The sequence below is a fragment of the Nannobrachium achirus genome, assembly GCF_963921795.1.
Source record: "Nannobrachium achirus genome assembly, chromosome: 13".
In the NCBI taxonomy this organism is placed as follows: Eukaryota; Metazoa; Chordata; class Actinopteri; order Myctophiformes; family Myctophidae; genus Nannobrachium; species Nannobrachium achirus.
In genome coordinates this window covers 61,401,969-61,546,147 of record NC_137833.1, presented here as the reverse complement: position 1 = coordinate 61,546,147, position 144,179 = coordinate 61,401,969, and the positions used below count along the sequence as shown (strand labels likewise).

Sequence of the window (144,179 nt, the reverse complement as noted above, 5' to 3'; positions counted from 1 at the left end):
AGCACACAAGGTTATTATATAGTTGGACAACTACAGGCTGGGTAACATTGGCATTTGTTGTGCACCTTCATGCTGCACACAAGATATCTCAGGAAGAAGCAAGGTCTCATGCCCACCTGATCAGCTCAGAGACGGGTGCGTAGGGGCAGGGATCAGATATAATAAATGACATGCACACCGTCTCAACGGAAAAATAAGGACAACTTTATTTAGGCAACGTTTCCGACAATGGACCTTCTCCAATGTGCTTTACAATGTATTTCACATTCACGTCGCATGCCCGCGCGCGAGCGCGCGCGCGCGCACACACACACACACACACACACACACACACACACACACACACACACACTCAAGCACGCGCGACAGAGGAAACGACAAGACACCAGCCTACTCATCAAACCATTGTAAACAATTGGAGAGATGGTCGCAAAATATGAGTTCTGTTCCACCAATTTCTTTTGGTCAAATTGACAAATGGGCAGATGACAACTTCAACTTCCCCAGAAGGATTCAAAAGAAGGGCTACAGTAACTGGAAGTGTAGGCCTACATCCACATTATTCAAGTAAATTAGCTTACTGCAACCTTGCTGTGTACTAAATATGTGCTATCGCTGCAGTGCTTGCTCTGTCGTCATATTAACTGTTTGTTGACAACCAATAAAACAATGTTAGCATGGAAACGTCAGTTAGCAGCTACTAGTATCCCATATCTACTCAGCTAACTGATATTGGCCGGGTTTCCCAAAGTGATTTTAGCCCGTCGTAGCTCACGCATGGTCGTAGAGACCAAGCCCCGATCGTCATGTTCCCTGGTTTACATGGGTTCAGGCAGAGCGATTTATTTATCCCCCTATAACTACACCAACATTCAGATTTCACAAAGTGCTTAATAAAGTCTCACACATGTCTAAATAGGGTACGGCATTCTATAATTAGTATCCTCCATGTTCTTTAATAATAATCCTTTTTATCCGATCACTGTCTGTTTATCTCAGTGGGGTTGGTGCGCATGGGAAACGCCAGGAAATACATGGGAAAACAGAAAGCGATCGGATAAAAAGGCTTCTTATTAAAGGTGATACACCATGCATTTAAAAAGTATTTATGTCATATTGTTTATGTCCCAAAAACGTTTTTCAAAAGGTTTGAGGCTAAATTACCACTCCTGAATAGAGAGCCTCTCTCATTTTTGAATGGCTCTCAGAGCATTTCAGCTGCAGTACCACCTTTGGCCCGAACTGCGCCAAAAAATATTTTTTTTGAAAAAAAAATTTTTTTCACAAGCGGCAGATGACGTCACAATCGGCAGCAAATCTGGATAGCCTGTTTTGAGAACCCATGGGATACTTTTAACCTTCGCCTTCTCAAAACCAGAGAAAGACACAACGGTCAGAAATGGGACTTTGTGAGGATAGAAGGTGCTAGTGGGACCCCAAAAAAAGGTTTTAAAATAGGAAAAGTGAATTTTCATGGTGTATCACCTTTAAAGGACACGGAGGATATGGGTAATTATAGAATGTTGTACCGTATTTAGACAGGAGTGAGACTTTATTAAGCACTTTGTGAAATCTGAATGTTGGTGTAGTTATAGGGGGATAAATAAATCGCTCTGCCTGAACCCATGTAAACACGGGAACATGACGGCCGGGGCTTGGTCTATACGACCATGTGTGAGCTACGACGGGCTAAAATCACTTTGGGAAACTCGGGCATTATATGGCAATGTTAGCGCTACTAAAGTTGTTAATCGTGTTAGATTAACATGCAAAAATCACAATACAGTAAGTTAATGTGACGTCGGAGCAAGCACTGCACAGATACTGTAGCAAGTCTTTATACACAGTATAATTGCAACCAACATACCTTGACTTTCGTGGATGTAACCTTTGTCATCTGTCCATTTGTCAATACAGTCAAAAGTAATTGGTGGAACGGATCTCATATTTTGGGACCATCTCTCCATTGTTTACAATGATTTGTAATGCAGGCTCACACGCAGGAGCGTCACAAGGGGGGGGGGGGGAGTGGGACTGAGTTACCAGGGCCCAAGGTGGAGGTGCCCCAGTAACTTTAGCTAATGAAAAATAGCAGATATACAAGCTCACAGCGCGGCACCGAGTGCCGCGCTGCGAGCTTGTAGATCTGCTATTTTTGAAAAATCTTGAAAATGTGTGCAAATCTTTCAATATATGTATTCTTTAAGCGGACATTTGTAACTCAAATTTTGCTTCTGGGGGGTCCCTGGAACTAAATATTTTGAGATGGGGTCTGTGGCCAAATACATATCATCTTGGGGGTCCTTGACATGAAAAAGTTTGAGCACCACTGACATGGAAACATAGGTTTCTCGCACACATTTTCACAATCTTTCAAAAATAGCAGATCTACAAGCTCGCAGCGCAGCACTCGGTGCCACGCTGTGAGCTTGTATATCTGCTATTTTTCAATAGTTAACATTCATGGGGGGCCCGCAGTGAGTCCTTGTACCCAGGGCCCAGAATTTGGTGTGACGCCCCTGCTCAGACGTGTTGCCACCCCATGTGGTGACGTAATCCATGATGGCCGCACTGTGAATATGATCTATAATGGGCTGATTGACTTGAAGCTGGCTGAGAGCACTTGTTCTCCCTGGAGGATGAACTCTGACCATTTGAGTGACCCATGCCCTTGACTCTAGAGCACTGCCACCCTCAGGACAAAAGGTCCACTGACTAAAAATAGCTCATAATGTAATTGGCAGTTTGTAGGATAAACCTTACTGAATCTGGAGACCTTTGGCCATAGCCTTTCTTCTGATACCTGCGTTAAGCCAAAATGTCCCCTTATTTTATGTTCTAAGGCAGGGGTCTTCAACAGGGGGTCCAGGACCCTTAGGGGGTCCTCAGAGATACTACAGTGGGGCCGCCAAATCTTTGCGTGATAGGATTGTGTGTTTTTTTTTTTTACATGAACAACTTAAACCCTAGCATCCCTATTCTGAGTGGAACATTACCCAAAAATAAAAGATCTACAAGCTTGTAGATCGGCTATTTTTGTCAAAGAAGAGCAGACTAAGGTATTTTATGGTTCAAGTGGTTAAATGTCTGAAAATACACATTACTCCAACATGATGTCAAACAAGTCTAAGAAATCTATAACAATCTTTCTTCTGCAACACAATTTTATACAATATGTAGTGGGGGTCCCTGCTTTATCTCTCTCTCAGCTAAGGGGTCCCTGGCCTGAAAACGTTAAAGACCCCTGTTTTAAGGAATTTTAAAACTTCTGCCTGTGATGAATGACTTTGTCATGAAACGGAGAAGGCCCAAGAACGTGTGTTTTTTTTCTTTCTTGCTCTACCTCTTCCCTCCATTACTTCCTTATTTTCTTTCTTTCTTTCTTTCTTTCTTTCTTTCTTTCTTTCTTTCTTTCTTCCTTCCATTCCTCCATTCTTCCTCTCCTAGCGTCTCAGTCTCAGTGAAGACGTAGCAGGAGCCACGTTTATGGCAGCAGGCAGCTCAGCTCCTGAACTGTTTACCTCTGTTATTGGTGAGAAACACACACACACACACACACACACACACACACACACACACAGGCACACGCACGCGCGCACACACACACACACACACACACACACACACACACACACACACACACACACACACACACACACACACACACACACACAGGGCTGTGAGCTTGTAGATCTGCAATTTCCACTATTTTTGAAAATGTTTGAAAATATGAAAATGTTTCAACATGTAAACGATTATTACAATTATGACAAAACAAATGCGATTATGTCAAACAAGTGAGATTAGACGATTATTATGTAATAATTGTGACAGCCCTATCTGTAAGTAAAGACAGTGTGCAGGATCTCCATGTTTCCCTGTCTTATGCAATGGTTGCCTGTGTACAGAAGGTGTGCAAAAGGACCGAAGGAATGCGCCTCACGTCGGGTGCAACTCATTCTAAAACGTGATGGCACCCGACACTGATTGTTTTTAATTAACGTCCAGAACACACGCATGAATTATTCATGGCTGTTAGCGCCGGGCGCTATCACATTCCACCCTGATAATGCGTCCTGTAGGTAGCATCATTGTGCCATGGAGTTCAAAATAGGGCCCTTAAGGTCTTTACACACCGAGGGCGAATTAGCGAATTGTTCTCTGTGTCGTCTCTGTGTGGCTGCTTGCTAGTATTGCCGTGAAGTGGTGGAAAAGGTAATTGAATGTCTTACTGGTATTTAAGTATGGTTTATGTATGTTTTTTATTATAGGCTAATTTATATCTTCAAAGACTGTTTTAAAAATAAAATTGGGTATTAGGATCCGAAATGTAGCGGAGTAGAAGGAAAGTGGCCTATACTGGAAATTGGACTCAAGTACAAATACCTACAAGTAGGCTACTGTAGCCTACTCAAGTAAATATGCATTTCATCAGTGAAACAGAACTAATTGCGTTTGCAGTGTGTTCGTTTGGCTCTGCGCTGCGCGAGCTGCTGCCGAGCTCTGCTCTGCCTTTGATCTGAACGAGACATGCTGAGGGAGCGATCGCAGCACAGGCAGAGAGAGAGAGACAGAGAGTAGTATGAATAATACACGTTCCGGAGTTTGGGGTGGAAATCCGCCTCTCCCAGTGTGTTTCCAAACGAACCATTGAACGTGCATTGTAAATGCCCATGCTTTAACTGTGATATGTGCGAAACCCCGGACTTTTGAAGGAATTATAAAACCCCCCGGACAGGCCGGACAGCCCCCTAAAAGAGGACATGTCCGGGTAAAAGAGGACGTATGGTCACCCTATCTTATATGATGCATATTCATGTCGCACTTTGGTGTGTATGGGAAAAAGCGTAAGGCAAATACTTTGCATTTTCTGGTTGCTTTTTCGCGACGCATCGCTAATTCGCCGGTGTGTAAAGACCTTTAGAGTTGAGAGGCCAGTGGATTGTGAATATAAGTGAACAAGTTCCTGTTGATCCAAATGGTTTGGTTCTTTGCAGGAGTGTTCATCACCAAAGGAGACGTGGGGGTTGGAACCATCGTTGGTTCTGCTGTCTTCAACATTCTCTGCATCATCGGAGTGTGTGGGTTATTCGCTGGACAGGTACAGGAGCAGTCACACACACACACACACACACGTACGTACGCACGCACGCACGCACGCACACACGCACACACACACACACACACACACACACACACACGTACGTACGCACGCACGCACACACGCACACACACACACACACACACACACACACGTACGTACGCACGCACGCACACACGCACACACACACACACACACACACACACACACACACACACACACACACACACACACACACACACACAGACATACAGGGGTGTCGCACCGATCTCAAATCTCAAAATATTTAGTTCCAGGGACCCCCCAGAAGCAACATTTTTGTTACAAATGTTCGCTTAAAAAATACATATATTCAAAGATTTGCACACATTTTCAGGACTTCTCAAAAATAGCAGATCTACAAGGTCGCAGCGTGAGCTTGTATATCTACTATTTTTCAATAGCTAAAGTATAAAATAATTCCAGGCCCCTCCACCTTGGGCCCTAGTAACCACCCCTCCCTTGTGACGCCCCTGTGACGCCCCTGCACACACACACACACACACACACACACATACAGATACACGCACGCACGCACGCACGCACGCACGCACGCACACACCTTTTCCATCACACATTCACATGCACGCACGCACGCACTTCTCTCTCTCTCTCTCTCTCTCTCTCTCTCTCTCTCTCTCTCTCTCTCTCTCTCTCTCTCTCTCTCTCTCTCTCTCTCTGTCTCACTCTGTGTTGCTTTCTTTATCTCTGTCTGTCTTCTTCCAGGCGGTGCATCTGTCCCAGTGGCCTCTCCTCAGAGATTCAACGTACTACACTATGTCCATCACTGCTCTCATTGTGGTAAGGAGACACACACAGTCCAAAGGGCTAGGGATTAACATTGAGACAGATCTCCAAGGGGAACCAAATCCCTTTTATTGCCATAATGGAGATCCCTGTGATACCGAATCCCTTTTATCCCTGTGATGCCAGGGGAACAAATCCCTTTTATGCCCATATACCGGTATGGAGATATGGAGATCCCTGTGATGTCAAGGGAACCATATCCCCTTTATTGCCATATATGGAGATCCCTGTGAAATCAAATCCCTTTGGGCAGATGGCCAAGACATGGCTCGTCCTCGCCCTTTAGGGCATTAGGGTATTTTCTTTCTTCTTCTTCCAGAGACACAGATAAGCTAAATATATACTACAAATAGAACATTGTGAGTGTCCCTTTAACTGGTCCTCAACTCTTCACCCAGTGCACTGCTCTTTCTATCACTTTTGAAAAACTGTGTGTTTACAAATATAATGTATGATTGTTTTCTGATTATTCTCTAACCATCTGTGACCCCTCCCTCTCTTCCTACAGTTCATATATGATGAGAAGGTTGTGTGGTAAGTCCTATGAGTTATTTCTATTTTAACATTTCTATTTCTATTTGTGTTTCTAATCGTATTAATTCCCATGCTTATACTCTAGGGGTGTAACGATGCATTTGAACAACGATACGATACGCATCACGATACATGGTTGACGATACGATACATGGACGATATTGGTTCTTGGTTCATTCATGGTGATACGATACGATTCAATGATTTAGAATCAATATACAGTAGTAACTATTTAGCAAAGACATTAAATCTTTGTGAAACGTGTCAATAGAGCAGTTTTTTAAGGGAAAAATCTATTATTATGGATGTAAATAAGTAAGCACTGTAATTCTTTAGCAAATACATGGACATTATATTACAACACATATGGACAAACCTGCACCTTGACATGAACCCAGAGATTACACACATTTATCGATAGACCAGTAGTTATATGGAATGGAAAAGTAACTAAACCCCTCTTTTTCCTTTTCCCTCTTAAAATTGCTAAATACAAGGCACAAATACTTAGTTTCCATACAATAGATTATTTGCATTCCAAAACGATTTGATACCGATTATTTGCATTTTAAACGATACGATACGATATACAGAGCCAAACGGTACGATATTTGCTTTTGCATATCGATATAGTAGATCATTGCAAATTAAAAAAAGATTTTTCGATTCAGTTACTATATCGTTACACCCCTATCATATTCATCTGTTTACTGTACATGGACTCATTGATGTGAGTGATCGCGGTAATATTGATATTGATGTTGATTACTTTGTGTGTTTCTAGGTGGGAATCTCTCACGTTGATTCTGATGTACTTTGTCTACATTTTGATCATGAAGTAAGTGTGTCATTTAGCAAGTCCATGCAAACTCCATGTTTACCAAAAGAGTTATACGGTTTCATGTTGAGTCTATTGATTTGTTCATGTACTGTTAACTGTAGACTGTCCCAGCTTTTGCCTGTCTGACACTGGCATCCACATACTGTAGTGGCACCTATTGCAACCATGCAATGAACTGTTTCACTGTTATGACGTAGATAATTAGCAACAAGCAAACATAAAGAAGTTGTCACACACACAGCATGTTGAAGATAGTTATGGAAAAAGAAAAGGAATGTTTTAGGACAATAGGACAGTGACTATTGTCATCCTTAATTAGTGGGATAGAGCCCATCTGTGCTTGTTAGGCAGACAGAGACACCTGACATGCCAACCTATTGTTCCACCTCCCTTTTACTCTAATTGCGACCATAGGTCACACTTTAGTTGCGACCGTAGGTCTCAGTTTAGTAGGAGAACGGTCACATCTTGTCTCCGTTTAACGTCCACTTTTCGCCCTTAGGCGTCTTACTGGTTTACAGTTTACAGTTTAGGCATTTAGCAGACGCTTTTAATCCAAAGCGACTTACAATAAGCAGGTAATACACATCACTATAATAAGCAAGATAATACGTCAGTACATTAACAACAATATAACAAATGCAAAAATGCTATCTATGTATGGTCATTGAGGGGAGTGTTACAATAGTGCTATGGGTTTAGGTGGAGTCTGAAGAGGTGAGTCTTCAGTCCACGGCGGAAACTAGGGAGTGAGTCTGTTGTTCTAAGTGCAACATGGAGTTTATTCCACAGTACTGGTTATAGTATTGTCAAATGTAGGCAATAAATGAATTTTAATTCTTTATATTATTTAACACTGCAACACGGTAATGAGTGTCTGTACATCAAAATGCCATGGTGTTTAACTCGTTAAAACTCTGCAATGATGACACATAGTATTCAGTCTCAGATCACCCATCATGTCTTGGTGCTCTCTCAGCACAGATATAAAAAGCTAGATACCTCATCCGTGAGCTTGTAGATCTGCTATTTTTGAAAAAAAAACTATGTTTCTATGTCAGTGGTGCTCAAACAATTTCATGTCAATGACCCCCCAAAATGATATGTATTTGGCCACGGACCCCCATCTCAAAATATTTAGTTCCAGGGACCCCCCCAGAAGAAAAATTTGAGTTACAAATGTTCGCTTAAAAATAAATGTCAAAAATGTGTAAAAGATATTTTCACACATTTCCATGACGTGATGAGTGCAGTGCTTACTCCCTTGACTCTGCCCAGAGGTGAGGTGGTGTTGCTCAGACTGTTATCTTAACACATGTGAGTGTCCTGCTGTGTTCCAGGCTGAACTCCCACATCGTCCGCTTCTTGGAGAGGAGGAAGAAGCCGCCCAGCAGCCTGAGGAACGGAGTGACCACCAACCCTGAGCTGGAGGACGGCTGTGACGCCACGGCCGTCCTGCTCAAGAAAGGTGCAACACACAACCTCGCGGTCCAATAATACACTGGTTCTCAACCTGTGGGTCGGGACCCCCCGGGGGTCACCAACTTATTTTGGGGGGTCCCCAGATGATTAACTTACTGTGCAACATAATTTTCTCTCTCAACAGTAAACAAGCCAACATAATGTTTAAGTGTATAGAAGGTATCTGCACAAATCTAATGTGACAATTTAACGGCTTTTTAATACCTCTAGAGCAGTGGTTCTCAACCTGTGGGTCGGGACCCTCAGAGGGGTCCCCAGATGTTTAGCTAAATGTTAACATTATTTTCTCACTCAACAGTAAACAGACAATTTAAAAGTAAAGTGACAATTTAAGGACTTTAAAGACCTTTTTAGTACCTCTGATCAAACATTAGTCAAATTGTCAAATATTAGAGGCAGAAATTGTGAAAATAGCCGGTCTACATACTCACAACACCTCGCAAAGCGTTGTGAGCATGTAGATCAGCTATTTTCACAATGCTATAGTCGAGTCAAACTAAATGTAATGCCAACTCCTACAATTCCAAATGCTTGTGTAGGATGGGGGGTCCCCAGTTCAAATATGATTATTTTGGGGGTTGCGGCCTGAGAACCACTGCTCTAAAGGCAGAAATTGTGAAAATAGCAGATCTACATGCTCACAACGCCTCGCAGCGCGAGGCATTGTAACCATTTTCACAATAGAACCGTGTATACAAAATGTAATGCCTCAACTCTTAGTGCTCGTCAGGGTGGGGGGTCCCCAGTTAAAATGTGATTATTTGGGGGTCACGGCCAGAAAGGTGGGAGAACAATAATCTTAATTTTGGTCTGTTTCATTGACTCCTGAACCTGTGGACAAAGCCTACTATGTGTCTGTTCTATGAGCTGGTTACATAAAACATACGTACAAACGTAATAATTGCCAACATTAAATTACATTAAGCCATGTAAAATGTCTTATTTTATCTCGGTTCGTTTCTTTGTGTTTTTCTGTGTCCATGCATGTGTTTTTTCGGAGAGTGCATGAGTGTATGCATTTGTATTTACATCGGTGCAAATGTGCGGTGTACATGCATATTTGTTAATGCGCGCGGTTGCTATTTCAACGTGTGATTATACTGTATGTACTGTGTGTGTGTGTGTGTGTGTGTGTGTGTGCGCTGACAGCTAACCACCACAGGAAGCAGTCAGTACTGATGGTAGACGAGCTGCTGTGTGCCTACCCCCACCAGCTGTCCTTCTCTGAGGCTGGCATGAGGGTGATGATCACCAGTCACTTCTCCCCGAGAACACGCCTCACCATGGCCTCACGCATGCTCATCACAGAGGTACACACACTCTCATGCACTACCCTAGCTCTGGTCCATAGTGTTAGTGGAGTTTTCCCTAACGCTACCTGTATGTTCCTCTACCTCCGTATTCCTTGGCAAAACCGGAAAACCCGCTTGCACGCTATGGACCAGAGCTAACACTACCCCAGGGCGGCACTGCCACCGTTATCCACCCACAAGTGTGTTTGTTGTTTAACTCTCAAATACCTGGAACGCGCCCCAGTCGCGTTAGATTTTAACCACTTTAACCATTATTGTATGCTTTAACCTTAGAAAAATAGCAGATATACAAGCTCACAGCGCGGCACCGAGTGCCGCGCTGCGCAGCTTGTAGATCTGCTATTTTTGAAAAATCGTGAAAATGTGTGCAAGTCTATGAATATCTTTAACCCGATCTTTGACCTGACTACTAAATCCTTCCTCTAAATCAGTGGTTCTCAAACTTTTTCATGTCAAGGACCCCCAAAACTACAGGTATTTAGCCACGGACCCCCATCTCAAAATATGTTGTTTCAGGGACCCCCCAGAAACAAATATTTGAGTTACAAATGTTCGCTTTTAAATAGATATATTCAAAGACTTGCAAAGAAAAATCATGATTTTTCAAAAATAGCAGATCTACAAGCTCGCAGCGCGGCACTCGGTGCCGCGCTGTGAGCTTGTATATCTGCTATTTTTCAATAGTTAAAGCAGTCAATAATCCTTGGCCTAAATGGGTTAGGTGATGATTGTACGTTGTATTTCATTGATACATTCATTAGCGGACGTGATCCGTTGTCATTCTTTTTTCGATTTTCTTTTCCTCCTACAACATTTGGCATGCTCTGGCTCTGCCGGATTCTCACATGGAAACTTACAGGCTTCAAAAAGCCAGAATCTGTCACACAGTTTAGACACCCTCAGGGGTCTTCAACAGGGGGTCCGCGGGGATACTGCAGGGTAAAAACACGATTCTGTCTCTTTTGAATAGCTTACATGATTATTGTGTAATTGACAGATTGTTAGTGATAGATTGGTTGTGTTGACATTGGTTCTCAGTTAATAAGGTATGTTTATAAATGGCAGTGGTACGGCCACTTGTATGCATGTTTAAATTAAAAGCATGAATATATTATTCTATTATTTTAATAGCATAGTGTTGAAAGCACAATAACATGGTTATTGTGCACCAACAGGGTTATCCCCCACCCTGCGAGGTAGGGGATCCCTGCTTCATCTCCCCATCAGTTTGGGGGTCCCTGGCCTGAAAATGTTGAAGACCCCAGCTCTATACTAGAGAGGGTCTATACTTAGTTGATTGGGATTCACAATCACCAGGGCTCATACTAGTCTGGATGGATGGATTTAGAGGGTATGCGCATGTATAAAGTGAATGGCAAATCGAGTGGCACATCGAGTGGCAAAGTGAGAGGCAAAGTGAGTTTAACGACATTTAACGTTGTTTAATGCAATCAGATAGGACTTTTCTCTTTAGTGTATGGGCTGTAAATTCCAGAAAGTCGTTTTTTTTGCCACTCAGTAGGCGTTCCCGCTTAACTTCCTGGTATGAAGTCATCACTCAATGACATCACAACATTGTCATCACAACCAATACTTGTCCTTTAAAAGTAAATGTCATTAAACAAAATGTCATTCAACAATCAACAACTAATTAAACTATCGTATAACGTAAATTGGTTGCACTCGTTGACGTGGTGCTTGTGTGTGAAATGTTTCACTGGACGCTTCATCTGAAAGGAGGACGCCAGAATGACTCCTGTGCTGCTGTGGTAGTCAGACACAAGCTGTACTCATTTGAAGGATACAGCGGCTACCAGAGGAACAGTGATCAGATTGAAGTCCACATCTTCAACACAGTGTCTTTGCGTTCGAGGAAGTTGCCTCCAGTGACAAATGTTAGAGGACAACGTCCCATTGAGGTTCCCTCCAGACGCTTGGGCCACACAGCTGTGCTGGTAGAAGAAATTGTCTACATCTGGGGAGGAGGGTATCCTTACTGCAATGTGCTTTATGCCTTTGATGTCGACACCCACAGCTGGTTCAAACCCAATGTTTCTGGGACTATTCCAGAAGCAAGGGGGTTCCACTCAGCCTGTGTCCTGGAGAAGGTCATGTATGTGAACGGAGGACAAACCCAGACTGGAAATACTGACATGTACAAGTTGGACACCACCATAATGGTCTGGTCTTTAATTAACACCAGAGGAACTCCACCACCTCCTATATACGGTCACTCTGCCACCATCATCGGGACAAAGATGTTTGCATTTGGGGGCTGGGACCTCGGGGGGAGACATTTCTACAACAAGGTCACAGTGTTTGATACAGAGACCAACTGCTGGATGAGCATGCCTTCTGGACACCTTATCCCAGAAGAATGTTCGTCTCATTCAGCTTTTGCCTACAATGGAGAGCTGTACATATATGGAGGCTGGCTCAGAAATGATCTGTGGAAATTCAGTCCAGAGACCTTCTCCTGGAAGCAGGTTAAGCCCAAGGGGAAAGACCCGTGTAGGATGTCTCGGACGTGCTGTTGCATGGTGGGAGATTGTATTATCATCCATGGAGGATACGGAGAAAACGACCTGTACATCCTAGACTTAAATCCCAGCCTGAAGATGTTATGCAAGCTAGCAGTCACTCAGCATGGTCTGGAGCTGTCTGAACTCCCACATGACATTAGGTGGGAACTGGCAACCATGACTACCAACAGCAACCCCCACCCCGCCTCTGCAATGTATTATTATTAAATAGAAATTGTAACGATTTGTACTTTTGAATACTGAACGACATATTGTGCAGTGATTTTTTTCATCCCCACAACATAATCGTCAGTTTATATGATTTACTTGGAGGATTCTTTTTTTCTTTTTTTCAAAAAGTGTGCAGAAAGTTTTCAAATTATTCCAGCGGCAGGGGCGTCACAAGGGGAGGGGAAAGTGGGACTGAGTTACCAGGGCCCAAGGTGGAGGGGCCTTAATTATTTTATACTTTAGCTATTGAAAAATAGCAGATGTACAAGCTCACAGTGCCACGCTGCGAGCTTGTAGATCTGCTTTTTTTTAGTCTTGACAAGGTGTGCAAATCTTTGAATATATGTATTTTTAAGCGAACATTTGTAACTCAAATTTTGATTCTGGGGGGTCCCTGGAACTAAACATTTTGAGATGGGAAACATAGGTTTTTCAAAAAACCTTAGAAGGATTTGAAATATTCAAATGCACAAATGTTCAGGATCTTTCAAAAATAGCATCTGCTATGTTTCAATAGTTACAGCACAAAATAATGTGTAGTAATACATTCCCAGTCTAAATGGGTTAAGCCCCCTCCCCATATGAAGAACATTCATGGCGGGCCCGCTGTGAATCCTTGTACCCAGGGCCCAGAATCTGGTGCAACACCCCTGGCCAGCGGGCAGGTCAGTGACGGGCACTGAAGGCGACGGCAACGTCATAACACCATAGCACTCCTGATGCCTGGGAGAGTATTTTTTGCTGGTCGCTCAGTCCGAGTGTATCAAAGGGTGCGTTCGGAAATGCGCACCGGGTGTGTTAGATAATCACCCGCGTCACAGTTACTGGGGTTAGGGTTGGGTTTAGGGGTTAGGCATAGTTTTACTGAGGTTACTGGACTCACTACACTGAGCACACACCCGGTGCGCATTTCCGAACGCACCCTTTGATACACTCGGACTGAACGACCTGCAAAAAATACTCTCCCCCTGATGCATGGCGATGTTACGTGAATCATAGAAGAGGAAGTGGTTGCTGTCCGCCCCATCTCCGTATATGTAGATGCAGCAAATGTCATCCTCCTTCGCCAGGTTGTTTTGGATTGGCAAAGTATGATTCCTTCTCGAAGCAGTCCATGGAACAATGAACACGCTGTCCATCATCAGAGATAAACAGAAGAAAAAAAAATGTGAGTGCAACATTCCTGAGTAGAGGGATGTTCCATTGTTGATGAAATGAAGAGGACAGAGCCTCTTCCATCCATCCATCCATCCATCTTCAACCGCTTACCCGGAATCGGGTCACGGGGGTAACATTTCCTACTGAGACTTCCAGATTGCCTTATCCCGAGCAACTTCCTCCACTCCCTCAGGGAGTATACCGAGGCGTTCCCAAGCCAGTTTGGCGATATAATCCCTCCACCTGGTCTTTGGTCTGCCACGGGGTCTCCTCCCAGTGGGACGTGCATTGAGGACCTTCCTAGGAAGGCGCTCGGGGGGCATCCATACTAAATGACCGAACCACCCAAGCTGACTCCTTTCCTGTAGGCTGGACAGCTCTGCTAAGGCAGACACGTCGCTGACGTTGGTCTGCTTGATACTGAGCAGTCGTAACTGCGGTGCACAGCGTGACAGCGCGCGCAGCGTGACCTCTGTCACGGCCGTCTGGTTGAGGCTGAGCTGGGTGAGGCAGGAGGGAGCCGACTGGAGGTACTGCACCATCCCTGCGTCGCTGACTTTGGTCTGGTCCAGAGACAAGAAGCACAGGCTCTTCAGCCCCGCGATGTGCTGAAGACAGGCATCGTCAGTTTGCTGCAGGAGGCCAGTGTAGGAGCAGCGGTTCTACTCCAAGTCTCTCTCGGGTAACTGAACTTCTCACCGTATCTCTAAGGGAGATACCAGCCACCCGTCAAAGGAAACCCATTTCGTCCTCTTGCACCTATCGCAACCTTATACTTTCGGTCATGACCCACACTTCATGACCATAGGTGAGAGTAGGAACGAAGATTGCTCTGTAGACAGATTTCATGGCCTGCTGCTCCACTAGCATTGCCAAACTCTTCATAATATCACCAAACTCTCCTTCCTGCCCCTTGATCAGCTGCAGATCCAACAGTCTCTGTTGCACCACAGGACAAGTAAAAGTCACCTCCATCACACAGAACAGTTGGATTTTCTGCGTTGGCGTTACCTCATGTGCTGCAAGGTCGTGCTGCTTGTTTACTCCATTGAAGTTTGGGTGTTTCATTGAGAGACTGCTTATCGATACGCCCAGCCTCGAGCACTGGATGAATCCGAAATCCCGCAAAGTTGTAAACTCCTTCCCTTAAGAGCCCAGCCAAATTGCACAACGTAAATGTTGTGCTTCTTTGTCTCCAGCAAGTATTTAATTCATGGTAGGTGTAATAGAAGGCATGGTTACCAATACTTGCAAGAGGTCATTAAAGCAGGCAGGGGCTGACATTTCTAAAGGGGCCTTTTGGTGAAAATATTGAAAATAGCAGACTGAGGTAACCCCACACAAATTATTCAACATATACCCCGCAACTCTTCAATGAATTTGTTTGTGACAGAAAGGTTATTGATCTCCAGTTTTAGTGCTATTTACTATTTTAAAACACAAGTCTTTCAGAGATTGACTGCCTCTTCACTACTTTTCCCTTTTTCCTTAGTCTTCTCCAGGAAAGTGAAAGCATCTTTAGGATCTGACCTCTGTCAGACTATAACCGAATGTGTATGCATTAAGCCAGCAGCACGCACACTGCGAGCTTCAATATTAAAGCGTCCAGGGTTGGAAGTCAGATCTGGCTGACATCATAGACTGGCCGTGCGGACTGGCAGTAGGCCAAGAAAGTATATTCTGTTTCTGTCACGTTTTATAATTTTTGAAATATTAAACCTTCATTTTATAACGGAAACGATGGCTCTCAGATCGGAACGAAACCTTGGCCAATTCTTTGTCACATTTCCATTCACTTTAAATGATATTATGTGTGAGGGGCGAAAGGGGAAAACTACACCCATGGCAAGCAAACCTGTGACTATACACCTGAGCTACCTGTACAGTAGTGGGTGACCTATAGCAGGTAAAGCTGTGGTTGGGTATAGTGTAGGGATGGGACCATAAGTTATATTATCATTTATCCTGATAAAAAACACTCATGATAATCGTATCGTGGAGATCTAATTTATCGTGATATCGTCCTCCGTCATGCCCTGGGATCAATTCACCTTTTATTTGCCAAGCTGCATATCTGGTACCATTTAAACACTCAAAAGGCAAAAAGATACTCATAATATACATACTTGATAGTCTTTTTTTCACTCTCTATCAAATGTCTTTGCCAAAAAATAGACGATCTACAAGCTCACAACGCGTTGTGAGCTTGTAGATCTGCTATTTTTTGGCAAATGTTTCACCCCAGGATAATGGATTTTGATTATCGCGATAATATTGTAAATCGCCATTTCTTTTGTCACGATAATCGTCATATGACATTGTCCCATCCCTAGTATGGGGGCATAGCACTGGGGGAAGAAATCCAGGCTGCTTCCTCATCATCGTCAGAGACCTCGTTGGCAGGTATGGTGCGCGTGTGGTTGGCCCGTACGCCGCTGATGTCAGTTTGAGAAACCAGGTTAGAGACGCCAACGGGAGTCACGCCACTTCCGTCCAGGTTCAGCTGCGTCAGGTGCATGTCCTTCAAAAACGTCAGGCCGTGATCCGTGACGCGCGTCCTGCTCAGGTTTATCCTGAGCAGCTGAGGACAGTGGATCAGACCCCTCCGCACCACCGTGTCTCCCACCCGCGTGCTGGCCAATCCCAACACCTGCAGCTGCGGCAGACGGGTGACGAGAGCGGCCGCTCCTTTGCTGGTGACGGCCGTGCGGTCCAGACAGAGGTCCTGCAGCTCTTGAAGGCTGCACAGCGCGGGGAGCCCGGCGTCGGTCACCTGAGTGTTGCTGAGAGAGAGACGCACCAGCCTGGTCATGGCTGAGAGCAGCCTGACTCCTTGGTCTGTGACGTGCGTGTAGTCCGTCAGGTCCAGCTCTGACAGCTGACTCAGCTTGGAGAGGAAGGACAACCCCGTGTCCGTCACAGAGTGGCGCCCGGGGAGGGTCAGCTGGCTCAGCCTGAGACCCGAGATGATCTGCAGGGCATGGTTTCCATCCGCCACGGGGATCCCTGCCAGGCTGAGCCCGGAGAGAGTGGGGTGGTTGGCCAGGTGCTTCAAGGAACCCTCTGTCACTCCCGTGCCGTCCAGGTGCAGAGTCTGCAGGCTGGACAGCTCCGCCAAGGCGGACACGTCGCTGACGTTGGTCTGCTTGATGCTGAGCAGTCGCAACTGCGGCGCGCAGCGCGACAGCGCGCTCAGCGTGAGCTCCGTCACGGCCGTCTGGTTGAGGCTGAGCTGGGTGAGGCAGGAGGGAGCCGACTGGAGGTACTGCACCATCCCCGCGTCGCTGACTTTGGTCTGGTCCAGAGACAAGAAGCACAGGCTCTTCAGCCCTGCGATGTGCTGAAGACAGGCGTCGGTCAGTTTGCTGCAGGAGGCCAGGTTGAGATACTGGAGTTTGACCAGATTGGACAAGACCGACAGGCCAGAGTTGGTGATGAGCGGCGAGCTGACCAGGCTCAGGTGCTTCAGCGTGGTGAAGGCCCGGAGCTGTCGCAGGAGCTCATTGGTGGAGTACGGGTAGCAGTTGAGGACAAACTTCTGCAAGGAGCAGCCAAAGAAGAGCTCCAGGGTGCGTGGGCACAGCAGCCTGTTACTGGACATGTGGTTGAGCAGCTGCTCGGCGAGCTCGGGCGTTAAACACGACAGGCTGCTGACGTACTGCATGCTCGGTTCATGGGTCATGAGACGGGCGGTGGCCTGGGTGCCGAGGACAAACAGGGACGGGATGGTGGACGTTCTGGCGGGTTTCCTGAGAGGCACGGGGTGTCCTCTGGCGGTCTGAGATTCTTCCTGGCGTCTGTTAAGATGCTCAAACGTAGCGAGACGCCTAGCGGCCCGACTAACGGCGACGGAGTCCTCCCTCGGTGCCTCCTGGAGACGATTCCCTTGCGCTGGCCAGCGATATCCCTCTGCCTCCAGCTCCTCATCCTCTTCCCCCATCTCCTCTTCCTCCATCTCCTCTTCATCTTCCTCCTGCTCCTCTTCCTCCGGCTGCTCTTCATCTTCCTCCATCTCTTCCTCCTGCTGCTGCTCCTCTTCCTCCTGCTGCTCCTCATCATCTTCGTCTTCCTCCTGCTGCTCTTCATCATCATCCGGGTGTCCAGCCTCCCCTTCAGCTCCCTCTGCCTCCATCACATCATCCTGCTCATCCACGCTGGCAGCCTCCTCCTCCTCTGCATCTCCGGGGACTAGCTTATGACCCGGCCCCCAAGAGTGCTTCACACGCACCCCACGCCGAACTGGGTGCCGCAATAGTGCTGGTCTCTGCCCCCCAAAGAGAGGCTGCACCACCCCGAGCGCGCCACCCAGAGCGGGGACCTGTGGTAGTGGAGGAACAACACGCGCTAGCGCTGGTCTCCGCCCCCCAAAGAGAGGCCGCACTTCCGCCCCACCCCGAGCGGGGACCTGTGGTAGTGGAGGAACAACAGCCTCGTTCGGCTCTGCGGAGTCCTCCGTCGGTGCCTGGTGGAGCCGGTTCCCTTGCGCTGGCCAGCGATGTCCCTCTGCCTCCAGCTGCTCCTGTCCAGCTGACTGTGGGGCTGGCGTGGTTGAATCCTGGGGTGTCTCTAGAGGAGGGGTGGTCTGGATGCAGAGGGCAGCGCTGGGGGCGAGGCCAAGGGAGCGTAGAGAACAAGCCAGATCTGCGTCCCCGAATCGCTTCCGCGGGTATCCCTGCAGGAGAGAGAAGGACGACAGGGAAGGGTGCCGCCCGGAGATGTGCTCCACCACGGTCCGCAGATGGGCATCGGCCGGGAAATGCACAGACATGGACTCTCCAGAGGGCAGCCGAATCATGAGGTTGCAGTTATTATTGTCCCCGTTCATCTGAATCTCTCCCCCCAGGGGCCTCTGGCCTTGGTCACTGGAACAAGTCTCATTGGTTGCACAATCGTTGGTCTTCTTCAGGCTCTTCCGGTCATCGGCGATCCGCTGCAGCATCAAGTCGCGCACCTGTTGCTTCTGTCTCCTCTCTGCCTTGGCCTCCTGAGCCCGCTCCTGAGCCTGCTGCCTGTGAAAGTCAAACATGTCCTGTTTGATACGGGATTCTACAGGCGGCGGCTCAGTGGATGTGGTGGACGGCTGTGGCATTGTCAGGGACGAGGACGGGCTCGCGCTACTGTCAGACCCTGCGAGTGTGCTCGAGGGTGTGGCCTCTTTGGGAAGGTTGAACGCAGACAGCGCTGTCGTGGTTGGCCGAGAGGACTGCGGAACCAACCTAAGGGTTCTGTTCTGGTCTCGAAGGAGCCACTCCGCCGCCTCCTGAACAGAGAACTTCCCTGCCTTAACTGCAGCCGTGATCTGTTGCTCGGTGAAGCCCATCTCCTTCAGGGCGGAGAGGAGCTCCCCAATAGTCACGGAAGCGCCAGGATTCCCTGCATGCGACTCGGAAGTGCTCGAGTGTGTGGTGTCTTTGGGAAGGCTGAACGCAGAAGGCGCTGTCGTAGTCGGCTGAGAGGGCTGCGGCGCTCCAATGAGCCACTCTGCTGCCTCGGGAATAGAAGACTTCCCTGCCTTAACAGCAGCCTTGATCTGTTGCTCAGTGAAGCCCATCTCGTTCAGGGTTGAGAAGAACTCCCCGGTAGCCTGTGAAACACCGGAATCCATGCCGCTCAGCAATTCTATAGCAAAACACGCTAAAAACAATGTTATATGGACAAGGAACAATCTCTTTATTTGTTAGTATTGTAGCTTAACGTATTACAAGCAGGTCCAAGTCCCTTTTTGACTTATTCTGGTCCTCTCTCCTCCCTCGTCTAAGTTCCTCTAAAGGCGTTGACACACCATAATGTCATATACAGGCTGATCTGACGTCACACTGTACAAACCGCTGCCGTCCATGCCAAGCAACACCGATTTGCACAGGCACCCTTGCAGTTTGTCACGTGACTCATAAAGCAACGGGACACTTCGGTAGAGGTTTGGGTTTGGGTTGTGTAGGTTACCTTGCACTGTTCAAATTGCAAGATTTATCCCCCCGTTGGACAGTTGATTAGAAATTCATAATATAAAAATCACACCCAATGTGAAGTGAGCGGTGGTCGTGCTTGCATAACGTCTTCAGACTAGGATTTGAGTCTAGGATGTACAGGCTATGCTACACACACACGTTTTGCTATGGCAGAGCGCTGAGGAAAAAGGCTACAGACACACGCACAGTCTAGGATGTACAGGCTATGCTACACACACACACACGTTTCCCTATGGCAAAACGCTGAGGAAAAAGGTTACAGACACACACACAGCCACTCTATGGAGAAAAATACCATCTCATTGAATTCAATTGTGTGCTCTTTTAGCGCGCACGCACGCACGCACGCACGCACGCACGCACACACACACACACACACACACACACACACACACACACACACACACACACACACACACACACACACACACAAAATCTGTCAAGTTGACCTTGTAGTAGAAATATTTATAGAGTAACAAATGTGTGTATTATATACTTGTTTTCCTTCTATTCAATCTCATTGAAGGAATGGTCAATCAGCCTTCAAAGTGCACTAATTCAACTCAACTACAGCTGTCAATCCCCCAAGCTTACTTCTTAGTCTGTCAGCAAATCCTTATTTCTGTAACTGTTTCTATGTTGCTGTGTTTAGAACATATCCTTATAAGACCATGTTACCATGTTAGAATAGCATCACTGTCCGAATGGACTATAAGAGGTGTATGAGAATGGGGCAAAGGAGGCTTCTGCCCCACGGGGCCCAAGCTCTGGCCATGGAGGTCAGAGCTCTGTCTTTTGTGAATGCTGTTACTCTGTTGCTGAAATCTTCAATAAATGTTTGACTTCACCCTGACTGGATATTAATATTTTTCTTTAATAGCCTCCAATACAAACATAGCTTATCACCCAGTCATTTGTCATTGCCAAAGGTTATTCATCGATGGAGTTATATTATACAGCATGTGTGCATTCCTTCAGCTTTCTCTTTTGTGGTTCTACGTGTGTGTGTGTGTGTGTGTGTGTGTGTGTGTGTGTGTGTGTGTGCGTGTGCGTGTGCGTGTGTGTGTGTGTGTGTGTGCGCGTGTGCGTGTGCGCACATGTGCGTGCGTTTGTGTCCAAACTCCAGAGACAGCGTCTCATCAACTCGCGGTCCTTCGCCAACGGAGACTCGGAGGTCCCTGGGAAGGGGGTCCCTGGCAGGCGAGGCCAAGAGAACGGGCTGGCCGGGCTGGAGAGGGCGGTCAACGGTCGACACGACGACCGCGAGGCCGGCAACGAGACGGAGAACGAAGACAACGAAAACAACGAGAATGATGAAGAAGAGGAGGAGGAAGATGACGATGGACCCTATGTGCCGTTCCAGTGCCCAGGTACAGTAGCTGATTAAGATGGATAATAATAATATACTGTATACCTATTTCGTCCCGCAAGGGAAATTAAGCATTTTCAGCCCAACCCAGCTGATTCGCTGCCTACAAGGTGCGCGTGAGCAATGAGGGGTTAAGAGTCTTGCTCAGGGACACACATCCAGTGTGGAGTTAGGAGTTAGGAGGTTTTGACCAAAGGGCTTTTTACTACTTTTCATTGGTTCAATATTATTTTGACCAACACACAGACGTAAAGGGTGTTCAATAGCACATATTTATGAAAAAAGAGAGGGCCAATGGAGTTAGCCGGTTTGGCAGAAAGTGTGGAGTTAGGAGGTTTGACACTCAGATGTAAAGGGTGTTCAATAGCCCTGATTTATGACAACACATCAAAAACCTCAAAAATTGAGTTAAGAGGTTTTGGCCAGACAGTGACGATATGTACCTATGTACGACATTGTACATATAGTATGTATGCATGGTGTGGCAGTGGCTCAGGAGATTCAGCGCCCACTTGGGAATCTCAAGGTTCCTGGTTCAATCCTTATGGTCATCTGCCATCAGTGTGTGAGTGAATGTAACGCACATTGGAAATTGGAAAGCGGTCGGATCAAGGTGAACCGTTTACATGCATGCCCATGTTCTACACCAGGAGTTCTCAGAGTTACTACAGGGGGCCCGCCAAATCTTTGTGTGATAGGATCATGTTTTTTACATTAACCACTAGAACCCTAGCATCCCTATTCTGAGTGGAACAAAAATATCATAACTAGATCGGCTATTTTTGGCAAAGAGGTTTGTAGAGGGAAAAGAAGAGCAGAGTATTTGATGGTTCAAGTGGTTAAATGTCTGAAAATACACATTACTCCAAATTGATGACAGTGCTGTGAAACAAGTCTTATGCTGCATTCACACTGAGAGAAGCCAAGCTAGTGGTTGGCTTGGTAATTCAATGTATTCTCTATGCAAACCAGCTTTTAAAATGTCCAAGCTTTTTTTCCAGCTTGGAAATTTTAAAAGCTGGTTTGCCTAGAGATTACATTGAATTACCAAGCCAACCATTAGCTTGGCTTCTCTATATGTGAATGAGGCATAAGTCTAAGAAATACATGAACATTTTTAATCTACAGTTTTATACAATATATGTAGTGGGGGTCCCTGCTTCATCTCTCTCTCTCAGCTAAAGGGCCATTTATAGTTACGTATGCTTGATTTTGTGTACGTTTTGGGTGAGAAACTACGTACGGTAATTCCGTAGCCATGCATAGTAGACATGCACGCTATTTATGTGCCGACCCGCTCTCCGCTCCAATTCTGCTCCCATTGGGGCCGCGCGCCACATGAAGGTGGTTCTCACACGTGTAAAAACCGAAGCATTTAGCCAAAATATGTAGAACCACAGATTTCTTTTTTGACCCGCCGTGATGTTTGGTATAAATACGTGGTACGGTGGTAACAGTCTGGACTGGTTCTGCCGTCTGTCGGCAACGTTATCGCGGTAAAATTGTAAATGCAACTCCGCGAGGGTACAAATTTAACCACATGGATGCGGACCCGGAGTAATTATAACAAAACACACGTACACACCCGCTCATATATTGAACATAATTCCCAAGTAATAAATGAGCCGCATTATCATCTCTTCTTGTGACTTGTGTGCCTCGCTGTCTGTGCTCAGCTGATGACTGTTGATGCGCGATGAGTGAGGAGTCGAGGCGTCCTCTTCAAGTGGTTGTGTAACGACCTTTTTTCCGTTTCTTGATAAAAATATATTTATTATTGGGACACACAGTTTGAGAACCGCTGTTAGAGCAGATTAAAGTAATTTTCATCACTACTGCGCCTATGTTTTTATAACGGTGGCCGTGGGTACTTCTTGCTACGGATAAATCTTGTGCGTTCAGTCCGTCCAGTTGGGAGCTGTCCGTAAGGGTCCGTATACGGATCTAAATCATCCAGAGTACGGAGGCTTGGGAGACAGACCGGATCAACCGGACGAGATTTATCTCACCCTCCGTTGCTTATGTATTCCTGCGGTTCTTATGTACTACTATGCATGGTACTTAAGGGGTCCTTGGCCTGAAAACATTGAAGACCCCTGATCTACACAGTGTGGCTGTGGACTCATTGACTCCCCACTGTCTTCACGTCGACCTGCCGTCGGTTTCTCACAGACTCTCTCTCGTTACAGCGGGTGTGTGCAACAAGTTCAAGTGTTTCTCACAGATTCTCTCTCGTTACAGCGGGTGTGTGCAACAAGTTCAAGTGTTTCTCACAGATTCTCTCTCGTTACAGCGGGTGTGTGCAACAAGTTCAAGTGTTTCTCACAGATTCTCTCTCGTTACAGCGGGTGTGTGCAACAAGCTCAAGTGTTTCTCACAGATTATCTCTCGTTACAGCGGGTGTGTGCAACAAGTTCAAGTGTTTCTCACAGATTCTCTCTCGTTACAGCGGGTGTGTGCAACAAGCTCAAGTGTTTCTCACAGATTCTCTCTCGTTACAGCGGGTGTGTGCAACAAGTTCAAGTGTTTCTCACAGATTCTCTCTGCTTACAGCTGGTGTGTGCAACAAGTTGAAGTGTTTCTCACAGATTCTCTCTGCTTACAGCTGGTGTGTGCAACAAGTTGAAGTGTTTCTCACAGATTCTCTCTGCTTACAGCGGGTGTGTGCAACAAGCTGAAGTGGCTGCTGGGGTGGCCTCTGTGCCTGCTGCTGTACTACACCGTGCCTAACTGCAACAAACCCCGCTGGGAGGAATGGTTCATGCTCTCCTTTGCGGCCTCCACCCTCTGGATCGCCGCGTTCTCCTACGTCATGGTCTGGATGGTAAGAACCACAGAGTAGGGGTGGGCCATATGGTGATAAATATCATTGAGACGATACAATGTCTCCACGATATGCCTTTTCAGAGATATCGTATATATCGTGATACAGTGCCCTTACAGTAACCCTTATAAAAATCCTGTTGAATTGTTAATACAGAGATTCATTGCAGAATTCATTTAAACCTGCATTTTGGTCTAAATCAGTAGTTCTCAAACTTTAAAATGTCAAGGTCTCCCCTTAACTCTGACAGTATACATATGAAACCAAATGGACCCGTAAGGGGTACCTCCCACACTGGTCTCCCACACTGGTCTCCTTTTTCGTTTAGTTTTTGTTATCTTGTACTGTAGGTGGTTGTACCGTTAGAGTAACTTGAAAAATAACCATAAACATCCCCAACATGAAAAAGAATCGTGATAAGATCGTGTATCGTGATACAGCTTGGGAAAATATTGTGATATTGTATTTTTCCATATCGAACAAAATCTGTAGGCGTAAAGTGTTTAGCGAAGATTGAATATTTCGTTATTTTGTACATTAATCAACTGGTATAACGCTGATCTGATACAGAAAACGTGCATACCGTATTTACAACAAATTAGCATGGTCTAGCTCCAGCTAAATATATAAATAATCTATACTGCACCAAATTCATTTTTCGACATTTCGTCTTCTCATCTTTGCAAATGCATCAGTTAGCTAGCTTGGGATCCAGCCTGATTCGCTATGTTAGGGCCTTTCTGTGTGGAGTTTGCATGTTCTCCCTGTGTCTCTTAGGGTAGATGCCCTCACAAAACATGCAGTAGTCCCCTGGCGCGGCAGGGGGAGAGCGGAAACCAGGACTACAGTTTAGGTAGTTGGCACTGGGTGAGAAAATGGGTTGCAAAAACCGTGGGATAAAAATTATTAAAAAAAAAAAAAAAAAACTTCTGACCAGGGACTATTTGATTCTATTTAAACGTATTTCCATTACGTAGGCAAGTCAAGAAGTGACTTGAGTTTTACATTGGACAACACAAGTCCTGCCCCCCCCCACAGACCAATCAGAAGCCACAAGTTGTTTTCCCTTGTTTTGGCCACGGAGAAGGGACTGTAAAGCGGAGTGAGAAAAACAAAACGCGGAACGTAGCAAGCGAATAAGGAAACCAAGCAGCGAAATCTCTCGTTGCTCATATTTGAGGCTGAAAGAGCATTCATCCTGCACACTGCGGCTATGCACACAATCTGTAAAACATTTTAACACTTATGTTGCTATCAATTAAATCTCTTTGAAGGTCCAATGTTGCCATGGTCTCCATAGACTTCCATGTAATTCATAGTGCACAGATCATGCACGGCCATGCCTAATCATGCACCACGTGTGTGCACGCTGTTCACAGCTTTCAAACAAAAAAATCCGCTTGGAAATCCGTTCAGGCATTCATGAGCTAGCAGCCATTATGTTTTCTTCAAATGTAAACAAACATGGCTGCCATGTTTGAAAGATGGGGTTGATATGGGGGTTAAACATGCAATTTCGCGATCACGATCATGCCTTTTTTGAAGAAAAAAAAAAAAGATCTTCAAAAACGGCCCAAACTCGGGAAACTCAGGGTTGGCACAGGGGGGGGGGGGTACCAATACAAACTCGGGAAACTCGGGGTTGGCACCAGACAGGTTAAAGAGTGAATTAGCAATTAGCATCGTTTAATTCTGCATGATGTAACTAGTTTTTCCATCCTGCTCTCCGACAGGTGACAGTGATTGGCTTTACTCTTGGAATCCCTGATGTCATCATGGGAATCACCTTCCTGGCTGCGGGGACCAGCGTTCCGGACTGCATGGCCAGTCTCATAGTGGCCAGACAAGGTGAGAACACATGTACATACTGTATTAGTCTCATAGTGGATAGACAAGGTGAGAACACATGTACATACTGTATTAGTCTCATAGTGGCTAGACAAGGTGAGAACACATGTACATACTGTATTAGTCTCATAGTGGCTAGACAAGGTGAGAACACATGTACATACTGTATTAGTCTCATAGTGGCCAGACAAGGTGAGAACACATGTACATACTGTATTAGTCTCATAGTGGCTAGACAAGGTGAGAACACATGTACATACTGTATTAGTCTCATAGTGACCAGACAAGGTGAGAACACATGTACATACTGTATTAGTCTCATAGTGGCCAGACAAGGTGAGAACACATGTACATACTGTATTAGTCTCATAGTGACCAGACAAGGTGAGAACACATGTACATACTGTATTAGTCTCATAGTGGATAGACAAGGTGAGAACACATGTACATACTGTATTAGTCTCATAGAGGATAGACAAGGTGAGAACACATGTACATACTGTATTAGTCTCATAGTGGCCAGACAAGGTGAGAACACATGTACATACTGTATTAGTCTCATAGTGGATAGACAAGGTGAGAACACATGTACATACTGTATTAGTCTCATAGTGGCCAGACAAGGTGAGAACACATGTACATACTGTATTAGTCTCATAGTGGATAGACAAGGTGAGAACACATGTACATACTGTATTAGTCTCATAGTGGCCAGACAAGGTGAGAACACATGTACATACTGTATTAGTCTCATAGTGGCCAGACAAGGTGAGAACACATGTACATACTGTATTAGTCTCATAGTGACCAGACAAGGTGAGAACACATGTACATACTGTATTAGTCTCATAGTGGCCAGACAAGGTGAGAACACATGTACATACTGTATTAGTCTCATAGTGGCCAGACAAGGTGAGAACACATGTACATACTGTATTAGTCTCATAGTGGCTAGACAAGGTGAGAACACATGTACATACTGTATTAGTCTCATAGTGGCCAGACAAGGTGAGAACACATGTACATACTGTATTAGTCTCATAGTGGCTAGACAAGGTGAGAACACATGTACATACTGTATTAGTCTCATAGTGACTAGACAAGGTGAGAACACATGTACATACTGTATTAGTCTCATAGTGACTAGACAAGGTGAGAACACATGTACATACTGTATTAGTCTCATAGTGGCCAGACAAGGTGAGAACACATGTACATACTGTATTAGTCTCATAGTGACCAGACAAGGTGAGAACACATGTACATACTGTATTAGTCTCATAGTGGCCAGACAAGGTGAGAACACATGTACATACTGTATTAGTCTCATAGTGGCCAGACAAGGTGAGAACACATGTACATACTGTATTAGTCTCATAGTGGATAGACAAGGTGAGAACACATGTACATACTGTATTAGTCTCATAGTGGATAGACAAGGTGAGAACACATGTACATACTGTATTAGTCTCATAGTGGATAGACAAGGTGAGAACACATGTACATACTGTATTAGTCTCATAGTGGATAGACAATGTGAGAACACATGTACATACTGTATTAGTCTCATAGTGGCCAGACAAGGTGAGAACACATGTACATACTGTATTAGTCTCATAGTGGATAGACAAGGTGAGAACACATGTACATACTGTATTAGTCTCATAGTGGCCAGACAAGGTGAGAACACATGTACATACTGTATTAGTCTCATAGTGGCCAGACAAGGTGAGAACACATGTACATACTGTATTAGTCTCATAGTGGATAGACAAGGTGAGAACACATGTACATACTGTATTAGTCTCATAGTGGATAGACAAGGTGAGAACACATGTACATACTGTATTAGTCTCATAGTGGCCAGACAAGGTGAGAACACATGTACATACTGTATTAGTCTCATAGTGGATAGACAAGGTGAGAACACATGTACATACTGTATTAGTCTCATAGTGGCCAGACAAGGTGAGAACACATGTACATACTGTATTAGTCTCATAGTGGCTAGACAAGGTGAGAACACATGTACATACTGTATTAGTCTCATAGTGGCCAGACAAGGTGAGAACACATGTACATACTGTATTAGTCTCATAGTGGATAGACAAGGTGAGAACACATGTACATACTGTATTAGTCTCATAGTGGATAGACAAGGTGAGAACACATGTACATACTGTATTAGTCTCATAGTGGATAGACAAGGTGAGAACACATGTACATACTGTATTAGTCTCATAGTGGATAGACAAGGTGAGAACACATGTACATACTGTATTAGTCTCATAGTGGATAGACAAGGTGAGAACACATGTACATACTGTATTAGTCTCATAGTGGCCAGACAAGGTGAGAACACATGTACATACTGTATTAGTCTCATAGTGGATAGACAAGGTGAGAACACATGTACATACTGTATTAGTCTCATAGTGGCCAGACAAGGTGAGAACACATGTACATACTGTATTAGTCTCATAGTGGCCAGACAAGGTGAGAACACATGTACATACTGTATTAGTCTCATAGTGGATAGACAAGGTGAGAACACATGTACATACTGTATTAGTCTCATAGTGGCCAGACAAGGTGAGAACACATGTACATACTGTATTAGTCTCATAGTGGATAGACAAGGTGAGAACACATGTACATACTGTATTAGTCTCATAGTGGCTAGACAAGGTGAGAACACATGTACATACTGTATTAGTCTCATAGTGGCCAGACAAGGTGAGAACACATGTACATACTGTATTAGTCTCATAGTGGCCAGACAAGGTGAGAACACATGTACATACTGTATTAGTCTCATAGTGGATAGACAAGGTGAGAACACATGTACATACTGTATTAGTCTCATAGTGGATAGACAAGGTGAGAACACATGTACATACTGTATTAGTCTCATAGTGGCCAGACAAGGTGAGAACACATGTACATACTGTATTAGTCTCATAGTGGCCAGACAAGGTGAGAACACATGTACATACTGTATTAGTCTCATAGTGACCAGACAAGGTGAGAACACATGTACATACTGTATTAGTCTCATAGTGGCCAGACAAGGTGAGAACACATGTACATACTGTATTAGTCTCATAGTGGCCAGACAAGGTGAGAACACATGTACATACTGTATTAGTCTCATAGTGGATAGACAAGGTGAGAACACATGTACATACTGTATTAGTCTCATAGTGGCTAGACAAGGTGAGAACACAGGTACATACTGTATTAGTCTCATAGTGGATGGACAAGGTGAGAACACATGTACATACTGTATTAGTCTCATAGTGGCCAGACAAGGTGAGAACACATGTACATACTGTATTAGTCTCATAGTGGCCAGACAAGGTGAGAACACATGTACATACTGTATTAGTCTCATAGTGGATAGACAAGGTGAGAACACATGTACATACTGTATTAGTCTCATAGTGGATAGACAAGGTGAGAACACATGTACATACTGTATTAGTCTCATAGTGACCAGACAAGGTGAGAACACATGTACATACTGTATTAGTCTCATAGTGGCCAGACAAGGTGAGAACACATGTACTGTATTAGTCTCATAGTGGATAGACAAGGTGAGAACACATGTGCATACTGTATTAGTCTCATAGTGGCCAGACAAGGTGAGAACACATGTACATACTGTATTAGTCTCATAGTGGCCAGACAAGGTGAGAACACATGTACATACTGTATTAGTCTCATAGTGGCCAGACAAGGTGAGAACACATGTACATACTGTATTAGTCTCATAGTGGCCAGACAAGGTGAGAACACATGTACATACTGTATTAGTCTCATAGTGGCCAGACAAGGTGAGAACACATGTACATACTGTATTAGTCTCATAGTGGATAGACAAGGTGAGAACACATGTACATACTGTATTAGTCTCATAGTGGATAGACAAGGTGAGAACACATGTACATACTGTATTAGTCTCATAGTGGATAGACAAGGTGAGAACACATGTACATACTGTATTAGTCTCATAGTGGATAGACAAGGTGAGAACACATGTACATACTGTATTAGTCTCATAGTGGCCAGACAAGGTGAGAACACATGTACATACTGTATTAGTCTCATAGTGGCCAGACAAGGTGAGAACACATGTACATACTGTATTAGTCTCATAGTGGCCAGACAAGGTGAGAACACATGTACATACTGTATTAGTCTCATAGTGACCAGACAAGGTGAGAACACATGTACATACTGTATTAGTCTCATAGTGGATAGACAAGGTGAGAACACATGTACATACTGTATTAGTCTCATAGTGGCCAGACAAGGTGAGAACACATGTACATACTGTATTAGTCTCATAGTGACCAGACAAGGTGAGAACACATGTACATACTGTATTAGTCTCATAGTGGATAGACAAGGTGAGAACACATGTACATACTGTATTAGTCTCATAGTGGATAGACAAGGTGAGAACACATGTACATACTGTATTAGTCTCATAGTGGATAGACAAGGTGAGAACACATGTACATACTGTATTAGTCTCATAGTGGATAGACAAGGTGAGAACACATGTACATACTGTATTAGTCTCATAGTGGATAGACAAGGTGAGAACACATGTACATACTGTATTAGTCTCATAGTGACCAGACAAGGTGAGAACACATGTACATACTGTATTAGTCTCATAGTGGCCAGACAAGGTGAGAACACATGTACATACTGTATTAGTCTCATAGTGGCCAGACAAGGTGAGAACACATGTACATACTGTATTAGTCTCATAGTGGCCGGACAAGGTGAGAACACATGTACATACTGTATTAGTCTCATAGTGGCCAGACAAGGTGAGAACACATGTACATACTGTATTAGTCTCATAGTGGCCAGACAAGGTGAGAACACATGTACATACTGTATTAGTCTCATAGTGGCCAGACAAGGTGAGAACACATGTACATACTGTATTAGTCTCATAGTGGCCAGACAAGGTGAGAACACATGTACATACTGTATTAGTCTCATAGTGGATGGACAAGGTGAGAACACATGTACATACTGTATTAGTCTCATAGTGGCCGGACAAGGTGAGAACACATGTACATACTGTATTAGTCTCATAGTGGCCAGACAAGGTGAGAACACATGTACATACTGTATTAGTCTCATAGTGGCTAGACAAGGTGAGAACACATGTACATACTGTATTAGTCTCATAGTGGCTAGACAAGGTGAGAACACATGTACATACTGTATTAGTCTCATAGTGGATAGACAAGGTGAGAACACATGTACATACTGTATTAGTCTCATAGTGGCCAGACAAGGTGAGAACACATGTACATACTGTATTAGTCTCATAGTGGATAGACAAGGTGAGAACACATGTACATACTGTATTAGTCTCATAGTGGCTGGACAAGGTGAGAACACATGTACATACTGTATTAGTCTCATAGTGGCTAGACAAGGTGAGAACACATGTACATACTGTATTAGTCTCATAGTGGCCAGACAAGGTGAGAACACATGTACATACTGTATTAGTCTCATAGTGGATAGACAAGGTGAGAACACATGTACATACTGTATTAGTCTCATAGTGGATAGACAAGGTGAGAACACATGTACATACTGTATTAGTCTCATAGTGGCCAGACAAGGTGAGAACACATGTACATACTGTATTAGTCTCATAGTGGCCAGACAAGGTGAGAACACATGTACATACTGTATTAGTCTCATAGTGGCCAGACAAGGTGAGAACACATGTACATACTGTATTAGTCTCATAGTGGATAGACAAGGTGAGAACACATGTACATACTGTATTAGTCTCATAGTGGATAGACAAGGTGAGAACACATGTACATACTGTATTAGTCTCATAGTGGATAGACAAGGTGAGAACACATGTACATACTGTATTAGTCTCATAGTGGATAGACAATGTGAGAACACATGTACATACTGTATTAGTCTCATAGTGGCCAGACAAGGTGAGAACACATGTACATACTGTATTAGTCTCATAGTGGATAGACAAGGTGAGAACACATGTACATACTGTATTAGTCTCATAGTGGCCAGACAAGGTGAGAACACATGTACATACTGTATTAGTCTCATAGTGGCTAGACAAGGTGAGAACACATGTACATACTGTATTAGTCTCATAGTGGCCAGACAAGGTGAGAACACATGTACATACTGTATTAGTCTCATAGTGGATAGACAAGGTGAGAACACATGTACATACTGTATTAGTCTCATAGTGGCCAGACAAGGTGAGAACACATGTACATACTGTATTAGTCTCATAGTGGCCAGACAAGGTGAGAACACATGTACATACTGTATTAGTCTCATAGTGGATAGACAAGGTGAGAACACATGTACATACTGTATTAGTCTCATAGTGGATAGACAAGGTGAGAACACATGTACATACTGTATTAGTCTCATAGTGGCCAGACAAGGTGAGAACACATGTACATACTGTATTAGTCTCATAGTGGATAGACAATGTGAGAACACATGTACATACTGTATTAGTCTCATAGTGGATAGACAAGGTGAGAACACATGTACATACTGTATTAGTCTCATAGTGGATAGACAAGGTGAGAACACATGTACATACTGTATTAGTCTCATAGTGACCAGACAAGGTGAGAACACATGTACATACTGTATTAGTCTCATAGTGGATAGACAAGGTGAGAACACATGTACATACTGTATTAGTCTCATAGTGGATAGACAAGGTGAGAACACATGTACATACTGTATTAGTCTCATAGTGGATAGACAAGGTGAGAACACATGTACATACTGTATTAGTCTCATAGAGGCCAGACAAGGTGAGAACACATGTACATACTGTATTAGTCTCATAGTGGATAGACAAGGTGAGAACACATGTACATACTGTATTAGTCTCATAGTGGCCAGACAAGGTGAGAACACATGTACATACTGTATTAGTCTCATAGTGGCCAGACAAGGTGAGAACACATGTACATACTGTATTAGTCTCATAGTGGCCAGACAAGGTGAGAACACATGTACATACTGTATTAGTCTCATAGTGGCCAGACAAGGTGAGAACACATGTACATACTGTATTAGTCTCATAGTGGCTAGACAAGGTGAGAACACATGTACATACTGTATTAGTCTCATAGTGGATAGACAAGGTGAGAACACATGTACATACTGTATTAGTCTCATAGTGGCCAGACAAGGTGAGAACACATGTACATACTGTATTAGTCTCATAGTGGCTAGACAAGGTGAGAACACATGTACATACTGTATTAGTCTCATAGTGGATAGACAAGGTGAGAACACATGTACATACTGTATTAGTCTCATAGTGACCAGACAAGGTGAGAACACATGTACATACTGTATTAGTCTCATAGTGGCCAGACAAGGTGAGAACACATGTACATACTGTATTAGTCTCATAGTGGCCAGACAAGGTGAGAACACATGTACATACTGTATTAGTCTCATAGTGGCCAGACAAGGTGAGAACACATGTACATACTGTATTAGTCTCATAGTGGCCAGACAAGGTGAGAACACATGTACATACTGTATTAGTCTCATAGTGGCCAGACAAGGTGAGAACACATGTACATACTGTATTAGTCTCATAGTGGCCAGACAAGGTGAGAACACATGTACATACTGTATTAGTCTCATAGTGACCAGACAAGGTGAGAACACATGTACATACTGTATTAGTCTCATAGTGGCCAGACAAGGTGAGAACACATGTACATACTGTATTAGTCTCATAGTGGCCAGACAAGGTGAGAACACATGTACATACTGTATTAGTCTCATAGTGGCCAGACAAGGTGAGAACACATGTACATACTGTATTAGTCTCATAGTGGCCAGACAAGGTGAGAACACATGTACATACTGTATTAGTCTCATAGTGGCCAGACAAGGTGAGAACACATGTACATACTGTATTAGTCTCATAGTGACCAGACAAGGTGAGAACACATGTACATACTGTATTAGTCTCATAGTGGCCAGACAAGGTGAGAACACATGTACATACTGTATTAGTCTCATAGTGGATAGACAAGGTGAGAACACATGTACATACTGTATTAGTCTCATAGTGGCCAGACAAGGTGAGAACACATGTACATACTGTATTAGTCTCATAGTGGCCAGACAAGGTGAGAACACATGTACATACTGTATTAGTCTCATAGTGGCCAGACAAGGTGAGAACACATGTACATACTGTATTAGTCTCATAGTGGATAGACAAGGTGAGAACACATGTACATACTGTATTAGTCTCATAGTGGCCAGACAAGGTGAGAACACATGTACATACTGTATTAGTCTCATAGTGGCCAGACAAGGTGAGAACACATGTACATACTGTATTAGTCTCATAGTGGATAGACAAGGTGAGAACACATGTACATACTGTATTAGTCTCATAGTGGCCAGACAAGGTGAGAACACATGTACATACTGTATTAGTCTCATAGTGGATAGACAAGGTGAGAACACATGTACATACTGTATTAGTCTCATAGTGGCCAGACAAGGTGAGAACACATGTACATACTGTATTAGTCTCATAGTGGCCAGACAAGGTGAGAACACATGTACATACTGTATTAGTCTCATAGTGGATAGACAAGGTGAGAACACATGTACATACTGTATTAGTCTCATAGTGGATAGACAATGTGAGAACACATGTACATACTGTATTAGTCTCATAGTGGCCAGACAAGGTGAGAACACATGTACATACTGTATTAGTCTCATAGTGGATAGACAAGGTGAGAACACATGTACATACTGTATTAGTCTCATAGTGGCCAGACAAGGTGAGAACACATGTACATACTGTATTAGTCTCATAGTGGATAGACAAGGTGAGAACACATGTACATACTGTATTAGTCTCATAGTGGATAGACAAGGTGAGAACACATGTACATACTGTATTAGTCTCATAGTGGCCAGACAAGGTGAGAACACATGTACATACTGTATTAGTCTCATAGTGGATAGACAAGGTGAGAACACATGTACATACTGTATTAGTCTCACAGTGACCAGACAAGGTGAGAACACATGTACATACTGTATTAGTCTCATAGTGGATAGACAAGGTGAGAACACATGTACATACTGTATTAGTCTCATAGTGGCCAGACAAGGTGAGAACACATGTACATACTGTATTAGTCTCATAGTGGCCAGACAAGGTGAGAACACATGTACATACTGTATTAGTCTCATAGTGGATAGACAAGGTGAGAACACATGTACATACTGTATTAGTCTCATAGTGGATAGACAAGGTGAGAACACATGTACATACTGTATTAGTCTCATAGTGGATAGACAAGGTGAGAACACATGTACATACTGTATTAGTCTCATAGTGACCAGACAAGGTGAGAACACATGTACATACTGTATTAGTCTCATAGTGGATAGACAAGGTGAGAACACATGTACATACTGTATTAGTCTCATAGTGGATAGACAAGGTGAGAACACATGTACATACTGTATTAGTCTCATAGTGGATAGACAAGGTGAGAACACATGTACTGTATTAGTCTCATAGTGGCCAGACAAGGTGAGAACACATGTACTGTATTAGTCTCATAGTGGATAGACAAGGTGAGAACACATGTACATACTGTATTAGTCTCATAGTGGCCAGACAAGGTGAGAACACATGTACATACTGTATTAGTCTCATAGTGGCCAGACAAGGTGAGAACACATGTACATACTGTATTAGTCTCATAGTGGCTAGACAAGGTGAGAACACATGTACATACTGTATTAGTCTCATAGTGGATAGACAAGGTGAGAACACATGTACATACTGTATTAGTCTCATAGTGGCCAGACAAGGTGAGAACACATGTACATACTGTATTAGTCTCATAGTGGCCAGACAAGGTGAGAACACATGTACATACTGTATTAGTCTCATAGTGGCCAGACAAGGTGAGAACACATGTACATACTGTATTAGTCTCATAGTGGATAGACAAGGTGAGAACACATGTACATACTGTATTAGTCTCATAGTGGCCAGACAAGGTGAGAACACATGTACATACTGTATTAGTCTCATAGTGGATGGACAAGGTGAGAACACATGTACATACTGTATTAGTCTCATAGTGGCTAGACAAGGTGAGAACACATGTACATACTGTATTAGTCTCATAGTGGATAGACAAGGTGAGAACACATGTACATACTGTATTAGTCTCATAGTGGCCAGACAAGGTGAGAACACATGTACATACTGTATTAGTCTCATAGTGGATAGACAAGGTGAGAACACATGTACATACTGTATTAGTCTCATAGTGGCCAGACAAGGTGAGAACACATGTACATACTGTATTAGTCTCATAGTGGATAGACAAGGTGAGAACACATGTACATACTGTATTAGTCTCATAGTGGCCAGACAAGGTGAGAACACATGTACATACTGTATTAGTCTCATAGTGGCCAGACAAGGTGAGAACACATGTACATACTGTATTAGTCTCATAGTGGCTAGACAAGGTGAGAACACATGTACATACTGTATTAGTCTCATAGTGGATAGACAAGGTGAGAACACATGTACATACTGTATTAGTCTCATAGTGGATAGACAAGGTGAGAACACATGTACATACTGTATTAGTCTCATAGTGGATAGACAAGGTGAGAACACATGTACATACTGTATTAGTCTCATAGTGGATAGACAAGGTGAGAACACATGTACATACTGTATTAGTCTCATAGTGGCCAGACAAGGTGAGAACACATGTACATACTGTATTAGTCTCATAGTGGATAGACAAGGTGAGAACACATGTACATACTGTATTAGTCTCATAGTGGTCAGACAAGGTGTCATGAACAAGGGTGGTTCATAACAAAAAGAGGGAGCCAACACACAAGTCAAACCTTTAAATTATATTTATTATTCTAAATTAAACCAATAAAACCAATAATCAAACAAACTAAAGGTATGAGGTGTGAACAAGTCAGTAATCAGTCGTGTCTGCAGTGTATGGATGTGTGGAGTGTGCTGGGTGCATGTAGTATAGAGGTGCACAAGTAGAGAACCTGCTTCCAGGAGTAGTGACAGCTAAATGAGAGGTTGGAAGGAGAGCTCCCTTTATACTCTCCAAACCACACCCCCATCAGGTGTGCCCAATTGGCCTGACGGCCTGCCCCACTCTGCTCTGGGCTGCCTAGCCTGCAGAGAGGGACAGGGCCGTCACACCCCCTCCCATAAAGAAATGGGGTTCCACCACATTATCTAAAGAAAACAAAAGACAAATTAGCATCCAACCATATACCAAACAATATACCAAACAACATTTACACACTTTAAGTCAATAGCCACCTTAAAATAGTTTCTTCAACCTTTATCCAATCCAAGGCCCAAAATTCAAATTTCCCCAACCCAAACGTTTCCTTGCACACTATACCCACAATACTCATATTCCCACTTTGCCACACCATCCTGCCTCCAGCCTCAGCAACCTTTGTACACAGGAGCACTTTAAGAGAGCCGAAGACAGGACAGTCTATAATGGAGAAAAATGAAAAAGTTAGGACAGCAGTAAACAAATGGCCTTTACGCCATAATAGGGCTGCAAAACATCAAATTTAAAATCCAAATATCAGAATTTGATCTGTGTAAAAGCAGTGGAGTAACCAAGAACTCACATACCCAAAAGTGTTGCCAAGACAAGTGCCAAAACATTGTTCAATAAAATGGTTAAGACTGAATATTCATGTAAGAATCCACCACACTCACCATACCACCTGCCTGCAAAAAGACAGCACCAGCCCCCATATTTGAAACCTTCCACCCGAAGAAGACTCCTCCTCTTCAAAAGGACTGCTCCAAACTGGGAGTGGCCAGTACCTGAGTTGGTGCAAATGCTTACCATGACAAAACCATCTGCTAACATCTCAACCACAGAATAATGTTCAGCTGGCATAACCGCTTCTTAGCACATTACTCAAACCACACACTGTGCCATGACTAGACACTGGTCCTTGGTACCCAGTTCTCCACTGACAGAACTCTTAAAACTTGGACAAAACTCATGTGGGCAGAATATACTAGTCAAAAAACCTCAAGTGATACCAGATTTGTTAACCATCTACTATGTGTCGAGCTTCCCAGCAGTCAGTGTACACTTTCAAATAATCCCCGAACACAGGCCAATTCCCATGCCAAACCAGGGAACATACAAGCCAAGCACTACAGATTGTCTCAAATGCAGAGACAAATTGAAGGCAATCCCGATTTTGATGATACAATGTTCAAGTCACCAAGTATGCAGAATTACAACGGTATACAGGAATCCAAATGAAATATTGAATGAACATAACCTAATAAAACTATGGAACCAAATGAACTATCCCCCCATCCAAGCCATTCTTTTTGACTTCCAGTCAGGCGGGGATACACAAGTCCTCCTTGCCCTCAGCAGGACACCAAAGGAGGCACCAAACCAACAAGTGTTCCATTTAACCCAAGGTAACACAACAGCCAAGTGACGACCCACAACACATACAAACAGAAAAGTACCGTTTGGGCCATTTGTCACCCGTTCCCATACCGGAATTCTGCTGACCGGGCCATGGCTTTAACAGATGAAAACGCATACACTGACCAAACTACAATAACTCCACTTAAAGATTTAAGAAAATTCACAACTAAACTAATTTTGCACAATACAAAAACCTAGCCAACCGCAAGTGTTGGGGCTGTAAATTACAAGGAGCAGTTTTTTTTTTCACTTTAACAAAATTGGAACAAATCCCACCCTATATATCTCATATGTTAACTACCTACCTTACCCTACGGTCGACACCCGGGCATGGGGAATGGTCCCCTACATCACGTATTGTGAAGCCCAAGATCTGTCGCTAACAAACTCACCACTAAGGGGAAATAACAAACATAGCAAAATAACCGGCACCCTACAGGCACCGGCCACTTAGGGATTTGCTCCACAAAAAAACGTACCACTCCCTGTATTAACATCCCAACACTTACCTGCAGAACTGCACAAACTTCTCTGGGGCACAATGCTCTTCAATTCCTGTTTCAAAAAAACAAACTTGTGTGAGGACTCCCCAAAACGAATACCAAACAAATTTCAACTGACCAAACTAAATTTCAATTAACCAAAACCAACAAAACTATACACAACTAAACGGTTTGACGAGCCCCCATTTTGTCATGAACAAGGGTGGTTCATAACAAAAAGAGGGAGCCAACACACAAGTCAAACCTTTAAATTATATTTATTATTCTAAATTAAACCAATAAAACCAATAATCAAACAAACTAAAGGTATGAGGTGTGAACAAGTCAGTAATCAGTCGTGTCTGCAGTGTATGGATGTGTGGAGTGTGCTGGGTGCATGTAGTATAGAGGTGCACAAGTAGAGAACCTGCTTCCAGGAGTAGTGACAGCTAAATGAGAGGTTGGAAGGAGAGCTCCCTTTATACTCTCCAAACCACACCCCCATCAGGTGTGCCCAATTGGCCTGACGGCCTGCCCCACTCTGCTCTGGGCTGCCTAGCCTGCAGAGAGGGACAGGGCCGTCACACAAGGTGAGAACACATGTACATACTGTATTAGTCTCATAGTGGATAGACAAGGTGAGAACACATGTACATACTGTATTAGTCTCATAGTGGATAGACAAGGTGAGAACACATGTACATACTGTATTAGTCTCATAGTGGATAGACAAGGTGAGAACACATGTACATACTGTATTAGTCTCATAGTGGCCAGACAAGGTGAGAACACATGTACATACTGTATTAGTCTCATAGTGGATAGACAAGGTGAGAACACATGTACATACTGTATTAGTCTCATAGTGGCCAGACAAGGTGAGAACACATGTACATACTGTATTAGTCTCATAGTGGATAGACAAGGTGAGAACACATGTACATACTGTATTAGTCTCATAGTGGCCAGACAAGGTGAGAACACATGTACATACTGTATTAGTCTCATAGTGGCTAGACAAGGTGAGAACACATGTACATACTGTATTAGTCTCATAGTGGATAGACAAGGTGAGAACACATGTACATACTGTATTAGTCTCATAGAGGTCAGACAAGGTGAGAACACATGTACATACTGTATTAGTCTCATAGAGGCTAGACAAGGTGAGAACACATGTACATACTGTATTAGTCTCATAGTGGATAGACAAGGTGAGAACACATGTACATACTGTATTAGTCTCATAGTGGCCAGACAAGGTGAGAACACATGTACATACTGTATTAGTCTCATAGTGGATAGACAAGGTGAGAACACATGTACATACTGTATTAGTCTCATAGTGGCCAGACAAGGTGAGAACACACACATACTGTATTAGTCTCATAGTGGCCAGACAAGGTGAGAACACATGTACATACTGTATTAGTCTCATAGTGGCCAGACAAGGTGAGAACACATGTACATACTGTATTAGTCTCATAGTGGCTAGACAAGGTGAGAACACATGTACATACTGTATTAGTCTCATAGTGGATAGACAAGGTGAGAACACATGTACATACTGTATTAGTCTCATAGTGACCAGACAAGGTGAGAACACATGTACATACTGTATTAGTCTCATAGTGGCCAGACAAGGTGAGAACACATGTACATACTGTATTAGTCTCATAGTGGATAGACAAGGTGAGAACACATGTACATACTGTATTAGTCTCATAGTGGCCAGACAAGGTGAGAACACATGTACATACTGTATTAGTCTCATAGTGGCCAGACAAGGTGAGAACACATGTACATACTGTATTAGTCTCATAGAGGCCAGACAAGGTGAGAACACATGTACATACTGTATTAGTCTCATAGTGGATAGACAAGGTGAGAACACATGTACATACTGTATTAGTCTCATAGTGGCCAGACAAGGTGAGAACACATGTACATACTGTATTAGTCTCATAGTGGCCAGACAAGGTGAGAACACATGTACATACTGTATTAGTCTCATAGTGGCTAGACAAGGTGAGAACACATGTACATACTGTATTAGTCTCATAGTGGATAGACAAGGTGAGAACACATGTACATACTGTATTAGTCTCATAGTGGATAGACAAGGTGAGAACACATGTACATACTGTATTAGTCTCATAGTGGCCAGACAAGGTGAGAACACATGTACATACTGTATTAGTCTCATAGTGGATAGACAAGGTGAGAACACATGTACATACTGTATTAGTCTCATAGTGGCCAGACAAGGTGAGAACACATGTACATACTGTATTAGTCTCATAGTGGCCAGACAAGGTGAGAACACATGTACATACTGTATTAGTCTCATAGTGGCCAGACAAGGTGAGAACACATGTACATACTGTATTAGTCTCATAGTGGATAGACAAGGTGAGAACACATGTACATACTGTATTAGTCTCATAGTGGCCAGACAAGGTGAGAACACATGTACATACTGTATTAGTCTCATAGTGGCCAGACAAGGTGAGAACACATGTACATACTGTATTAGTCTCATAGTGGCCAGACAAGGTGAGAACACATGTACATACTGTATTAGTCTCATAGTGGCCAGACAAGGTGAGAACACATGTACATACTGTATTAGTCTCATAGTGGATAGACAAGGTGAGAACACATGTACATACTGTATTAGTCTCATAGTGGATAGACAAGGTGAGAACACATGTACATACTGTATTAGTCTCATAGTGGCCAGACAAGGTGAGAACACATGTACATACTGTATTAGTCTCATAGTGGATAGACAAGGTGAGAACACATGTACATACTGTATTAGTCTCATAGTGGCTAGACAAGGTGAGAACACATGTACATACTGTATTAGTCTCATAGAGGCCAGACAAGGTGAGAACACATGTACATACTGTATTAGTCTCATAGTGGCCAGACAAGGTGAGAACACATGTACATACTGTATTAGTCTCATAGTGGATAGACAAGGTGAGAACACATGTACATACTGTATTAGTCTCATAGTGGCCAGACAAGGTGAGAACACATGTACATACTGTATTAGTCTCATAGTGGCCAGACAAGGTGAGAACACATGTACATACTGTATTAGTCTCATAGTGGATAGACAAGGTGAGAACACATGTACATACTGTATTAGTCTCATAGTGGCCAGACAAGGTGAGAACACATGTACATACTGTATTAGTCTCATAGTGGATAGACAAGGTGAGAACACATGTACATACTGTATTAGTCTCATAGTGGATAGACAAGGTGAGAACACATGTACATACTGTATTAGTCTCATAGTGACCAGACAAGGTGAGAACACATGTACATACTGTATTAGTCTCATAGTGGATAGACAAGGTGAGAACACATGTACATACTGTATTAGTCTCATAGTGGCCAGACAAGGTGAGAACACATGTACATACTGTATTAGTCTCATAGTGGATAGACAAGGTGAGAACACATGTACATACTGTATTAGTCTCATAGTGGCCAGACAAGGTGAGAACACATGTACATACTGTATTAGTCTCATAGTGGATAGACGAGGTGAGAACACATGTACATACTGTATTAGTCTCATAGTGGCCAGACGAGGTGAGAACACATGTACATACTGTATTAGTCTCATAGTGGCCAGACAAGGTGAGAACACATGTACATACTGTATTAGTCTCATAGTGGCCAGACAAGGTGAGAACACATGTACATACTGTATTAGTCTCATAGTGGCCAGACAAGGTGAGAACACATGTACATACTGTATTAGTCTCATAGTGGCCAGACAAGGTGAGAACACATGTACATACTGTATTAGTCTCATAGTGGATAGACAAGGTGAGAACACATGTACATACTGTATTAGTCTCATAGTGGCCAGACAAGGTGAGAACACATGTACATACTGTATTAGTCTCATAGTGGCCAGACAAGGTGAGAACACATGTACATACTGTATTAGTCTCATAGTGGCCAGACAAGGTGAGAACACATGTACATACTGTATTAGTCTCATAGTGACCAGACAAGGTGAGAACACATGTACATACTGTATTAGTCTCATAGTGGCCAGACAAGGTGAGAACACATGTACATACTGTATTAGTCTCATAGTGGATAGACAAGGTGAGAACACATGTACATACTGTATTAGTCTCATAGTGGCCAGACAAGGTGAGAACACACACATACTGTATTAGTCTCATAGTGGCCAGACAAGGTGAGAACACATGTACATACTGTATTAGTCTCATAGTGGCCAGACAAGGTGAGAACACATGTACATACTGTATTAGTCTCATAGTGGCCAGACAAGGTGAGAACACATGTACATACTGTATTAGTCTCATAGTGGATAGACAAGGTGAGAACACATGTACATACTGTATTAGTCTCATAGTGGATAGACAAGGTGAGAACACATGTACATACTGTATTAGTCTCATAGTGGCCAGACAAGGTGAGAACACGCACATACTGTATTAGTCCCAGCATTTCGGGCAGAAATCGTGCACTTTACGATAAAAGCATGACATTTGGCACACAGTTAGAACATGCCATATGGAACATTTTTGGCTATAGGGACATCGCAGATTTGTCTTGGGAAACTTGTGGGAGTTTCAATCAAAGTTGGGGTCTCATAGACTTTTACTATACAGTAAAATAATACAAAAAAAATAAATTGCTTTAGCCTTATTAGCATGTGAGGGGTCAAACTAGGTGTTTTTCGGGATTCTGAATCCAATGCAAGCTTTTTTTTTTTGAACGAAAAACATGCCTTTACGAAAAACGGCCCCCACAAAACTGTGAAAGGTGATGAGTCATCACTAAACCATAGTTTTGTGGGGGGGGGGGGGGGGGCGTTTTTAGCCCAAGGAATGTTTTTTGTGCAAAACAAATGCTTGCATTGGATTCAGAATCACGAAAAAACGCTAGTTTGACCCCTCACATGCCACTTAAAGCATTTTTTTTTATTATTATTACTTTACTGTATAGTAAAGTCTATGAGACCCCAACTATGATTGGCTCCCACAAGTTTCCCAAGACAGCCAAAAATGTTCCTTCTAAAACGGCTAATTCCATTCCTTGATTCTGATTGGCTGGTTGCTGTGGTATATGAGACTATAACCCACACCTTGAATCAGTTTATATCAAACCCAGGTGTGCTATTTCTTTCCACAGTGTTCCACAGTGCACCAATTATCTACACCTGTGTTGTATCTGCAGCCTGGCCGGGAACTACTTTCTTGTAGCTGGGGACTACTTTCTTGCAGAGCAGACCTTATTGTGTATTATTAGTGAAATAGAACAGTTTTAATTGGTACATGTCTATGATTTTTCATGTTGCCATATTGTAACCCGTTTTAGAAAAGCAATAAGCCACGCGAGGCTTGTGGTTACCTGTATTTTACACCGGCTGAGAGGGTTGGAGACACTCGGCTGCGCCTCGTGTCTCCCTACGCCTCTCAGCCGGTGTAAAATACCAGGTAACCAACTCGCCTCTTGTGGCTTATTGCTTCAATATGGCATGTTCTAACTGTGTGCCAAATGTCATGCTTTTATCGTAAAGTGCACGATTCCATCCAAAATACTGCCCGAAACGCCCGGACGATTATGCTGCACATTGTGTATACACAGGCACATTCACAGACACACACACACACAGTATGTCCATGCACAATAACTCACACACATGCGGCGAACAAGAGACTATAAAGCGGCGTCCCATCAACCGAACCAATCAATGGGAATCAAAGGGAAGCCACTTTCAAAAGAAAAGAAAGGGAACAAACACCAAAGGAGAGGGATAGAGGGAGGGAGGCGTGTCATCTCTTTATCTGCCCTTCTCTCTGTGTCTGTGGTACGGCGACAGGGGCGTCGCACCACATTCTGGGCCCTGGGTACTAAGGGTTCACTCACATTGTGTGCTTTAACTATTGAAAAACAGCAGATATACAAGCTCACAGCGCGGCACCGAGTGCCGCGCTGCGAGCTCGTAGATCTGCTATTTTTGACAAAATCGTGAAAATGTGTGCGTCTGAATAGTTCAAATCCTTCTAAGTTTTTTTTTTTTTTTTTTAAACCTATGTTTCTATGTCAGTGGTGCTCGAACCTTTTCATGTGAAGGCCCCCCAAAATGATATGTATTTGGCTACGGACCCCCATCTCAAAACATTTAGTTCCAGGGACCGCCCAGGAGCAATATTTGAGTTACAAATGTTCACTTAAAAAATACATATATTCAAAGATTTGCACACATTTTCACGACTTTTCAAAAATAGCAGATCTACAAGCTTGCAGCGCGGCACTCGGTGCCGCGCTGTGAGCTTGTATATCTGCTATTTTTCAATAGCTGAAGCCTCTACCTTGGGCCCTAGTAACTCAGTCCCACTCCCCCCCCTTGTGACGCCCCTGTACGGCGAGGAGGAAGAAAAGGTGACAGGAAAGGGAAGACAGATCCACATGGTGTCCACCACCACCCTTTCATCTGGGTTTATTTATGTTCCCTTCATCCAATATTTAGTGGCCCGTGTCTTTCGCTCTTTCTTTTCAGTCTGTGTGTGTGTGTGTGTGTGTGTGTGTGTGTGTGTCTGTCTGTCTGTCTGTCTGTCTGTCTGTCTGTCTGTCTGTCTGTCTGTCTGTCTGTCTGTCTGTCTGTCTGTCTGTCTGTCTGTCTGTCTGTCTGTCTGTCTGTCTGTCTGCCTGTCTGTCTGAGGGGTGTGGCTAGAAGACCCACTCGCCACCAAAGGTTTGTCTACCTGGTTGTTGGTCATTTTTTCTTTTCTCAAATATAATGTATTTATTTAGTTTTAGTTTTAGTTTTACACACGCGCACGCACGCACGCACGCACGCACGCACGCACACACACACACACACACACACACACACACACACACACACACACACACACACACACACACACACACACACACACAGCTCAGCGAAAAACACAGCAAATGGTCCTGCGCACGTTTCTCACCACGTTTCTCACCGCACAATAACGTCTGGAAAATAGAACAGTGGCGTATCTGAGCGGCGGACGAGGTGAACGTCCAAATGTTGTTTTTTTGTTTTTGTTTTTTTAACGTCAAGAGCAACACGGCCAAGTGTTAACATATTGCCATATATTAACTATTCTCTGTAGAAAGATGACACTGATTGAATCTGAAAACGTTTTCAACATTTTAGGACAATGATGTCATGAGCCAATGAGCGATGGAGAATAAAATGAATCCGCACAACAGCTGCTGCTCCACATATTTAATGTGCAAACAAGCTCACCATGTTTCCACCAATAAGTGGCTTCCTCAGTCACCTGAGTAATCATCTTTTGACAAATCATGACTATATGATTTAGATGTGCATAAACAATTCATTTGAAATACATCAGCCAATGAGCCATGGCTCAACTCTGCCTTCTATTTTGCCCTTGTTAGTTGAGTTTCAAAGTTATGCAAAACTATTGGCATGTCATGAAGCGAAGCTGTTTTTGTTTTTCTGTATGTGTGTCAGTCTGTTTGCACTTTTGTCCACCAGAGGGAGATAAAAGAATATAAAAAAATGCCCTCAAATGAAAGGCAATGAGATTTGTTGTTGTGGATGTTAACCTACAGTAGATAGGGTCTGTCTGTCTGTCTGTCTGTCTGTCTGTCTGTCTGTCTGTCTGTCTGTCTGTCTGTCTGTCTGTCTGTCTGTCTGTCTGTCTGTCTGTCTGTTTTGTCTCTCCTTCTCTCTCTCTTTATCTGTTGTTTCTTTAATGTAAACTTGCCCATTGGCATGGGTAAATCCATGGTAACAAATCCATGAGTGTTGCCAAGATGAAAACACAACAAATACACAATATCTCTCTCTCTTGCCTTGCCATCCTTGTCTTGCCATTTCTTTGTTTTGTTTTGCTCACATGTAACTCTCTCTCTCTCTCTCTCTCTCTCTCTCTCTCTCTCTCTCTCTCTCTCTCTCTCTCTCTCTCTCTCTCTCTCTCTCTCTAGGAATGGGGGACATGGCTGTATCTAACTCCATAGGCAGCAATGTGTTTGACATATTGGTGGGTCTTGGCTTGCCTTGGTCTATTAATACCTTGGCCATCAACTACGGCTCCTATGTAAGTATCTTCCTGTTTAGAGGTCGGTCCCGTTAGCAGCAGTGTCAAATGCAGTCAACACCAGCAGCGAGAAATGTCTAAGTGATGAGTCTATATATGAATAATACACTTAGTAAAACATTTAGGCGAGGATTAAAAACCTGCTATTCCAGTAAGTTAAAACATGCATTACTCAATGTCAGTTGCACACAGAGTGATTATTTATTTCTGGGTAAAACTTCAAAATGTTTCCTTCAAAATGAGACCATGGCCAATGCATTACTCCAAATGGTTAAAAACAACAATCAATTTACTTTGGGTACGCTGTGTATAGGCGTTTTTTGCAAATTATACAGGATTGTTATCAGGTTCAAAGTTACCTATTTTCCCTTTAAAAACTTTTGAATACTTGAGTATATACTTTTTCCACCACTAGATCTAAGTTTATATGTGTTGTGTTCTCAGGTCAAGCTGAACAGTAAAGGGCTGATCTTCTCTGTGGGTCTCTTACTGGCGTCTGTCTTTATAACAGTGAGTATCGAGTAACTTTACAGTAACAGGCCATGATTTCAAGAGCCAAACGGGTGTCACACAACATCATGTATTCACAACCGTGGCTACATATCATGACTAAACACAAACCATTTCATGGATATTATGCGTATTAAACTGTTGGGTCCTTGAAATGAAGGGCAGATTCACACTGCACTCCGATTGATTTGAACTGTTGAACTGTTCCCGAACTGTTTCCCGTTGCCTGGTCCCCGCTGACCAGCATTCACATTGGCTAAGATTCATCTGTACCTGGACTCCCTGGAGTACACTTCATTCAACTGTAACTAGCCCTTACCCGTTCAAAGATATGAGCTCCGAAATGATGTGCAGTGTGTGGGTTATGGGATGTGCACTGTGCACACAGTATATGAGGGATGGAAAGTAACTTTAACTGGTGCTTGCATGCTAATATGTAGGAGCATCAATGTAAGAAATACCCGTTCCATTTAACGGCTACAGAGATACTGTGTACCGATCTGCATGATTTTTGGACAACATCTGTAACAGGGCCAGACCCCCCCCCCCCCCCCCCCCCCCCCGCCCGCCCGCCCGCCCGCCCGCCTGCACACACACACACACACACCCCCCCCCCCCCACCCCACCCCACCCCCGTGTGTGTGTGTGTGTGTGTGTGTGTGTGTGTGTGTGTGTGTGTGTGTGTGTGTGTGGGTTTGTGTGTGATTGTGCATGGCCTGAACAACAGCGCCCCTCCCTTAACATGTGTGGTCACAAAAGGTACTGTAGGCTAAATAGATATAGATACAGCATAAAAATGATAATATACACCATACGATTTGTAAAAGTGACAAACGGGCTTCACAGTTATGTCAGGTGTGTTCATATGCTGATGGTGATGCGATTTCAGATCAATTGCTCAAGCCACCGAGGAGAAACGCTGTGACAGACAGACACTCACTCACTCACTCACTCACTCACTCACTCACTCACTCACTCAGACATTCGCAAAATTATAGTATAGATGGTATTCAAGTGCCTCCCGGGGGCGCTGTTGACTATAGGGCTTTGTGAGATATAAAACATCATGTCAGAGAAGAAGAGTATCTTGTCAGAATTTAGAGAGAATAGTTAGGCGCCGTCCAAACATTTGCGACAGCTATCGTGTCCGTGTCGTCTGAGAATGAGGGGGGTGAGAATGAGGGGGGGAGAATGGTTCCAATTCATTCTCAATGAAGGTCAGGTTTTTTTTTTTGTCTCTTGCAAATCTCTTGGCCAAAAGACAGCCTTCGGTTGAGCAAGAGACACGGCAACGACATGAAACCACGTGACTTACATAGAAAATGAATTGGACCCCCCCCTCCTCCCCTCATTCTCAAACGGTATGTAGAAGATGTCTCACGCATATGTGTGTATGTGTGATTGCGGCCTGAAGTTTTACAGTGTTCCTGACGTTATCTTGAGTTGTAATGATAACAGAACAACAATACACAAAGCAGTGTGTGATGCTGACTGTCTTTGAAACATCACAATGTAACGCCGTCTGTAATCATCGTAAAACAGTAACGTCACTGGTGCATCCTTGGTATCTTAATAGTGACGTCACGTCATCCTAACAGACGCGTCGCCACTTCCTGGTTTATGAAATGGTAGCTTCAAATTGCCAGCGCAACCGTTCTCGAGGCCGTATCAAGCGGACTCAAGACTACTTCCGGAGGTGGTCTCGGGGCCGGTGCGTTGTAGCCTGCCAAGTAGCCTTGAGTGCGCACTCGAGACCGCAGTGTGAATCCGCCCGAAGAAGCTTGAGAATCACTGCTTTAAGACTTTTGTTTCACAGCTTTTCCACATTTGTAATCATGTCTCTCTCATCTGTGTGTGTGCGTGCGTGCGTGCGTGCGTGCGTGCGTGCGTGCGTGCGTGTGTGTGTGTGTGTGTGTACCAGGTGACAGGAGTCCATTTGAACAACTGGAAGTTGGACAGTCGTCTGGGTGTGATGTGTCTGCTGCTCTATGCTGTCTTTGTTAGTTTCTCCTGTCTCATCGAGTACAACATCTTCACCTTCGTCAACCTGCCCCACCTGCCGAGACTGAACCACACACACACGCACGCAAAGGCACACACAAACGCACATGCAGATGCGTGCGCGCATGTTACAAGCCTTTTTACAGGACAGGACTCGGGACAACCCCCCCGCCCCCCCCCCAAAAAAAGAGACTACTGCCTCATGCTATTTTTGAGGATTTTATTTGAAAATACCAATATTATGTCAGTTCAAAGATACCAGGGTTTGATGTTTTCTAGCTGCTAACCAGCTTAGAGGAATAAAAGTTGGGAATATTGTTAATAATAATAGTAGTAAGCAATGATATTTGGTGTTGATTGCCGTTAACTGTATTGTACATGGGTGGTAATAATGCACTGAACTTTCTATGTTTGCTAAACATGACTAATGCCTCATTCACATACAGAAAAGCCATGCTAATGGTTTGCTTGGTAATTCAGTGTATTCTCTATGCAAACCAGCTTTTAAAATGTCCAAGCTGAAAAAAAGCTTGAATTTTTAAAGCTGGTTTGCATAGAGAATACATTGTATTACCAAGCAAACCATTAGCTTGGCTTCTCTCAGTGTGAATGCAGCATAAGACCAGGAACTGAATTCTTTTGACAAAGAACTGCATCAACGATGACTTTTCTCTAACATGCCTAGTACACTAATAATGCCAAAAACACTTTAATTAGCTGTCCATTGTATTTTAGTTAAAGGTGATACACCATGAAATTTCACTTTTCCTATTTTAAAACCTTTTTTGGGGTCCCACTAGCACCTTCTATCCTCACAAAGTCCCATTTCTGACCGTTGTGTCTTTCTCTGTTTTGAGAAGGCGAAGGTTAAAAGTATCCCACGGTTCTCAAAACAGGCTATCCAGATTTGCTGCCGATTGTGACGTCATCTGCCGATTGTGACGTCATCATAAAAAATGATGGGGGGGGGGGGGGGGGGGGGGGGTGGGGGGGGGGGGGTGGCGCAGTTCAGGCCAAAGGTGGTACTGCAGCTGAAATGCTCTGAGAGCCATTCAAAAATGAGAGAGGCTCTCTATTCAGGAGTGGTAATTTAGCCTCAAACCTTTTGAAAAACGTTTTTGGGACATAAACAATATGACATAAATACTTTATTAAATGCATGTGTATCACCTTTAAAGACAGTCGGGCAGCACATCTTCAGGTGGTCTTGACACTGACACTGCCAGGGTTTCCCTACAAAGCCCAAAGCACCAACACTGCTGTGGTTTCATGGTTCCACTCCTGTGTAAATCAATAGACACAACAAGGTACTTGCACTGCCAGGGGTTTGGGAATTTGATTCCCATCTCCATCAAACACGCTTTTACACTGCGAATCAAGTCATATGCTTGATTCACAGGGTACAGGTACGGTTCTTTGTCTGAGGATTTGGGGGTTTTCTGGTTAAGTTGTGGGTTCGATTATTAGACTAAAACAACAGCATCCCCCAGCATCCCCCCCCCCCACACACACACACACACATACTGAGGCATTAACCTGTCACTTTTCTAAATGTATACTGTTAGCTTTATTAGAGGTCATTATATTTTCCTGTAAATAGTATAATACTGTAAATAGACCCGGATACCCTAATATTATATTATTTATTTTTCACACGACATGCACATTTCTGTACATGTCGTGGACATCTTACATATCAGTGGTGGGCCGAATTTGTTGTTTCATTCAATTTGATTTTTTTTTTTCCTTCTTCTGTTGTCCCACTACACAAGTTATTGGTTTTGATTGGATCTTAAAGTTACGGAGGGGCTGTTTAAAAACCCATGTTACTGTAGGTGAGTTTGTCAAGCCTATTTGTGACACCCTGGTTGGCCCAGTCTGCAGGGAAGGCTGCTATATGTTCCCACTATGGCTGATGTGTTACCATACATTCCAGCAACAACATTTGACATGGGCATTTTGAGGCATTTATGATGTCATGATCTCTATTTAATTATTGCTTTTCTACCACGACAACAATGATGATTTTTTTTTGTATGGATCTTATTAACAACAAAACCGACAACAATGTGTTTTAGACCACAGTTAGGGCTGTCACAGTTAATACATAATCGTCTAATTGCAATTATTTTACAATTATTTTGTGATAATCGTCATAATCGTTAACATGTTGAAAAATGTTTATATATGTTCAAACATTTAAAAAATAGTGGAAATAGCATATTTACAAGCTCACTAACGCGTCGCGATGCAAAGTATTGTGAGCTTGTAGATCGGCTATTTCCACTATCAATGTTCTTTTTTTAAGTATAAAGTTGTCAAATATCAGTAATTTCTTTGTATATTTAGGTTATGTGTCATATCTGCCATGTGCAACTTCAAAGCCTAAAAGCCAAACAGAAATGCAGTTGTCAACGACAAAAACACAATTAAAATCGTTAATCGCAATTATTTGAGAGACAATTTATCGTCATGTAAAATGTCATAATCGTGGCAGCCCTAACCACAGTATTATTATTACGCTACACCAAAATGAGCTATTTGCTCCAATGGTACTTTTTTGCCAGTGTGTTTTTTTTTGTGGAATTGTATGTAGCTGAGAATCACCTTATGAGGTTATCATTTCTACACTTTTGTATATAAAAAATATGTTGAAATTATGTGTGCTGATAGATTAGCCTATAGGTTAGGTTAAGGAAGATTATATATCCTAATACTTTGAGTGCAAATTGAACTGCTGAGTTTATACCTTATTGCTTCATTATGTGGGTGTTTGTTTTTGACCGATTGTTCGGCTCTCCTAAATATGTGTGCTGATTATAAGGTACTGTCCTTGTAAGATGAAGCAATTGTGTAGGGGGAAATAATGTCTGAGTTTTATCTTATTTTTTTCTTCTTTATGTTTTTGTGCTCTGAAGTGTTGGGAACAGAAAAAGACTCAATATGGATCATTGGGATCTCACAGTGTATGCTGCCACCTAGGGACCATTTTGACAACCGACACAGCACAACTGGACTGCTGCTTTTGTTTTTTCCTCTGTTCAATCACAGTGACCAAAATGAATCAGCATTAGATGACTGGCCAAGCGAGCTGCTTAAGCCTCTCTGATGCACAGGATTCCAACATCCTGTCCTTGTGGGGAAGACCAAACATTGAAACGAGTGGAACTACCAGTGGTGGTTCCGTTGATATCCACCAAGAGACTTTCATACCCCAACTAAACATATATTTTAGATGTGGGGGTTTTAACTGAGAAGTTTAATGTATTTTGTAATGCATAATGTTTAGATTTGTCCAAATATGGTAGGTTTGTGGTCCATAAATGTTCCTAATAGTTTTTAGAGTGTGTAAAAATGTTGGTGCACCTGAAAAAAGACTGTATTACACCTTTGTAGTGGAGGCCATCCAAGCACCTTGCACCTCAATCACACCATCCCTGACTGTCAAAATTATCAGATGAGTGGTCATGCACAGGGGCGTCACAAGGGGTAGGAAAGTGGGACTGAGTTACTAGGGCCCAAGGTGGAGGGGCCCTAGTAACTTTAGCTATTGAAAAATAGCAGATATACAAGCTCACAGCGCGGCACCGAGTGCCGCGCTGCGAGCTTGTAGATCTGCTATTTTTGAAAATGTGTGAAAATCTTTGAATATTATGTATTTTTTAACATTTCTAACTCAAATTTTGCTTCTGGGGGTCCCTGGAACTAAATATTTTGAGATCGGGGTCCGTGGCCAAATACATATCATCTTGGGGGTCCTTGACATAGGTTTCTTGCACACATTTTCACAACTTTTCAAAAATAGCAGATCTACAAGCTCGCAGCGCGGCACTCGGTGCCACGCTGTGAGCTTGTATATCTGCTATTTTTCAATAGTTAACATTCATGGGGGGCCCAGAGTGAATCCTTGTACCCAGGGCCCAGAATTTGGTGTGACGCCCCTGGTCATGCAACTGCAACATACTGTCAAAAACTGCAATACGGTTTGACAACAGCCATACTAATGTCAGTTTATATTATGGAGAAATGAAAATGAACCATTTCCTGTCTCTGATGGAAACGTTTTGCTTTTGTTTCCTGCTAATTGTTAATTTATTGGCCAGCAGTCAAAGCTGTCAACTGAAGTTGCTACGATGTTTGTCTTTAGAATGTACAAAGTATTATTGTTTATTTTTATTATTTTCCAAACATGTCGACTGTAATGATCTATGTATTTATTTATAACAGGTAGAGTATGACTCTGCGATATTACCGGAAAAACAGGGTTTAAAGTGTTTGAATATGTAATGCAATAACTACAAGCTTCTAAATGTAAATATGTTGCTATAATTATCAAAGGCATACATGACACAAATTAAAAAGTCAGTTCTTATATTGAGTATATAGAGTATATTGAGCTTCATGTTGACATTAATTATAGCAGACTTTACGAAAGCCAGGACTGTTACCAACATATATTAAGTCTCATTTCTTTTTTACTGAAACTATTGAAATGTTGTTCTCACTCTGCCATGTGTAATCTCTGATTCATAGAGATTCTCATGATGCTTAATCCTGTAAACATCAGGGGAACTGAAATGGGTAAACAATGAGTGTCCAGACATTGTGGAAACTAATTCTGTTTCTCTTTACCAGATTCTTGATGCTTGTCATACCGTGAAAGAAAAGGCTATTACATTTAAGTGGTGACTGTTTACCTAATCAACAAGAGAACAGACAAGTGATTTGACTTGATTCATTCTGTGCTGCTTGTAGCCCTTGACCTTGGAGCTAAATTTCACAAAATATGCTTTTGCGTTCTTGAAAAGGACCAAATGACCACCAAGACACTCACATTTTCCAGTGAGTCATCGTGAGAACATATCTAGATAATTTGTGATATTCACATGGGTGACATATTGCTGATGTACACATGTACATACATAGGTGTAAATGTATTTCTATATTTTTGTCTCAATCTGTATATCTGTTGAATATATTTTCATAGATCCTAGGACCCCCTTGTACGCCCCCTTTGTTTCTTTGTGTTTGAGAATTCCAGAACTGTTTCCCTCTCCCCAGTCCTTTGTTTACTCGCATGGAAATATTTTAATATAATACATTATTTATGGTGACTCTAACGTACTTTGAGATTAGATTATGATGATGTTAAAGGGGGCACTGGATTTGATTAAACTGGATTTCCTGGATGACTGCATGCTGTGGCTGGTAATAGGCTACACACGTCATGCAGAGGGAAGACGTTTGCAGAAGGTGGCTGTTTGTCTGCGTCTCTGAACTGTAGCTTTTCCTACAGGAGAGGAGCGGAGTGCTTTGTGTTTCCATGTTTCCGATGTCATTTTAGAGATTTTGCTACCTGAGCATTAATAAAGTTGTCTTTGCTTAAGGTAATGCATTCCTTGTGTTGATTTATTACATAACAACAACCCTCCCTTACCTATGGTCATACACATCATTGCAATTAATGGGTCGACAAGGGGGGCCTCTACAGAATAGAGGGCAACGCCAAAAGCACTTTCACTTCTCAGGACCATAGGGGGCGCCATCTCTGCAGTGGTTGGAGTTGAGAAAATGATTGACGATGTCATTAAAGTTATTTGAAGCAGAAGCACCAGAAAACAGATTGTATCTATAAAAAATAAGTAGAAACACTGAGGCAGTTTAGTGGAGAAGATGTTGAACTGTGCACAACAGCTCGTCGTCCTCTGTTGTGTCTCTTAATGTGACTGGTCTCACATCTGTTTCATTTGAAAATAACAGGTTTTGTTAAATGTATTGAGCAAAACCCTATAGCATATTGTCACTGTCTGGCCAAAACCTCTTAACTCCATTTTTGAGGTTTTCACCCTTTACATCTGAGTGTTGGTTAAAATAATAGTGAACCAATGGAAAGTAATAAAAAGTGCGTGCTTGGGACAAAGCTCTGTAAGTGTGCTTGCAGAGGTGCCAACTTCATTTCTATTGCTTAGCCTTTAATGCTTCATGCATATCAAGTATGTTTGTGGTTCCAACCGTGAGCCATGAGGCATCTTGTCATGCTTTTTGCAAAAGGGCATATTAAAGTAGCCTACATAATAGGCAAACTCTGTACATTAGTAAATGAAAATGTATTATTGATTGATTGATTGATTGATTGATTGATTGATTGATTGAAGACCTTATTAGAAGTTTGCATAGGAAAAGGTACAGTTTCATGGCTGTACAGTTCACTGGTACAAGGTCTACTAAAAGGAGATCCTAGAAAAGACTAAGCTTATTTCCACAGGAAACCATTTAAGTATCTCATATAACATTGAATGACAGACGAATAGAACACAGTACTATGCAGTAGATATGTAAATAAAATAAAATGAAAGAACAAAAAAATAAAACAGTAAGTCTAAAAAAACAGTAAGTAAAGAAGGGGCAGGGGAGGGTAGGGCTGGGCTAGGTTTGTTTTTTTACCAGTTGCGAACGGCTGCTGCCTGTAAGTGGTTTTTCAGGGCAATTTTGAAGGATGCTAGGGATGCCTACTTAATCTCTGACATGGCTGCACTGCACTTCCCTGACGTTGCCAGCCTCTATCACACACTTCGTTTTGGGAAGAGAGTCTAGGATTTCAGGAAGAGCTTTCATTTCTGGGGTTTGCCCCAAACCACATGACCCAAGCCTACAGAAACCACGTGCCCCAACCATACAACCCTGATTGGCCAACCCTTGAAGCTGGTTGAGGAAATAGAATCTCAATCGATTGGTGCCAGACCATACTACAACACCACTACCGCCAGGGGGTGTTGTTGTGTTCGGTCTGGTTTATTAACCAGGCAAGCACTGCACTGTATACACTTACAGTTTTTATGTATTGCTAAAACACAAAAATCTAAAACTAGGCACAATTTTCACAACCTTTACTTCTGTCCCCAATTGCTTGACTCAATTTGTTACTACTTTAGATGTCCTTATCATATTAGACTCTGACTTTCCTTCTTTACACTCTGATGTCAATTTCACATCACCTTGTTGTCAAAACACAAGACACAATTTTCAGGTTTGCACACACTTCTCACATAAAATCTCAAAGCATCAATCCACAACACACAAATATTCAAATCTCTAAACTTTCGGGTCCGGCGAGCAATTTGCAATCAAGGGCCGCATCATAAAAGGAAGCTTGACCCTCTGTTTTGTTTGATGAGCAATGGAGAACATAGCAGACAACAGACAGAGAAGGAGAGGGGTAAGAATGAGAGGAGGAGGAGGACAGGGAGTAGGTAGAGGAGTAGGAGGTAGAGGAAGAAGAGGAGTAGGAGGAAGAGGGGGAGGACAAGGAGGACGAGAAGGTGGAGGAGGACAAGGGGAAGTAGTTCGAGGAGGAAGAGGAGGAGGACGAGGAGAAGTAGTTCAAGGAAGAGAAGGACAGGGTGGAGGAGGAGGTGGAGGAGGAGGACGAGGACGAGGAGAAGTAGTTCAAGGAAGAGGAGGACAAGGTGGAGGAGGAGGTGGAGGAGGAGGACGAGGACGAGGAGAAGTAGTTCAAGGAAGAGGAGGACAAGGTGGAGGAGGAGGTGGAGGAGGAGGACGAGGACGAGGAGAAGTAGTTCAAGGAAGAGGAGGACAAGGTGGAGGAGGAGGTGGAGGAGGAGGACGAGGACGAGGAGAAGTAGTTCAAGGAAGAGGAGGACAAGGTGGAGGAGGAGGTGGAGGAGGAGGACGAGGACGAGGAGAAGTAGTTCAAGGAAGAGGAGGACAAGGTGGAGGAGGAGGTGGAGGAGGACGAGGACGAGGAGAAGTAGTTCAAGGAAGAGGAGGACAAGGTGGAGGAGGAGGTGGTGGAGGAGGAGGACGAGGACGAGGAGAAGTAGTTCAAGGAAGAGGAGGACAAGGTGGAGGAGGAGGTGGAGGAGGAGGACGAGGACGAGGAGAAGTAGTTCAAGGAAGAGGAGGACAAGGTGGAGGAGGAGGTGGAGGAGGAGGACGAGGACGAGGAGAAGTAGTTCAAGGAAGAGGAGGACAAGGTGGAGGAGGAGGTGGAGGAGGAGGACGAGGACGAGGAGAAGTAGTTCAAGGAAGAGGAGGACAAGGCGGAGAAGGAGGTGGAGGAGGAGGACGAGGACGAGGAGAAGTAGTTCAAGGAAGAGAAGGACAAGGTGGAGGAGGAGGTGGAGGAGGACGACGACGAGAAGTAGTTCAAGGAAGAGGAGGACAAGGTGGAGGAGGAGGTGGAGGAGGAGGACGAGGACGAGGAGAAGTAGTTCAAGGAAGAGAAGGACAAGGTGGAGGAGGAGGTGGAGGAGGAGGACGAGGACGAGGAGAAGTAGTTCAAGGAAGAGGAGGACATGGTGGAGGAGGAGGTGGAGGAGGAGGACGAGGACAAGGAGAAGTAGTTCAAGGAAGAGGAGGACAAGGTGGAGGAGGAGGTGGAGGAGGAGGACGAGGACGAGGAGAAGTAGTTCAAGGAAGAGGAGGACAAGGTGGAGGAGGAGGTGGAGGAGGAGGACGAGGACGAGGAGAAGTAGTTCAAGGAAGAGGAGGACAAGGTGGAGGAGGAGGACGACGAGGAGGAGGATGAGGACGAGGAGAAGTAGTTCAAGGAAGAGGAGGACAAGGTGGAGGAGGAGGTGGAGGAGGAGGACGAGGACGAGGAGAAGTAGTTCAAGGAAGAGGAGGACAAGGTGGAGGAGGAGGTGGAGGAGGAGGACGAGGACGAGGAGAAGTAGTTCAAGGAAGAGGAGGACAAGGTGGAGGAGGAGGTGGAGGAGGAGGACGAGGACGAGGAGAAGTAGTTCAAGGAAGAGAAGGACAAGGTGGAGGAGGAGGTGGAGGAGGAGGACGAGGACGAGGAGAAGTAGTTCAAGGAAGAGGAGGACAAGGTGGAGGAGGAGGTGGAGGAGGAGGACGAGGACGAGGAGAAGTAGTTCAAGGAAGAGGAGGACAAGGTGGAGGAGGAGGTGGAGGAGGAGGACGAGGACGAGGAGAAGTAGTTCAAGGAAGAGGAGGACAAGGTGGAGGAGGAGTTGGAGGAGGAGGACGAGGACGAGGAGAAGTAGTTCAAGGAAGAGGAGGACAAGGCGGAGAAGGAGGTGGAGGAGGAGGACGAGGACGAGGAGAAGTAGTTCAAGGAAGAGAAGGACAAGGTGGAGGAGGAGGTGGAGGAGGACGACGACGAGAAGTAGTTCAAGGAAGAGGAGGACAAGGTGGAGGAGGAGGTGGAGGAGGAGGAGGAGGACGAGGAGAAGTAGTTCAAGGAAGAGGAGGACAAGGCGGAGAAGGAGGTGGAGGAGGAGGACGAGGACGAGGAGAAGTAGTTCAAGGAAGAGAAGGACAAGGTGGAGGAGGAGGTGGAGGAGGACGACGACGAGAAGTAGTTCAAGGAAGAGGAGGACAAGGTGGAGGAGGAGGTGGAGGAGGAGGACGAGGACGAGGAGAAGTAGTTCAAGGAAGAGAAGGACAAGGTGGAGGAGGAGGTGGAGGAGGAGGACGAGGACGAGGAGAAGTAGTTCAAGGAAGAGGAGGACAAGGTGGAGGAGGAGGTGGAGGAGGAGGACGAGGACGAGGAGAAGTAGTTCAAGGAAGAGGAGGACAAGGTGGAGGAGGAGGTGGAGGAGGAGGACGAGGACGAGGAGAAGTAGTTCAAGGAAGAGGAGGACAAGGTGGAGGAGGAGGTGGAGGAGGAGGATGAGGACGAGGAGAAGTAGTTCAAGGAAGAGGAGGACAAGGTGGAGGAGGAGGTGGAGGAGGAGGAGGAGGACGAGGAGAAGTAGTTCAAGGAAGAGGAGGACAAGGTGGAGGAGGAGGACGAGGAGGAGGACGAGGACGAGGAGAAGTAGTTCAAGGAAGAGAAGGACAAGGTGGAGGAGGAGGTGGAGGAGGACGACGACGAGAAGTAGTTCAAGGAAGAGGAGGACAAGGTGGAGGAGGAGGTGGAGGAGGAGGACGGGGACGAGGAGAAGTAGTTCAAGGAAGAGGAGGACAAGGCGGAGGAGGAGGAGAAGGACGAGGAGGAAGAGGACGAGGAGGGGGAAGAGGAGGAGGAGGAGGGGGAAGAGGAGGAGGACAACAAGGAGAAGTAAGAGAAAGAAGAAGGAGATTCCGAATCTCCAATGAGATTCGTGCTACTATATTAGACCATGTGCTCAACCATGGGTTGAGCATGAGGGAGGCTGGCCTGAGGGTCCAGCCAAACCTCAGCCGCTTCACAGTGTCGACCATCATTAGGACGTTCAGGCTGGAGAACAGGTACGAAATCTTTTTTCCTTGTGTACTGTAATACTGCATTCAATAGATTACAGCAGTTTGCTAAAGAGTGTTTTGGGACGCATTTGTGGGTCGCAGTCACATTGTTTTGGGTCCCTTTATTCTTTGTTTCTTACATTTTGTTATTACTGTAATTATCACTATTATTTCAAAACATTAAAGTAAAGAAAAATGATTCCAAGAAAGCAAATATTTCCATGAATTACTGTAAAAAGCAAATGTAATTTTTGTCTCCCAGGTAATTTCATGAAGAAATAAAAGAAAAAATCCAAGAAATTCCATGAATTACAGAATTAGAAAACAAATGTGTACAGTAAAAAGTAGTGAAAATCTACAAGCTCACAACCCAGCGCAAAGTGATGCGTTGTGAGCTTGTAGATCTGCTGTTTTCACTCGTTTGGGTCTTGGGCTAGTGTCTACAGCAATATCTCTTTTGGGTCACGGGCTGAAAAGTTTGGGAACCAGTGGACTACAATGTGCTCACAGTATTTATATTTTTCAGGACTGACAGAGAACCTCATCGTGGAGGACGAGCTTCAATCGTCACACAGCAACAAGAGACAGCCATTGTAGACATGGTCCGTGATAACGATAGCCTCACACTAAAACAGATACAAACAAGGGTCCTGGCTGACAATACCATCTTCAATGACCGCCACACAATCAGCATCTCGACAATACACTGCATTCTTCAGAGAAATGTAATGACAATGAAGCAAGTGTACAGGGTTCCGTTACAACGCAACACAGACCGTGTGAAGGCCCTACGTCGAGAGTATGTGCTTGCAAATCCCATACATTCATCACTGACACATGCATGCATTGTACCAGTATACATACTGTAATCTACTGTAATAGTGTTCCTTTTCTACATTGTCTCACTGTAGCAGACTGTGTCTCTGTGTCTGTCCATAGTGTAACTTGTATTCTCATGCTGTCTGTTTCAACGCATCCAGGAATATGACACAGCCAATGAACTACCGGTATATGAATATATCTTCATAGATGAGGCTGGGTTCAACCAAATAAAGAAGAGGCGCCGGGGAAGAAATGTGATTGGCCAGTGGGCCATAATTGAGGTCCCAGGCCTGCGTGGTGGCAACATCACTATGTGTTGTTTGGGGGTAAACGTTTAGACCTACACTACAGTCAATAAAATGTTTTGTCTGGATATTTGTGTGCTGTTTTATGTTTGTCTATGAGAGAAGTGGGCATACACTGTCATTTTACAAAAAGGGAATTGGTTTATTTACTGGAGTAACTGTCATTCATTCAGTGTGTTCCATTTCAAGGGAATTGGTTAATTTACCAGAGTAACTGTCATTCATTCAGTGTGTTCCATTTCTATAATTGTGTTTTAAATTTTGCTCTTCAGTGTTCTGACTGTACATGCTTGGTAGTGTTCAGCCAAAAGCTTAGTTGTGTTTATTCAATGAATGGTATGTGTTAGGGTGCTGGGGGCGTGTTTCTCCCTCCGCGTCATCATCGCCCACACCCTAGGTGGGGTCGATGATAGGGCCTTTCTGTGTGGAGTTTGCATGTTCTCCCCGTGTCTCCTAGTTGATGATACCCTCACAAAAACATGCAGTAATCCTGGTCTCAATAATGCCTCCCCCTGGCCAGCCGGGGCGCTTGATGGAGGGGAAAGGAACTGGTTGGAATAACGTGTTCCTTCCACGCGCTACGTCCATCCCGGGGAAATCCCCCCTGTCAGGTGAAAAGAAACAACTTGGACTACTCATGCATTGAAGGAAGCATGAGGTCAGTCCGTTGTCTCCCCAGGCGCGGCAGAGGGAGAGCAGAGCCCAGGATTACATAGGCAATTGGCACTGGGTGAAAAAGGTTTGCAAAATCGTGGGATAAAGATTATTTAAAAAAAAAGAAAAAAAATGAATGGTATGTGTGTGTTATGTGAAAATACCAAATGAAAACACGAGTTCCTTTTGTGAACATGTTAAGAGATTTGATGGCAAAGAGTTGTTTTGCAAAGGGATGCCAGGGTTTAGCAATTTGTGTGTGATGTTTGGAGTTTTGTGTGTGCAGTTTTGAAACAAACGTACAGTTTTGAAAAACGTGTTTTAGCAATCGAAAAAAACTGTAATTGGGAATCTTTGATTAGGCTGCTGATTAAATGTGTACACTGTAAGACTTTTTTGTCGCATTTTCATGCTTTATTTCTGATCTGGTCTGTGTAGGGAAACAAGAAAGAGACGTGCGGGACAAGACAAGAGCTGGATTCAGACCCAGGAACTCACACTTACCAGTCTTTGGTGAATTAGTCATTACAGTTGTATAACATTTGACTTGTTACTATTTTTGCAATTGCTATCACCAACATGTGTAAACTTGTGCCATATGTATGTAGAGCAGGAAGCTCAAAGTTGTAGCCTCGCTGATGCATATCTCAGCAGGTGTTAAAATTCAGCAAAGCCAGTGCAGATTTGCAGAAGGGCACAAACAAAGCCAACATAAACTTGAATGAACTTGAATGAAAGCATGCTAGGCAACCAATTTTGTAATGGTTTACTTTACATATACTATACTGTGAGTTTCTGTTTTTCAAAAAAGACGTGTCATGTTTTCTGTCAACTTAAATGAAAGATGGAGATATACAGGTATACAGATATAGAGATATTATAGGCTACTGCCCTGGCAACTTTAATACTCAATAGTGAACCGATCAATGAAATCATGTTGTTTGTCACCATTATACAACTTGATATATGTGTTTATAAGCACAGTAGTTATATAATCCTATTACAAACATTCTATTTGTTTGTAGGAGTGGATTTAGATCATTTTTTATATGCATTATTGATGAATGAGAGCCCCGGTCTGTTTGGTTGCGACCGTAGGTCGCAAGTTTAGTATGTGAACGGTCACAGCTTGTCCGTATGTATGTATGTATGTACAGTATGTATGTATGTATGTATGTATGTATGTATGTACAGTATGTATGTATGTATGTATGTATGTAGGGTTTCCGCTAGGCATTTTTGGGGCCGGCCAAGGTGGCCGGCAGGATTATATTTTACCGGCCAATCAATTAATTTATCGGCCATATTATATTGAACGTCACATACGTGTTTGCAGATGAGATACTGTATGTGCATGGTCGCATGGTGCACCCAACTGATAAATACACCATTGTATGTTAGCGCTGGGCTTCCTTCCTCTTTATCACAGATACAATTGCAATCTGTTCCTGAGTTAACAAAATAATATCCTACCTATCTACTTATGTAGTAGTATCGCTTGCCAAAAAAGAAGTGAATAGGTTAAAGTGGGCGCGCAACTCAAGCGAACCGTTTGCGCGCCCTGCCACACAGTACGTGGCCTACAAATTAATACGTTAATTGTATACGATTTTGGCTTCACGTCTCATTAAACCAATATGCAAACACACAACATTTGTTTTGTTTTGTTTTGTTAATGTTATGTTGGCGCAAGGAAGGTTACTAACTTGACTTGCCTCTGTTGCTTTGACCACGATGGGATCACATCCATGCGATCAGAAAGTAATGTGCGTGCTTGTATAATATCCACGATTCCACAGAGTACGGTCCCTTTTTCATTAACGTCTACTCTGGGTCCAGCTTGGTCTAGAACCCCAGTTCTGTTCTGATTATAACACTAAAACCACGCTGTATAGCGCTGATTGTTACAAGGTGCTGGAGCTGTCAGCTGTGAAACGTGATGTGTGCTTCTCCGTAAGGCCGTGTGCGTGTCTAAAATAGCAGACATACAAGCTCACAGCGCTGCGCGTTTCGACTTGTTGTGAGCTTGAAGCTCTGATATTTCCAATGCGCGTAACCACCGTACGACGAATATAGACTGCTCTAATGCGCACAGCGCATATAGAGATGGGATTTATGGCTATTTGAAGTGAGCCGGATCTCTGGGATCCGTTCCTTTCAAAGAGCCGTTCAAAAGACTCGATTCGTTCACGAACGTCCCACCACTAACAGCGCCGCATGAAGCAGCAGCAGTGGCGGTGAGCTCCGCTGTCGTCAGACTCACAGAAGACAGAACATGATACAAATTTAAAATTATGATAGGTTTTAATGGTTCATGTAGCTTTACTACTTTAGACAAATAATTATGTGAATAATAAGATTAAATGATAAAATAGCCTAAGAGGCATTTTCCCAGCCGGCCACGGTGGCCGGTGGACTTTATAATTACCGGCCAATTAAACATTTAACCGGCCAATGGCCGGTAAATACCGGCTAACGGAATCTCTCGTATGTATGTATGTATGTATGTATGTATGTATGTACAGTATGTATGTATGTATGTATGTATGTATGTATGTACAGTATGTATGTATGTATGTATGTATGTATGTATGTACAGTATGTATGTATGTATGTATGTATGTATGTATGTATGTATGTATGTATGTATGTATGTACAGTATGTATGTATGTATGTATGTATGTACAGTATGTATGTATGTATGTATGTATGTATGTATGTATGTATGTATGTACAGTATGTATGTATGTATGTATGTATGTATGTATGTACAGTATGTATGTATGTATGTATGTATGTATGTATGTATGTATGTATGTATGTACAGTATGTATGTATGTATGTATGTATGTACAGTATGTATGTATGTATGTATGTATGTATGTATGTACATACAGTATGTATGTATGTATGTATGTATGTATGTATGTATGTATGTATGTATGTATGTATGTATGGCCAAGAATTGTCGCCCTGAGGCGCCTTACTAGTTAAGATGGTTCCAGTACTGTATTTTACACACTTCAGTTGTAGTTGTCATCATCATCATCATCATCATCATCATCATCATCATCATCATCATCATAACATCTCCATCATAACCATTGACATCATCATCATCTCTTAGGTATTTCTATATTCCTTCTGGCTTTATAATTCAGTGCCTTCATTCAGTGCCATCATCTGCATGTCTTAATTTCGGTCTCTTATAACATTTCTCATCCATTTGCTTCCTCCATCTCTCTCTCTGCAAACGTCTGCAATCTTTCCGGCGTGCAAGAAGATCAAAGTTTTAGTCTGATGCTGATGCTTATCTCAACAGGTGAGCACAGATATAGCCAGATTTGCAGAGGTGCAAAACAAAGTCAACTGAAACCAGAACAAAAGGAGTATACAGGTGTACACAACCTCCACTACAGTGCAAGACATTCTCAAAGTGGCCTCACCTTAAAGAACCTCATCATCATCCACACATGCAGGGAGAGACCCTTTCTCTGCGTCACCTGGGGGAAGAGGTTCACCCAGTCACAGGGGTGTCGCACCACATTCTGGGCCCTGGGTACAAGGATTCACTGCGGGCCCCCCATGATCCATGAATGTAATTCATAGGTGGAGGGGGTTTAACCCATTTATACTGGGATTACGCATTATTTTAGGCTTTAACTATTGAAAAATAGAAGATATACAAGCTCACTGCGAGCTTGTAGATCTGCTATTTTTTTTTACATGAAAATTTGTGCAAGTCTTTGAAAAAAAAAAAAAAAACAATGTTTATATGTCAGTGGTGCTCAAACCTTTTCATGTGAAGGACCTCCAAAATGATATGTATTTGGCGACGGACCCCCATCTCAAAATATTTAGTTCCAGGGATTTCCAAAATTTTAGTCACAAATGTTCGCTTAAAAAATACATATAAGCCCAGGCCTAGACTTTCGTCGTTTTAGGGGCACGGCCATTTGGCCTTTGGTGTTGTCAGTTTTTTGAGGGCACAAAGGCCAAATGCTAGGGCAGGAAGGCCATCAAATAAAATAAATAAAAAGGTTTAGACCATTGAAAGAATTCATTGAATTTAGGGGTTAGGGAGGATTTTGAAATGTAGATTATCTGCAGTGAAAGAAACCTCAGCCCTGCACAAATCAAACTTACTGCATTGGTCAGGGGTCATCAACCCCTGGGCTTGTGATGGACATTTTCCTCAAAATGTATTTTTGCCACTGACATACAAAAGGAGTGGTCAATAATATTACTATGATATGAATAAAATACTAAATGTACTAGTAGACATGATGGAGAACACATGCTGTGTTTTTAAAGAGGGAGAGTGGTTAGTCCTCATCCCAGTAAGTAGGAACGCTGAGAGGGAAGGCGTAGATGGAGCAATTTATAACCCATTTTAAAAAATTGCTTTAAAAGTCAAGTGTATTATTTCATCTCTGAACTTTTGTCTACTTTCTTACCTTCTTCACTTTTTATTTTTTCCTAAGTGATGGCTTTAAACTTTTCAAAGCACTAAAGAATTGTCATATTGACGTCATCTACCGGTCATTATTCATTTGCGTAAAAAACCTGGGCTCTTTATTAGAGTGTTAATGTCAAAGGGCATTTGAGAAACGTAGCTCTTAAACTCTAAGTTTTTAACTCTAAGTTAAAATGTGATCATTCATTGGCTTGGAAGATATGTTTTGGTATGGTTCTTTGCCATGGCACCAGTGGCCAGTGGTTCTCAAATGTTTTTTAAAATAGTAAAACAAAGGCAAAGAAGTTTATAGCAATAAGGGGTAAGGCATGGATGAAGAGGGGCAACGACGGCTATGGCCTTCATCAGGGACGTGCTGGGCCCCTGATTCAGCCCGGGAAGAAGAGTTGTAGAGGCCCTCATTGTGAGATCTCTCTCTATAGCGCTGCTGCTACTCAAAGATTTGCCATTTCAGATGTCACAGCTTGTCATGACAAGTGACAAGCCAGTGGGCCAATTACATGAGTTATATTTTGTCGTTGTCGGGTGGAAACCTTGTATGTCCAAAGCCGTTTGTTTTGTATTTATCATTTTAAAAATGATTTCGCATCGTGAGGCGCTGTGTGCTTGTAGATCTGCTGTTTTCACTACTTTTGTGCAACAGCCTTATATGACGAAACAGGGCTTTGCTTTGCGAAAAAATGTATACATTTGAAACTTGGAGATACAAGGTTTCTGCCCAACAGTGACGATTTACTTTGTTGGCCGCCCAGCCCCCAAAATGGAACGAAGGCCGACATTTTATTTTTTATTTTTTCCTAATGGCTGGCCTGGACCGGCCGGGAATGAACCGGCCGTTCGGGAGTTGTCCCGCTCATCCCAATGGCCAGCACGTCCCTGGCCTTCATGGCCTCCCTGAAATTCCTGCCCTGTATAGGCCTATTCAAGATTTGCACACATTTTCACCACTTTTCAAAAATAGCAGATCTACAAGCTTGCAGCGCAGCACTCGGTGCCGCACTGTGAGCTTGTATATCTGCTATTTTTCAATAGCTAAATTATAAAATAATTAAGGCCCCGCCACCTTCTGCCCTAGTAACTCAGTCCCACTCCCCCCCCCCCCCCCCCCCCGTGACACCCCTGCCCAGATACCTGAAGTCTCAAACCATGCTGTTTCATGTTGGCAAGATGCCAATCACCTGCAGCGACTGCAGCGCAAGAACGTCACCATCACTACACCTGTTCTTATACTCTCACAAGGCCTTCTCCCACCACAACTCCTATAGAACAGTGGTTCTCAACCTTTTCAGGCCGCGACCCCCAACATAATCATATTTTAACTGGGGACCCCCCCCCCCACCCTGACGAGCACTAAGAGTTGAGGAATTACATTTTGTCTAACACAGTTCTATTGTGAAAATAGCAGATCTACATGCTCACAACGCCTCGCATCGGCTATTTTCACAATTTCTGCCTCTAATATTTGACAATTTGGCCAATGTTTAATTTGTCATTTTAGAGGTATTAAAAAGTCCTTAAATTGTCACTTTAGAAATGTGCAGATACCCGCTATCCACTTAAACTTTGTTGGCTTGTTTACCGTTGAGTGAGAAAACAATGTTGCACATTAAATTAATCATTTGGGGACCCCCTAAAATAATTTGACCCACAGGTTGAGAACCACTGCTATATAGAACACCCCAGAGGATGGAGAGAAACCCTTTGTGTGTCACAATAGAACCGTGTTATACAAAATGTAATGCCTCAACTCTATAGTGTTCGTCAGGGTGGGGGGTGGGGGGGGGTCCCCAGTTCAAAATTATGATTATTTGGGGGGTCATGGCCCGAAATGGTTGAGAACCACTAGTATAAACAACAAAAAAGGCCCTCTGGACAGCAGCACATGTCTTCATAAAAGCTGCATCATCATCATCATCATCATCATCATCATCATCATCATCATCACCATCATCATCATCATCATCATCACCACCACAAGGTATTTTCTGGCTTTGCAGGCAAGGCCTGGGCCATCATCTCAGTTTGCATTGCATGTCTTCTTTTTTGCAGGCCTTGCTATAACATTTCTCCCACACTCTCTCCTATGCTCCCAACCAGCAGTCCCTCCCCCGTCTCTCTCTCTCTCTCTCTCTCTCTCTCCGCACATCACTGCAGAATGTAGAGCAGCCTTTTTCACTGCTTAGACCAATCGCACGCCGTATCTTCGAATAGCAGGAACACACTGTCCAATCAGATCAGAGCGGGGGCGGGATCTTGCCATTCACCCACTAGAGATGGGATTTATGGTTCTTTGAAGTGAGCTGGATCTCTGGGATCCGTTCCTTTCAAAGAGCTGTTCAAAAGACTCATTTTAGTTACTAGTTACTTTGGAGATTTTGATTAGAATTGCAAATCAATTCAACCCTATATACATTTCTGCCATTTGAAAATAGCCTATCTACAAGCTCACAATGCGTCGCGTTGTGAGCTTGTACATCTGTCAACTGCTATTTTCAAATGATTTTTCTAAATTTTATTCATTGGAAAAACTATGAAACGGACATTTTGCATAATGAGTATTTTCGAGTTTCGACTAATTGCTAAGTAGGCTACATTTTGATACCAATACTTTTGTACTTTTACTCAAGTATGCCTACATTTTGAATTCCAGACTTTTACTTGTAACAGAGTGTTTCTACATTGCAGTCCCCCTCATAAAAGGGAAAAGGCTCCTATCCACCTCTTTCCGTGGGAATTTACTGGAGAATTTTTTGCACCACACTCGTCGCGTCGCAGATGCAACCATTGTGAGCTTGTAGATCACACTCGGCTGCGACGCCGGAAGCGAGCATTCCTACCGTAGGAGATGGGGTTGCATAAATTAGAAGGCGCGGCTTGTGATTGGCTGGAGCGGAGGTCTGGAGCGCTCGGCTGTGGTCACTTGGACTGCGCGGGCCTTTATCGTGGGCTTGCCCAGGCCTTACGACCTGGGCATAAATATAACGATTACATTCACCACGGCTTCGTAACTCTTCGCGGGCACTCGCGCCTGCGGCGCTCGGGCGCGAAGAGCAGGACCAAGGTCCGCTGGCCTTCGCGCCGCTTGCAATGACGTGGACAATAACTGTGACATCGAACCATAAAACGAGCGCTCCTTCAAACACCGTCTCCTACGTTTGGAATAATAGCACGCCGGAAATGCCGCTCGCCTTCTGCGCAATGCACGATGGGATGTTGGAAAGTTGTGGATACTGCGAACCGAATCCCATCGTTCATTTCAAAGAGCCGTTCAAAAGGCTCGATTCGTTCGCGAACGTCCCGCCTATATCACCTACACACTCAAAGCAAAATCACTGAGCTGAGAGAGAAAGCGAGCCAAAGAAAGGAGGGGGCATTGAGTGTTGAAGAAGAGGGCTGCTGCGTACTTGGATAGCAAGGATATAACCACCCCACCACCCCGCTGCGGCTTCTCTGATATGCGTCAAAAGGCTTTTGAGGAGACAAACACCAACAGGGATATTTTAGAAGACGCCACAGTCCAGTAGAAATGCCCATTTGACAGCAGGCAAAAAAGAACACTGCCCTCATTTAGCGAGGAGGCGTCTTTTTTTCTCCTCTCTCTCCCAGACAGACAGGACAGGAAACTGTTTATAATTTATGAAAAGGCAGAGCGTTGCTGCTGGGCCGAGACGAGCCGGGTTTATTTCGGTTATTTCGCATTGTGCGTTGTCGTTAAAGGGAGAAGAACCGAGCTATCCAAGCTTCTTTTTGTGTTGTTGACAGCTCGTGCCGTGTGTTCTTCTCCCCGCTTGGCCGTGCATGTCTGCCATGTCTCTGGCAGAAGGGACGTGCGAGTACGAGGACGGGGAGTACGGCAGGGCGAGCAAGCGGCTGAAGACGGGCGAGAGGGACCTGGAGGAGGGGGAGGACGAGCTGGAGGAGGGGGAGGACTCCGACCAGGAGTCCGGGGGACTCGGGGGGCTTCTGCCTGGTGGGAACAGCGATGCCGCAGCGGACAGCCGACAGGCCCGCTGGAACAGCAGCAGCAGCAGCGGCCAGTATGGAAGAAGGGTGATATATTTATATATATTTTTCTCTGACTATATTTACTGCATAGTACTGTCTGTGTTCTATTCGTCTGTCACTGTCATTCAATGTTGCATGAGATAGGCGGCAGGCCTACTTTAAAGGTATCCTGTGCAAATAAGCCAAGCGCTTACTAGGATCTCCTTTTACTTGACCTTGTACCAGTGAACTGTACCGTCATGAAACTGTACCTTTTCCTATGCAAACTTCTAATAAAGTCTTCAATCAATTAATCAATCTGTCAAAGGGTGAGATTTAGGGCTGTCACGATTATGACATTTTATATGACGACAAATAATTGCGATTAACGATTTAATTGTGTTTTTGTCGTTGACATTTCTGTTTGGCTTTGAAGTTGCACATGGTAGATATGACACATAACCCAATTATACAAAGAAATGACTGACATATTTGACAACTTTATACTTATACTTTATACTAAAAGAACATTGATTGTGGAAAGATCTGCTATTTCCACTATTTTTTACTTAAAAAATATATGAACATTTTTCAACATGGAAAAGATTATGACAAAAAAAATGTCATAATTGCGATTAGACGATTATGTAATAATTGTGACAGCCCTAATTGTGTTTATATTAATTAGCCCTATGCAGAATCACAGGAACCTGTTCGTGTGCGCAGGTTTAATATGTTTTCATTCCACCTTCCTTTCTTCGTCACACATCTCATTAAAATCAAAATGTATTGTGTTCTATTGTAGACCAGAACTACCAGTAGATTCATCTCTAGACCATCGTTGTTTTTCAAACTAGTTGCCTAAAGTGTCAATTTGGACCACCAAATTGACAGAATATTTTGGGGGCTCTAGCAGTGATTGTCACCATGCCATGGCATGACCCCCACGTACATGCACTATAGGCTATAACGGACCCCCATTTAATGGCATTTCTATCTATAGGACCCCAATTTAAATCATGAATCAATGTCAATTAGGGTCCATCCATATCGTTCCATTTGTACACCATTTGTATCGTTACATACCCATAAGGGTCCATTTGGTTCCTATCCTAACTATCATTTAAATGGGGACCCCCTGGAATTCCCTCAAGGACCCCAGGGTATTAAAAAGGACGTCACACAGCCACTCACTATCCAGTGAATGCAACGCATTGGTTCTCAAAATGCGTTGCATTCACTGGATAGTGTCTGCTGTCTTTTTTAAGCGTTGCTTTAAATTTCTACGCAGCCTGCGTAGAATTTGTGTTGTGCCTGCTGCTTGCTGCCTAATGAGCTCTTCCTCTGTTTCTCGTGCATGCTCGCATGCATTGCGCGCATGCACAGGAGCTTGCATTGCCATAAGTTTCTGTCTTTTTGTCTTAACCTTTGTGTAACTCTGCAATTGTTATCTTCATTGTCATACAATGTCATGTGACATTCATTGTCGTGATTTAAAACTCATGGGAGGTTGCAGCTGTCCACACAAATGCACTTATTGTGACAGTTGTTCACACCGTCACAATCAGTGGTTTTACATTTCGTCATAATGGCTTTTGCACATGTAGGCCTGAGTGTGTGTACACACACACTCAGGCCTACACACACACACACACACACACACACACACACACACACACACACACACACACACACAGTTGACGCATTCTTCTGGTGATGTGAGCTGATCTGATAATGACAGCAGCAGATGAGTCATTTGCGAATGTGTGATCCAACTATTGAGAGACAATTAAAGCTCCATAACTGAATGTATTCATTAGGATAGGACAGGATCCTTCTATTTGGGCTTTAGTAGAATTGCTTTTGCTTTATGCCTTGTTTGGTTGGGAGAGGATATGAAAGCTGTACCACCAGGCAGCCTCGGACCACTATCGAAACAAACTTGCTTGCTTTTAACTAATGCATGTCAGACATACTGTAAAATGTGGCCTAGGTAGATGGAGTGTGAAAGTGAAATTAACGCTGGGCAGTGGGCAGGTTTCAGTTGACTCTGTATGGCTGTTACAGTAGTTTGTTGTTGACATCCATGATACTTTCTCATGATTTCCTCAGCAGGGCAGACATGGGACTTGTATGTGCCTGCTTTTACCACAGCCTGGGTTGTTACTGCTTATCAGCATTGCATAATGCATGTTTAATTCCATCTGCACCTTTTTCATGGTCCCAAGACTCTGTGGAAGACTTGTATACTCTCTCTCTCTCTCTCTCTCTCTCTCTCTCTCTCTCTCTCTCTGGAGAATTGCATCATAATAATACAATGGTTCTGCTCTTATGATATCTTGTGTGGTGGATTCGTGTGCAGACTGCCCTCACAGACTCGCAGGACGTGGTGAATGTGGCCTGTATAGTGTGTGGTTGTGTATGTAAGGCCTGCGACTGAAGCCACAAAGAATTGACACACTGAAACGACACAGGCAGGATGCATTACGCGGCGCCTAGTTCACACAATCACCAGAATTCCGCTTTCTGAAAGCATTGTCTGTTAAACAACTTTTCTTTTATTGAGACTTTCAAATTGACAGGGGTGTAGGAGGTGTACTGATATGCGGTATATTCATATCAAATGATATGCCTCTGCCTCGTATAAAACCAATAACATAATAATATACAGGTTTATACAATGTTTTGTATATAGAAAAGACAATGACAATAATACAATACAAAATACAAAAGCGAGATAGGGAGTCGGCAAAACGTGGTTGAGGAAAGTTTAACTTTTTCACAGAGGTTTGCACCAAGACGAAGTGGCAGTCATTCAGTAGCTTGTGACTGGGATGTTTTGGCCGTTTGGAACACACCCACTTTAGCAGAACACGCTGTGGAGTGGAAAACCACTTTCACTGTTGTACCAACTAGACGTTGGCTCTCAGTAAACCACGGGCAAGTAAAATAGTTCTAGCCAGTAAAGCAGAGTATGAGAAATCAGTGACACAAGTTAGTTCCAGGAAGGAAATAAACCTACAGGTGAAAATCTCCCAGATGAGCTTGGGGGCCTCCTATACTCATGTAAAAAATGAAAGGGATTTTATCTTCAGTTAGATTTTAATTAGGCTAAATCCTCCGAACTGCCTTTAGACCTCAGATTTCTGAGTGCCATGTGGTGTTGCAGGCTACACCAACAGCCATGACCATTTGCACTACATCACCATACAATCGTGGACACCATGATGATTGATGAAATAATCCATTTTTGCTCCGCAGTGCAGCACCCAATAAATTAACTCATAGGAGGTCCACAAAGTGCCAAGTCTCCCTGTGCCCATTAGCCTCGGAAACCCAGGCTTCTTTTGGTGATCGGAAAGAAAAAAAAGCCTGGGCGATCGCGTTATGATCACTGTTGTAGGAAGTGTAGAATTTCCCTAACCAATCAGAGTGCAGAGAGCGTCGCACCGAATGTGTTGATGTCATGACGCAGCAGCGTTCTCTGTGCTGAGCAGAGGAGCAGAGGGGGGTGGGGGAGGAGAACACATGCTATTTGCCACGCCCACCCATCTGCCTACACAAACTGTCCGCGTTAGCTCAGAGTGGTGCCCATTGACACGTTCGACGCATTGTACACTAAACTATATTAATCTGTAGCTACTGTACAAAGCTACCGCGGTGACGAAAAACACTCCTAATCTAACTTTTAAATCCCCTTCATGTTTAAAACACGGCCTTCTCTACTGGCCGTTACAAAAGCACTGTGGCCCGCGATTGTTAGAAAACTGTTCTGTTCTGAAGAAAATACTATCGTGAAAATAAACAGGACATACTCGGATTACATTTACTTTTTTGCCAGCCCTTCCAAATACGCTAAAATGGTGGGTTTGCAATGGGCACCTGCCGTTTAAATGTTGAATAATCCTGGGCACTCTGTGTTTAAAAGAAAATGCAATGGAATGGACATTGAGAGAGCAGCGTTGGAGACTAGGGGGAGTGGGTGGAGGGACTATCACACTGTGATTTAATGATTCATTTGTGGACAGGTATATCTAATGAATACCTGTGAACGAGTTGAATGTCCAGTGACTTTTGGTTCTACCAACGAGGATAGGTACAAAGTAAGTTTACCACAGAAGGCCTTATAAATAAATAAAATACAATGTTGCTCTCTACGAACTGTGAGAGATGGCCAACCCACTTTTCCATATAATAAACAATGATGGGTAAGATAACCATCGCCAGTGATAAACCGCAGGGCACTGGGGTAAACAGCATCAAGAGGCTTCAGTGTGGAGAGCGAGGCATGCATGTACAGCACATCACCATAATCAAACACCGACATTATAACAGATTGAACAATAGTCTTTCTACTGGCAAGAGAAAAACAGGACCTCTTCCTATAGATTTGTCCTCTTAGTTTTTTAGTTAGGTGCTCCACATGGACTTTAAATGAGAGCTTGTCGTCTAGCCAGATGCCCACGTATTTATACGACATAACCTGTTCAATTTGTTCGCCCTTAAGAGTGAGAATACCTGTAAAGGCATTTGTGTTTGCAGATCTGATAAATACCATGCATTTCCTTTTATTTGAGTTTAGGATCAGTCAGCTTAAGCCTAATTAGGGCCAGTTGAAAACTATTAAAGGCATTCTGCAAATTTGCTTAAGTTTACACGGTTCCTTATTTATCCCTGGATCATGTATGTTAAGGCAGTCGTTTTTGTAAACATACATCTCTCCATTTGCCTTAAGGACTAACTTACTTAATTAGATTTAGAGAACTGGAAGGGTGTGATGTTTTTGCTATTTTTGCATCGTCCGGTTTGTGCTGTTGGCTTGTGTCTATGGCAGCCAGTCTTACTCTTGCCGTGGATGTTATAATCAGGGGAATTAAGGTATTCCTCTTGTGCTATTCTCCTGTCATGCCTCTGACAACAAGACAGAGAAACGGATGGTGACACAGACCGTGACTAAATGTCACGCTCAGACCATTAAGATAGTGGCGGTGGTTACTGCTGCTTTTTCAGCCTGCGACACAAATAGGTTATATTTATAGTTCACTCTAGCATGCCTTTAACCCATTCAGAACGGGTATGCATTATTGCGTATTATTTAATGCTTTAACTATTAAGCAGATCTACTCACAGTGTGGCACCGAGTGCCGTGCTGCGAGCTTGTAGATTTGCTATTTTTAAAAAATTGTGAATGTTTGAATTTTGACCAGATTTTGACCCGATATAAGTGTCTTCTAAAGGTTTTTTTGAAAAACACACATTCCTATGTCAAACTCTTTCATGTAAAGGACCCCTAGAATGATATGTATTTGGCTGCCGACCCCATCTCAAAATATTTAGTTCCAGGGACCCCCCAGAAGCAAAATCTGGTTACAAATGTTCGCTTTAAAAATGAGATATTCAAAGATTGGCTCAAATTTTCACGACTTTTCAAAAATGGCAGATCTACAAGATCGCAGCGCGGCACTCTGTGCCGCACTGTGAGCTTGTATATCTGCTATTTTTCAATAGTTAAAGCATACAAATAATACTAGGCCTAAATGTGAAGACGGAAAGCAAGAGGGAGAGATTATGTGGTATGCTGTTGCTGTTTGATTTGCGGCGCTTTTTTTCCAAATGGCGGTTCAGGCATTCAAGTGGTGGGCGGAGACTGCGGCGGCGGCCGCTGCACCCGCTGCACCGATTGGACCGCGTGCCCATGACGTCTTGAGCGAAAGTAGGATAAGAGAGCAGGCATTAGGAAGTGAAAGACAGTCATGCATACAAGAAGAGATGCAGAGGTTTTTCTGAATAATACATCAGAAAGCTGGGGGTTGCTTTTGGTATCCTTAGTAAAATAACGATGTTATTGCTTTAAAAGGGGGAACCTGACGGTGCCTACTGGGGACTGCCCATAAGTCCTACATCTCATTAGTGTCATTTTTTTAGGGTTAGGTTTAGGCATAGTTTTACTGAGGTTAGGTTTAGGTTTAGGCATAGTTTTACTGAGGTTAGGGTTAGGTTTAGGTATAGGTATAGTATTTTCACCAGGTTAACATTAACCAGATTAAGACTAATGGGATGTAGGAACAATAATGGGATGTAGGAACAATGAAATGTCGGACCAATGCCATGGCACAGCACAACTATCCATACACATAAAAGGTATGCATTGACAGAAAAATAGATTTCCGGTTTTCTGTCAGAGTTTGTTAATTGAACAAACATTTTGTTAATTTAACTCATTTAACTTTGATTCAATAGGGAACGAGGAACGACTGCACATGACCGAAAGGTTGTTACTTGTTACATTAAAAACATCTCTTGAAGGTGCAAGTGGCAGTATGTGCCTGCGGGTATATCTTTCAAGACTGATCTCACCTACTGTTTTTTCGCCTCCGCAGCTGCTTTTGAACTGACTGGGTGTGCGGAAGTCTTTTTGATTTGATTTGATTCAAGGAAATCTCTGCTCGTATCAGTCTACTGACACAAATTGACAACAAAAAAAAAGAAGGAAAAAAGAAATCTTTTCAACAAAGTGTTTCTTTTAGTTTTATCTTTAGGGCTTTTTTTATACCTTGATTTTATCTTTTTCTTTTTAAATATGGCCTCCAAGTACTCTGGCAACCGTCGGGTACAGACTTACAAAGTTACTCACCCAGCGGATGCTCCCCCGGAAGTATCTCTCTCTCTTACCGGAAGGAGGCCCATAGAGCATGCGAATTAGACTCCTTAATGTGTGCAATGTCACAAACTACCTCCATGAGCCTGTGTGTAGAGCTAATAGTCTCTTGTAGCCAGAATAGGCTCTAGTAACTAGAGCCTATTCTGGTCGAGCCATGAACTTTTGGGCAAAGCTTGCAGTACCAGACTTGGCCATTTGTATAATTGTCTATGGCAGGGGTCTTCAACAGGGGGTCTGCGTCTCTGCGACCCCTTGGGGGTCCGCAGGGATACTCGGGGGGTTCCCGAAATTGTTGGAGAAAAAGAAGAAAAACAAGTTTTATATATTTTTCATTTTAAAAAAAGAAAAAAAATGTAATTTGTCTATATACAAAAAGTAATCATGATTCTGTCTCTTTTGAATAGCTTGTTTACATGATTATTGTACAATTGACAGATTTTTAATGATAGATTGATTGCGACCGTCAGGTCGCAGTTACTACCAAAACCTCGACAGGCTGTCTGTCAGTCTGTCCGTCTGTCCGTCTGTCAGTCTACCCGTCACGTCACACTTTTCCCCAACTCATATCTCCGCCACCGTTGCCCCAATCCATGCCAAACTTTGCACACACACTCCTTGCCTGCCAATCCACAACCTCCTCCCCTCCCGGGACCCCCTGTCGCCGCCGCCAAAAAGTGCTAAAATGACCAATGACCACCCCAACGGGGCTGTTCACGGGGAATTCCTAGGGACCACCAACTCCTGGTGCTCCAGAATGGATGCAAAACTGGTCGCACCCCTAGTGGAGGACCCCCGCCACTGCAGCGCACATAAAATGCCGTAACTCGGGCTAGGAGCGACCGGGAGAGCTGGGGCCGGTACCCACGCACCCGCCTCAGTGGCGCCAAGAGAGCCGTCAACATGAATCTGTCCCATATAGCGCCACCATCAGGCCCATTTTTTCAAACACATTTTTGGACACTGCTCCTACAGATGTTGCCCTAAAATCACGCAAATCGGTACACAGTATGTCTACACTCATGTCATCAACATGGATCTGTCCCATATAGCGCCACCATCAGGCCCATTTTTTCAAACACATTTTTGGACACTGCTCCTACAGATTTTGCCCTAAAATCACGCAAATCGGTACACAGTATGTCTACACTCATGTCATCAACATGGATCTGTCCCATATAGCGCCACCATCAGGCCCATTTTTTCAAACACATTTTTGGACACTACTCCTACAGATTTTGCCCTAAAATCACGCAAATCGGTACACAGTATGTCTACACTCATGCCATCAATATTGATCTGTCCCATATAGCGCCACCATCAGGCCGACTTTTTCAAACACATTTTTGGACACTGCCCCTACAGATTTTGCCCTAAAATTACGCAAATCGGTACACAGTATGTCTACACTCATGTCATCAACATGGATCTGTCCCATATATTTTTTCAAACACATTTTTTGGACACTGCTCCCACACATTTTGCCCTAAAATCACGCTGTGACCTGACGGTCGCTTATCTCCCGATTAGGGAGTCATGGTTCTCAGTTAATAAGGTATGTTTATAAATGACAGTGGTACAGCCACTTATGCATGTTTAAAATATCTTCTTCTTTCGTGTATCATCAGATGGCCAACTCGGTGTCCTGCAGCCACGCCCTCGTCTCTGGTCCTAAATCGAAAAGACCAGCTTCTGAGGGTGGGCTGTATAGGGGGCAGCCGGTGATTATGTGCTCGGCAGTCTGTTCAGGCTCGCCACACTCGCATGCCGCACTGTCCGTTAGGCCCCACTTCTTCATAGAAGACTTGAAGCGCCCGACTCCAGTGCGCAGACGGTTCAGCGAGGTCCATAGGTGTCGTGGCATATCTTCTCCTTTTACACCACCTCCTGGGTCCTGGATGTATCGCTGCATACGGGAGGGCCCAGTTGTCTCCCATGAACGTTTCCAGGATGCTGCCAGCCAGGCGTCTCTGGACAAGTCCTCAGGGATAGACTGTAGCATATCTTGTGCTGCCTTGTTGTAGGGATGGCGAGACTTGAGCCTGCCTGGTGGGGCCGGTGTTGTTGTGGCTTTGTGCAGGATGTGCCAGTCATACTTCTGGGCTTTTCTTGCCAGGGCGAGGGTAGCCGCATCCCGTCGGAGACTGGCTGGGGCGATTCCAGCCAGGACTGGCAGGTAGGACACAGGGGTGGGTTTCAGACAACCAGTTACTGTCCGGAGGGCGCTGTTGATGACAGTGTCGACCTTGTTGACATGGGGACTTCTGCTCCAGACAGGGGCGCAGTATTCTGCTACGGGCAGGACCAGGGCTTGCGTGGATATGCGTAGGGTCTGGGGGGAAGCTCCCCAAGTTGAACCTGCTAGGCGTCGGATGAGCGAGACCCTTGCTGTTGTTTTGGCCTTCACTTCATCCAGATGTTGCTTGTAGGAGAGTGTTCGGTCCAAGCATACGCCGAGGTACTTGGGGGCTTGCTGGAACTCCAGGCGGTGGTTGCCGACATGCACATCCAGTTCCCTTCTTGCTTCCCGGTTGTAGAGGTGGTAAGCTGCAGACACTGTTTTGCCCATGCTGAGCTGAAGATGCCACTTCTGGAGGTAGTTTGCCAGGATGCCCATGTCTCGGTTGAGGCCATCTTCCATCGCCTTCCATGTTGGTCGTCGAAGCATGATGGCCAGGTCGTCCGCATAGCCGTACTTGGTGGATGTTGTATCTGGCAGGTCATGAATGTATATGTTAAACAACATAGGTGAAAGGACGGAGCCTTGCGGGACACCGTTCTTCAGCCTTCTGAGCCTGCTGGTTTGGCCAACAATCTTCTAAAGTCAAATTAACATACACAAGTGTAGGCTACAAGTTACATTTTCTAATTAAAGTGCTTCTGAATTGTTCCAGTGTTGTAATCCATGATGAATGATTGTGTTTCGCTGTGTTTGCGTCCATGACATGTCCACACTTCTGGCTCTAGCGGGAGCTGTGCCTCCACCTTTTTATGATCCGTTTCTGAAATTAATCCGTTCTCGACACTGACTCATTACTCTGTCAGTGCTCTGTGTCCCGCGACTGCGGACTGGATCCCATCGTTCATTTAAAAGAGCCGTTCAAGAGAGCGGAATCGTTCGCGAATGTCTCATCTCTACTGCACGCTGCCGAGAGACGGGGCAGAGTTGAAACAGCGGAGATGTTTTATTTGTTTTAACGGTGTGTTATAACTCTATGGTTGTACACTGCTATGCAGATAACATTTGTGCTCGCGCACCGATATCACCGAAAACACAGTGTATTCAATTAATCTCTTAATGTATTATTGTATTATGTTGACGTGGTTTAAAGCAACCCTTTTTTTATTTTTTTTTATACAAAGTAGACTATAAAACGATTCGTCGACGCGTCGGATTAACCCCCGCGACTCGAATCGACTCCATAAATCCTGAGTCGAGGACAGCCCTAAATAACATGTTATGTTTATTCACACGAAACACAATTTTATACATAAACAATATATTATATATAAATACGAGGTCCCTGCTCCATCTCCCCATCAGTTTGGGGATACCTGGCCTGAACACGTTGAAGACCCCTGGTCTAGAGCTTCAAAAAGCCCTTCTTCTCCTGGGGCTATTGGCACCGCACATTGTGCACAAGTAAAAACCACAGACATCAGTGAAACTTAAGTGCCATTTCCCTTTTCCAAAACCCCACAGAGTTCCTGAATTTTACTCACGACCCTTCGATAGCCATATATAGCTACATATAATAGCACTGTTTAGTCTTTATGCAGGATATTATTCCTTGCACAAATCCTACAGCAAAATGCATGTAGTAAGTAGAAACCTATGTAAATGTGTGTGTAGACAGTGTATGTGTTTTCAACTGTTTTCACATGTGTTGAATGTGAGAGCAAAGAACCATGTAAGAAGTCGGTATTAAACATTGATGCTCTTGTTCTTAAGACTACACTGTGTTTGCTTGCATTTGGGTATCCAGATAACATTGTTCAGGTGTCTCTAGTCTATTGGATGGCAGTGGATTCTTTTTTGCATTCAGACTCAAGTTAATTTCAAATAAAGGCTAAAAATCCATCTATACTTACATGTAACCAGCTACTGGGTGGATTGCGGGATGAATCCTACTGATTTTGTTACCCCATGACTTCTTCTCTAGCCCCTCTCTGTGAAATAATTCTGTCACTAGTAATGTTGTTGCATCATACAACATCGTAATGTTGTTTTTCACTTTTAGCCCCACAAGTGAGAGGGAGGGCACCACGCAAGTTGGTTTTGAAGTACAGTCAAGGGTGTTGTGGGGTGGGTCTGTTGTCGTGAAAACAGACTTTTGGTGCGTTCCGGGCTGGCATGCAGAACAGCCGAGGGATCCTCCGCCGTTCAGGTTTAGGCTGAATATATTATCAGTGCGTGTTTTGTTTGCAAGATGGATGCAATCATGTCTAATCAAATTATCGCTTTTCAGTGCCTAAAGAGAAATGCGCTGCACTCAGCACAAATGAACAGGAAATTTCCACAGTGTCATCAAAGTAACGTCCTTCTGCTGGAGGGGCAGAGTTATCAGCTATCAATCTACAGCACGTTAAACATTCTGCAGTGCTAAGAGCTATGTGTACTGTCTACATGGACTGACCACTGAGCAGGCCTAAAGGTCTCTGCAGCAGCCACTTGTTGTGTCTGTGCATATGCAGGGGTGTCACACCAAATTCTGGGCCCTGGGTACCAGGATTCACTGTGGGCCCCCCATGAATGTTCTTCATAGGGGGGAAGGGTTTAACCCATTTAGACTGGGAACGCATTATTACGCATTCTTTTGCGCTTTAACTATTGAAAAATAGCAGATATACAAGCTCACAGCTTATATCTGCTATTTTTGAAAAATCTTGATTTCTTTGTTGAAAAACCTATGTTTCCATGTCAGTGGTGTTCAAACTTCTTCATGTCAAGGACCTCCAAAATGATATGTATTTGACCACGGAACCCCATCTCAAAATATTCAGTTCCAGGGACCCCCAGAAGCAAAATTTGAGTTACAAATGTTCGCTTAAAAGAATACATGTATTCAAAGATTTACACACATTTGCACAGATTTTGACGATTTTTCAATAGCCAAAGTATAACATAATTAAGGCCCCTCCACCTTGGGCCCTAGTAACTCAGTCCCACCTTTCCCCCCCTTGTGACGCCCCTGTGCATATAATACCTGTCCCTCTGATATGTACACAAGAAATGTTGTTGACATGTAAAATGGGTTTGGTATGCTATGCTTTGAGTACGCTGAACTATGAAAGGCAAACGTCTGCTGAACTCTCCATATGGGCCTGCCCACCTTTTTAAACACGTTGTACTACAGCACCTTAAATGGTTCTGTGATGTTCGGTTGTTAGCCAAACAGAACCTGTTGGTATGTGTAATCAATCATCTAGCCTTTGATATTCTCCACATCACCACATGCAACCGTTTTGTTGGATACAAGCACTTCAATTTATCCATTGTCACAGGTAGGTTCGAATGCATTAAAAAAATGCAAAACATATACATTAATATATTTCCAGCTGGAAGGATTCATGCCATTTTCATGTCAAGGACCCCCAAATTGGCATGTATTTGGTCACAGACCCCTATCTGAAAAGATTTAGTGTTAGGGAAGACCTCATAAGAGATTTGTGTAAACATCTTAGTCCACAATTTTCACAATTGAAGATTTCATAATTGTTTGAACATGCATCTACAAGATCACAACATGTCACATTGTGATGCCTTTTGACGCCTTCTGAGCTTGTTGATTGACTATTTTGGAATAGCTGATAGGTAAACCGATTTTGATGCTATAACAAATGAAGCTGGGAATCTTCTGGGACCCTCTGAGGGTCCCCTGGCCTGACCCTACTTGAGAGCCACTGCCATAGTGAAACAGACGAGCATAAAGTCTATCTGGGTGCACCTCTGTCGGCTAAAGTGTGCCTGAAATGGCAATGGATGAGCATTGAGCGTGCAACTCATACAAATTGGACCTGGTCTATTAACACATGGGAAGCCAAGGTTTCTAACATTTCTAGCTGTTGCTGCTGCCGCCGCTCACTCACGCTTTATTTTGAAGAGCCTCGGAAGCTTTGTGCGTGTGCACTGTGCACGTGAGTGTCCACTGACAATTGAGGAAGAAAATCCATTTGTTTACAAATGCTCGCGAAACTAAAATCCAAACCGGGGCCGACCATCGCGGTAAAGTGTCGCCGTGAAAACTCTTCCCTGGCGTTCTTTGCACCTCATTCATAGATAAAGCCCTTTTTATGTTTCAGCCTAGAATGGAAATCAATGCAGCCTAGTCGTGCCATTTTCTCTCTCTCTGCTAGCCAGGGTGTGACGTATGGACTAGGGTCATTCACAGGGCACACAGCATGCGCGCAGAGCTGTACAGTTAACCCTTTGTTGTCTCGTTGAGGAACGAGATAACTCCTTTTGGCAGAGTGACCCCTAGTGGCCTTATCTCGTTACTGAACGAGTTTGGCCTCTTGGGTGTTAAGCAGGTGGACACCTTAAAGGAAAATTCCCCCCTAAATCACATTTAGGCTCATTTTCCTACTTATATTGATCCAAAATTACTGTCCATGGGGTCTATTAGGCACAAATGCCCCTGTTGTCCAGTTTCCCCAGCAGAACCCAGCAGTTCTCATAGCATAGAGTGGAGCGTATAAGCCTATCGCTTTTACACTATTTGTTGCGGTCAAAAGTGCATTTCTTTCATGAATGTGTTACTAGTTGTCACTACAAAGACATCCATGCCTTGGTTGTCCCACACAAGCCACCACAATCTCATAAATCATGTTTTGGGGTGAGCATTCGGCACAACTGCCAATCAAAGTGATTGTACTGGCCAATCACAGAGCATTTTTTCTGGGACTTGGCAAAACAAATAAAAGCATAACATCTGTTTAGCAGAGTGTGATGGCTTTTTAACATGTGTCCCGTCACGTTTATTCTTTTCTTCCCTTACATTACATATGTACTACATTTTTGACGTGGTAGTGGCAGTAACATATCCCCGAAGAAAAAAAAATAACAGGTGTTTAAACTAAAATTAGCCTTGGAACAAGGAGAGGATTAAACTCAATTTAGTGGTTAATGCCTTTAAATTTAGATTTGGCATAAAGCTACGGTTGATCTTAGGTTTACAGTTTAGGCATGTGATGATCGTATCAGCTGATTTGATTTAACAACAGGGGTAAGTCTCCTTTTCCCTCTCTTGGAATCTTGGAGGAGTAGATATGACATGATATTTATGGTTTATGCATTATTATTATTACTAGTCCTTGCCCGTTCGAACATAATGTGTGCTCCGAATTATGTTCAGTTTAGGTTAAGGGGTGTGCACAGAATATGAGGGATTGAATGTAGGAGTCTCAGAAGTAATGTTGGAGAACCCAGACGTATCAGTGATATCAGTCATCTCCAAATTTGGGCACGGTTTCAGCATGTGGCTGTTACCATGGCGTTGGTATCAGTGATCAGATACCTCCGCCAGAATCAGATTGGATGTAGTTGTCCTGTAAATGGCACGGCCCTGCAGTGATCCTAGTCATGCTGGGTTTCATTATGTGAGGATTACTGGACGTCCTGAGTCACTGACTGAGAAGATTGCCTCCAGGACCTGCTCCAATCTAACCTCACTTCACCAGGATTTTCCACACAGCAGAAAGGCAGTTTTATGTTATTTGACTATAGTGCTCTGGTCTAGGCCAGGAGTCTTCAACGTGTTCAGGCCAAGGACCCCTTAACTGAGAGAGAGATGAAGCAGGGACCCCCTCTACATAATGCGTTTGACAGCACTGTCATCAGTCTATGTTGGATTTGCTTTTCAGACATTTAGCCACTTAAATCGCCGATACTTAGTAAACTTGACTTCACTCTGTACTTGGTCTGCTCTCTTTTACCTCAACACAAAACCTATTTGCTGAAAATAGCCAATCTACAGCTCTCAACGCCTCGTAGCGTGAGGCGTTGAGAGCTTGTAGATCTGCTATGTTTGGTTAAAGTTCTTATCAGATTAGGGATGCGAGGGTTCAAGTTTTTAATTGAAAAGAATTATCCTATCACACAAGGATTTGGTGGCCCCGCTGTAGTAACTCTGAGGACCCCCTAGGGGTCCCAGACCCCGTGTTGAAGACCCTTGGTCTAGGCCATTCCTACTATAGAATTCCCCAACTAATATCTGGTTTAAATATATATGGTTGGGCGAAGCAATGTTATTGTTCTCCCATATGAATGCTGAATTGAGTAACCCGGTCTTGCAAGTCGGTACGAGTTAGAATAAAACATGGACATACTAAACAAAGTATTCCAATAAGTATTTTTTATTGTAGCGATAAGCTAACCTGTACCGCATCACGGGTTTAGGGGTAGGTAGGCCCTAAAATGATGACACTTCTGGCCGAGGCCCTGAGGGTAATCATTTTGGAGGATCACAGGCTATATCGATGTCTGCTCTACTTTCTACTGTGGTTATCCACACTAGACCGGATCAGAAAACTGCAAAACTCCACTCACCTGAGCCCCGCGGGGCTGTGTGCGCTGTCCCTTCCTAGAAGTTCCTATGTTCGTTTATATCTGTCTGTGTATTGTGTGTATATTCAATTGATATCTAGATAGTAGTATTCAAGTAATTATTACTAATAAAAAATAAATCCCAAAGCGTATGTTTAATTATGGATTCAGAATTGAGTCCTGATTGCGTTTGCACAGCCATTTAGCTGACTTTTTGTAGTCCAGTTAAAGGAGTAGTTCACCCCCAAGATGACTGTTTTCCTATTGATTACTCACCCCATTGAGATTTGAGTTCAATAATATTTTTTTGTATTTCACGCATTCCTAAGACAATATTTTGATTACCATACATTTACCCCCATTGATTCCAAATGCATTCAGGTCCTGAGCCGCAATCAATGGGGGTACATTTTCAAAAATTACATTTCTGTCTGAAAAGGAAAAGGAATGCTGAAACAATTTCATGAACAAAGAAATCCCGCACTCTGCTCTTGCTCAGCTGCTCGTTTTTTATTTAAATTGACAGGACGTTTCGGTCCCCCTGGACCTTCTTCAAGAGTGTCTTACAGCCATTGTGCACCCCTCTCATATACCGTGTATACACTCCCCTTCCTGTTCACAGGTGTGAGACAATCTCACTCCTCTCGAGGAGTGTCTCTCAGTGATTGTCTCTTACCTGTGTGTGGTTGATCACAACCCAACACATACAATTACATTTACATTATTTACAAAAACTGTACCATTCAGAAATGTGAACATCGGCTTTGCAGCTTTCATAAAACATTCCCAACTGTGCAGTATAATAGACAAGTGTATCTTGGATGCACCATCAATAAACGTATTTCATATTTTCAATAATCTTCCATAATCACACATTTCTTTACAGCATTACATGCCATGGAATCTCATCATTCAGTCCTTTAGGGCATAGTGTTTGTAAAGTATAAATCCAATAAACCTCTCTTTTATTGAGAATGTCATCTATATTCCCCCCTCTCTCTGGTAGAGTCACTTTTTCAATCCCCTGGAACCTGAATGATGAGATATCATGCTTAAAGTCATTGAAATGTACTGCTACTGGATAATTTCTATCATTTCTCCTTATGGTGCTTTTATGTTCACTCATTCTTTGTTTCAACTGGCGTGATGTTTTACCAACATAGACCAGCCCACATGGGCATTTGATCAAATATATGACATGATAGTAGTACAAGTGATGACATCATTGATAGAATACTTTCTCCCCGTATGGGGATGGGAAAAACGGTTACCTTTGACCACCTGCACCTGAATTCAGTGGATGTGCGAATACTTCCTTTACATGTCTTAGGAATGCGACAAATAGACAACTAGCCCTTACCCGTTCAAAGATCTGAGCTCCAAAATGATGTGCAGTGTGTGGGTTATGGGATGTGCACTGTGCACACAGTATATGAGGGATGGAAAGTAACTTTAACTGGTGCTTGCATGATAATATGTAGGAGCATTAATGTAAAGAATACCCGTTTCGTTTAATGGCTATAGAGATACTGTGTACCGATCTGCATGATTTTTGGACAACATCTGTAACAGGGCCAGACACAATTGCTCCAGCCACTGAAACACTGTGACACACTCACTCAGACAGACAGACACTCACTCACTCAGACAGACATTCGGAAAATTATATGTTTGATATTATTGAACTCAAGTCTCCGTGGCATGAGTAAGCATTAGAAAATAAGTCATTTTAGGGGGTGAACTGCTCCTTTAAGCAACAGAACACTTCCCTGCCCTACAGTGACAGACATGTTGGCCTATTGATGTCAGTCCGTCATTACAATAGATGGTGCCAAGGAAAGACATCTACTGTAAGTGTGTTTGCTATGAAAGCAGAGAGCGTGCATACTGTATGCCCTTGCATAGAGGACAGGCCTCAGTGTGCATATGAAACCACTGCAGTGCTTCTGCACTGGCCTACATTGAAACGCTTCACTGCAGCATCGACTAGAAAGCCTATGCGCAGAACCACCCTCAAAAACAAACACCTGTGGCTTTGTATGCCTGGATGTTATCGGTACGATGATGATGCCACCATCATCTTTTAACACTTTGGGGACTTTTCCGCTGGCAAAGAACCGGTTCCAGAACCAGTGCCGGTTCGACTTTCTTGGGAACCTTGGTTCGTTCTTGAGAACCGGCTTGTGTTTCCACCAGATTGAACCAGAGCCAAGGATTTGGCTCTGGAACCACAAAAACCAAGGATTTTGTGGTTCCGGTTCCGAACCAACTGTTACGGTTCGGAACCATCTCCGGTTCTCGGTGGAAAAGCACACCTCTGGTTCATCCCATAGGCGGGAGAAAGAACCGGAACCGGTTCTTTGCCGGTGGAAAAGGCCCCTTAGAGTGCCTAAAACATACCCAAACGTCCCTGTGAAGACGCTTTTTTTCCGGGTTTTTCCCGGATTTCTACGGTTACTTTTTTACCTGAGGTCCTTGGGATGCATGGAATGGTTGATCAAGTGCAGCTAACCTACAGGCTGAAGAGTGAACACTGCTAAAAGGCTCCAGACGAACCAACGTCCCATTTTAAACATATTTTTAATTAATTATAATAATTATTGTTGTTGTTGTTAGTTATTATAGCAGCTGATGATCCTGGGCAATCATCTCAAATGAGCACTTGCCCTGTCAGGCAACCTGAAAGCAAACTTCACCTGCCCAAAAGTTTTATTTAGCTGCTGGGGGCAGGTGGGGAAGCCTGTTGTACTGTATACATATAATATATAAAATAATTTGAATTTCAATCCAAAGCCTATCAAATAGATGGCAACAACACTATTGTGATGATGATTATGTGAATGGTGTGCTGACATTGCTGGCTATGGGGTTAGTTTGGTAAAATAGACGTTAATTGAAGCCTTATCACAGACAAGGTTTTGACAGGATCTTGCATTTTATATCACTCTGGATAAGACTGACTTAAGATCTACTGAAATAGAATAGATGAGCTGTGAAAATGCTGGTGACAGAATTCATAGATCTAGAACACATAGAATTCATAGATATAGAACACAGAATATGTACAGTACAGTACAGTTAGGTGGGTAAACCACCGCTCAGTTCACACGGGTGTGATTTTTTATTTTTATTTTTTTTGCTTTTCATCACCATCCTACTTCCAGCAGCCATAAAATAGTTATACCCTCTACTGCAGATAACCAATGCACCAGCTGCTTGCGTAAAACTAGGTTAAAGTTATTGGAATAATAATACAAGGAGGAGGGCTTTTCTAAGTTCTGAGTAAACCAGACTTGGGAGAGCCTGCTGAGCATGACCTGAGAAGACAGGACCGTCAGTAAAGTTTTTAAGATCCATGAGAAGAGAAACAGGCCTGGGTTTACTACAGTACAGAGACATGGATCTCTATCTTTTATGAGTAGCAAAGTCATTGATTGTCCCCAATGAAAGGGTAGAGGACAGGTAGGGCTGTCAAGATTATGACACATTTTACATTTTACATGACGATTAATTGTCACTCAAATAATTGTGATTAACGATTTAATTGTGTATTTGTCGTTGACAATTACATTTCTGTTTGGCTTTTAGGCTTCGAAGTTGCACATGGCAATCATGACACATAACTTAAATATACAAAGAAATTACTGACATATTTGACAATTTTATACCTGTACTACTTATACTAAAAAGAACATTGATAGTGGAAATAGCCGATCTACAAGCTTGTGAGCTTGTAGATCTGCTATTTCCACTACTTTTGAAACTGTATTAACATTTCTCAACATGGAAACGATTATGACGATTATGCAAAACAATTGCGATTACCTCAAATAATTGCAATTCGACGATTATGTACTAATTGTGACAGCCCTAGCTGTACCCCTCCGGTACTTTGTAATGATTTCATAGATTCTGAGTGGCAGCAACGCAAGGGAAAGAGTTATAGTTTGAGAGCTATTAGTGAATAACATAACGTATGTGCTGTTTCGTGGTGTTTATGTCTATTTTCTTCTAAAGCAAGTTGGCCTACACAAGGCACAAGGCAGTTTCCGTTTCTGTAGCAATCTTTAGCATGCCTGTTCTGAAATGTGTGTGTTAATTCTGAATGATGTCATTCCACAACTCGAAGTGGCCGGTTCCTCTTCTATTTTAAGCCCAATACTCACACACACATATAACCACACACATGAGAAAAACAGACATGGGCTACAGTACATAATGATTATGTACGATGCTACAGTGAACTACTTATATACTTGCATTCCATACTAGTAACATGAAAATATTCATGATTATCATTATTCAAATGGAAGTTCACACAATTGCAATCAATACAATGTAATAAAGATGACAGATTATATAGTTTTAAAATAATTTCCAAGGGACCCCTAGATCGGGGTTGGGAGGGACCACAAAAAAAAGTCACAGAATTTTCAGAATTCAAAACATTATAAATTAAAAATGTCAACAACGCATCACGATCCGAATCGTTGTGAGGTTGTAAATCTGCTATTTCTTTTTTTAAATAGGATTAATTTATCACTAGCGTCTCAAGATGAAAAGATTTGAAAACCCCTGTCCTGGATCATGCATTGGCATCGTGGAGATATATTTATATTGTCTCATCGATATTTATCACCCTTTCGCCCACTGCTACTGTGGTTGCTACTATAACATATTGTATACATACATAAAGGCATCAGAATTCACCGTTTGTCAGCCTTCTGATTGGTCCCTGAGACTCCCTGACTGGCCAACCAGAAAAAACATTCACTTTTTACTATCGGGGGTGGAGTTTGTGCAGTGGAGAATGTTGCTTCAGGCTTTCAAAAACTGTCCGCTCTGCGCGACACGGCATTCGTCCAGTACGGCCGCGGGCGGTGATAGCGATCTCGCTCATCATAATGAATAAGCTTCAACAAACTAGTTCACATGGACCTTATCAATGGTCTAACTAGTTACGATTGGGTACATATATTTTAAATGGGCAGAATTACGAAAAGCCAGCCTATTATGTGAGGAGAACAGATTATAGTTCTCCTCTTCCTACCCAAGATGCAATGCGCTTTTTCTTTCTATTTCTATTCTCTCTCTGATCCAGAGGATTAAACTAATTAAAACATATATTTTCGGGGGAAAACTACTGTTTTGCTATGTAATTACTGTACCTTTTTCTTCCCTTTTTATTAATATCACGTAGATGTTTTTCCTTTGGTACTTTATATAGCTGTAATGAGGCTATGAAAAAATAAAAAATCCCATTCACTGCCACTATAAAAGAATCTGCAATGGATGATTCTGTCCCACTGGGATTAAACAAATTAAAACATGTATTTTCGGGGAAACCCCCTGTTTTGCAATGTAACTACTGTACCTTTGTCTTCCCTTTTTATTAATATCACCTAGATGTTTTTCCTTTGGTACTTTATATAGCTGTAATGAGGCTATGAAAAAATAAAAAAAATCCCATTCACTGCCACTATAAAAACAATCTGCCCAGGGTCAAATGTCCCACCATAGTAACAGGGCAGAATGGGGGGGGATTTGCAAAAGCCTGAATTGTTGTTTATTGTCATATCACAGGTTTATAGGTGTTAACCTACTGTATAAACCCTTTTTCATGAGAAGGGAGAGGATGGAGTAAAAGAGCAGGAGAAAAAAGAACACAGGATCCGAAAGATCAAATAATCAAAAAGACATACAGATAACTTATTGTTGCTGCCTGCCAGGTGTAAACCATTACTTTTTATTATTATTTTAAAAACATTTTAAAATCGTGAAGTTGTATCGTGCGTGATATCTGCCGCTATGAGGCGAGATTAGAATTAGCAGGTTGAAGTAGCAGGAGGTGCAGTGTCCTTAAAGGACAACTCCGCCCTAAATCACTTCTAGGCTAATTTTCCTACTTATATTGATCCAAAAAGACTGTCCATGGGGTCTATTAGGCAGACATGCACCCTGTTGTCCAGTTTCCCCAGCAGCTCTCATAGCATAGAGTGGAGCCTATAAGCCTATCGCTTTTAAACTACTTGTTGTGGTCAAAAGTGTTTTTATTTTTCATGAATGTGGTTTAAGTTGTCATTACAAACACATCCATGCCATCGTTGTCCCACACAAGCCATCACACTCTGCTAAACAGATGTTATGCTTTTATGTGTTTTGCCAAGTCCCGGAAAAGATGCCCTGTGATTGGCTAGTGCAGTCACATTGATTGGCACTTGTGCCGAATGATCACCCCAAAACATTATTTATGAGATTGTGGTGGCTTGTGTGGGACAACCAAGGCATGGATGTGTTTGTAATGACAACTAATACCACATTCATGAAAAGGAAAATCACTTTTGAACACAACAAATAGTGTAAAAGCGATAGGCTTATAGGCTCCACTATATGCTATGACAGCTGCTGCGTTCTGAAGGGGAAACTGGACAACAAGGGCATTTCTGCCTAATAGACCCCATGGACAGTCTTTTTGGATCAATATAAGTAGGAAAATGAGCCTAGATGTGATTTAGGGCGGAGTTGTCCTTTAAGGTGCAGTTCACTAGACCAGTGTAACAGGTAGGCTATAGGGAAATAGGTCTTCATGCTCTGTGTTCACCTAAACCCATAACACTCCCTTTCTCTCGATGACCACACATGAAGCTAGATAGCATTTTCTTTTTCCTTTTTTAGGTTTTAGAAGTTTTTTAGAAGATTAGGTGCGTGGTCTACCTATGTTATTATTATATTTTCTAGATTGATATTCCTATGCATTTGTTGTATTGTTGTTGATGTACTGACATATTATCTTGCTTATCATATTGATGTGTGTTACCTGCTTACCACTTAAAATCTTCATATCTACCTGCACATGGGCCTCTTCTAGCGCCACCATGAGGTTGCTTTTTGCACACTCTTATCTCAGCCACCGTTGCCCCTATCCATGCCAAACTTTGCACACACACTCCTTGGATGGCAAACCACAACCTCCGCCACTAATTTCTCACATACCCCGTAGCGCCACCATGAGGTTACTTTTGGCAGACAACATTATGCGACCTGACGGTTGCTTATCTCCTGATTAGGGAGTCTTACTGGTTGTACGTCACTTTGGACTAAAAGCGTCTGCTAAATGCCTAAACTGTGTACACTGTATTGTTTTTAACTACCGTAACCTCTTTGTGTATGCCTGTACAAGCTAAGGGATACCTGAATTTCTCTCTGCGATTAATAAATCATCCATCCATCCATCACTGTTCAGACAGCTCAGCCTCCAGACAGCCACAAACACCACATAACCTAAGACCTAAAATTAATGATCTGTCACTTTTTTAAATTTCCATTTGAGTGAACTTGATGTTATGTGTGTGTGTTGCAGGATACCATCGGGGAGGCACATCGCATCTCCCCCAGTCCGGTGGTCCACGTCAGGGGCCTGGTGGAGGCGGTGGTGGAGGCGGACCTGGTCGACGCCCTGGAGAAGTTTGGATCCATATGGTGGGACAACCAGAGTCAAACCTCCACTTTGATTGTGTGTTTGTGTTTATGGGTCTGCCTGTGGGTTGTGTGTTAATCCACACAAAGCTGAATGGTCCAAACATCCTTGTATGTCACGATATGACATTTTACATGACGATTAATTGTCACTCAAATAATTGCGATTAACGATTTAATTGTGATTTTGTCGTTGATAATTACATTTCTGTTTGGCTTGTAGGCTTTGAAGTTGCACATGGCAGATATGACACATAACCTAAATACACAAATAAATTACTGACATTTGACACGTTCTACAAGCTCACAGCGCGTCGCATCGCGATGCGTTGTGAGCTTGTAGATCTGCTATTTCCACTATTTCTGAAAATGTTTGAAAATGTATGAACATTTTTCAACATTTACGATTATGACGATCATGAAAAATAATTGCGATTATGTCAAATAATTGCGGTTAGACGATTATGTAATAATTGTGACAGGCCTATGTGTGTATGTAAAGGCATGTACAAATCAATGTGCTATCATGTGCTATCATCGCCCCATCATTGTAACTACCGGTATGTTTGTTTTCTTGAAAAGTGAACTCTCGTGGTCATTGAAAACAACATAATTGCAAGCTGCCTTACTAGTACAGTATTTGAGTACTATTAGGTTAGTATGACCCTTGGTTCAGGGTTCATAAGATTATTTGTATAGAGGCAATCCTTTGTTATTACAACTGACTGACAGTTTATAACTAGGGATGGGATCATACGCGATATTATCGTTTATCGTGATGAAAACACTCATGATAATCGTATTGTGGAGATTTAATTTATCGTGATATCGTCCTCTGTCAGGCACTGGGATCAATTAACTTTTTATTTACCGAGCTGCATATCCGGTACCACTTAAACCCTCTATAATTGGTAAAAGGAACTTATAATATGCGTACTTGATACAGTCTTTTTTTCACTCTATATCAAATGTCTTTGCCAAAAAATTGCCGATCTACAATCTCACAACGTGTCGCAAAATGTTCCCCTCCAGGATAATGGATTTTGATTATCACGATTTAAATATGTAAATCGCGATTTCTTTTGTCACCATAATTGTGATATGAAAATGTCATATCGTCCCATCCCTATTTATAACGTGTGTGTGTGTGTGTGTGTGTGTGTGTGTGTGTGTGTGTGTGTGTGTGTGTGTGTGTGTGTGTGTGTGTGTGTGTGTGTGTGTGTGTGTGTGTGTGTGTGTGGGTTCCAGCTATGTGATGATGATGCCCTTCAAGCGACAGGCCCTGGTGGAGTTCTCTGAGGAGGAGAGCGCTGACCGCTGTGTGTCATGTGGAACCACTGAACCTGTGTACATTGCAGGTTAGCTTCTTCTATTGACATTTTTTTTAAGTCATTATATCGTCACTGTCGGGCAGAAACCTTGTATCTCCAAGTTTCAAATTTGTATGTTTTTTCGCGAAGTAAAGCCCTGCTTCATCAGACCGTAGGTCGCTTTTAGTATGAAAACCTGTAGATCGTGTCCGTCCGTCCATCCGTGGGTCACACCTCATGTCACGCTCCATATATGGCCAAGATCCCTGATGTCATCAATATTAAGCCCATATATGGACATATTGTGTAAAGGGCGAGGTCGCTTCTCGCACTTAGGGTGTCTTACTGGTAAGTACTGTCTGTTTGTAATGCACTTTAATCATGAGCTTCACAGAAAGTGATATCAAGTTATTTATGTATCTGTCTCTCTCTCTGTCTGTCGTCCTTGCAGGCCAGCAGGCCTATTTTAACTACTCTACATCAAAGAGAATCACCAGACCAACCAATGCTGACAACCCCAACAGTGGCAACAAAGTCCTCCTGCTGTCCATACAGAACCCTCTGTATCCTATTACTACTGTAAGAGCACACACACACGCATGCATAAACACACTGCAGTAGATTATAGATTATGTGCTATACATCTGGGTGTCGATGTGCCTGGCACACAACAATCATATCTATTTGGACTTAGGCTACTGCCTAGTAACTACCCTAATGGGACATATAGAACTTCATGTCTTTTAGGAATCTAAAGCATGCGTCTTCAACAGGGGGTCCGGGACCCTTGGGGTGTCCTCAGAGCTACTACAGGGGGTCCTCCAAATCTTTGGGTGATAGAAACCTTTTGTATTAACCACTTGAACCCTAATGTCCATATTCTGGGAACTTTAGCCAAAAATAGCAGATCTACAAGCTCACAACGCCTCACGCTGCGAGGCATTGTGAGCTTGTAGATCGGCTCTTTTCGGCAAATAGGTTTGTTGTAAAGGGGAAAAAGAGCAGACTAAGTACAGAGTGAAAGGTGAGGTTGACGGTTCAAGTGGTTAAATATCTGAAAACACAAATTGACATGAATCCAAAATACACCGATGATCGTGCTGTCAAACAATGAAACTATATGGAATCTATGAAAAGGTTGTGGGGGTCCCTGCTTCATCTCTCTTTCAACTAAAGGGTCCTTGGCCTGAAAACGTTGAAGACCCCTGTGCTATACATTTCTGGGTGTTGATGTTGATGACACAAAAACATCTATTTGGATTTATGCTACTGCCAAGTAACTACCCTAAAGAACTTCATGTCTTTTGGGAATCTAAAGTTTAGTTTTCTCATGTCTTCTCCAGGATGTCCTCTACACAGTATGCAACCCCATGGGCAGTGTGCAGCGGATTGTAATCTTCAAACGCAATGGGATCCAGGCTATGGTGGAGTATCCTTACACTGTGTGTGTGTGTGTGTGTGTGTGTGTGCGTGTGCGCGTGTGTGTGGCACACAATGCCAGATGCTGTGAACTAGCATTTGGCTTTACTGTGACTGAAACAAGTAGTTGAATCACGGCAATATTTTGCTTGAATTACGCTGACTTGTCCGAGGAATGATATGTGGAGCAAATTCCTGTGTTACAAACCTTCCATAACCAATGAAACCCTTTGTTGTATGATGATATGGAGCTTTTTGAGTAGTGTGGTGTCATTTCTATGAAACAAGTGTGGGAGATGCATTCACCCCATACATTTAAATCCACTCTGTACCCAGGTGTAGGGAGAGGTATGCATCCAAACATGTTGTTTTTCTGCAAGGCAGTGTCATAATGGCTTGAAGCACCTTGAGATTAACAGCGAGTTCTTCCAGGCCTCAACATAACCAACAATTACTTTTACTGCATGCCATTTTAACTGACCTGTTGTGAAACTTATGCATTTTATTGTGCAGTTTTCTTGTTTAGTTTTTCAACTTATGGATTGAGCCTACTAGAGTTTTTACCATATTACTGTTTGAATTAGATTAAGCAGGGGTTGACACTAAGCTCTCAGAGGCACTTGCCCGTCGGGCAACTACAGGGCATTTTCTACTTGCCCACTTGGTCATGCCCACTTGCCCACTTGCCCGAAAAGTAAATTGTCCATTGTAAAATAATAAGTACTGTAAGTTTGTAATTACCACTCCATTTAACACTTATTTCTTTACTTTCTGAGGCTGTACGATAGAAAATGTAATACCGCAATACCTCCAAATACAAATACTTACTACCTATATAGCTATGATTGACTATTGTATGTCTATACGGTTTCACACTTGTTACATTCCACAGACCAGAACACGGGTAGGTGTTTAGACCGATATCTCATGTAGTGTTTATAGACGGTTGCATCCCCTCTCAAATGAGCACTTGCCTTGTCGGGCAACCTGAAAGCAAACGTCACCTGCCCAAAGGTTTTATTTACCTGCTGGGGGCAGGTGGGCAAGCCTTAGTGCCAATGCCAGATTAAGAATATTTCAAACATAATTTCACTTCATGGTTTTGTCTGTGGAAGATAGTGCTCTGTCTATGTTAATAACAACCTTTTAAACTGGCCAGTTTGTTGCCTTTTACAAAGCTGCCTTTTACACAGCTTTTAACAAGCTGTGTAGTGTGTCAGAGGAGGCCAGCCATTCTCTATGCTGTTAAGGGGTCCACCCTATGTTCCCCAGGTTCTATGTTCCCCACTTACCCCCCAAAAAGGTTCTATGTTCCCCACCCCCCCTCCCCACAAAAAGGTTCTATATTCCCCTCTCAACCAAAAACAGGATCTGTTCCCCACAGAAAGAATTATGTTCCCCACTCAAATGCAGGAAATGGTGGGACATCTTGCCCAGGTGCCCAGATGTCTCCACCCCACTCGCCCAGATGTCTCCAGCCCACTCGTCTATGTGCCACTCGTCCAAATGCCCACATGTCCCTATTGCCCAGATGTCCAGGTGCCCACTCTTCCAGATGCCCAGACATAACAAAAGTATGGTGTCCAGATGTCCCTAGGGCCCCCTGTCCCACTAGTATTCGTAATCTCTCCCCATTATTGGGTGTTTGGGTTGTTATTAATAATTATAAAGGAATGTTTCCTGCATTTTTGGATAAGTGGGGAACATAGAACCTATTGTAAGTTGAACGGGGAACATAGAACCTTTTTTGTGGGGGTAAGTGGGGAACATAGAACCTGGGGATTATAGGACCTTTTTTGGATAAGCGGGGAACATAGAACCTTTTTTGGGGGGGTAAATGGGGAACATAGAACCTGGGGAACATAGGTGCGGTCCCGCTGTTAAAGGCTTCGGATGTGTGTAATAAGCCAAGGGTTCAATCTCCAGTAGTTGAATACACCTGGTGAGAAAGTGAAAGCCATGGTTAATGATCTGAAATGAGAATAGGTCCTATGCTACTGGATATCACCCAGGAGAGATGGACTGATCAACAATCTGATTCGTGTCAAGTTGAATAACCTTTCACTGTAGGATTACATTTTCTCCTGACATCAACAAAATCTGCATCATTCGAGGTCATCTGTAGATATACAGAAAGCGAGGATTTACTGTATTTTATTACTGTCAACACAGCAATTGAGCATAACTCTCGCTCACTGGATATGTTTTTGTTCACTGCACCATTCTTACTTCTAGAGTGTCCTTTAGAGTGCTCTTATGGCTGCTGTATTATATGAAGACAGAAATCCTATACATTACCCTTACAATGAAGAGCATGCAATGTGTGGCATTGTATACGTTGTGTGATCTCCTTAACCAAGCTCTGCAGGTTTGAGTCTGTTGAATGTGCCCAGAAGGCCAAGTCTGCCCTCAATGGAGCAGACATTTATGCAGGCTGCTGCACACTCAAGATTGAGTATGCAAGGGTAAGGGATACACACACTAAAACACTATACACTATGGTATTCACCAAATATTCGAATATCAAAGTCACTATTCGACGTTGTTCACCGAAGTCGAATATTCACTTTTTAGTTTTTTCTCTTTAAAAAATATATAGTTTATAAAGCTTGGCTAGATAGGAAGTCATACCCTGTAAGAATGAGTTGTCAATGCCCCTGGTGGATGAGATTTGTTTATGCTCTATACCAGGGGTTCTCAAACCTTTTTAGGGACAAGCACTTGGAATTGTAGGTATTACATTTAATGTGACTCGGTTCCGCTGATAAATATTGTGAAAATTGCAGTTCTACAAGCATGTAGATCGGCTATTTTCACAATGTTCGCCTCTTACTTACTTAATATTTGACAGTTTGGCCAGTCCTGTCGAATATTCGACTATTCGAATACTTTGAGGTTGAATAATTCGAATACTAATAATCACTATTCGTGAATGCCCTACTATACACACACAATTTTCACACAGCTCAGGTTAACCGTAATAACCCCTAACCATTGTATCCATATTTAGATAAAGACATTTCAGGTTTTCAAACATTTCCAAGAATGGTGAAAATATCCAATATACCAATACCAATGTTCGCCTGTTGTGACACGCCCAGTATTGGCACGCTAGAGTTCAGAAGAATTCACGTGATCATTTAGGATGCCATGGGTTGATCGCATTCCAACTCTTTGTGTCTCTACTACAGCCAACCCGTCTCAATGTGATTAGAAATGACAATGAAAGCTGGGACTACACTAAACCCTACCTGACGCGACCACGAGGTAAGGCACACACTGCTTCACTACTCTTCATTGGCTAGGTTTTCCCAAAGGGGATTTAACTCAAAGTTAACCACGGTTATTCAGCGTTACATGCCATGAAGTCCACTTGCCAGAATCTGAACCCTGGCATATTGAGTACACCAAGGTTTTATGTTAGAAATGTTGAGTATGGGATCCCAGCATTTAGAAACTGCCGGATGCAAACTTGCATATGTTGAGCAATTTTCATAATTTGCATAATTCGATTTATTTAGCATAATCCCCCATAATAATGGATAATATGTCAAAAACTGATTTGGCTGATTTGAACAATATTGAAGTGGTTTTGGGGGTTATTGAGAATGTTGAATCCATTTCTGACATTTTCTAAATTCAAAATGGCCGTTTTAAACCGGAAATGGCCATATACAACATAAAAACGTATCAAAATCACCCCACTTCAAGTTGGTTTAAGGCCATTTCCGGTTTAAAACAGCCATTTTGAATTTAGAAAATGGATTCAGCATCCTCAATAACCCCCAAAACCACTCCAATATTGTTCAAATCGGCCAATCGGTTTTTGACATATTATCCATTATCATAGGGGATTATGCTAATTAAAGCAAATTATGCAAATTATGAAAATTGCTCAACATATGCAAGTTAGCATCCGGCATGTTTCTACATGCTGGGGACCCTTACTCAACATTTATAACATAAAACCTTGGTGTACTCAATATGTCCGGGTTCACAATGGGGCTCTATGGGCTGGCAAGTAGACTAAATTGCTGTATTGACGGAAGTTCTCTAGTCTACTTGATAGGTCACCAATATCGCTGTAACGGAAGATTTTATGTCCTGCAGCCGTGGGATTTGCGGGACATTGTTGATCACGCGTTGGTGTCAGTGAGTTGATACAAAAGTCATTATAGCACTGATAGTCATATTCAATCCATTCAAACCAAAAGGACAAAATGTGATCTTTGTGGAACAACATTTAGATCTTTAGCTTTTCGGGTGTGGATTAAGGCTAGAGTCCCCAACAAGTGTGGAAACACAGACCTGCAGTCAAGCAAGCACACCTCCTCCTCCACCACCTCCCCGGGACTTTTCCCCGTCCCTCCTCCTTCGCCAATCAGCACACGCACACCCTCTCTAATCACCAGCCTCTCACAAGCCTGCATCTTTACCAACCGGAGAGAGAAAGAGAAACAAATAGAGAAAGACAGAATGATGGACGTCAGGCTGACTCTGCACCGACAACTTTCCTCCATCTTCACTGGCCTCCATCCCAGAGAGAGAGACACAGAAAGCACTCCTCCTCACCGCCACGCAGCTGCTACTTCAACATGCCCAGGACATCCACCACAACGCAGCCTCTAATCTGAAGGACATTTTGTCTACTTTGTATGGTTTTATTTCTTTACCTGAGGCCTAGGGGTGGGCGATATGGAAAAATACAATATCACGATATTCTTCCAAGCTGTATCACGATACACAATCTCATCACGATTCTTTTTCATGTTGGTTTTTATGGTTATTTTTAAAGTTACTTAACAGTACAACCACCTACAAGGTAACAAAAACGAAAAGAAAAATGAGTAACCATTAAGACAAAGTGGGGTCCAGGGACTCTCTGGGTTCCTTTTGGGAGGTCTAAATTGAACTTTACAAGTATGTAACTCTGAAAGTATACAAATGAAACCATTTCATTTGTATACTGTCAGAGTTAAGGGGAGACCTTGACATTTTAAAGTTTGAGAACTACTGATTTAGACCAAAATGCAGGTTTAAAAGAATGCTGCAATGGATCTCTGTAATAACAATTCAACAGGACTTTTTATAAGGCTCCCTCCCTCATTGTACCACGATATATACGATATCCCTGAAAAGGCATATCGTGGAGACATTGTATCGTCTCAGTCAACGATGAGTATCATCATATCGCCCACCCCTACTGAGGCCTTGTCTACCCCGTCTTTCTGACTTGCCATATTCGCACGGTTGCCATTTTGCTCTTATGCCTGATTGATACTCGGTTGCATGCTAGCCAAAAAATGGCAGATCTACAAGCTCACAACACGTCCCATTGGCGACATGTTGTGAGCTTGTAGATAACGATAACTCAGGCTTTACTAGGTGGGACACCTCACCCCAACGTGAAACACCAAAGTCGGAGGTGTGATATTGGAGCAAAATGGCTGCCATTTGAATATGGTCAATAAAGGCGTGTCTCTGATCCTACTTGGTTACAGTAGAATAAGACATGTGCACAGATAGCCTCTGAAAGACACTTCTTTTCACTCTCTCACCAAGCACCAAGATGTGATGACTGGTGTGTGGTGTGATTTTCTTGCTTTAAAAATAAATACGAAATAAACATTTAGCTTATCACATTTCTGGAGTAATTACCTTCCGATGGGAATCTATAAAGCAGGGGTCTTCAACAAATGGAGGGGCCCATAGGGGGTCCTCATTTACTACAGGGGGTCCTCCAAATCTCTGTATGATATAAGCATTTTTTCACCTTTTCTATATTAACCACTTGAACCCTAGTGTCCATATTCTGAGAACTTTAGCCAAAAATATCAGATCTACAAGCTCACAACACCTCGCGCTGCGAGGCGTTGTGAGCTTGTAGATCGGCTATTTTCGGCAAATATGTTTGGTGTAGAGGGGAAAAAGAGGGGAGTACAAATGTCAAGTAATGTATTGACGATTCAAGTGGTTAAATACTAAGAAATCTGAAAACACAAATTGACATGAATCCAAAATACACTGATGATCATGCTGTCAAACAATGAAACTATATGGAATCTATGAACAGGTTGTGGGAGTCCCTGCTTCATCTCTCTCTCAACTAAGGGGTCCTTGGTCTGGAAACGTTGAAGACCCCTGCAATAAAGATTCTCTCGTCAATTAAAAAGGTCATTGGTGAACAAGGGCATCTTCCCTTCCCCTCAAAACCTTTCAAGGGAATATCTGTGCACAGTCCTAGATATATTAGACTATTTTACAGGTCATTGTATGTGGTGTAATCTCTACTGATTAGATCAGAGTTGGGGTCAGCCTATGAAACAAAACAAATCCCATACATTTAAAAGTGTTTCTTACAGTCTGAATCCTGGTTTCACTTTAGTTGAACAAAATTGAAAAGGGGATCTGACCCCAACTGTGACGAATACCAGAATCCTTGACTGTTTGTGTTATAGGCACACTGCTTGGACAAAGAGAGCAAGACGAACACCATTTGGAGAATGTCTTGCACCACACTGGGTCCTTCAGCAATGTAATACACATGATAAAGCTCTGTGGCGTCCAACACTAACCGTAAGAGATTAAATGGAGTCACTTGAACTCCTGGCAGACAAAAAGACAACCTAGGAATGAGAAAGGGTAGCTGGTGTCTTCATCTGAATGATAAGACCTGAGAAAATGTTCATATTATTCCCCCCCCAAGTCCTTTTTTTTATGTGCTTGTTTCAAGTCAGTAAGTCAAGCAATTTAATCGAACCAAAGCACTATAATGTGTCACCAAGATGGACAATCCCACGCCTCACCATGAGTTCCAAATCTGATTACACAACAATTCCAATCACATGAATGTTAGTTTCAAGATTTACATTTCAGCATGCCAACTTTCTAGGAAGAGAAAGAGAAAGGCAGAAAAATAGCAGATATTCAAGCTCACAGCTTGAATATCTGATATGATATGTATTTGGCCACGGACCCCCATCTAAAAATATTTAGTTCCAGGGACCCCCCAGAAGCAAAATTCTAGTTACAAATGTTCGCTTAAAAATAAATATATTTAAAGATTTGCACACATTTTCATGACTTTTCAAAAATAGCAGATCTACAAGCTGGCAGTGCGGCACTTGATGCCACGCTGTGAGCTTGTATATCTGCTATTTTTCAATAGCTAAAGTATAAAATAATTAAGGCCCCTCCACCTTGGGCCCTACTACGCCCTAGTAACTCAGTCCCACTTTCCCCCCCTTGTGACGACCCTGGTGAGGACCTATGAAGATGGGGTTGGAAATGTGTGTAGTGCTCCTTGAAGAGCTTGTTGAATTTGACCAAAACAAACCTGTTATTGCACCACATTACACATTCTGTCATATTCCTGTTAAAAAAAAGAACTGACCTACTGCCTCAAAGTCCCTATTATATCAACCCATTTAGGCCTAGAATTATTTCATGCTTTAACTATTGAAAAATAGCAGATATACAAGCTCATAGCACGGCACCGAGTGCCGCGCTGCGAGCTTGTAGATCTGCTATTTTAGAAAAATCTTGGAAATGTGTGCACATTTTTCAATATATATTTTTCAAAGCAAACTTTTGTAACTCAAATCTCTGCTTCTGGGGGGTCACTGGAACAACATATTTTGAGATGGGGGTATGCGGCCAAATAAATGCAATTTTGGGGGGTCCTTGACATGAACAGGATTGAGAACCACTGATTTAGAGGAAGGATTTAGAAGTCGGGTCAAAGATCGGGTCAAAGATATTCAAAGACTTGCACACATTTTCAAGATCTTTCAAAAATAGCAGCTCTACATTACAAGCTACAGCGCCGCGCTGTGAGCTTGTATATCTGCTATTTTTCAATAGTTAAAGCATTAAATAATGGTTAAAGTGGTTCAAATCTAACGCGACTCGGGCACGTTCCCGGTCTTTGATGGTTAACTCTTACAAATGGATAATGAACACAGGACGTTACTGAGGCGAACACATTATCTACTCGTAATGCTGAGGACCTTTGTCACTGCTATTCTTTCTCCCTATCACATAGCTGAAATACCCTTTAAAAGTTTGGGTTAGGGTTAGTCTCTCTTTGTCCACTGTGCCCCTCCATTTGTACCACCCAACATAGGGACTGTAAACAAAGCCCATTTCTGTATTTAATTTATAATCAAAATCAAGACATCATAGTGATAACATCTATGATTATGACAATGATGTAATGCAGGTTGCTGAGGGAGAAAAGAGACCTTGCTGTCTGACGTTCAGAGTCTCACGTGTACAGGTACTGTCTCTTTCATTTTTGTTGTTGAATGCTTTTCCCCCTGTTCTCCTATACTGGACTGTTTCAAAATAAAACCTCGTTTGATGTATTTCATTTTATTCTTGACTTTTGACAGACACCTTTGTTATTACCAGTAAAGTATATTGTGGTTGTATTTGCCTGCATTTCATTGACTAATATAGTAGTTATTTGCTGCTCATTACCGTATGTATGTTCATTACAGTGTGTATGTACATCAACAACCTTGAATGTGTGGTGGCAATCAATTAACATAGAGCCTAAACATTGAGACATTGATTTCTTGTATGGATGAAGTTACATGTTTTTGAACTTTACTCATTTCACTACATAGCTCTGGTCCAGAGCGTCAGCTGCACTGACACTCTGACAGGCAGCTGGCTAAAAGTCTAGACCAGGATTTCTCAGCCCCTACGAGGGCTCAACTTGAGTCAAAATAAACTACTTCACTACTCACCAAACCAAAGGTAGTTTTGCGTTGTTGAAAGTCTATTCTCTGCGGTGGGAAACCTCTCAGCACCCCACCCACTCTGTAAAATACATTATATTTGTCGTGAAATAAAACACATCCACCTCGAGCCACCCAGCGGCCACCACAGACACAACCCGGAAATAAGCGGCGGTCGAGTTGGATCGAGTTGGATGCGTTTTATTTCATGACAAATATAATGTATTTTACAGAGTGGGTGGGGTGCTGAGAGGTTTCCCACCGCAGAGAATAGACTTTCAACAACGCAAAACTACCTTTGTTTAGGTTATTAGCGAAGTAGTTTAGTTTATTTTGACTGAAGTTGAGCCGTCGTAGGGGCTGAGAAATTCTGGTCTAGTCTTTTAGCTAGCAGTCTGTCAGAGTATCAATGCAGACGCTCTGGGCCAGAGCTATTCACTACATAGCAACAATTCTGAGTGTTAATTTGACTCTGAAGGAGGGTGTAAAAATCAGAGTTAAATTGACAGTCAGAATTCTTCAGGGTATCATTAGACCATATTTTCCATGTAATGTTTTACTGCAACATTTGTGCTACGTTTGTGCAACTACTGTATTGTCTCCCTATCAAGGTACAGTAGGGTAAAGTATGTTGGTATACAGATCCTTCTTGAAAAATTTGAATACTGTGTGAAAAAGCATTGCAGATGCCATAGCACCCCAAATCATAACTGACTTTGGAAACTTCCCACTGGACTTCAAGCTACTCTGACTTCAGAAGGTTGACATTTCTCTATTATAAATCATTGTTTTGAGTGGTCTCGTGTAATATTGTAATATTTTGAAATAATATGTACTTTTGATATTCATGAGCTGTATGACATAAAAATTCAAAGTTTTAACAAAAAAGGTTTGGAATAATTCACTGAATGTCCAATGTATCTAGAATATATGAAAGATTCAAGAAATATATTAACGTTTCAAGAAAATGTCCTTTTACACAATATTCAAATCTTTCGAGAAGGATCTGTATTTTTGAACAACAACTGAGGTCGTTGATGCACGAGGCCTTCGGCTGCTCAGCGTGGACACTCGCTCACTTTAGAGCAGGGGTCTTCAACGTTTTCAGGCCAAGGACCCCTTAGCTGAGAGGGAGATAAAGCAGGGACCCCCACTACATATTGTATGAAATAGTGTTGTAGATTTTCATCGACTTGTTTGACAGCAATGTTATTCATGTTAAACTGTTTTTTTCCCCAGACATTTAGTACAGATACTTTTTTTTTTTACCTTTACACCAAACCTATTTGCCAAAAATAGCTGATCTACAAGCTCTCAACACCTCGCAGAGCTTGTAGATCTGCTATCTGTGGCTAAAGTTCTCCTCAGAATAGGGATGCGAGGGTGCAAGTTGTTCATTTAAAAGAATGATCCTATCGCGGAAAGATTTGGCGGCCTCCCTGTAGTAACTCTGAGGACCCCCTAGGGGTCCCGGACCCCCTGTTGGAGGATCGGACACACCTCATGGGTTTTCAGGCTGTCTGTCAGCGCTTGTTGCCAAGTGATGTAAAAAAAACAGTGACGGTTGTGAGGTTTCCGACATTTACTGGATGCAATCTGTATGGCAAGCCTTGTACAGAGGTAGCCTTTTCAGCTACAGGCTACTGTCTTAATAGGTTGCTGATGTGTGGCTTGTTGTTATTATTGTTTTTGAATACCAGTGTGTATATGTCTGTCATTGTCTGTTGAAATACTATAACAAGCTCCAGGTCCTTGGCACAACAGCCCCATATACTAGAGGGACAGTGCCCCTCCAGGAGCAATTGTAATGTGACAATGAATTGGCATGTGTTAATGACAAGGTTTGACCAGAGCATATCGTCGTTGGCATATCGTCGTTGTCGGGTGGAAACCTTGTATCTTTAAGTTTCAAATGTGCACGTTCTTTCTTTTTTGGACATACAAGGTTTTCACCCAACAACGACGAATGATGAAATAAAACACAAGATTCAAACCTGACTTTCTGACTTCTGTAGTTTAACCCACGTGAACTAGCTTCACATACTGATTGATCCTCTTAGTCTTGTGTAATTGTGGTCAGTAGTGAATCTCAAAGTGTATTGATATCTGTGAATCTAGACCCATCATTTTGATCGAACAGACAGAGAACCCTGTACAGTCTAACTGTGTGTGTGTGTGTGTGTGTGTGTGTGTGTGTGTGTGTGTGTGTCTTGGTTTCAGACCGTCCGAAGGGCAGGCAAGCCATTTTAGGAGAACACCCATCATCATACAATGACAACGGCTATAGTAAGAGAGACACACACACACACACACACACACGATAGTTCACACCGAACAGTTAATTAATTTATAGGCCCTATAACCCACAAGTGACACTTGAAACTGAGATGCACACACACACACACACACACACACACACACACACACACACACACACGCACGCACACGCACACAAGCACGCACACACCACACAATTTTGAGGTGTAGCTTACCAAGTATGTCTGTTGGTGAGGAACTGTGTATATTGACACACACACACACACACACACACACACACACACACACACACACACACTTAGAGTACAGTTAGAGCTCGTATTCCTTACAGTGAAAGTTTTGAACTAATTGCAACTGCAGCCCTTAACCACTTAACCCTACTGTATATACAGTACTTAGTTGACTGGGCTCCCCCAGGGCTCTAGAATTGCTCTGGTTGCCATGGCAATCAATTGTCTCATTTGGGCCACGGGCCAGAGCATATTTTCTGACAGTTCTGGAAAACTGCCATTGGAAACGTCTTGCCGCTCGAGATGCGTGGATTACAGACAGACGTACGTACTACGTACAGCAGGGGCCTTAAACGTTCTCAGGCCAAGGACCCCTTAGTTGAGAGAGAGATGAAGCAGGGACCCCCACAACCTTTTCATAGATTCCATATAGTTTCATTGTTTGACAGCACAATCATCAGTGTGTTTTGGATTCATGTCAGTTTGTGTTTTCAGATAGTTAACCACTTGAACCGTAAACTTGACCTTTCACTCTGTACTTGGTCTGCCCTTTTTCCTCTCTACACCAAACCTCTTGGCCGAAAATAGCTGATCTACAAGCTCACAACGCCTCGCAGCACTTGTAGATCTGCTATTTTTGGTTAAAGTTCTCAGGATATGGACACTAGGGTTCAAGTGTATGAATAAAAAAAAGGAGAAAAAAGTTTCTATCACACAAAGGGTTAGGGTTAGGGTTTGGAGGACACCCTGCAGTAACTCTGAGGACCCCCTAGGGCATACATGGGCAACTGGCGGCCCGAGGGCCACATGTGGCCCCCACCTTCACTTAATGCGGCCCTCAGGTTAATATCATAATACTATAATACTATATTATTGATTTCAGCTGTTACAATTCTAAACATACAAACATGACCCGCTTTAATTACTTCAGATTATATTAGTAGCTCAATGATTAGTACAACTAGTATTTTATTGTGCTATGTTCCAATTAAAACATAGCAGAAATAGCAGATCTACAAGCTCAAGATTTGAGCTTGTAGCTATTTTTGCCTGTATTATGTATTGTGGCCCTCTAGACTGAGTTTGAGAATATAGTGGCCCTCTCCATCAAAGTTGCCCACCCCTGCCCTAGGGGTCCCGGATCCCCCGTTGAAGACCCTTGACGTACAGAGATTCCATGCATTTATTGTAAGATGTAGGTGTATGTAGACAACAAAGCATAGAAGATGTAATTACAAAACTGTCTCAAATAGTAATTGGCATAAGCAGGGACTGACAAAGCATCCTTTTAACTTACACGGTGTTCATTATCATTTTTGTCATGGGTTATGAGCTCTGTAGTCACTGTTCCCAAGTCTGCATTTTTGTCTCCGCCAGCCCGAAGGCATGGGGAGACTGTTTTGCCAGTCCATCACTGCCTTTTGAACAAAATGCCTCAAATCATGAACACGGCCTGCGATTGGCATGTAACTTTGCACGTACATTCCCACTAGGTCAAGGAATAAATGCCACCCTTTTCACCGTGGCCTGTTATAGCGCCACCAGGAGGCTAAAATAACCTACCTGACCTGGTGGAGACCTGTGCTCAGAAGAGTACTGCTTCTAGTTTTATATATTTTCATATCGATGGCCAAAATGAAAAGATGTGTGTTTCACACCAAAACACATATTATTTCTACCAGTAAGACTCCCTAATGGGGAGATAAGCGACCGTCAGGTCACAGTATGCACAAAGAGGCCTGTAAGTGGCATTGGTTCCACCCACAAGTTTGTACGACAAACAGTTAAACCAATTAAGGTGAAGGACTCTTAATCAAGTCAATTGACACCACCCAGTTTGTACGACAAACGGTTGATGAGTGAAGCCAAATAAAGTTTGAGGGGAGGGGGCGGGGCAAAGTTAGACCAATGAAGGTGAAGGACTGTTGGAGCAGCAGGAGTTGGTGGTCCCCGGGAATTCCCCCAGAGCAGCCCAGTTGAGGTGTTGATTTGGTCATTTTTGCACTATTTGGCGGCGGTGGCAGGGGGTCCCTGGGGGTCCCTGGGGGTCCTGAAGGTTGTGGTTTGGCAGGCAAGGAGTGTGTGTGGAAAATTTCACATGGGTGGGGGCAACGATGGCGGAGATATGAGAAGGGCAAAAGTGTGACGTGACGTGACAGACAGACAGGACGGACGGACGGACAGACAGCCGGTAGAGGTTTTGATAGTAACTGCGACCTGTCGGTCGCAACCATTTCTGGGTAAAAACCTCCTAGCAGTCGACAACATGCAGATAGGAGGTTTTTACCTAGAAATAGTTAGGCTATTTGTTAAATTACACTTTTTTTACAGCACTTAATTATGCTCCTTTTGAGATCAAGACATTCTACAGGTCTGTTACAAGTATTACCATCAACATTTTTATCAACTCACCCCCTCTTGGTGTGGTAAAGGTTTCACCACCTGACACCAATCATTAGCAATCAGCAACATTTTGTCACTTTTGCAAACCTGTCAAATGAGAGAGTGTTTTCTACTGGTGATTCAGTCAGAGTGTATCAAAGGGTGCGCTCGTTTTATTGTCCACGACATTGCAAGCGGCGCGAAGGCCAGCGGACCTTGGTCCTGCTCTTCGCGCCCGAGCGCCGCAGGCGCGAGTGCCCAGTTACGAAGCCGTGGTGAATGCAATCGTTATATTTATGCCCAGGCCGTAAGGCCTGGGCAAGCCCACGATAAACGCCCGCGCAGTCCGGTGCGCATTTCCGAACGCACCCTTTGATACACTCGGACTGAAACACCAGAGGAAAACACCATCCCCCTGTCAAATGTCATGTTCTAGTCACATGACTTTTTTTTTTTTACAAAATGAGGGGCAGCACGATCGACCATGTGCAGCATAGGCTGTTGTCCTCATTTCAAGTGAAATCCAAAAATCATGACATTTGCAGATAGGAGATTTAGCATTTTGGCCATCAATTTGTTCTTGATTGCAAAGAGACTGACATTCATGCACATTGCCTTACCGTATGATTGGAATCCACATAGCTATGTTGTGCTCTGGCAGACAGGAGTTTCCTGCACTTCCAGTAGATGACTTGGAGAAGATACGTTCACGAGTGAAAGAGAAAGGAGGCCATTGCCATTGATTAAGGCAGGGGTCTTCAACAGGGGGTCGGGGACCACTTGGGGGTCCCCAGAGTTACTATAGGGAGTCCTCCAAATCTTTTGAGTGATAGAAACTTTTTTTTCTCCTTTTTTATATTAACCACTTGAACCCTAGCGTCCATATTCTGAGAACTTTAGCCAACAATAGCCGATCTACAAGCTCACAAGCTTGTAGATCGGCTATTTTTGGCAGAGAGCTTTGGTGTAGAGGGCAGGGGTTAAAGTTCTCATTCCTGGTGACTGATTTCAGTCTTGAGGATTCCATAGGGGCTATTTCGGAGATCAGAGGTGTAGCGATAGCCGCGGCGTGAATGACAAAGTCGTCAAAACGCTAGTCAAATGATCTGCAAACTAAAAAGCAGTAATAATTTCAAGATATGAGTATTTGAATTGGCCAGACTAGCAATAGAATACAACAGAACTTCAGAAGATACTTCTATAAAATGAAGCATGGATTGGCAAACACACATTCAGTGAAGACACTTCAGAACTTCAGCGAAACACAAATATTGGTGTGCACTGCACACGCCATGTTTCTAAAATCATATATTGGGACATGGTCTGAAAATAATGTTCAGTCTTGTGTTGTCTTCAACCCCTGAGAGGGGAAAAAGAGCAGACCAAGTACGGAGTGAAAGGTAAAGTTTATTAACACAATTAGTGCCTCTTAATCTGAAAGTTGCTTGGTGCCTCGGTGCCACGCAGTTTCCTCCATAGGCCGCCGCTATTATTTTGAAGGGCTGGAAGGGGGTTGTTTTTGTTTTTTTGGATTATCACTTGACGGCAACGATTACGTCATCTAGTCACATGACAGTGTGGGACAAGAAGAGGAAGATGGCTGCGCCCTGCCTTGTGCCTTGTTTACATTTAGATCTGCTGCAAAATGTCTCAAAATGGCTATTTTGTTTAAATGAAGTTTCTTTATGGGCCTCTCCATTGACTTAACATTGAGGAGCTTCACTTCGCGTGCACGCCCAACGTGCGTTGTAAACAAATCGCCGACATTACCGATGCGGGCGGGACCGGAGCGACGTACAGTAAGTAATCATATCTTTACTGTATATACAGTAAGATTCACAGTCCTCACCGTCAACGGCGCCATGGTATTAACCCTTTCAATGACGGTGAGCGCCGTCAACAGCAGCAGAACAGTTAAAGGAGTGGTTCGCCGGTTTTCAACCAAGTCTGTGTTCTTTTAGTCAACTACGTTCATGCTAAAACGCGTCTATTTCCTTACATTACTGTTCTGTGGACAGTAGGGGGCCTTACTACCACGTACGTCATAGACTGATTCGGCCAATGGAACGCCTGGCTATGACGTACGTGGTGGGAGGCCGTTGTAGCTGCAGAAACTACAGTAGGATTTGACCCGGTGTGGTTGCCGTAGCGTGAACGCTAGTTAGCAACAACAGTATGGTTGTTACTTGTTTCAGACATGTTTTCTACTGACATAGGGACTTGCTGGCAGAATCTTCGGTAGAACTACTTTTTATATGAACTGGAGTAGGCTATGCATTACATTAGAAGAAGGAAGAAAAAAAAAAAAAAAAAGCAGCGACGTGAACCAGAGAGAAAAGACGAGGCGTCTCTCTGCCAGCTGGGACTCCACTAAGCTAACATCATACACACTGTCATAGGACCATTCTCTGCACCCAAGTTATTCTGCCCGTTTGTTGTGACTACTGCTCCATGCTGCTAGGATCCCCAAGTTGAACTGGAAGAGACAACCGAGACCCAATGGTATGTTTCATTCATGTATAACTTATTTGTGTATGTGAGTGTCATCATCAATGTGTCCTGGCATGCACATTCCTATATTAATCCCAATTACAGAATGTAAAGTCTGTAGGCCTAAGTTTACTTTAAAATATGTATGATGGCACTGATTTTACTATGTATTTCACATTAGGAGTCCACTAGTACAGTGGCTCTCAAAACTTTTATTTTCCAGTACCTCCTATGGGTCTATTTGGTCCCATTTGTAGGTCTACACTCTGACAGAGATGGAAAAAGGACTAAGATACTTGAGTAAAAGTAGGCTATCAATACTGTAATATAGAAAACATTCTGTAAGAAGTAAAAGTACTAAAGTATTGGCATCAAAATATACTATAAAAGTACAAAATGTTTGAAAATGGCAGATCCACAAACACATCGCATCAACACATTGTGAGCTTGTAGATCGTCTATTTTCAAATAGCCTGGATATAAAATAGGGCTAAAGTTGATTAATTAGGTTTTATAATATAATCATTTATGTGCAAAGTAACTCAAGTTTTCAAATGATTGTAATGGTGTACAAGTACTATATTTGGATTCGAGCTCGAGTCAAGTACCAGTACAGAAAGCTGGAAATTATTCAAAGTACAAAAGCCTCAACATTTTACAAGCACTGCTTACACCACTGCTCTCAGAAAATAGACCTGTGATCCATTTGAACCATCTTCAACTGAAGGTCCCTCAACACACTGAGAACAGCACTAGTAGGCTAATATTTAGGGCTAGCAGATCTGTCTCTGGTCATATTTAATATTTGTATGTCCATGACAAAAACCAGGGCATGACAAAAACCAGGGCAACCTTAGGCACGAGTGCCAACATTGGCACAGGGGGGGGGGGTGATCACTGGCACACTGGCAGAAGTGTGAGACAGGATTTTTATTTCAAATATATATTTTAAACATGGTAAATTAAATTAAGTCACCTAATTTGCAGCAAATGACATCCTGCATATAATTCTACATTCATTAAAGCTATGAACTCTGACTGGGGAGGGAGTCTGGGAGATAAGTGACTTATTGCTCAGAGTCTAATGATTGTTATGTCCTTCCAATCAAAATGTCCACACTTATGATGGCTTGTCATTAAAATTCATGTTGACATGGCACACTATCTAAAAAAATAAAACCATGGCACTTTTCATTTGTAAAAGGTTGCAGACCCTGATGTACACGATAAGCTGCCATGGCGATGAACCGTTTGTGTGTGACAAAGACAATGCAACATGTTACAGTATTTTCTTCTTCTCACTGCAGGCACTGCGGTATCGTTTGGAGTGTCCTGGAGAGTCGTCGCAAGTGGAGAGTCGACGTCTTCTTACCCTGGCATCATTATATTGTATTATACATAACAAATGCATAGAGATGTGAACATTTCTATGATCCTTGTCATAATAGATAATAAAATAGATTCAATACATTTGATTTTCCTTCTTTTCTGTTTTTACTTGTAAGAAATATAATGTACACAGTATGGAGTGCTGTGTGAACCTGCCATTTGTAACACAGTAAACACAGTACAATGTAACAAACACAGTGGCAAGTACTTCTGTTTCAGAGCATTACTGTAGTCCAGTGGTTCTCAACCTTTGAGTCTGGGAGTTTGAGCTTGTAGATGGGCTAGTTTCACAATATTTATCTGTGGAACGGAATCGAGCAGAATGTAATGCCTCAACTCCTACAGTCTAAGTGCTTATCAGGGTGGGGGGTCCCCAGTTCAAATATGATTGTTGCAGGGACGCCAGAGTAAGAACCACTGCTCTACTCCAGCAAATAATATATTACCGGTAAATACATATTTTCATGACAGATTGCAAGGATGAAACCAAAAAGCTCATGATGTTATATATTGTTTTTATTAGCCTTTTTAGTGTGTAGTCCACCTGAAATTGAAACCGTTATTCTAATAGTTTGTGCTGTAGCCAATACTGAAAATGGGTTGAGCAGCGCACACTCTCGACCAGAGCTAGGACATGGTTGTCCCGGATGTTTTAGGGTTCTGACATGTTCCCTGTGTTAGCTGATCTAATTTAGAAAGTTAGCAGACACTTATATCTGCAGAAGGGCAGCACGATTCTTGTAAATGATTATTTTTCTCCCTAGGATTTGGAAAATTATTCTCTCACTTTTATCTTATTTCCCAATTTGACTTATTAAAATAACAAGCTTATTACTGGGTGTACAGAGCACAGGCGAGGCAACATTAGAGTTGAAAGAGGCTTTAGAGTAGTCTAATATTAAAAAATGAGATCACATTGCTGTATGAATCGAGAGAGTAAATAATATTCCTGGGAGTTCCTTGTAAGCTGCTTCTTCTACGGCATCTCTTCAGAGGGCGATGTAGACAGTTGTACCGCTGTCTTCCCGCAGGACTGCTATGGACATCATCTTGGACATGGTGGATTATGTGATGTGTCAGCACCTTATGCAATTATAGACAAAGAGGAGGAAAAATGTTTCAGGGTACACAGATTTTTTACAATGACATTTCAAAATGTTGCCATAGCTTTTACCCCATTTCTAGTAATCACACCATGCAATAATGAGAATCCTAAACCAGTTTGCTAAAAAAAAAAAGAACAGATCTATAAGCTAACAACAGTAACACTGCATTTTACCATGTTACATATTTCATGTAATGTTGGGGGGTTGCTCTCGGGCACAAACCTCTTATCTCCATATTTAAACAGTTTTTTGTTTGTAAGTTTAAACCCTACTTTATAAAACAGTGTAGTACAAAAGAATAAAAAGTAACTGGCAAAAGTGCTGGATGATTACAATTTAGGCATTTAGCAGATTTTAATCCAAAGCGATGTACAATAAGCAGGTAATACAGTATATCAATATAATAGGATAATGTCAGTACATCAACAACAATATAACAAATGCATAGCAATATCAATCTAGAAAACAATAACATTTAGACCACGCACATCAGTAAAAAACATTTAAAAAAAAAACAATGCGATCTAGCTTCATGTATGGTCAATGAGGGAAGGGGAGTGTTACAGTACTGCTATGTGTTTTAATGGAGTTATGTGGATTCAGTTTGTTTATGAGTTTGTCTGAATAAAATATATTCTAGTGATTCACACACTTCACAGTTGTAAGTACCCAACGTTTGGTTGCCTACACTAGGAATCAGAGTGTAGTATCATCATCATCATCATCTTTTATAATAGCTCACGTTACATCATAATTACTGTGCAGCCACTGGGGGAGGGGTTGTTTGTCGATTCATATACATTATAATACAGTCCCCTCTGTTGACTTTTATCTCACCACTTTTGGGTGCCCCGCACATTTACATTAATGTTGGAACCGCACTGCTGTTACAGGCTAAAGATTAGCATCGCTAGCAATAACAATAGCCTAAAAGTAGTCCTACCTCTTGAAAGAATACACCTTGATATGAAGCCTCTCCACCCATTAGATGGATGATTCTAAAGACAAGAGATGACAACAAAATAAGTGTTACAAACATGAATCAAGTTGCAACCTTTGCTTGTACATTATACATTATGTTTCGTAGAGTGGCATTTTAATTCCAAACATACAGTACATACCTATGTTCTGCTTTACAAGGGACATTTAGCTTTGCATTGTGTCCATCAATCCTGCCATTACATCTCGGTGGAAGTCATCTGTTGTGAAATGTTTACTAATCACTACACAACCGCAGATTCATGTCCCATCGTTCTGCAGGCAGCAGCAGCACCCGGGGCTCGCTGCGTCGCTCGGCTTCATTCAATCATAACACCACGGTAAAACAACAATGCCATGTTGTTTCACCGACACAGTTGCACACGTTTCAAAACTTCTACAACTGCTCAGCATCACTGCGGTCATAACATCCCATCTTCTTACTACGTGACTTCCAACCAACAGCAACAAACAAACTAAAACAGCAACGCAGCGAGGATGTTATTATGGTTACGCTGTTAGCTTAGCTTTGGCTCTCTTCTCCAAGCGCTGCTTGCGCAAAGGATTATGGGTGCTGGAGGAAGTGAGGTTGGTGCTGTAGGAAGTGAGGTCATAGCTTCGCGTTTCCCAAAGAATGGAAATGTACCACAAAAATAAATTTCTTTTTTGTTTTCCAAGTTAGAATATGATAATATGGGGTTACAAAAGCCCTTGAAAACGACCGGAGCTCCCCTTTAAGTATTGACAGTTCAAGTGGTTAAAAGACAACTTTGTTTTTTTACAACAAGGGTTCATATTTTATTTAGATTGTAATTAGAGAAAAGAAAAAGTGAGTGTTAAAATGTTTTCATTTGCTTCGTTCTTTTGTTTTATCGCGTTCACCGTGCTAAAATGTGGGGCATGCTTACGCATGCATGCGTACAAGTGGCTAAATATGCCTTTTTAGACACAATAAGCCAGCAGTTTCTTTGTTATTTACAGTAACACTTCTAGCCCCCATAAGTCACATCCAACCATGAAAGGTTGCGTTGTATCTTGGGAATGGGCTTATTCTGTGTAAAATTACATATTTAGCCACTTGTACGCATGCCCCCAACCACTGAAATAAGAATCTCTTAAACAATTGAAAGAAGTAAATGAAATCATTTGAACACTCACCTTTTATATTCTTTAATTACAATCTAAAATATGAACCCTTGTTGTAAAAAACTAAAGTTGTCCTTTAAATATCTGAAAACACAAATTGACATGAATCCAAAATACACTGACGATTGTGCTGTCAAACAATGAAACTAGATGGAATCTATGAACAGGTTGTGGGGGTCCCTGCTTCATCTCTCTCTCAACTAAGGGGTCCTTGACCTGAAAATGTTGAAGACCCCTGGATTAATGGTTTCAAAGAACAGAGTGGGAGGAAGAGGAATTTGGATGTGAAAGGGACATATTATGAGTGTGTGTGTGGTTGTACTGTATGTGCACAAGCTTACTGTAGGCTGAAGGCGCCACAAACATTAGGATGGAATCAAAGCGTTAAGATGTCCTGAGGGTCTCTGAATGAAACTCTCTGTGCACCATACTTACTGTAAATATACTGTACATACACTGCATAAAATATAGGAGTCAGCAGGTTAGAATCAGCTGACCATTACATGCAGTGAGTGCTACAATTTTCAAATGACTATAGACTTGCTTTAAGACAAGGGTCTTCAACAGGGACCCCCTAGGGGGTTCTCAGAGTTACTACAGGGGGTCCTCCAAATCTTTGAGTGATAGAAACGTTTTTCTCCTTTTTATATTAACCACTTGAACCCTAGCCTCGCGTAGCCAGGCTTACTCATCTGCGAAGAGAAAAGCCTGGTGACAATAGAAGGCAGAAACCGTTCTAGGAGGTGGGGCTGAATTTTCCCGGAAGCTGTATTTTTTTTCACAGTGCGGTGTTCCTGCAAACGTATTCCCTGCACGAAAAAATCTGGTCTATGCGTATCTGAAAACACAAATTGACATGAATCCAAAATACACTGACGATTGTGCTGTCAAACAATGAAACTACCGGTATATGGAATCTATGAGAAGGTTGTGGGGGTCCCTGCTCCATCTCTCTCTCTCAACTAAGGGGTCCTTGGCCTGAAAACATTGAAGGAACCCTGCAGATACTTCAATACATGTTGTTCTGTGGTTTCTCCCAGGCTCACCCTGCCCCCTGCTGCCTCTGCCTGGTAACAACAGCAGGTACAAAGCCAACTCCATGGAGGTGCCAGACGTGGTGTCCTACCCTCTGCCCCAGTCCTCCTCCTCGTCCAGCTACTCTGGCGGTGGCCACGCCCCCAGCTCTGTGTCCATGGTGAGCGGCCTCCACTCCGACAAGATGAACTGCACGCGCATCTTCAACCTCTTCTGCCTGTACGGCAACATTGAGAAGGTGGGTGGATGACGACCGTTGAGCTGTTTGTTGCCTTGTGTGGTTGAGTTGACTCTGCCGTCGCTGTTTGAATGGGTTGGGCTGTCACAATTATTACATGATCGTCTAATCGCAATTATTTGATATAATCGCAATTATTTTGTCATAATCCCACGACCATAATAGACAGCGAACCTCTTCAATTATTTTTAAGCATCCTGCGCGATAGAATCACATTTACACTGCATCTAAAGACTCCACCTTTTGCACAAAAATCGTGCATTTTTACCCCAATGTTCCTAGCAGCTTCTCCTGAAGCTATTGTATTTGCACGATGCACACTTTGTAGAAAAGTAATGTGTGGGTTTAGTATGCAAATCTTTCCCCAGAGGTACTGCCACGCAATTTTCGTCAGCAAAGTATCAGGTTACAGGGACCGAGAGAGAGAGACAGAGAGAGAGAGAGAGAGAGAGATGAGGGGAGGGAGGAGGGGGGAGCAGCTAGCTAACAGCGTGCAGCAACGGACGCGAGCGAGCGAGAGAAAGAGAGAGAGAGGAGGGGAGAGGGGAGCTGCTAACAGCGTGCCGTGGAGGGACGCGACAGAGAGAAGAGAGAGAGAAATGAGGGGAGGGGATGGAGCAGCTAAGCGTTAACACAGCAGACCTCTCTATGAGCAGTACAATATCTAGAACAATATCTTCATTGTTGGTGTCAAAACATGAGGAACACATGCGTTCAGGTACGTCCCCGAACACAGACCAACAAAAGTAACAAGTAAAAGTACTCCAGCCCAGCCTTCTTCACAATGATCAAAGAAAAAGTCGCCAATTCAACAAGTAAAAGTACTCCAGCCTTCTTCACAATGATCAATGGACAATGATCGCCAGCAATAAGGATTGGAAGAAGTGTTGTTTTCTACAGTCACAGCTGCCGTTGGATCCACTTTCATGAAGCAATGTTTTGGTGTGTTGACTCAAAGCCGTGAAAAGGAAACATGTCAGACAGACGCAAGGTTTATATGCTGTTGCACACGCACGCGTGCGTGCACACACAGCGCGTATGGTACGAGTCCATTTGGTACCAGAGTGAAGTTTTTCGCGGAATAGGACTGCACCATGCTAAAAAGTAAAAGATATCCCTGCCGTCTCTCTCTCTCTCCCTGTCTCTCTCTGTCGATGTCAAGCTGTGTGTGTGTGTGTGTGTGTGTGTGTGTGTGTGTGTGTGTGTGTGTGTGTGTGTGTGTGTGTGTGTGTGTGTGTGTGTGTGTGTGTGTGTGTGTGTGTGTGTGTGTGTGTGTGTGTGTGTGTGTGCGTGCGTGCGTGCGTGCGCGCGCGCGCGCGCGCGCGCGCGCGCGCGTGCGTGCGTGTGCGTGCGAACGTACTGGGCTGTTACACCGCAAATGTTGACCTATAGAATCTGGTGACAATGATTGCGTTCACTGCATATAATATAAACAGACGTTAATAAAGTATTGGTGAGGCGATGACGTGGTGTAGGCCTATACTGTTCTCTCCAACCCCCCTCCTCCCTCCCATCCTCCCTCCATCCTCCCCCCATCGGTAAAAAAAAAAAAATGTGTAGGAAAGATTTGAGTGACTGTGAAAGAACTTTCTCCCAATGTAAGATTAAGACATCATACTTTATATAAACCCTATTATATTAAGCCTAAACGGTTCTGCCGCTGTGTAGAACTGTTTTTAACAGTTTTTTACTTTAAAAGTAGGACCCCCAAAGGAGGACCATACAGATGTATTTAGATGTATTTCCTTTTGATTTTAAATCACATTTCATTTGTACATTTCCTTCATAAATACAGGGAAATACATATACATTTCACCCCTTTAAGACAGTTTTTCAGTTGCTTGATTCAGATTTAGATATTTGATATTAATTGTATTAGACACACCCCTTACAACACATTGTTACTTCAAACAACTTCACACTTTGGAAACAAATGCCTATTTAACATTGATGGCAACAACATTGGTTACCTGTCCACTGGACCTGTATTCGTCTGCATGGATTACATTGCATATATATATATATACAGTGTGTATATATATACATTTGTTTAAATCTCTGTGGCAAAAAATAGCGGTCGACAGAGATCTCCATATATGGACAAATCAATTTGATTGCTGGTATACGGCGAGGGCCCCCGGAGGGGGCCCGAGCTCTAGATTTGAGGGCCCCCGAAGGGGGCCCGAAATTCTAGTTGTCATAATCGTGAATGTTGAAAAATGTTTTTCAGAACATTTTCAGAAATAGTGGAAATAGCAGATCTACAAGCATTGTGAGCTTGTAGATCGGCTATTTCCACTATCAATGTTATTTTTTTTAAGTATAAAGTTGTCAAATATGTCAGTAATTTCTTTGTATATTTAGGTTATGTGTCATATCTGCCATGTGCAACTTCAAAGCCTAAATGCCAAACATAAATGTAATTATCAATGACAAAAACACAATTAAATCGTTAATCGCAATTATTTGAGTGACAATTAATCGTCATGTAAAATGTCATGATCGTGACAGCCCTATGAATGGGTGAATGCAATGCACATTGTATGTGTTTTGGATGAATGCGCTATACTGTAGAAATGCAGACCATTTACCATACCCAGCACATTATCTTTACACATTTTCACACATTTCAACATGGTCTACCCTGAGATAAGCAGACTAGCAGTGTTGTCTATCCACTACAGTTTGCGAAGCTGATATATACAGTACCTAATATGCAGCATATTAGGTAGGCAACCAACTCTTTTGGATCTACCAGATTGGGCTTTCACTGCCAGGTATTAATTAATTAACTCAGTAGCTTCTGACATGGTTTTTGAGCGGTGGTCACACCATCTCCATAGCGTGGCCGTGTGTGTAGGTATGTGGGTGGGTATGTGGGTATGTGGGTGGGTCTGTGGGTCTGTATGTAGCCTCATGTGGTGTAGTACCTTTTATGACCACACATGTTAAGGGAGGGGCGCTGTTTTCAGGCCAGGCCAGGCACACACACACACACACGCACACACACACACACACACACAGGGGGGAAGGGGGGGAGGGGGGAGGGGGGGGGGGGGGGGGGTTGGTGGGTAAACCACCGCTCAGTTCACACGGGTGTGATTTTTAGCTTCTGACATGGTTTTTCAGTGTTTTTGACGGCTATGAACGCACCCATGTGACCAGATGTAAACAGAAGCACATCCGTGCTTTAGTTATGGTCCATAGAAAAGGGGTTTGTTTTGACCAAGAACACGATCTCGGACATTTTCTGAAGTTCATAACATTGGTATGGATGGAACAGGATTTTCTTTCAGTCCATTTCCTTTTATCTGTCTGTAAAAAGTGCCCTCTCCAGACCATGAATGCAGTTTTTACTATGGTGAAAGAAAAGCAAATGCCCTCTTTCCATGCCATACCTGATGGCAGCATTCAAGAGAATTACCTTGTCCAAACTCTCCTGAACTTGAATGCAGCATCTTATGTTGAAAGAATTGCCCTCTCTGTGTAGAAATGCCTTTACGCCACATCTCCAGTATTGACTTGATTATGCTTAGTTCAGTGTGGTGTCAAGCACCGAAAATAGCCGACCTCCAAGCTCACAACGTGTCGCAGCGCGACACGTTGTCAGCTTGGAGGTCTGCTATTTTCAATATTTTCGCCAAAAGGCCCTTTTTAGAAATTTTAGCCCCTGGCTCTCTAACATTCTCTGTACGTTCCTGTGTGTGCTACGCTAGGTGAAGTTCATGAAGAGTGTCCCTGGGACAGCGCTGGTGGAGATGGGAGACGAATACGCAGTGGACCGGGCCATCACACACCTCAACAGCATCAAGCTGTTTGGGAAGAGGCTCAACGTGTGGTGAGGAGGAGTCGCACCCTCAAGGGTCCATTGCTACGCTCAATAGGCCTAGAATTATTGAAGGCTTTAACCAGTGAAAAATAGCAGATATACAAGCTCACAGCGCGGCACCGAGTGCCGCGCTGCGAGCTTGTAGATCTGCTATTTTTGAAAAAGTCGTGAAAATCTGTGCAAATCTTTGAATATATGTATTTTCAAAGCGAACGTTTGTAACTCAAATGTTGCTTCTGGGGGGTCCCTGGAACTAGATATTTTGAGATGGGGGGTCCGTGGCCAAATAAATATCAGTTTGGGGGTCCTTCACATGAAAATGTTTGAGCACCACTGACATAGTAGTCTCTCAAGAACAGACTACTAACTGAGCTCCAGTTAAGTGAAAAGGACCTTTTCTTTGACGATGGCTGGCCAGATTGCTGACATAGAAACATAGGTTTTTCAAAAAACCTTAGAAGGATTCAAAAGACACTTATAGAATCGGGTCGAAATTCGAATTTTCACAATGTTTCAACAATAGCAGATCTATAAGCTCGCAGCTATGAGCTTGTATATCTGCTATTTTTCAATAGTTAAAGCATACAATTATGATACACAATAATGTGTACCCGTTCTAAATGGGTTAACACACTCTCATTTACTTACATACACATTACACACACACAGTTTAGTTTAGTTTATTTGATCAGCTCACAGTAGCAAACATTTCTACAAGTCTTAAGGCCCATTCCCACTGGGCCAGATAACAGATATCTGGAGATATTTCTCCAGATATTTTTCCATTCAAAGTGGATGGTAGATACAGATAAAAAATATATATACCACAGATATTTGCCACAGATACTTTTATCTGTGGCAAAAAAACGTTTTATCTGTATCTACCATCCACTTTGCATGGAGAAATATCTGGAGAAATATCTCCAGATATCTGTTATCTGGCCCAGTGGGAATGGGCCTTTACATCCACAAAAGCATAAGAGAACAGTAGCACTGTTTGAGATTTTCAAAAGGAATAGGCTGAAGCTATAAACCTTATGAATGCCTATCCTACGTATCGTTACTGTCTGGTCAAAACCTCCCAACTCCATTTTTGAGGATTTCGATTTTTTGGCATAAATCATGGCTATTGAACACCCTTTACGTCTGAGTGTTGGTTAAAATAATATTGAACCAATGGAAAGTAGTAAAAAGTGCTTGGGACAAAACCTACTAACTCTACACTTTCTGCCAAACCAGCTAACTCCACCTGTTTGTCCAACTCCTATTTTTTTATTATTATTATTATAAATATGTGCTATTGAACACCCTTTATGTCTTTGTGTTGGTTAAAATATTATTGAACCAATGAAAAGTAGTGAAAAGCCCTTCGGTCAAAACCTCCTAACTCCACTTGAGCTCATTTTCCCGTAAATGAACATTTTGGAGTTAGGAGGTTTTGGCCCGACAGCAGAGATATTCATGGTTTAAAGTAACAGTTCACCTCTGGGACAACCAGATCTTATTTTATTGTTGTTTGGGACACGATCAACACAATCCTGGTTTAATTTTTGTGTTCAATCTGTGTTTTTAGATATTGTAGTATTTCAGCATGCTACAAAGCATCATTATCATGCATTTTGCATCATATGATGCTTTGTAGCATCTTTAGAGTTAGTCTTTTGTTTTTAATTGTAAGATATTTTTTACAGTGTTTAACCCATTTAGAACGGGTACACATTATTGTGTATCATTATTTTATGCTTTAACTATTGAAAAATAGCAGATATACAAGCTCACAGCGCGGCACCGAGTGCCGCGCTGTGAGCTTGTAGATCTGCTATTTTTGAAAAATTGTGAAAATTAGAATTTTGACCCGATTCTATAAGTGTCTTTTGAATCCTTCTAAGGTTTTTTGAAAAAACCTATGTTTCTATGTCTTTGGCCACGGACCCGCATCTCAAAATATTTAGTACCAGGGACCACCCAGAAGCAAAATTTGAGTTACAAACGTTCGCTATGAAAATACCTATATCCAAAGATTTGCACACATTTTCAAGATTTTTTCAAAAATAGCAGATCTACAAGCTCGCACCGTGGCACCGTGAGCTTGTATATCTGCTATTTTTCACTGGTTAAAGCATTCAATAATTCTAGGCCTAAAATGTATTTCTTCTGTCAAACTATTCCAAATCTTTACCCCACAAACAGAAATGCACAGACTCTTTTGAGTACATGGTTTAATCAGATGGTGTACGTGTGTCCAGTGTGTCTAAGCAGCATGCAGTGATTCCCAGCCAGGTGTTTGAGCTGGAGGACGGCAGCAGCAGCTATAAGGACTTTGCCATGACCAGGAACAACCGCTTCAGCAGCGTGGGCCAGGCCTCCAAGAACATCATCCAGCCCCCGTCTGCAGTGCTGCACTACTACAACGTACCGCCCTGCATCTCACAGGACCACCTGCTGCAAGTGAGTACACAGATGTCTAGGGCTGTCACCATTATGACATTTTACGTGACGATTAATTGTCACTCAACTAATTGCGATGAACTCTTTTACCACTTCGGACGTTCCCGTTCGCCCCAATTTTGACCCTAGCTCGTTGCCAATACGAACCCTTGTCTGATGACTGTAAGCTGATGAGGGGTCGCGCGGGTGTGTACAGTAAAAACATCTCCCGTAACGCTGCTTTCAAATCTCCACCACACGTAAACATCAATGATGTCCAATTCACTTCCTGGCTGTTCTCTGTGGACCTGATCTAGATTATGCATTTCTATGCTCTGAACGACGGCAAGCAGAGCGGCCCAATTCATAAGGCTGCCCTCTGCCGCCAGCTTGGCTAAAGTACACATCTAATAGGTCCAGTTAAAAAAAAATCGTTTGGAAATAATTAATAAATCTTTTTCTATAACATCGCAAAGGTAAGCTGCTTTTTGCTGGCAATAAATAATAAATCTGGCAGTAGAACTGTTTTAATTATGTTTTTGTCGTTGAAAATTACATTTCTGTTTGGCTTTTAGTCTTTGAAGTTGCACATGGCAGATATGACACATAACCTAAATATACAAAGAAATTACATATTTTACATAACTTTCTACCAGGCTCACCCAACACTTTAAAAGAACATTGATAGTGGAAATAGCCGATCTACAAGCGCACAACGCGTCACGTTGTGAGCTTGTAGATCTGCTATTTCCACTACGTTTTGAAAGTGTTTGAAACTATATTAACATTTCTCAACATGTAAACGATTATGACGATTATGCAAAATATTTGCGATTACCTCAAATAATTACGATTAGACGATTGTGTAATAATTGTGACAGCCCTGCAGATATCCTCTTGAATGTTTGGTGATAAATAAAATAGAAATCAAGATTCAGTTATTGTGGAGCAAAGATAAGCTGCCTTTTTTTGTGATAAAAACACTCTCAGTGTAGCTCTGGCACGAGTGTAAGAAACACACATTGTCTTGGTCTATTCCATTATTGGATGATAATTTATTATGGATTGTACTGTAGAGGTGCAAAAGTTACAAATACATACCTGTAATACTGATAATGTGAATGGAATAATCGAGACAAAATGTTGTTTCCTTAGCGTCCTTAAATAGCAATAATTTAAAAAAATAGTGAATCTTCTTACTTGTAGATCGGCTATTTTTGTAAGACACTGTCAACAAAGTATAGAACGGCAATAATCACATTGATTGATTTAGTTGAAAATATATGCAGCCCTAACAGAGTGATGATCTGATGTGTTTTTACAGCTCTGCTCTGAGCATGATGTGCCTGGCTTTGTCAAGTTCAAGATGTTTGATGCAAAGCGTAAGTTGTTCAACTCATTCTTTACTTACTTTACTTAACTCATTTCCTGCTATCCCCGCCGAAACCGGAGATTTCCCGCTGTACCGCCCTGCCATGCCCGTAGATCCCGGAAATTTAATCTTTATGAAACAATTAAAAGTATGGTCGCTGGGGCGCCCGCTGGCCTGGTGGTCAAGGCGCATACCACATACTAGACTATGATGCCTGCTGGCGTCGCCGGTTCAATTCCCGATCCGGACGACCTTTGCCACATGTCACTTCCCATCTCTCTCCCCATTTCCTGTCAGCCTACTGTCCTATCAAATAAAGGCATGAAAAAAAAAGCCCCAAAAAAAAAAGAAAAAAAAGTATGGTCGCTGTTTATAACCGATTCGAACTCTTTAGGCCCGCCTCCTAACTGTATCCGGTCGTAGTTCTTGTTTGACCGGATCTAGGTTTCCGTATCCGGTCTAAGGCCCAATCGTAGCTCCGCTCCCATAGGTTTCCATTGTAAACAAGGAAGCTGCCTGCACGGCCATAACATGTTATTTTTTTCACGCAGATTTTTTTATTTGGAAGCTGTTTGATTCTTTTACCCGCCTGGCATATGATCTGCTATGTGCGCGACGTGACCTCGCAGGACCATAGCGCACAGCTCGGCCTTTTACATGAGTTTTTCTGTAAACAGTGGCAGATACAGCCTGACAACGGATATTTCTTTTTCAAACGGGATTGTTTTTTGCAAAAGCTATGGTCCGGTCTACAACGCTGGTACATGTTACATGCACAGATCGTGCGCGATGCGCGCACATGCCCACGTTAAAAGGTAAGGACAATTTGGCAGTGGCTTAGTTCAGCTATGTTTAAAATGTCAGCGAAAAAGTTTACTTAATTAAGTTTAGAAAGAGAACAGCTAAATTCAGTCAAGAAATTAAATCGGCTGAAGTGGCCGCCCAGCCGTGCTGTTAATTCCAATAAAGCATGGTCTGCTGTGCTTTATTAGTTGCTATGCCAACATGTGTTGCATTCAGAGAGCATGAGTTTTCTTTGGTTGTCCTGTCTTTATTCCTATTCGTATGTATAAGTATATGACTGATAAACTGTACATTGTGTAAAATCAATATCCTAGAAGACATACTTGATTATGAGTACCGGTACATCAGTTACATTTTCAATTACATGTTATTATAGTGCCGAATCACAAGGTTTTCTCAAGACACTTTACAGCAGAGGTATTCAACAGGGGGTCCTCAGAGTTACTACACCAGGTCCATCAAATCTTTGAGTGATAGAACGTTTTTTCTTTTTTTTACTTTTTTATATTAGCCACTTGAATCCTAGTGTCAATATTCTGAGAACTTTAGCCAAAAATAGCAAAGCTTGTAGATCGGCTATTTTCGGCAAAGAGCTTTAGTGCAGAGGGGAAAAAGAGCAGACTAAGTACAGAGTGAAAGGTCAAGTTTATTAAGTACAAAATACACTCATGATCGTGCTGTCAAAATGATTAAACTATATGGAATCTATGAAAAGGTTGTGGGGGTCCCTGCTTCATCTCTCTCTCAACTAAGGGGTCCTTGGCCTGAACACATTGAAAGTCCCTGCTTTACGGTACACTTTGAGCAGAGACCAGCCCACCACCCACCCTGAATAAACATTGTTGTGTGATTGTACCACAAAAAAAATCCTATTTAACAGGAAGAAACCTCAGGCAGAAGCAGGCTCTAGGGTGGACGGCCATCTGCCATGATGACCAAGGCCGATGACCTTGGCTTGGCCCTCATTGTTAAACATATATCAGACACTCTTCTTTATTGTTCCTCTTCTCCCATCCTCTCCTTTCTTATGTCCTGTGTCTGTTCTCTGCAGCCTCCTCTAAGACCATCTCTGGCTTGTTGGAGTTTGACAACAAGACCCAGGCGGTGGAGGTACTGACAGTCCTCAACCACTACCAGATCAGAATCCCCAGTAAGTGTGTTCTACTGTACCGTATGTGTCTGAGAGAGTAAGAGGGTTTACTGTATGTACATCAGGGGTGGGCAACCACCGCTTTGCCATTCTGATTAGGCCTACCTGCTAGATCAAAAACTCGCAACCCAAATACACATAATGGCTGATTTATATTTTGTAGCGCGTCAAGCACCGAAAATAGCATATCGACAAGCTTGTGAGCTACTGTATGTATAATGGAATATGTAACTATATAACTCAGGCTTAACACTTATGCTGCCGTTGACAGTCTGGACCGTCATTGAAAGGGTTAACTAGATGCTGCCATTGACAGTCCTCACCATCAAACTCCCTGTAAATACAGTAAAGCTGTTATGACTTACTGTACGTCTGGGCTGTCCACTCCAGTGGTGATCGCTAATGTCCGCGATTTGTTTACAACGTGCGTTGGCGTGCACGCGAAGTGGAGCTCCTCCATAGAAATCCATTGATCTTGCAATAAAGAGACTTCATTTACTCGAAAAAATACATTTTGATCCCAAGGCTGGCAGGTTTCATGCTAAAAATGCACTTGCATGACGGCCGCCATGACTCCCTCTCGTCAACACAGTAGTCCTAGATGGGGGCAATCAGCGCAAATTCCCACCCGGCCCTTCAAAATAAGAGCGGATGCGTGTGTGTGTGTGTGTGTGTGCGCATGCCTTAGTGCACAATGTCTAACACTGCGCGTGTCTATTGTATTTTCAGATGGGTCAAACCCGTACACCCTGAAGTTGTGTTTCTCAACTTCATCCCATTTATAAAAAAATAACAAAACATGAACCAGAGCAGCGAGTATGCAGTCAGATGCCTGCACACTGTCTGAGCTCAGACAGCCCAAGAGATGAACAACAGAAAGTCAAATGGATGCAAAACATTGAGGGTTCTGAAGAAGAGAAGAAAGTACTAGGAAGCTGTACAGATGAGAAGCTGTACAGATGAAGATGGGGAAAAGCAAAGAAGACCAACATCAAGCCACCGGAAGACCATCTTCTGTTGGTTGGTTCATTTGTTGTCAATCTTAGCACTGATACAAAGAGACATACAATCTAAAACACGTTCCCTATCCAATAATGCTGTAACTAAGTATAAGTTTGGTGATGGACAAAATGACTGATTTGTTGATGGGCAAAGAAATATGCTCAATTTTGTTTTATTAGTTTTGTGGTGATTATAGATGTCTAGGTGATGGTGATATTAAGTATTTGTAAGTCTTTTTTTAAGACTTCTCTTTAACATTATGTTTTAAGAGCTGACTTGGGGGTCCCTCCCCCCTTTTTTTGAATTTGCGAAACTGGCCCAATTAAGTTTTATTAAGTCAAACTGAGGTGCACCTCCCCCGATTGACACTAGAGCGTTTCAAAAGACGTGCAGGGAAATGAGGAGGAACTTTTTTTTTTCCTGAATGAAAAACATGTACAGTTATAACGTAGAATTAGATACACCTTTTCTGCCTGTACAATGAATAAAACACATGCCTTGCTTTGGAATGTTCAGTAAACTATTGTTTGTCAACTCAAATCGCACAAACCTGCTTACACACACGCACACACTCACTCACTCACACACACACTGCACTGCACTGCACTGCACAGCACACAGATTCCCATTCGCATGCAACAACATAATGTATATACTTATCACATACATAGCCTTTATCTGCCTTGGGTGAGGGGAGTAATAAAAGAACGGAGAGTGGTAAGATTGTGCTTAGGGCTGTCACGATTATTACATTTTACATGACGATTAATTGTCACTCAAATAATTGCGATTAACGATTTAATTGTGTTTTTGTCGTTGACAATTACATTTCTTTTTGGCTTGTAGGCTTTGAAGTTGCACATGGTAGATTTGACACATAACCTAAATAATTTCTATTAAGGACAACATTACATTAAAAAGAACATTGATAGTCGCGTTGTGAGCTTGAAGATCTGCTATTTCCACAATTCTTTTAAATGTTTGAACATGTATGAACATTTTTCAACATGTAAACGATTATGACGATTATCCCAAAATAATTGCGATTATGTCAAATAATCGCGATTAGACGATTATGTAATGATTGTGACAGCCCTAACTGTGCTGATCAGTTAGCAGCCATATCTTGCCTAGTATGGCAGCTGTAAAAGTTCCACTGTGCTGAACCGGCACTATTCTATTGCTGACTCAATTTCCAGTTTACTGGAAACACATTTGGTACAAGAAGTGATTGTAAATACTTATAGAAAGATGTAAGGATTGAGGAGATTACTATTGCGTATGCTTTGACCAAAATGCCACTCAGCAGCTGAGGGAAATCATTACTGCCTCATCCACAGATAGATTGGCACAGGGACTTATCTCAACATCAGTGGTTCTCAAAACATTTTAAAGGACTTTGTTTTTTTACAAGGGTTCATATTTTAGATTGTAATTAGAGCAAAGAAAAGATGAGTGTCACGTTTTCATTTACTGCTATCTATCGTTTTAGGCATTTTAGCGAGTGGCTACAAGTGCGTACAAGTGGCTAAATGTGTCTTTTTAGACACAATAAGCCCATTCCCAACATGCAATCCTTCATGGTTAGGTGTGATTTATGGGGGCTAGTAGTGTTACTGTACATAGTAATAAAGAATGTGTAGGCTCATCGTGTCTAAAATATATATATTTAGCCACTTTATGCCCCCACCCACTGATATCAAACTCGCTAAAATGGATAAAATGATATAAAGCAGTAAATGAAAACATTCTATTACACTAAAGCCCTTTGTACACAGGACAGTTGTGTTTTTTTTTTCGTTTGCTGCATGAATAAAACTCATTGGATTTGGTGTGCAATGCTGTGCGGAATCGGCGCTGCAGATCCCAAAAGCAGTCATAAAAGGAGTGATGAGTTTTTTACCGCATGCGACAAGACGCACGAATCGAACTGGGTTTGATCAAGAAAAACGCACGGCCGCAGCCACTCGTCGCACGGCTAATTCGGATCCGGTGTGCATGACGTCGTAGAGAATCATCGTTTTCTTTTTTTTAAATTAAATTGTCCGTTTTATCCGTGCGGATAAACGCGCCTGTGTGCAAAGAGCTTAACACTCATCTTTTCTTTTCTCTAATTACAATGTAAAATATGAACACCTGTTCATATTTTTTTTCGTAGAAAAACAAAGTTGTCCTTTAATTTCAAGGACCCCCATAACTCCGAGTCACAGACCTGTAAGGGTCCATTTGGAAGCCCCTCAAGGAAACCTGGGGGTCCCTGGACAGTGGACCCCACTTTGAGAACCTACATTGATCTGTGAGCAGGGGCCTACTGCTTCCAGCTGTCACAACTGCTAGATTTCCATCTCCCAATAAATAATCTGAAAGTAGGTAACAACTAAAAAGTTCCCTGCAAATATGTAGTCTCTCCCAAATCTTGGGTGAAATGTATTTAGTAATAAGTTGGGGGCTGGCACTTTACCTATACACAGCATGGTATATTACAGATACTGACTATCATATCTGGTTATTACTTTTTGATTGATTGAATACTTTTAAGAGTTTGAAACAGTGGCACTGATCTCACCTATCTCACCATTTATGTTTTTACACTGTTGCTCTGCTACACATTAAGCCTAATTTATATTTTGTCATACTCTATTGCTTTTTTGTGAAACTGTCATATGATAAAGTATGAATGAGGCTTTTGATGTTTACATTCAGTTTTTGTGTGTATGTTTGAAGGGCTATACTTTGTCAGTGATGAGTAGTTCTACTGTTATTTCTCTATTGTAAATACCAACTCGTCACTGTCGGGCAGAAACCTTGTATCTCCAAGTTTCAAATGTGTAAAATTTTTCGCAAAGCAAAGCCCTGCTTCATCATTTGTGTGCTTGTAGATCTGCTGTTTTCACTAGTTTAAATAATTTTAAAAATGATAAATACAAAACAAACTGTTTTGGACATACAAGGTTTCCCCCCGACAACAACAAACTATACATTTAGTTGACCTCATTTGTCAAACCATTGTTTAAAATTAATGCATTCAGTTAAGTTTATATCTGTCATGATGAAGGCCACTTTTCATTACAGGCATATGGACATTTGCCCAGAAAAGCACAGTCTTAAAAAGGACCGTATAAGTTATATGGAATCTTTTACTGATTTAGTATGAGTCCAGTTATAGGCTTTACATTACTGATGACAATCTTCTTTAAGCATACCATGCCTTCTTATTATTCATTTTGGAATCATTACATGATTTACCTTTTATATTTTATTTCTTTTTCCCTGCATGATGAAGTCATACATGTTAGAAATATGTTCATAAAACGTCTTCTCCAGGGACTATGATTGGTTAGAGTCTAGCCGATTATAGAGCCAGAGTGTCCGACATTCACTGGTCGTCACAATGGTATTGTGTCAAGCCAGATAGCCATGTTCAACATGTTGGTTGGTAATTACAATATGTGGGTACTGTGTCAAGCCAAATTATAGCCCTGTCAGATATATTCGCTGGTAGTTAAAATAAGTGGGTGTATTGTTTCAAGTCAGATAGCCCTATCCAACATATTTTCTGGTAACTTATACGTGGTATTGTGTCAGCTCAGAGAGCACCAAACATGTTTCACTGGTAGTCACCCAAGGGACCGTACTCAAGTTCCCTCAGAGGGAACATAGGGTTGAGGGAACATGGGCATGACCCCGTCACGCAATAGTGATTCCTGGAGCATGGGGTCAGACATCACTGGTTACGGTCTTGCTGGACACCCCTGCAGTGAGTTCCCAGTTTACCAGTTACATTGTTTTGACTTAACTTTAAAATTAAAATGCTATAAAATTACACTGAACAGTGACATCCTTTTCAAAGTTGGTTTTCATAATACAAAAACCTATGGAAACCAATTGCCAAAAATAAAAAGTGAACTTGGGAAATGGTCGCCAGTAATGTCAAGTAAAAGTATTGTCTTTGTGTTAACATGCAATACAACTGGTATGGTTCTTTGACCTTGGATTGATCTGCTCTTGTCTATACGTTTACATCCAGTGAGTCCCTTTCTGCAAGAGTTAATTGGGTGTGGTCCATGGGCACTTTACCATCCTACCTGAAAGAATTAATTTAGCATTGGTTTCAAAGGAGTAATAGTTTCACAAGGTGTGAATGTAATTCAATTAGCCTGTCCATTCTGCAAAGTCACATTTTGTGAGAACAAAATCTCTTTACACTTGATATTAACATGCATCTCATATTTGTATTGTGTTTAGCTGGTTACACTCTCACATGGAATTAAAACAAATCTTCAAATAACAATGTAGATTTGTCTTCTTTAAAGAACATTTTGTTTTCCTCCAATATTTATATGCAGGCTACTACTATGATACGTAGGGAGAAAAAGTAGCAGAGCCAAACACCAAGATAAATGTGACATACATGCACTTGCATACTCATTAATAATAAACATTGTTCAATCTATCATGAGTTATCTGACTGAAATCAGCTCAAGGAGGTCACATTGTTTGTTTGTTTTTTCTTTTCTTTTTTTATCTGCAAATATTTATTGCAAAGCAGGCTTACATTATTATTGAAAAAAACAAACATATTTAAAGGTAGTGTATATTCAATCCGTGTACCTAAGCTCACAGCTTAATTGAATTAATTGGATTAATTGATAAAGCTAAAAATGTCCCTTTTTTCGATATTTAAAAAAATAAAATAAAAATCGAATAATGAGTCCTTTTTTCAATTTCTAACTTTTGGCGCAGAATCAAAGGTTGAGAAAATGGAAAAAGGCATTTTGGAGCCCTAATTTGTATTTTTCATTTAGTCTATTTTTCATTTTCTCGTTCTGAACGCTACCGGACGTAAATGCTGTGTTTTTTTTTTTATCCATTCAGAATGGAAAAATGAAAATTAAGGAAAAGGACTCATTTTCCAATTTATGTTCTTGTGTAGAGAATAGAAAACTCGGATTACGACCTGAGAATCACCATGTATTCATTTATCTATTAATCAATATATTTTTTTATGTTGACCGTGGCTTTTCATTGGGGGGCGCTCGGTTGTGTAAACGTGGACCGCACGGCTCCTGCTTTCTCCGAGGGGTCCGCGTCTCTACGGACCCCCGCCTGTCACCCCGCCGTTCAGGGGGTCCCTCAGCCGGTAGCGTTCAGAACGAGAAAATGAAAAATAGACTAAATGAAAAATACAAATTAGGGCTCCAAAATGCCTTTTTCCATTTTCTCAACCTTTGATTCTGCGCCAAAAGTTAGAAATTGAAAAAAAGGACTCATTATTCGTTTTTCCGTTTTTTGTTTTTTTTTAAATATTGAAAAAGGGGAAATTTTTTGCTTAATCTAATCATAATCTAGTTTAGATATTTGATTGAACGTTAAATACACAGATTATATGCACACACAACACACATAGACACCCCTTATCACACAACTACCATTTTATGCGTAGCCTACTTCCGTATTCCACTGCATTCCTTTTAGGGCTGTTGAAGTGGTAATTGTTGGAGCTGACAATGCACAGAAAAGATACAAAAGAGGAATGTTATGACATTTCAGTTGTCCTGAGCCACAGATCCGACCGTTATGCCCATATATGGGACCGACCAACCACCTTTAAACTCGGCGCACATCGGCAAGGATTTGAGGGAGTAGAGGGAGAAGTACTGAAGAGTGAGAAAACTGAAAAAAAAAACTCGGATAAGCAAAAGGATAATTAACAGCAATAAAACAGCAGTTGAGATCAGAGGCTTCTCTGATGTTTGTGGAGTGCATTCTAGAGGGAGGGCTCAGCCACAGAGAAATGTATGCCCTGTCACCCCTGGTTCGGAGTCTGGCCTTGGGGACCTCCGGCATAGATTCCATATCGTTTCATTGTTTGACAGTACAAACATGTTTTTTGGATTCATGTCAATTCGTGTTTTCAGATATTTAACCACTTTAACTGTCAATACTTCTCCCCTCTATACCAAACCTCTTTGCCGAAAATAGCCGATCTACAAGCTGTAAAAAACAGAAAAACAGAACCTAGACATCCCATAATAGGGCTGAACAGAGGCGGCCTGCAGGGGGGGCTAGCGGGGCACTCGCTCAGGGCGCCACCTTGAGGGGGCGCATGGAAAAAAAAAAAAAAAAAAATACTTTCCTCTACAAAACACAGACCTCTATCAGCCAGGATATAGGAACTCTATAGTCTTGTCTCACTGTGCGTGACTGTGAAAGAACCATTTCTCCTGACCAGCCCAAGGTAAGACTAATGCCTCATTCACACTGTAAGCAGCAAAGCTAAAGGCCACTTTTAACCAAACAGATTCGTGGCCGAATCGGCGGCGGAAGGTGGCGGAAAGCATCTGTTGCCGAACGGGAGCTCATCGGTAGGTTTTCGGCAGCGGGTCGGGAACGTTATCGACGGAAAACTGGAAGACTGGACTTGCTCAGTTTTGTAGAGTCGCCCCTGGACGTCGGTGAATTGTAGCGAGTTGTAATGGACCATTAGTTTGCTACTGCTGCAGCAAAACCAAGCCTAAATAAGCCAGAGACATTTTCCCGTTGCATATTTTAACTAAATAGCATAGGCTATTCACAATCTCAACTCTCAATTTCCTATACTAATCAACTCCAAGGCAACGCTAGTGATAGTGATGTGTGTTGTTTTTGTGTGAGGAGAAGAAATCACCGGACAGGAAGCATCTCCGCTTCTGCTCCTCGGTTGCCAGATTCTGTGAGTTAAACAAGCGACCAGGTCTATGAAAACAAAGCCTAAAGGAGCGTCCAGTTTCACCTATTGAGCTCTATTACATTAGCTATTTTCTAAAAGAATGTTGAAAGCAAGGCCAAATAAGCAACTACAATTCAGAAACATGCCCAAACAAAAGTAACCCACAACTAGCAACATTATAGGAAAACAGGATCAAAGTCGCTTGTAACTAGCCGATATGGCAACACAGTGCGCATGCGCAAAACTGTACAGTAATTACAGTCGGCATACAGTCGGCTGGAAAATTCAATGTGCTTAGTTTTTTGCAGTTCTTTGCAGTTCTTTGCAGTCTGTGAACAGTTTGAACAAGTCTCCTGTAGTATTTTCGGTGTGGAGGCACCTTAATGGTTTGCTTGGTAATTCAATGTAATCTCAATGGAAACCAGCTTTAAAGCTTTCCAAGCTTTGTTCTCAGCATCTCCAGCATCTTAAAGCTGGTTTCCATTGAGATTACATTGAATTACCAAGCAAACCATTAGCTTTGCTGCTTACAGTGTGAATGAGGCATAAGACAGTCAGATCATGCTTTTATAAACTCTATTATATTAAGCCCAAAATGGTTCTGCCGCCGTGTAGAACCGAACCGATTTTAACTTTAAAAAAATTCATAATTTTAAAAAAAAATTCCGTCCGCGCTTCGCGCGGCCATAGGGCGGCGCTATACTACCTCGCCCAGGGCGCAATATAGGTACCAACCGCCACTGGGGCTGAAGGCTGCCGTTACAGCTTGGACGGATGCAGCCATGCCACGAAAACTGCCTGGATGATCATTATTATTATTATTTCACTCCTTTTTCATAGTCCCATCCTCCCCCCTTGCTCTTCCTCTTGGGCCGCTGTGTTTCCTCTCATCCAGAGCTGCTTTGTGTACGATGCCCGTTCACTGGACCTCAGGGAGCTGCGCACTGGACCTCTTGGACGTCTTGGAGCTGCAGCTTTGTGAGAAGACATTCACACAGAAAATAAAATCAAACCTCGGTTCGAAGTGAAGCGGTGAATTGTTATTCTATGTGTTCTAGAGCTATGAAATCTGTGTTCTAGATCTATACATTCTGTGTTCTAGATCTATACTTTCTATGTGCTTTAGTTCTACATTTGAATGAATTCTTATTATATGAATTCTGAATGAATGAATGATTTTGTCTGGAGGGCCAAATTGTCATGTGAAGCTTGACCAATCCTCAATTCTACATGCACGGGACATGTACGGGACAGACATTCTCACTCCTTGAGAATCTATGGGAATCCTCAAAAAAACATGTACAGGACAGACAAAGCCACTCCTTGGAAGCGGCTTTCACCGCTTCAAAACAAAACCAACAAAAAAATCAAACCTCGGTTCGAAGTGAAGCGGTGAATTTGTATTCTATGTATTCTAGAGCTATGAAATCTGTGTTCTAGATCTATACATTCTGTGTTCTAGATCTATACTTTCTATGTGCTTTAGTTCTATATTTTTATGAATTCTGAATGAATGAATGATTTTGTCTGGAGGGCCAAATTGTCATGTGAAGCTTGACCAATCCTCAATTCTGCATGCACGGGACATGTACGGGACAGACAAATAGATTCCTTGAGAATCTATGGGAATCCTCAAAAAAACATGTACGGGACAGACAAAGCCACTCCTTGGAAGCGGCTTTCACCGCTTCAAAAAGAAAAACAAACATTAGAGACATACAGTATGTGTGAGCACACACACGCTCCAGAAACTCCATAAATGCAGAAAACAAGGGGGCTCTGAATAATGTGGACATAGAATTTAATTGACCAGAGATGAAATGCAAGTAATGCAAGTGGGTGTGAATACAGTCTCTACCCACCGTGCCAACCCATTTAGAACGGGTACACATTATAGTGTATTATTATTTTATGCTTTAACCATTGAAAAATAGCAGATATACAAGCTCACAGCGCGCCACCGAGTGGCGCGCTGCGAGCTTGTAGATCTGCTATTTTTGAAAAATCGTGAAAATTTGAAATTTGACCCGATTCTATAAGTGTCTTTTGAATCCTTCTAAGATTTTTTTGAAAAACCTATGTTTCTATGTCAGCAATCTGGCCAGCCATCGTCAAAGAAAAGGTCCTTTTCACTTAAATGGATCTCAGGTAGTTTGTTCTTGAGAGACTACTATGTCAGTGGTTCTCAAACTTTTTCATGTGAAGGACCCCCAAAATTATATGTATTTGGCCACGGACCCCCATCTCAAAATATTTAGTTCCAGGGACCACCCAGAAGCAACATTTGAGTTACAACCGTTCGCTTTGAAAATACATTATATTCAAAGATTTGCACACATTTTCAGGACTTTTAAAAAAAATAGCAGATCTACAAGCTCACAGCGCGCCACCTGGTTAAAGCATTCAAAGACCTATACGTGGGTATTGACCAGAGATGAAATGCGAGTAATGCAAGTGGGTGTGAATACAGTCTCTACCCACCGTGCCAACCCATTTAGAACGGGTACACATTATAGTGTATTATTATTTTATGCTTTAACCATTGAAAAATAGCAGATATACAAGCTCACAGCGCGGCACCGAGTGGCGCGCTGCGAGCTTGTAGATCTGCTATTTTTGAAAAATCGTGAAAATTAGAAATTTGACCCGATTCTATAAGTGTCTCTACCCACCGTGCATGCCCACTTCATAGCACTTCCTAAGACGGCACGCCTGGCAGCTCTTCCTTCGGTTCCTGTCGATGGTGCACTTATTAGTCGCTGGGCAGTAATAGACTGAGACGTTGTCACCTAGAAACAGGGTGAAAAACACAAAATGTGTCACTTCAGCGCTGAGTAGATTAGATTAATCCAGTACAAAGGAACAGTGATCTGAAATTGAGTTCAATTTCGAAGAAGAAAATAACCATTGTGTCACAGAGCAGCCATAGTAGACTGTGGGGGAATTCAGATCAATCAATAATCATGAGAAAATGAGGAGACAAGACAATTATATTAGATGGTGGTGTGATTATGTTTATGTAACATGATATCATGGACAGAAGTAATTAACACTCCGGGTAGTGGTAAGATAGTTCTGCCCAGAATAATGGTCAGACACTGGTCAGAGTTATACTGTGTGGCTCTGTACGCCTCTGGGACGAGGCGTACCATAACAAGATAGGCTTTACCAAATCCATAGTTACTGAGGCCTACTGTAGGCCTCTCTACTCCTAACTATCAAGTATTAGTATCATCATACAGACCTAGATATTAATATAATCAATGAATACATGATCTACTCTATAACGTCACACATAATCAATCATGATAACCTCTAATCTACGATAAGAATAATTCACCGTTTGTCATCCTTCTGATTGGTCCATGACTGGCCAACCAGAAAAATCATTCTCTTTTGCTACCAGGGGTGGAGTTATGCAGTGGGACAAAGCCCTCTTTCTTTCATTCACATAAATGGAAAGAGTGTAGTTTTAAATTTATACTTATTTTTATTTTATGTTTTGCTTTGTCATGACAAATAGGAACGTTTTGGAACACAATGGAGTGAATACACAGTGAATATTTGTTGAAATGATGAAAGAAATCGCTATGTGGATTACTAGCCTTGCATAGACATGGTGCTGTGATGCGCGGCACGGCCGCGGCAAGGTACGGACCGGAACGGTCATAACGATTTTGATAATTATAATGAATAAGCTTCAACAAACTAGTTCACATGAATGATATTGATGTAACTAAGATATTCGATTGGGTACATATATTTAAATAGGCAGAATTACAATTAAAATACATTTTATGTTGAGGGTGAGCCTATTCCACAATTTCCTGTTCAGCGCAAGTCAGCCTAGAGCAGCCTGCTCTCTCTTCCTCTGCCTGTTTCAGAGGATTATACTAATTAAAACATGTATTTTCGGGGGAAACCCCCGTTTTGCAATGTAACTAACTACTGTACTTTTTTGTTCCTTTTTTATTGACTCTTATTGTGCCTATCCCGAACTAGTTCGGGATAATTATTAACGTCCTGGGTGCCTATCCCGAACTAGTTCGGCTTTTTATTTTTATTTATTTATTTTTTTCTTTCGAGCCGCGCCGCCGGGCGTCATCTGTTTACACGGCCCGCGAGAGCGTCGCGCCGCCGATATTTACCATCCACTCCAATGCAATCCAGGATCTTTAGAGCTCATTTTCTCTGTTCCATGCATATCCATGAGGTGTGCAAGGTTTAATCATGGCTAAATCGCCGAAAATAGGGCTTCTAAAATGCTTGGTAGCCAATAGCTAACTTCAAGCTAACTTCATCCTGTTCCTGTACATGCACAAAGGAAAGTGTTCAGGCGCATCATGGCTGCGCAGGGCTTGTGCATATACCAGCGTATCTCTATGGTGTTTTCCATGGCCACTGGGCGCCCTCTAGTGGTGAAAAGGTGGCATTGAAAGGGTTAATATCACGTAGATGTTTTTCTTTTGGTACTTTAAATAGCAATAATGAGGCTATGAAAAATCTTGTTTTTATAATAGAAGTGAATGGACAAAAAAGTCTTCCCTGGCTTTTGACCTTCTTTGTCCCACCTAGTAACAAAGCAACATGGGGCGGGACTTGACAAACAGTGAATTGTCTCTATATGTTAAAGTTCAGCAGTACACCTTCATACTGAAATGTGTGCTATGCTTGTTACTTGGCGTCATTTGAGTCATTTGAGTTACTTGATTACATTTTAGCATTGTTTTCCTCCTGGATCAAAAAGTTATCAAAAAAACACGGCCTGCTCATGTATTAGCAGGGTAGTATGAGTCACCAGAAAAAATAATGGGTGTTTTTAACGAATCTGTCTTAACACTTATGTTGCAATGATTTTTTCCGGCCAATGTCCCGCGTTGCCATGGTTACCATAGACTTCCATGTAATTGTGCAATTGTGTAAAAAGTGCACGCCCATGCCTAGATGATGCACCACGTGTGTGCAGGCTGTTCACAGCTTTCAAACAAAAAAATCCGCTTGGAAATCCGTTCAGGCATTCATGATTTATGAGCCATTATGTTTTCTTCAGATGTAAACAAACATGGCTGCCATGTTTGAAAGAATGGGTTGGTATGGGGGTTAAACATGCAATTTCGCGATCGCGATCATTTTTTTTTTTTCAAAAACGGCCCAAACTCGGGAAACTCGGGGTTGGCACAGCACCAGTACCAATACAAACTCGGGAAACTCGGGGTTGGCACCAGATGTGTTAAAATGAAGTTTGAAGTTACAATGGGTGTGTGTGGGGAGAGTCCCTGGGCCTGAAGGGCCTGGTAACATTTACATCAAATATCTAAATATTGAATCAAGCAAACTGTTCAGGGTGTTCATAAAAGCCTGATTAGACTATATAATTACCAAATGTTTTTTTGAAAGTGAAATATCCCTTTAAAACTAATTTACATTTCAGATACATTACATTCTGAATGTACATTATACATTCAGAATCACATCACTCGCGATTAGGACATTTTACATGACGATTTAATTGTGTTTTTGTCATTGACAATTACATATCTGTTTGGCTTGTAGGCTTTAAAGTTGCACATGGCAGATATGACACATAACCTAAATATACAAAGAAATTGTTCTGTAAGGTACTAAGTAGTGTTGCCCGATCCCGATCACGTGATCGGATCGGCCGCCGATATGGCCGTTTTTATAAGATCGGAGATCGGGGGGGGGGAAAAAAATCAATTTTTTATTTTTTTATTTTTTTTCAAAAAAATATTTTCTGGGAGTACTGAAAGTTACAGGTAAGGTGAATGCGATATGAAATGTAAGCTTACCATAATCACAGTAATCCTTAATCATTTTCAATCATATTCAAGGGCTTTTGGAGAAATGAGACAGACAGAGCACTGCAGAGGGAAGGTGATTGTGTCAGACTCTGTGTCCAGCTGGCAGCTGATGCCAATAAGTAGTAATTGGCCCCTTGCTAATGGATCAAAGGAAGGCAATTATGTCTCTCTGCACTGTCAACTAGCTCAGTGGTTCTCAACCTGTGGGTCGGGACCCCCAGGGGGGTCCTCAAATTATTTTGGGGGGGTCCCCAGATGATTAACTTAATGTGCAACATTGTTTTCTCTCTCAACAGTAAACAAATCAACATAAAGTTTAAGTGTATAGAGGGTATCTGCACATTTCGAAAGTGAAAAATTAAGGACTTTTTAATACCTCTAAAATGACAAATTAAACATTGGCCAAATTGTCAAATATTAAAGCCAGAAATTGTGAAAATAGCCGATCTACATGCTCACAACTCCTCGCGTTGCGAGGCGTTGTGAGCATGTAGATCTGCTATTTTCACAATAGAACCGTGTTATACAAAATATACTTCCTCAACTCTTCAGGGTCGGGGGTCCCCAGTTAAAATATGATTATTTTGGGGGTCACGGCCTGAAAAGGTTGAGAACCAAGTGATAGAATGAATAGAATTTTTTTTTTCTTCTTAATGCCTTGCCAAAAGATCGGATCGGGAAAGATCGGGATCGAATCGGAAGCAATAATATTTGATCGGTATCGGATCGGGAGCAAAAAAACCCTGATCGGGGCATCCCTAGTACTAAGTGATTTGGCTCACGTGGCTACACGGACCTGTTTGTACGTTGCACACTAACTTCCTACAGACTGAGAAGTAAACAGTCAACTTGAACCACGCTCTCTGTCTCATTATTATACCGTGACCTAAAGACTACCAGGTTTACACAACATGGTGTCAGAAGCTCGGAGTTAAAAAGTAGGAAGACAAAACTAAAAAAAAAGAGACGAAGAAACGACAGAATGGGAGACGAGGCAGCACCGGCGTTACCACAGCTGGCTCCGCCAGGCAAGTTCGACTTCAGTAACATTAATGACTGGCCAAGATGGATGAAAAGATTTGAACGCTATAGAATTGCGTCGGGATTGGATAAACAGTCAGACAAATTCCAAGTGAATGCTTTCATGTATGCTGCGGGAGATGCCGCCGAAGACATACTGAGTGTGTTGCCGCTCACGGAGGAAAATAAAAAGAAATACAAGGACGTCACGGATGCTTTCAACGCACACTGTGTCAGTAAGAGGAACGTCATATTTGAAAGAGCACGTTTCAACAGACGTGTTGAGTCCTTTATCACTGCTGCACATACACTTTCTGAACATTGTCAGTATGGAGCCCTAAGGGAAGAATTGATTAGGGACAGAATTGTAGTAGGCATAAGAGATGTCAAGCTATCAGAAAGCCTTCAAATGGATGCAGAGTTAACTCTGGAAAAGGCAATGACTAGAGTGAAACAGAGTGCAGCAATAAAGAAACAGCAGCCTGTCTTAAGAGGCACTGAGCAGCAGGGAGCTGCATGTGTGGAGGCCATACACAAAAATAACAAATGGCAGAAAGCACAACAATACAAAACTGCCACACAGTCTCCCGGATGTGGGAGATGTGGAAATGTGAGAAAACACACATGGAGAGAATGCCCTGCCCGTGATGCTGAGTGTAGGGTGTGTCAAAAGAAAGGACATTTTGCAAAGTTATGCAGGTCAGGGAAAGGTGTCCATGACATCACACTGGCACACACAGAGGATTCTCAAGATGAAGAGGGAGATTTTGCATTCCTAAATGTAGTTAACATAGAGGAACCTGAAGATGAATGGCTGGAACTGTTGGAGATGAATGGACAGGAAGCCATATTCAAATTAGATACAGGTGCCCAAGTCACAGCGGTACCAAGCAGCATGCACTCAGTTGAAAGACATGGAAATCTACAGCCACCACAAAAAGTACTGTATGGACCAGGAAGATACAAGTTGAATACAAAAGGCTGCTTTGGTGGTGAGCTGACCATTAGGAACAGAACAACAGAACAAATCATTTATGTTGTTGAGGAACTGACCAGGCCCCTCCTAGGCCTTCCTGCTATAGAGGCGCTTGGACTCATAAAGCGGCTGCACACAGCAGTTGCAGCCCAGCAAGAGGATGTTAAGGTTCAATACCCCAAGGTGTTCTCAGGCCTAGGGAAATTAAAGGAGCCCTACAAAATCGAACTGGAACCTGATGCTGTCCCACACGCCCTGTCAACTCCACGCCGTGTGCCTTTGCCCCTGCGAGAGACAGTGAGAGCAGAACTGGAGCGAATGGAGAAGATGGAGGTGATTTCCAAGGTGACACGCCCCACACCGTGGTGCGCATGCATGGTCGTGGTTCCCAAGCCAAAAGGGAAAATACGGCTGTGTGTAGATATGACACATTTGAACAGATATGTCAGACGGGAGAGACACATTCTCCCAGCAGTAGATGAGACAATTGCCATGCTTGAAGGGGCAAAGATATTCACAAAGTTGGATGCTACTGCTGGCTTCTGGCAAATCCCGCTGTCAGAAGAAAACAAGTTACTCACAACCTTTATCACACCGTTCGGGCGGTATGCGTTCAACCGTCTTCCGTTCGGGATTTCATCAGCCCCAGAGCATTTTCAACGCCGTATGTCTCAGATGTTGGAGGACTGTACAGGTGTCCAGTGTCATGCTGATGACATACTGGTGTATGGAGAAGACATACAGGAGCATAACGAGAGACTGCACAAGGTCCTAAAAACACTGCAGGCAGAAGGCCTGACATTGAACAGTGAAAAATGTGAGTTTGCAAAAAACAGCATAATGTTCCTGGGTCACCGCATCACAGCAGACGGAGTGGCCCCGGATCCAGCTAAGGTCAGAGCAATTTTGGAGATGCCTGAGCCTACAGACGTCGAAGGAGTGAAAAGGCTGATGGGGATGGCCCAATATATAGGCAAGTTCTTACCTCATCTGGCCTCATACACCCGCCCAATCAAGGACCTGTTGTGCGAAAAAAATGAATGGGTCTGGGAAGCCCCACAAAAAGAAGCTTTTCATAGACTGAAAGCAGAGTTAGTTTCCCCACGGGTGTTAGCACCGTATTCACCTACAGCAGAGACCTGTGTATCTGCTGATGCCTCGTCCTACGGTATCGGGGGCGTTCTGACACAGCAGCAGAAAGATGGAATATGGAGGCCGATTGTGTTCATCTCTAGAAGCCTGTCCAGCCCGGAGAAGAATTATGCCCAGATAGAGAAGGAGGCCTTGGCGGCCACATGGGTGTGTGAGCGGTTGTCATCCTACCTTCTGGGGCTCAGATTCAGACTAGAGACTGATCATAAGCCATTAGTGCCATTGCTGAGTACCAAGGCACTAGATGAGCTCCCACCAAGAGTCCTGAGGTTTCGGCTGAGACTGATGAGATTCACA

The 144,179-nt window shown here is 42.7% G+C and overlaps 2 protein-coding genes and 2 long non-coding RNA genes across 4 annotated transcripts in view; 3 read left to right on the top strand and 1 right to left on the bottom strand.

Moving 5' to 3' along the window:
- LOC308297486 (sodium/potassium/calcium exchanger 3-like) overlaps positions 1 to 49,812 on the top strand; it is a gene marked incomplete at both ends in the record, with an annotated part of 178,302 nt that extends 128,490 nt beyond the window's left edge. The window contains 14 exon segments of the mRNA XM_080740891.1: positions 3,448 to 3,532; positions 4,998 to 5,101; positions 5,867 to 5,941; positions 6,456 to 6,481; positions 7,266 to 7,319; positions 8,663 to 8,790; positions 9,954 to 10,114; positions 21,124 to 21,367; positions 24,024 to 24,190; positions 25,924 to 26,038; positions 47,121 to 47,233; positions 47,678 to 47,743; positions 49,665 to 49,793; positions 49,795 to 49,812. Coding sequence (XP_080597017.1) covers positions 3,448 to 3,532; positions 4,998 to 5,101; positions 5,867 to 5,941; positions 6,456 to 6,481; positions 7,266 to 7,319; positions 8,663 to 8,790; positions 9,954 to 10,114; positions 21,124 to 21,367; positions 24,024 to 24,190; positions 25,924 to 26,038; positions 47,121 to 47,233; positions 47,678 to 47,743; positions 49,665 to 49,793; positions 49,795 to 49,812 — 1,485 coding nt within the window.
- Positions 49,813 to 70,189: 20,377 nt separating this feature from the next.
- On the top strand, positions 70,190 to 128,600 carry hnrnpll (heterogeneous nuclear ribonucleoprotein L like). The gene is made up of 14 exons (XM_080741014.1): positions 70,190 to 70,262; positions 92,760 to 92,878; positions 94,124 to 94,233; positions 94,637 to 94,764; positions 95,529 to 95,614; positions 97,973 to 98,069; positions 98,796 to 98,871; positions 106,569 to 106,634; positions 117,387 to 117,619; positions 121,336 to 121,457; positions 123,695 to 123,896; positions 125,200 to 125,257; positions 127,103 to 127,201; positions 127,931 to 128,600. The coding sequence occupies exons 3-14, from the start codon at positions 94,131 to 94,133 to the stop codon at positions 127,984 to 127,986; spliced, it is 1,326 nt and encodes a 441-aa protein (XP_080597140.1). The 5' UTR covers positions 70,190 to 70,262; positions 92,760 to 92,878; positions 94,124 to 94,130; the 3' UTR covers positions 127,987 to 128,600.
- On the top strand, positions 111,272 to 113,197 carry LOC308297558. Its single transcript, XR_013962667.1, has 2 exons — positions 111,272 to 111,739; positions 113,035 to 113,197. It is a non-coding gene; the product is annotated as an uncharacterized lncRNA (long non-coding RNA).
- LOC308297559 lies at positions 113,525 to 115,765 on the bottom strand. Its single transcript, XR_013962668.1, has 3 exons — positions 115,344 to 115,765; positions 115,166 to 115,220; positions 113,525 to 114,199 (listed from the first exon to the last, which is right to left on the bottom strand). It is a non-coding gene; the product is annotated as an uncharacterized lncRNA (long non-coding RNA).
- Positions 128,601 to 144,179: the final 15,579 nt, after the last annotated feature.

Bases quoted from the DNA above. Each gene is read 5' to 3' on its own strand.
- hnrnpll (XM_080741014.1), top strand. From the start codon at position 94,131: ATGATGATGCCCTTCAAGCGACAGGCCCTGGTGGAGTTCTCTGAGGAG. The intron at 95,615-97,972 runs GTATCCTTACAC...CAAGCTCTGCAG, and splicing joins GGGATCCAGGCTATGGTGGA to GTTTGAGTCTGTTGAATGTG. The intron at 123,897-125,199 runs GTGAGTACACAG...GTGTTTTTACAG, and splicing joins CACAGGACCACCTGCTGCAA to CTCTGCTCTGAGCATGATGT.